The 142,894-nt window shown below is 43.3% G+C and overlaps 5 protein-coding genes and 2 long non-coding RNA genes across 15 annotated transcripts; 4 read left to right on the top strand and 3 right to left on the bottom strand.

Moving 5' to 3' along the window:
- Positions 1–26: 26 nt before the first annotated feature.
- On the bottom strand, positions 27–2,289 carry LOC139184477 (uncharacterized). The gene is made up of 3 exons (XM_070794326.1): positions 1,909–2,289; positions 1,313–1,474; positions 27–1,003 (listed from the first exon to the last, which is right to left on the bottom strand). The coding sequence occupies exons 1-3, from the start codon at positions 2,111–2,113 to the stop codon at positions 594–596; spliced, it is 777 nt and encodes a 258-aa protein (XP_070650427.1). The 5' UTR covers positions 2,114–2,289; the 3' UTR covers positions 27–593.
- Positions 2,290–7,343: 5,054 nt separating this feature from the next.
- LOC139184649 (uncharacterized) lies at positions 7,344–15,008 on the bottom strand. Of its 2 annotated transcripts, XR_011568202.1 has the most exons (4): positions 14,886–15,006; positions 14,546–14,602; positions 13,755–14,076; positions 7,345–12,713 (listed from the first exon to the last, which is right to left on the bottom strand). It is a non-coding gene; the product is annotated as an uncharacterized lncRNA (long non-coding RNA). The 2 variants fall into 2 exon arrangements; XR_011568201.1 differs by having other exon boundaries at positions 7,344–12,713; positions 13,755–14,602; positions 14,886–15,008.
- LOC139184650 (uncharacterized) lies at positions 13,956–21,501 on the top strand. Its single transcript, XR_011568203.1, has 3 exons — positions 13,956–14,058; positions 15,001–15,140; positions 16,065–21,501. It is a non-coding gene; the product is annotated as an uncharacterized lncRNA (long non-coding RNA).
- Positions 21,502–38,390: 16,889 nt separating this feature from the next.
- ZFP37 (ZFP37 zinc finger protein) lies at positions 38,391–135,901 on the top strand. 6 transcript variants are annotated; one of them, XM_070795299.1, is made up of 7 exons: positions 38,396–38,638; positions 43,916–44,042; positions 44,353–44,487; positions 127,269–127,429; positions 127,770–127,920; positions 128,069–128,265; positions 128,355–135,869. In XM_070795299.1, exons 1-4 carry the CDS (start codon positions 38,507–38,509, stop codon positions 127,319–127,321), a joined length of 447 nt encoding a protein of 148 aa, XP_070651400.1. In that variant the 5' UTR covers positions 38,396–38,506; the 3' UTR covers positions 127,322–127,429; positions 127,770–127,920; positions 128,069–128,265; positions 128,355–135,869. The 6 variants fall into 6 exon arrangements, with proteins under 6 accessions (XP_070651398.1, XP_070651397.1, XP_070651399.1 ...); XM_070795297.1 differs by lacking the exons at positions 127,770–127,920; positions 128,069–128,265; positions 128,355–135,869 and adding exons at positions 115,825–116,405; positions 120,260–122,991 and having other exon boundaries at positions 38,391–38,638; positions 127,269–127,423; XM_070795296.1 differs by lacking the exons at positions 127,269–127,429; positions 127,770–127,920; positions 128,069–128,265 and adding an exon at positions 115,825–116,405 and having other exon boundaries at positions 38,391–38,638; positions 135,733–135,901.
- On the top strand, positions 61,467–87,927 carry ZNF883 (zinc finger protein 883). The gene is given in 2 exon segments (XM_070794331.1): positions 61,467–61,479; positions 65,482–87,927. Coding segments are annotated over 2 exon segments (813 nt in total). The 3' UTR covers positions 66,282–87,927.
- On the bottom strand, positions 105,446–111,540 carry LOC139176034 (major allergen Equ c 1-like). Of its 3 annotated transcripts, XM_070795301.1 has the most exons (7): positions 111,324–111,498; positions 109,454–109,587; positions 108,571–108,644; positions 107,342–107,446; positions 106,890–106,991; positions 106,645–106,694; positions 105,446–105,711 (listed from the first exon to the last, which is right to left on the bottom strand). In XM_070795301.1, the coding sequence occupies exons 1-6, from the start codon at positions 111,414–111,416 to the stop codon at positions 106,657–106,659; spliced, it is 546 nt and encodes a 181-aa protein (XP_070651402.1). In that variant the 5' UTR covers positions 111,417–111,498; the 3' UTR covers positions 105,446–105,711; positions 106,645–106,656. The 3 variants fall into 3 exon arrangements, with proteins under 3 accessions (XP_070651402.1, XP_070651404.1, XP_070651403.1); XM_070795303.1 differs by lacking the exon at positions 105,446–105,711 and having other exon boundaries at positions 106,659–106,694; positions 107,415–107,485; positions 111,324–111,538; XM_070795302.1 differs by lacking the exons at positions 105,446–105,711; positions 106,645–106,694 and having other exon boundaries at positions 106,929–107,066; positions 107,342–107,485; positions 111,324–111,540.
- Positions 135,902–136,980: 1,079 nt separating the features above from the next.
- LOC109563355 (major allergen Equ c 1-like) lies at positions 136,981–142,160 on the top strand. Its single transcript, XM_019966738.2, has 7 exons — positions 136,981–137,206; positions 137,562–137,698; positions 139,065–139,138; positions 140,139–140,243; positions 140,602–140,703; positions 140,899–140,948; positions 141,895–142,160. Exons 1-6 carry the CDS (start codon positions 137,114–137,116, stop codon positions 140,934–140,936), a joined length of 549 nt encoding a protein of 182 aa, XP_019822297.2. The 5' UTR covers positions 136,981–137,113; the 3' UTR covers positions 140,937–140,948; positions 141,895–142,160.
- Positions 142,161–142,894: the final 734 nt, after the last annotated feature.

The following is a 142,894-nucleotide window of genomic DNA, read 5'->3' as shown; positions in this document are numbered from 1 at the left end:
AGAACACATGCTCTATAATAAGTAGAAATGTAGTTTTAATTTCAACACCAAAAATCTACAAAGTTCTTCATACAATCCAATTTCTCATTGGATATAAAGATTTGTTCAAGGTAGGTTTCTAACCATAACCTCAAAAAACCCAATCTCTAGAAAAACCCAAAAAAGACAATTGTTCCGTAGAGTGGAACCCACTCCAGGAATCTATCTCTGTCTCTACATCTCACCTGTCTATTGTTCTTTCTCATCGCCACCCCCCCATCCACCTGTCTCTCATTTCATTTTTCAAGTAAAACAGGAAATATGGAGGGATCAAAAGGCACAAATCACATCACTAAGGTTTGCAATCTGAGCCATAGGATTAAACAAGCATTGTCCTCTGAATGCACATCCTAGCAGGCTGACTTCTGGACACAGGAACACATCTCCCTGAGCTGGAGTGCGCAGGCGATGAGGTCTGGTCCCTGAGGAATATCGTCCCCTAGACAGGTGGGTTGTTGTCTTTTGTGGAGGAAGTTCTTCGCCTCAGGGTACTGAGATGCTGCCTCAGAGCCTTGCAAGACCAGAGAAGTGGTGGAGAAAGGCGAGGTGTGCCCCTAAGGCCCAGGCGCCCAGGGCGGGTAGACCTGCGGGCCCGGAGGTCGGTGGTGCGCGGCGCGTGTCAGCGCCCAGTGCAGGGTGGCGCCCGCGTGCGTCAGCTGCCAGGTGAGCCAGGAGCGCTGCGAGGCCGTGGGCTCCGTGCGATCGGTGGGCACCGGTAGGAAGGCGCCCCCCGGGGCCCGCAACTCATCCAGGACCACTTCAAGGGCTCCCATCTGGTTGGAGAGCTTGGACGTGAGCTCCTCCAGGGGCGCGGCGGCTTCAGGTGACTGGCTTCTGCGAGGGCGCTTGGGCGAGGCGGGCCTGGACTCTGGGTTGCACTGGCAGCGTCTCTGGCCCCGGGCCCACATTGGCGATCGGAACCGGGCCCCCCTGTCGTGGAGACGCCCGGAAGTATGGGCAGAACCTAGGAGGGAGACAGAACAGGAGAGGTTCCTGTGATGTGCGCTGCCCCTGAAATTTCTCGTCATATGCACTACGGCCCCTTGACTGTCTCAACACCTCCATCCCAGGCCTAACACCGCAGCATATCTGACTCTGTTGGCCTCTTCCAACATCTGCTGGCAACCCGAGCCAAGTCCTGGGCACCTTCCTCTCAGCCTGTTCCCACTTCATGGGCAGAGTTAGAGGCTTTCTCTGCCCTCTGGGGTTCAGTCTGCCCCTCAGGGCCTTTGCCCACATCCCCACCTCTACCAAGCCCAGCCCAGAAACCTACCTGCTCTGTGGTAAAGTCCTGCTCTGCAGGAGTTTGGATGCTCCTTAGATCTCCACTGGGCTGGGGGTAGTTGTCCCCTCACCTTCTCTTCTCCATGGCCGTTTCTCTTGTGACTCTCAGGGAAGTCATCCCGGCTTCTGCATTGCTTGTGCCTGGTGACCTCTGTGGGTGGAGAGGAGGACAGGAGTGAGTGTTCCCTGACCTACCTCTGGAATCTGGGGAGAGTGGATTAGAGAAGGTTCCAAGTCCCACTGCTCCTCCACCTCCTTGCCATCCCCTCCCCCAACTCTGGTTTCCTCCAGTCCCCCTCTCCCTCCATTAACTTCTCACCTGGACAGAGTAGTTTCTGAGCTTCCTGGCAGGCATGCCCAGGAAACTCTCTCTCAAGTTTAGATCTCAAGGATGGCATAGCTGGTAGAGCTCCTGATCACAGGGGATTTGGGACTTCACCCTGGGTTTCTCTCCCCACTTTCAAAGGTGTCAAGGTCACATCTGGGACCTGTTCCTCTGTCCCACAGCCCAATCTCTAGTGTTTCACAAATTCTCTCCAGGATCACTCAAAACAGATGTCTGCAAAAAAGAATCTGGCATCTTACCTGCTTTGCTCTGAGAGCCCTCTTGTGTCTCCATGCTTCGTTTTTCTCTCTGTCTTTCTGAGGGATGTCGATCTCCTCCCTTCTCTTTTACAGACAGGTTTTCCTTGGAGGAAATCCTCCCATTTTCCCTGTGGGAGACACCTTGTTTCTGCTGGCCAGGCCTTCTGCCCCTTGCAGCCCCTTTCATTGTGTCCTTGTCTCCCATCAGCAGCACACGTCTGCCTCAGAAGTGGACCAGGGAATGACCAGGTGAGCAGAGGGTGTGGCCTTGTCTAGCTTTTGGACAGCCCCCTGGGGAGTCACAGATTGGTCCCCAGGAGGATCACACCCCCGAGGGCATTTGCATGATGAGGTTAGCACCCTTTGCTACATCCCACTGACTTTCTAGGTCCTCAGGACATTGTAACTGTTAATTTCAGAGGATTTTGATTCTCAGCTAAATGTTAATATCAGAGGAGGACAATAAAGAAAAATTTTAAGTTTTTTTGATGAGGAAAAGTTTTAAAGGTTTTTGTATTTGTTAAAATATTACTACTGGTTTTTTATGATTTGTTTTTTAGCCACAAGTGGTATGTTAGGTCCCCACTCCCTGCACTGGAAGGAAAAGTCTTCACCTCTGGACTGCCAGGGAGGTCCCATAAAAGGGCAGGTTTTTTTCCTTGTTTGTTTCATGCTGCTTTTTCTCTAGTTGTTTTCATAGTTGTGTGTCTGTACGACTGTCAGCATGGGTCACTCTTTGCCAGAGGTCACCAAGGTGTTGGTGTAGAGGACTAGAAAACCTTTGCAGTTTGTTTTTCTTGCTTTCTCTTTGGCTCCTACTCAGGTAAACTGTCCTGACACGATGCCACTAGAGACTATGGCTGAAAGATCGTATTTAAGCTCCAAATTACCATGGTTTTTTTTTTTTTTTTTTTTTTTAGGGCATGACCTCTGCTGTCCACATCATACTGACTTTATTTAATTTTTCTTCTTCTCACTCGTGTTTCTTCTTTTGTCTGGATATGGACTTGTTTTTCAACTAGGATCAGAAGGTACAAAAAGACGTAATACGTGAGTGACAAAAATAACCTGGGACACAGCTTTGAGAGCACTGCTCCATGAATAATTTGAAGCAAGTGATGGATATATTCATACTGCTCACGGGCTTCTCAAGGCAAGAATACTGAAGTGGTTTGCCATTCCCTTCTGCAGTGGACCACATTCTGTCAGAACTCTCCAGCATTATGCAACCATCTTGGGTGGCCCTACACAACAAACTGTGGAAAATTCTTCAAAAGATGGGAATACAGCTTACCTGCCTCCTGAGAAATCTGTATGCAGGTCAAAAAGCAGCAGTTAGAACTGAACATGGATCAACGAGCTGGTTCCAAATGGGAAAGAAATACATCAAGGGTGTGTATTGTCACCCTTCTTATTTAACGTCTATGCAGAGCACATCATGCAAAATTCCAGGCTGGATGTAGCACAAGCTAGAATCTAGATTGCCGGGAGAAATATCAATAACCTCAGATACTCATGTGACACCCCCCTTATGGCAGAAAGTGAAGAGGAACTGAAGAGCCTCTTGATGAAAGTGAAAGAGGAGAGTGCAAAAGCTGGCTTAAAACTCAACATTCAAAAAATTAAGATCATGGCATCTGGTCCCATCACTTTATGGCAAATAGATGGGAAAAGAAGGGAAACAGTGACAGATTTTATTTTTTTGGACTCCAAAACCACTGCAGATGATGACTTGCAGCCTTGAAATGAAAAGATACTTGCTCTTTGGAAGAAAAGCAATGACAAACCTAGACAGCATATTAAAAAGCAGAGGCATTACTTTGCTAACAGAGGTCTGTATACTCAAAGCTATGGTTTTTGCAGTAGTCATGTATCCATGTGAGAGTTGGACTATAAAGAAAGCTGAATGCCAACGAATCCATGCTTTTGAACTGTGGTGTTGGAGAAGACTGTTGAAAGTCCCTTGGACAGCAAGGAGATCCAACCAGTCTCATCTAAAGGTAATCAATCAGTCCTGAATATTTATTGGAAGGACTGATGCTGAAGCTGAAACTCCAATACTTTGGCCTCCCAGTGGGAAGATCTGACTCATTTGAAAAGATCTTGATGCTGGGAAAGATTGAAGGCAGGAGGAGAAGGGGTTGACAGAGGATGAGATGGCTGGATGGCCTCACCGACTCGATGGACATGAGTCTGAGTAAACTCCAGGATTGCTAATGGACAGGGAGGCCTGGCGTGCTGTAGTCCACGGGGTCGCAAAGAGTCGGACACGACTGAGGGACTGAACTAAACTTATTGAATAAGGCATTTGCTGTTTCCCTCCACTACCTTCTGTCATTTTTCAGGTAACTTCGTAATTTCATTTTCCAAAAACCTTTTATCTTTCTGAGCAAAGAACTATTCCAAGTGCTCTTTATAGTATTCCAGGGAATTGAAGTTTTTTCCAAGAAGAGAATTTTGTAATGACTGAAATAAATGTAAACCCAAATGTGCAATGTCTGATGAATACGGCTGATGAATCAGAACTTCCAAGCCAAGCTGTAACAGTTTTTGCCTAGTCATCAAAAAACATGCAGTCTTGAGTTATCCTGATGGAAGATTATGTGTTTTGTTGACTACTTCTAGTCAGTTTTCATTGAGTGATGTTTTCAGTTGGAGTAATTGGAACCAGTAGTTGCTGGAATTAATGGTTTGGTTTTCTGAAAGAAACTTATAATAAAGGGCGTCCTTTGAATCCCACCGTATACCTAACATCTCCTTCTCTGGATGGAGACCGACATTTGGTGTGGTTGGTGATGTTTCGTTTCACTGGCCCCACAATCTCTTCTGTTCCACATTATTGTACAATATTGACTTTTCTTTGTCCGACACAATTTTATTTAAAATCAGAGCATTTTTTTACATCTCAGTAGAGAATCCCTTTCAGAAACGGTCCAGATTTTATCGAACTTATGTGAAACCCAAACATCAAACTGATTAAAATAACCAAGGTGACAAATTATTTTCAACACTTGATTTGGGTATTTTGAGTGTGTCTGCTGTTCCTGAAGGCATAAGTTGATTGTCTTCAATTAATGTCTCCATTTGATTGCTGTCAACTTCAACAGGTCTACCAGACCATGGATCATCGTCAGTGAGAAATCCCAGCACAAAATTTGAAAACTACTTTTGATACGTGAGATCAGTCATTGCACCTTCTCCATATACTGCACAAATCTTTTTTTTTTTTTTGCATTTCAGTTGCTTTTTTAACCTTTCTTGAAATAATAAAGCATACTATGCTGAAAAATGCTGTTTTTTCTTGCATCTTTGATACTAAAATGGCTACACAAAAATTCACCAATTTTGATATATAAATATTTTTAATGCATGGTGATATTAGCACTGTCACAATACAATCTAAAAAAATTGTTTTGAATAAAGTTAGAGAACTAGGCCCTGCAAGAGCCATCTTACAGAAAAAAAAAAAAAGAAGAAGAAGAAGAAGGCTTTTGGCCTACTTAGTAGGTGAGTGGTTCACAAATTGTGGTCCCAGGACAGAGAGCATCACTCATTTCAGAGCTTGTTTAAAATACAAGTATTAGGCTTCCATCCAGGCTTCCGGGGTCAGGACACTGGAGGTGAGGCAGTGTAGTCTGTGCTCCACATGCCCCACCGTCAACCCACCATGTGATTCTGATGCAGGTTTCCACATGAGAAGCACTGAAAGAGAATATGCAGATAGAGGGGCGAGAAAGATGTCATTCATTTAAAACCAGTAATCGCATCACTTTTCTTTGTCCAACACATCCTAAGAGAGTGGTCTGGATCAGGTTATTTACTGTTTTTCCTTTTAATCTCAACATAAAATAATTTTGTATATTTGTGCCCATAATGGTTTTAGGTGGAAAAAATATTTTCTTGTCTGTACACATTTTATCATAACTATCTCATTTCAGGTGTGATTTCAGAAATTAAACATGAGAGGGAACTGAAGATCACTTCATCATCAGTGTCACCGAAGTATTATGCCAGTCAATATTTTCTAATCCTTCCAAGTTTTTAAGTAATAGTAATTCGATATTTTTAAAATTAAGACTTTGCTTAGTGCAGTTTAAGGTTCAGAGCTAAAATGAGGAAAAGCACAGAGATTTCCCAGATGCCTCCTCCCCACATGGGCACAGCCTCCCCTGTGTTCCCCCACAAAGAGGTACTGGTGTTACAAGTGAAGGACCTGCACTCACACATCATGATCGTGAGTTCACACTTGTGCTCTACATCCAGTGTGTTTGGATCTAATTTTTTTTAAATAAAGTACTTTTTTCAATTGATTTGAAGTGTAGTTGATTTACCATGTTGTATTAATTACTGCTGTACAGTAGCTTACCTGGCCTGGACTCAAATCTGACTATGCCACCTGGCTGCAGTGGGCTTAGGCAACTCCCTTCCCTGCTCAGAGCCTCATATCTGACAAGGTTCCAGAGAACCAGAGAGGAGAGAGTTCAAAAGTGCGTGTTTCAGGTTATGCATACATATACATTCCTTATCATGGTCTCCATTTTGGTTTATCACAGGATGTTAAATATAGTTCCCTGTACCATACAGCAGGACCTTGTGGTTTATTCATTCTCTGTGAAGTATTTAGCATTTGCTGATCCCAAGCTCCCAATCCATCCCTTCCCCACACTCTCTCTTCCTAGGCAACTGCTAGCCTTGTCCATGTCCATGATTCTGCTTCTGATTCATATAGAGATTCATTTGTGTCATATTTTAGATTCTACATATAAGTCATATCGTATGGTATTTGTCTTTCTGACTTACTTCACTTAGTAAAATAGTCTCTACTTGAATACATGTTGCTGCAAATGGCATTATTTTGTTCTTTTTATATTGTATATGTGTACCACTTCTTCATCTATTCATGTTGATGGAATTTAGATTGCCTTCATGTCTTGGCTACTGTGAATAGTGTTGCTATGAACATAGAGGTGCATGTATCTTTTTCAATTATAATTTTTTCTAGACATATACCCAGAAGTGGGAATGCTGGGTCAGATGGTAATTCTATTTTTAGTTTTCTGAGGAAACTCTGCACCATTTTCCACAGTGGCTGTACCAACTTACATTCCCACCAACAGTACAGGAAACTCCTCTTTTCTCCATACCTGCTCCAGCATTTCTTATTTGTAGACTTTTTACTGATGGCCATTCTGAAAACATGAGGTGGTACATCAGTTTACTTTGGATTTGCATTTCTCTAATAATCAGCAATGTTGAGCACCTGTTCATGTGCCTATTGGCCATCCGTATTTCTTCTTTGGAGAAAGGCCTCTTTACATCCTTGGCCCATTTTTCCACTGGGTTGTTTATTTTTTGTGGTTGTTGAGTTGTATGTGGACATTAATTTTTAATCAAAATATTTTGAGGGTAAATGACATATGTTTATAAAAATTTAAAGACAAAACAAAATTTTACATGTTTTATTGCAAATCACCTTAACATTCTTATTAGCATATAACTAATATGTATAGTATTTTACAACTGAAGTACATATGTATACAGTAATTTAAATAATAATAAACATATCAGAGGTAACCTTTCCATTTCTTCCAAAAGGCATACACCAAAGGTGAAGGATTACAGGGTTCAGAGAGCATCTAATATGCAGTAAGACACAGCCTCCTCTATGACCTCATTCAAATTCATCCCAACCATGTACAGATGCAAGACTTCCTGAAGGAGATGATGAGACTCATGTAACCCAGCCTGGCCACATTTCCTGCTCTCCTTCATCAAATGGAAAAGAAAACAATGGTCGCTGACTGGCCTGGCCTCAAACCTGACTGTGCCACCTGGCTGCAGTGGGCTTAGGCAACTCCCCTCCCTACTCAGAGCCTCATACCTGACAAGGTTCCAGAGAACCAAAAGTGTGCGTACACCACCCCCAGTACTGCTGAGGGCACTGCCGGGTTTCAGCACCTCTCCTGCACTGAACAGGCCTGGTGTCCAGGCTGCCAGGCTGTGTCCCCAGCAGTCAGTAGGTGAAGAAGGTAACACTGCTTCGGGGCCCCTACTGGACCCGCCTTGTCCCAAGTCATCGCCCTGCGTTCTCTCCTTTCCTCCTCTGTGGTGGGGAACCACCATCACATTAGAGGGTTAACATGAGGGGAAAAGGACAACACAAGGAAGGCATAAAACTGTGCCTCTGGGGAAACAGTGCTGCTGGAGGTCAAGAGAGGTCACGTGGGGGGGCTCAGGCACTGGGCCTAGTGACAAGTGGCTGCAGGGAACACCGAGAAGCCAACCAGGGTGGGAGAAAACCAGTTTGTGACACGGCTGGCAGCTTCCAAGTGTGTTCAGTGTGTGAACGTCTGTCGCCCTGTGCTCTGGAGATAGTGGTGCTGGGTCCCTGGATTGCATTTCCAAAGGTGTTTTTTGTTTCTATTGTCATGGGAATAGGAAAAATTCTGAAAGTTATTCAACCTTCACAGGAAAGGGGAACCACCTAATTTTGGACTTCTAGTGGCTCAGGAGAATCTGCACGAGGTGTGTGTGTGGGGTGCACAAGCTTACCCTGAAAGGTGGCGGGTAGGAAAGAGGGAACCACAGAGAAGGTAGACGAGCCAAGGGGCCAGGAGGGGTGGGGGCTGGCAGGCGAGATGGCGGCAGAGTGGCCTTCCCATCAGGGTCCCCTCTGCCCCTCCGCTCAGTCAGTAACCGCCTGTGCCCGTCCCACAGCTCTGTGAGGAGGTCCTGGAACCCGCACAGGGACACACGTTCTCTAAGCTCCACGGCTGAGCAGAAGCGAGCGTCAGACAAGGGGGACTACGTGCAGTCCTCTGCCTTCAACCACACTGGGGCACATGGTTCTTCATTTTTCTGTGGGGCGGGGATCTTCCTGTCTCATTACTCAACTCAAGAACAGCTACGTTTTCCGACACATGGGAAATAACCACAGCACGAGTGAGTGATGGGATCCTGGGCAGGACCCCAAATTCAGTGGCCCTTGTTTTCCTTCTCCTGTTGCTCTATTTCAAACCAACACTGGAGTCAGTGGAATTCTCAGACAGCATTAGATCCTGACTCCAGGGGAACAGGTTGGGTCCCTGGGCACAACAGTGGGGATGGGGGCTACCTTCCAAATGCCCCGGGTCCCGAAGCCTCCTGACAGAGCCCCTGTTCCTGCCTTCAGCACTGGACCTAGGCCAGAGCTTCCCTACCTGGAAAGATTCCAAGAGATCCTAGGGCAGCACAGGATCCACCTTCTCCAAGCAAAGCTGTCCTTCTCTGTGACTCAAGTGTCCCCCGTCCCGTCTAGACCACAGTGTCCTGGGGCAGGCCGGCCTTAACACCAATAGGAGAAACACTGGGAAGGGGCCAGGAAGCCAGGCTTGGGGGAGGGATGAAGGGGGTCGTAGAGGCAGAGATGGGGGACCTGGGTCCCTGCTAGGTGAGCTGTCCCCGTCACTGGGGAGGATGCACCTGGCAGCTCCTGTCTCCTGCAGGCAGCTGCGCCAGCCTTCTCGCGAAGGTCGCTGTCTGGTGCACTTACAGCTCTGAGAGTGTCAGAGCAACTGTGAAAGCAGACATTCCACTCTGGGGAGGCAGGGGGAGTGGGCCCATGTGTCTCCTTGCACCCACAGCATCCTCACTCGCTCTAGCGTCCAGCTCCCTGTCCACCCACCCCCTCAGAGTCACCACCTCCACCACGAGAGCAGCTCTGCCCACATCCAGCCTTACCACTGAGGCCACGCTGATCAAGGACCACCTGTCACCCCACACCTGCCTGTTCCCTTCCACCCCAGACCGCAGCCGGATTCTGAAACGGAGACAGCGTTAGCATCCACTTGATCTCTGGGGCCTCTCTCACCTGACCCCACACACTCTGTGGGTGCGTGTTCTCACAAACATGTCCCCATCTCAGTTATTCCAACACTTAAATGGGTCACATGTCCAGGACAGGGACCCCTCATGTTGCTCCAGGCTCTCAGAGGTCCCTCTAAATGGAGAGGACAGCAAACAGGACAAGAATCTATCACTAATTCAAGAGAGAGAGACATGCCAGGAGACCCTCAGCAGGACTGGATCGAAGAAGAGAAGCAGGACTCGGGACTCCCACCTCAGGAAGAAGACACCCTGGTGCAGGACAGGGGATGAGAAGAGAATCCTGGGAACAACATCCCCCTGCCTGACTCCAGATTGACTGAAGGGCACCTTCCAAATACCCGAGCTCTTGTCCAGGGGCTTCTCAGCTGGAATTTGGGGGGTGGGGTGGGGTCCAGAAGATGCACGGAGCCAAGAATGTGTCTGACTCTGTGCGGAGCCAGGCCCACCAGAATCAGAGGTGTTTCCAAGACAAGGTGGGTGTTAAAACCCTGAGGAACAAGTCACTCATGGACCGGATGCTAAAGTACAAAACTGGGGTAGCTTGTGGAGCTAATGCAATGAGAAAAGTCTTCCCAAGGATGTACTCACAGCCAGGGGAGAACCAATAAGCAGAGATCTTGTGATTACAAGGCTCCCTCCTTCCCTAAACAGGGCAGGACCTCAAATCCACATCTGCAGACTAGAGCAGCCTCAAGGTCACGATCCCCAAATCCGCACAAGGAAGGTTAAGTCAAGGCCATGAATGGTGAGAACCGTGAGGCTCCGGGGTCAACACCTGTGTTGGAGGGAACCGCCTTCTGCTCCCCACGGGCCTCCTGCCTCCCAGAGAAGAGGCTCTGGGACCAGACTCAGAGTCAGCAGAGACCCCTGGGACCAGCCCTGGTTCTACTACAGGTTCTGTCCAAGGGCAAAATAAATACAAACTCAAATTCTTTTTTAGGGTTTTCATCCACTGAGAAGAGGGAAAGATCAAAAAGAGCCATGGTCCAAACCGAGCCAGGTCAGGCTGTGTGCAAAAATCACACTCTTAGGAATCAGAGCTGCCTCCATGAGCAAAGGGCCATGGCCACTAAGCCCCTGGCCACTCCAGCTGTGCCTCCTGGATCTGGGGGAGGTTGCAATCACCAGCTTGGAATCTTCCTCCCCCCACCCCTCATTCCTCCAGAGGCCGATTCTCCAGAATACCGTCTGTTCCATTTAGAGGGCTGGCCCGGGTATCCTTTGAAGAGGAGTGTCCCCATGACCACGAGCAGGGAGGTGTGGAAGTATTTGTTTCTCCGAATATCCCTGTGCTGTGCCCTGCCTGGGCTCAGGTTGGGGCTAGAGGTTTAGGGTATCCGGGACTGGGGGCTCAGAGCGTGGAAGGGACCTCTTCAGTCTTCCTGAGAATCTACTTTGGGTCCTCACACTGGATCGTGGGGGTGGTGACAGGGGACCTTCACACCACCTGTTTCTAGGCCTCCTCACTGCACCTGCTCGGAGGTCAATGACTGTAAATTTCATTGTTTCTTATTGAATGTATGGGAGGATTCATGAAAATGTTACATAACATTGGAAGCTTCTACTGGTGAGAAGTTTCAGACTCCACCCAAAGACATAGATAAACCAGACTTTGTCCTGTTCCATCAGCACCTGGAACTCACACAGCTGTGGGTCAAGGTCCTGTGAGGAAGTCACAGCGGGCCCTCTTCCACCCTCGGGCCACCAGCACAGCAGGGACAAGACCCCCAGCTCCCATCTGGGCAGTGCGAGCACACAGGGAGGCAGCTGAGGCTGCTCCTGCCCGTCTGCCCCGGGGACAGGCAGCCCGTTTAAGGTTCCCAAACCTCCCTTCCTCTCAGAGTTCCAGAGGGGCCTCTGGGAAGCCTGGGGTGCCTGGCACAGGGGGTGACTACTGTGGAGTGAGCATGGGCCTCCCGCGTGAGCTCCACACCCTAGGGTGCAGCTGGAGGGGGCCATCAGAAACCCCTGCTCCTCTTCCTCTCCCTACAAGGGGGCAGGAGACTCTTTTTAGCAAGACGGAGAGGGGAGAAACGCGGTACACTGGCAGCTTCACAAAGATCTCAACCTGCCCCCACAAAGATCGGGTGATCTTCCAGCCACTAGTGGGGACTTCCCTCAGAGCTGGGGACACAGCATTAGACCTGTGCCCAGGGCTCGTCTCCCAGCCATCCCCGCCCCACAAGGCTGTCCGCAACAGGAACAAGATCCAGTGCAGCTCAGATGCATCGCTGGGTCCTGGGCTAACGGCTCAGGTCCTAGAATCACGCCAGGGTCCAAGGAAGTACCTGTATCATCTGGGGCTTATCTTGATCTTGAGGATGAGGTCTCCCCACTGACAGTGTACCTTCAGGGAGGGACTCCTGCCCCACACAATCTTCACACTGGCTGGATGGCCTGATCACAGGGCAAAAGGACCCCGAGCTGTCAGTGGTGAAGACGTTCCCCTTGCAGTCCCACCGCACTTGGGAAAATGAGGTGGAGAGACAGAGCAAGGTTCTGGGCGGCCAATTTCCTTGCTGGTGGGAGATAAGGACACGGAGGACAGGGCTCCATCCTGGACAGGTGCCCTCGGTTCCTTCCTCGGAGCATAAAGTCAGTGCCTGCAGGGAGGTCTTCAGGCCAGAGGACCCCGTGCCCTCCCTAACACTGCTCTTCGTGACATCCTGCGGGAGCCCATCCTTGCTGCCAGCGACTGGCCTTCAGGGTGGGGGCGCCCCTGGGATTTTCCATCTGGATGCAGCCTGGAGAGACCTTAGGAGACAGTCACAGCTCGCATTCCAGGTGGGCCCGCCCTCTGTAACAAGGGCAGTTCCTCTGCCTCGGTCTGGACCACTGCTCAGCCCAGATGAGCGACTCACCACCATCCCAGTGAGGCTTCTGACACCAGCACATCCTTGTTGTCTGCTAAGCGCCATGGGAGGGTGGTGTAAGCATTGCTGAAAGACAAGAGTCACGAGACTGAGTCACTAAGAGGAGGCACAGGCGTCCCGGGAGTCCCCAAGAAACCAGCAGAGAAATGGACCCCGGGGCAGCCAGAGAGCCCTTTGTGCCACAAGCTGGGTGCAGTGCATGTTGACCTAAGTTAGTTACTGGGATAATACAGCATTATCCTAGTAATTACATATGATAACTGCAAGCAGTAATTACATCCTTTTGCACATTTTGAAGAAATTTTGAGGGATTGAAGAAGTTTGCAAATTACTAGTGAAATCTGAATTTACTAATTAACCCAAGTGGTCCTCATCTCTACAACCCAGGTGCAAGGACAGAGAAGCTGTGTGTGTGTGGAGTGGGGGGAGCAGGACCTCAGGGTCAGGCACATGGACATCTCCCAAAAGACAGCTCTTGGAGACGGGATCATCTGGAGGACTGAAGGAGGAGCAGCAGGGCCCTGGTTCATGTGGGAAAGTCAGTGCCTGGCCCAGAATGAGGAATTCACAGCACCTGGGGATGTTTCAAGGACCTTGTTCCCACTGTAGGTGGTGTTCCCTTTCTCTGGGTTTTTGTTGGCATATCTCTCAAGAAGCAATACTGAACATGGAAATACCGCACAGTGTGTGATGATTTCCAGCCTCCAAAGGTCTCAATAAATGGATTTCACTTTATAAAAATAAATCTCCCTAAATGTTGTATGAGGAAATTGAGAATAAGTTGGAATGGGAGGTTCTGTGCTCAGTATTCCAGGACACTGAGGAGATCTTAGCCACTGTTTCCCAGGTGATGCTAGAGGTAAAGAACCTGCCTGCCAATGCAGGAGATGCAAGAGACTCGGGTTCGATCCCTGGGTGGGGAAGACCCGGTGGAGTAGGAAGTGGTAACCCACTCCAGTATTCTTGCTTAGGAAACCCCATGGACAGAGGAGCCTGGCGGCTACAGCCCCATGGGGCTGCAAAGAGTCTGAAACAAGTTAGCTAATGAACATACACAGTTAAGTTCCCCTGATGGTCAGGACCAAGGAAAGGCCACTTTTTACTCACGATTTCTGCAGCCCACAGAGTGTCGCACAACTGGTGCAGCGACATACTAAGGATGGTTTTCTCACCCCGGAAGCGGTGCCTGAGCGCAGGGACCCTGGCTGTGGGTGTTTTCTGCGTCAGTTGAGACGCCCTCTGCTGGCCGTTACTGAGTGGGAACGAAGCTGTGCGCGCACCCTCTCGGGGCGGTCTAGCGGAATCAAGCAGGTTCTTGAGACCTGCTTCTTCGCTGTTGGCAAAGGGAAGCTCGCCTCCTACTGTTCCGGCTCGTTTCTGCGACCAGCCTTTGATCACAGCTATAGTAAATGTACGTGGTAAGCAAATCCTGAAATAGAATTTATAGTAGTGGTTGTTTGTTGCTAAACAGAGGGAAGAATGAGAAGTGATGGTTTAATGGGTGCCAACCGTTTTTTGGGAGGGGAGTGATGAGTGTGGCTTGAAATCAGATAGTTGTGAAGACTGTACAACTTGTGAATATGCCAATCATTGAGTTGTACACTTTAAAACTATTACTCGTATGCTTTGTGAAGTGTATTTCAACAAATCTATTAATATTTTTAAAGCTAATAAATGATGGTACTGCCTCTTGTTCTTATGAATTCATTCAAGGTGCGGCATTTGGGCTGTGTTTCCATATGAACTGCCAAAATTATATGTAATAATCCAGATACCGAAAGCTAAAGAAGCTGGATCATGAATGTTGCTGGGTCTACTCTGCCTACTAATCCATTCACTCTTACTAATACATTAAGTATGGCTGTATTCTCTCTCTTCACTGCCAGGGATATCATTACCTTTGATGACCTGATCTGATGAATCCTTAGAACAGCTCCCCGCGACTCCGTAGACATCTGTGGGGAGAGAGAATACCTCAGCTGTGGGTGTTTTCTTGGCATCCAGTACATAAATACCATTTGGGTGACTGTCAATATACTCAAATAACCATGTCAAAAATAATAAAAGTATAATACCAACATATATAGCAGAGGTAGGTGATTTGAAAAGAAGATAGTTTATGTAAAGATACATTATAGTTTTCCATGTCTCTATAAGAAAACTATAAATGAAGCTCATGAGTCTTAAAACCAAAAACAAAACAGCCATTAGGTGACAAGCATATTTTTTTCAAGATACCCTCTCCATTTTTCTTTAGTCTTCTCAGTGATGCTGGAGAATAAGCCTGGCTGGGTCAAAGCATCCCCCCGGCCATCAGCAGAGAACCAAGCCTTGCAAATATCCTTCATTTCAGGAATGCACAGAGGAGCGCGCGGCCAATCCCTCGCCGCGAGACACGGCTTCGTTTGCCGTTTCACCAACGGCCAGCAGACGGCGCCCGACTCTCCTTGGGATCAACTGGCGTCTCAACAGTTGAGGGAAACTCGTGCTCAGGTTCTCTGATATTCTGAGATTCCCAGTGTGAGAAGCCAGCTTAGTTTGTCGCTGTTCCAACTGTATGACACCCCGGGGGCTGTGGAAATAGTTAAAAAGTGATCTTTCCCTGGGTCCCGGACCACCCAGGGGGAACTCCGCCACGGCGGAGATCTCTTCAGTCTTCAAATAATGAGCATAGAACCTCCCATTCTCACTCTAAACTTCCTCATATAACAATATAGCACAATATAGTGAAAAGTATTTTATAAAAGTATGAATTTATTGAGACCTTTGGAGGCTGGAAATCATCACACACTGTGCGGTATTTCCATGTTCAGTATTGCTTCTTGAGAGATATGCCAACAAAAACCCAGAGAAAGGGAACACCACCTACAGTGGGAACAAGGTCCTTGAAACATCCCCAGGTGCTGTGAATTCCTCATTCTGGGCCAGGCACTGACTTTCCCACATGAACCAGGGCCCTGCTGCTCCTCCTTCAGTCCTCCAGATGATCCCGTCTCCAAGAGCTGTCTTTTGGGAGATGTCCAGGTCAGGGTCATGCCTGACCCTGAGGGCCTGCTCCCCCCACTCCACACACACACAGCTTCTCTGTCCTTGCACCTGGGTTGTAGAGATGAGGACCACTTGGGTTAATTAGTAAATTCAGATTTCACTAGTAATTTGCAAACTTCTTCAATCCCTCAAAATTTCTTCAAAATGTGCAAAAGGATGTAATTACTGCTTGCAGTTATCATATGTAATTACTAGGATAATGCTGTATTATCCCAGTAACTAACTTAGGTCAACATGCACTGCACCCAGCTTGTGGCACAAAGGGCTCTCTGGCTGCCCCGGGGTCCATTTCTCTGCTGGTTTCTTGGGGACTCCCGGGACGCCTGTGCCTCCTCTTAGTGACTCAGTCTCGTGACTCTTGTCTTTCAGCAATGCTTACACCACCCTCCCATGGCGCTTAGCAGACAACAAGGATGTGCTGGTGTCAGAAGCCTCACTGGGATGGTGGTGAGTCGCTCATCTGGGCTGAGCAGTGGTCCAGACCGAGGCAGAGGAACTGCCCTTGTTACAGAGGGCGGGCCCACCTGGAATGCGAGCTGTGACTGTCTCCTAAGGTCTCTCCAGGCTGCATCCAGATGGAAAATCCCAGGGGCGCCCCCACCCTGAAGGCCAGTCGCTGGCAGCAAGGATGGGCTCCCGCAGGATGTCACGAAGAGCAGTGTTAGGGAGGGCACGGGGTCCTCTGGCCTGAAGACCTCCCTGCAGGCACTGACTTTATGCTCCGAGGAAGGAACCGAGGGCACCTGTCCAGGATGGAGCCCTGTCCTCCGTGTCCTTATCTCCCACCAGCAAGGAAATTGGCCGCCCAGAACCTTGCTCTGTCTCTCCACCTCATTTTCCCAAGTGCGGTGGGACTGCAAGGGGAACGTCTTCACCACTGACAGCTCGGGGTCCTTTTGCCCTGTGATCAGGCCATCCAGCCAGTGTGAAGATTGTGTGGGGCAGGAGTCCCTCCCTGAAGGTACACTGTCAGTGGGGAGACCTCATCCTCAAGATCAAGATAAGCCCCAGATGATACAGGTACTTCCTTGGACCCTGGCGTGATTCTAGGACCTGAGCCGTTAGCCCAGGACCCAGCGATGCATCTGAGCTGCACTGGATCTTGTTCCTGTTGCGGACAGCCTTGTGGGGCGGGGATGGCTGGGAGACGAGCCCTGGGCACAGGTCTAATGCTGTGTCCCCAGCTCTGAGGGAAGTCCCCACTAGTGGCTGGAAGATCACCCGATCTTTGTGGGGGCAGGTTGAGATCTTTGTGAAGCTGCCAGTGTACCGCGTTTCTCCCCTCTCCGTCTTGCTAAAAAGAGTCTCCTGCCCCCTTGTAGGGAGAGGAAGAGGAGCAGGGGTTTCTGATGGCCCCCTCCAGCTGCACCCTAGGGTGTGGAGCTCACACGGGAGGCCCATGCTCACTCCACAGTAGTCACCCCCTGTGCCAGGCACCCCAGGCTTCCCAGAGGCCCCTCTGGAACTCTGAGAGGAAGGGAGGTTTGGGAACCTTAAACGGGCTGCCTGTCCCCGGGGCAGACGGGCAGGAGCAGCCTCAGCTGCCTCCCTGTGTGCTCGCACTGCCCAGACGGGAGCTGGGGGTCTTGTCCCTGCTGTGCTGGTGGCCCGAGGGTGGAAGAGGGCCCGCTGTGACTTCCTCACAGGACCTTGACCCACAGCTGTGTGAATTCCAGGTGCTGATGGAACAGGACAAAGTCTGGTTTATCTATGTCTTTGGGTGGAGTCTGAAACTTCTCACCAGTAGAAGCTTCCAATGTTATGTAACATTTTCATGAATCCTCCCATACATTCAATAAGAAACAATGAAATTTACAGTCATTGACCTCCGAGCAGGTGCAGTGAGGAGGCCTAGAAACAGGTGGTGTGAAGGTCCCCTGTCACCACCCCCACGATCCAGTGTGAGGACCCAAAGTAGATTCTCAGGAAGACTGAAGAGGTCCCTTCCACGCTCTGAGCCCCCAGTCCCGGATACCCTAAACCTCTAGCCCCAACCTGAGCCCAGGCAGGGCACAGCACAGGGATATTCGGAGAAACAAATACTTCCACACCTCCCTGCTCGTGGTCATGGGGACACTCCTCTTCAAAGGATACCCGGGCCAGCCCTCTAAATGGAACAGACGGTATTCTGGAGAATCGGCCTCTGGAGGAATGAGGGGTGGGGGGAGGAAGATTCCAAGCTGGTGATTGCAACCTCCCCCAGATCCAGGAGGCACAGCTGGAGTGGCCAGGGGCTTAGTGGCCATGGCCCTTTGCTCATGGAGGCAGCTCTGATTCCTAAGAGTGTGATTTTTGCACACAGCCTGACCTGGCTCGGTTTGGACCATGGCTCTTTTTGATCTTTCCCTCTTCTCAGTGGATGAAAACCCTAAAAAAGAATTTGAGTTTGTATTTATTTTGCCCTTGGACAGAACCTGTAGTAGAACCAGGGCTGGTCCCAGGGGTCTCTGCTGACTCTGAGTCTGGTCCCAGAGCCTCTTCTCTGGGAGGCAGGAGGCCCGTGGGGAGCAGAAGGCGGTTCCCTCCAACACAGGTGTTGACCCCGGAGCCTCACGGTTCTCACCATTCATGGCCTTGACTTAACCTTCCTTGTGCGGATTTGGGGATCGTGACCTTGAGGCTGCTCTAGTCTGCAGATGTGGATTTGAGGTCCTGCCCTGTTTAGGGAAGGAGGGAGCCTTGTAATCACAAGATCTCTGCTTATTGGTTCTCCCCTGGCTGTGAGTACATCCTTGGGAAGACTTTTCTCATTGCATTAGCTCCACAAGCTACCCCAGTTTTGTACTTTAGCATCCGGTCCATGAGTGACTTGTTCCTCAGGGTTTTAACACCCACCTTGTCTTGGAAACACCTCTGATTCTGGTGGGCCTGGCTCCGCACAGAGTCAGACACATTCTTGGCTCCGTGCATCTTCTGGACCCCACCCCACCCCCCAAATTCCAGCTGAGAAGCCCCTGGACAAGAGCTCAGGTATTTGGAAGATGCCCTTCAGTCAATCTGGAGTCAGGCAGGGGGATGTTGTTCCCAGGATTCTCTTCTCATCCCCTGTCCTGCACCAGGGTGTCTTCTTCCTGAGGTGGGAGTCCTGAGTCCTGCTTCTCTTCTTCGATCCAGTCCTGCTGAGGGTCTCCTGGCATGTCTCTCTCTCTTGAATTGGTGATAGATTCTTGTCCTGTTTGCTGTCCTCTCCATTTAGAGGGACCTCTGAGAGCCTGGAGCAACATGAGGGGTCCCTGTCCTGGACATGTGACCCATTTAAGTGTTGGAATAACTGAGATGGGGACATGTTTGTGAGAACACGCACCCACAGAGAGTGTGGGGTCAGGTGAGAGAGGCCCCAGAGATCAAGTGGATGCTAACGCTGTCTCCGTTTCAGAATCCGGCTGCGGTCTGGGGTGGAAGGGAACAGGCAGGTGTGGGGTGACAGGTGGTCCTTGATCAGCGTGGCCTCAGTGGTAAGGCTGGATGTGGGCAGAGCTGCTCCCGCGGTGGAGGTGGTGACTCAGTGAGGGGGTGGATGGACAGGGAGCTGGACGCTAGAGCGAGTGAGGATGCTGTGGGTGCAAGGAGACACACATGGGCCCACTCCCCCTGCCTCCCCAGAGTGGAATGTCTGCTTCCACAGTTGCTCTGACACTCTCAGAGCTGTAAGTGCACCAGACAGCGACCTTCGCGAGAAGGCTGGCGCAGCTGCCTGCAGGAGACAGGAGCTGCCAGGTGCATCCTCCCCAGTGATGGGGACAGCTCACCTAGCAGGGACCCAGGTCCCCCATCTCTGCCTCTATGACCCCCTTTATCCCTCCCCCAAGCCTGGCTTCCCGGCCCCTTCCCAGTGTTTCTCCTATTGGTGTTAAGGCCGGCCTGCCCCAGGACACTGTGGTCTAGACGGGACAGGGGACACTTGAGTCACAGAGAAAGACAGCTTTGCTTGGAGAAGGTGGATCCTGTGCTGCCCTAGGATCTCTTGGAATCTTTCCAGGTAGGGAAGCTCTGGCCTAGGTCCAGTGCTGAAGGCAGGAACAGGGGCTCTGTCAGGAGGCTTCGGGACCCGGGGCATTTGGAAGGTAGCCCCCATCCCCACTGTTGTGCCCAGGGACCCAACCTGTTCCCCTGGAGTCAGGATCTAATGCTGTCTGAGAATTCCACTGACTCCAGTGTTGGTTTGAAATAGAGCAACAGGAGAAGGAAAACAATTAGGGCCACTGAATTTGGGGTCCTGCCCAGGATCCCATCACTCACTCGTGCTGTGGTTATTTCCCATGTGTCGGAAAACGTAGCTGTTCTTGAGTTGAGTAATGAGACATGAGAAGATCCCCGCCCCACAGAAAAATGAAGAACCGTGTGCCCCAGTGTGGTTGAAGGCAGAGGACTGCACGTAGTCCCCCTTGTCTGACGCTCGCTTCTGCTCAGCCGTGGAGCTTAGAGAACGTGTGTCCCTGTGCGGGTTCCAGGACCTCCTCACAGAGCTGTGGGACGGGCACAGGCGGTTACTGACTGAGCGGAGGGGGCAGAGGGGACCCTGATGGGAAGGCCACTCTGCCGCCATCTCGCCTGCCAGCCCCCACCCCTCCTGGCCCCTTGGCTCGTCTACCTTCTCTGTGGTTCCCTCTTTCCTACCCGCCACCTTTCAGGGTAAGCGTGTGCACCCCACACACACACCTCGTGCAGATTCTCCTGAGCCACTAGAAGTCCAAAGTTAGGTGGTTCCCCTTTCCTGTGGAGGTTGAATAACTTTCAGAATTTTTCCTATTCCCATGACAATAGAAACAAAAAACACCTTTGGAAATGCAATCCAGGGACCCAGCGCCACTATCTCCAGAGCACAGGGCGACAGACGTTCACACACTGAACACACTTGGAAGCTGCCAGCCGTGTCACAAACTGGTTTTCCCCCACCCTGGTTGGCTCCTCGGTGTTCCCTGCAGCCACTTGTCACTAGGCCCAGCGCCTGAGCCCCCCCACGTGACCTCTCTTGACCTCCAGCAGCACTGGTTTCCCCAGAGGCACAGTTTTATGCCTTCCTTGTGTTGTCCTTTTCCCCTCATGTTAACCCTCTAATGTGATGGTGGTTCCCCACCACAGAGGAGGAAAGGAGAGAACGCAGGGCGATGACCTGGGACAAGGCGGGTCCAGTAGGGGCCCCGCAGCAGTGTTACCTTCCTCACCTACTGACTGCTGGGGACACAGCCTGGCAGCCTGGACACCAGGCCTGTTCAGTGCAGGAGAGGTGCTGAAACCCGGCAGTGCCCTCAGCAGTACTGGGGGTGGTTCACGCACACTTTTGAGCTCTCTCCTCTCTGGATGGTTTGGATCCTTGGCAGGTATGAGGCTCTGAGCAGGGAAGGGACTGTCCTAAGGCCACTGCCACTGAGTGGCAGTGTCAGATTTGAGCTTGGGCCAGTTAGGGACCATTATTTTTTTCTCCATTTGATGAAAGAGAGCAGGAAATGTGGCCAGCTGGGGTTACATGTTCTCTTTCCAGAAGCCTTACACCTGCATATGGTTGGGGTTGAACTTGAATGAAGTCCTAGAGGGTTGTGTCTGTATCACAGATTAGATGCTACGTGAACCCTGGAATCCTCCTTTGCTGTGCCCCTTTGGAAAAATTGGAAAAGCTACCTCTGATATTCAGTTACCACACGCACATGTACTATGGTTGTTAAATACTATGCACAGTAAAAGTTATATGCTAATTAAAATGTTTAAAAGGTAATTTGGAATAAAACATTTTAAAAACTATATTTGTCCTAAATTATTATAAAGGATATGTCATTTACAGTCACAAAATATTATATAATAAGGTCTAGACACAACCACAAACAATGGAAAAATGGGCAGATGACCTGAAGAGACATTTCTCCAAAGAAAAAATGCAGATGGCTAATAGGTACATGAAAAGATGCTCAACATCTCTATGAAAGAGATGCAAATCCAAAGTACAATGACATTCCAACTCATGCTGCTCAGTGTGGCCATCAGTAAAAAGTCCACAAGCAAGAAACGCTGGTGCAGGTGTGGAGAAAAGAGCACGCATCTACACGGTTAGCGGGTGTTTACATAGGCACAGCCACTGTAGCAAATTGTATGGGTTTTCTCAGAAAACTAAAAATGGAATTACCATATGATCCAGCATTCCTGTTTCTGGGGATGTATCCAGACAAAACTATAATTCAAAAACATACATGCACCGTTATGTTCACAGCAGCAGTGTTCACAGTGGACAAGACATGGAAACAAACGTCCATCAACAGATGAATGGGTAAGGAAGACGTGGCAAATGCACAGAATGGAATATTATTACTCAGCCCTAAAATAGACAAAATAATGCCATTGGCAGCAATACGGATGTAACTACAGATCATCACAGTAAGTGGAGTAAGTAAGAAGACAAATGCCATACAACATCATGTGTACATGCAATGTAAAATATGACACAAATGAGCGTATGAAACAAAAACAGACGCGTGGACATCGGGAAGACTGGCAGTTGCCAAAGGGGACTGTGGGTGGGGGAGCGGTGGGCTGTGAGTTTGGGATCTGCAGATACAGACGATTATGTAGAGAATGGATAAACAAGGTCCTATCATAAGCAAGGGGACTATATTCAATATCCTTTGATAAACCATAATGGAAAAGAAAGTGAAAAAATATAAATACATGTATAACAATCACTTTGCTGTACAGCAGTAATTAACAGATTTTAAATCGACACTTCAACTGAAAAAAAGATATTTGACTAATATTTATGTTTTCAAAAAATTAAAATTTCCAAACCCACAAAATGTCCAACACCAAGAATGAACTCATGATCGTGATGTGTCGGTGCAGTCTGCTCAGCTGTAACACAGGCACAGCTTTGGTGTGGACTATAGAGACTAGAGAGGGAGCTGTGCCCATGTGAGGGGGAGAGGAGGCATCTGGGAGGTCTCTGTGCTTTCCCTGATTTTTTCTCTGAACCTTAAGCTGCACTAAGGAAAGTCTTAATTTAAAAAATATCAAATTACTATTACTTAAAAATCTGAAAGAATTAGAAAATACTGACTGTCAAAATATTTCAAGGACATTGATGATGGAGCATTCTGCAGTTCCCTCCTTTGTGTTTAATTTCTGAATTCACACCTTAAATAAGATAACAGGATAAAATGTATACAAACAAGAAAATGATTTTTCCCCTAAAACCATTATTTGCATAAACATCCCCAAATTCTTTTATGCTGAAATTAACAGAGAAGCCTGGCATGCTGCAGTCCATGGGGTCGCAAAGAGTCAGACACGGCTGAGTGACTGAATTGAACTGAAAGGGAGATACAGTAAAAGTACCTGATCCAGACTGCTCCCTTACGATGCTGATTACCAGTTTTAAATGAATGAAATCTTTCTCCCCTCTTGATCTGAATATTCTCTTTCAGTGATTCTCACATTGGAACCTGAATCAGAATCACATGGTGGGGTGGGGTTGGGGCACGTGGAGCACAGATTGCACTGCCCTACCTTCAGTGTTCTGACCCTGCAAGTTTGGACTGAAGCCTAATACTTGCATTTTTAACAAGTTCTGAAGTGAGTGATAGCCCTTGTCCTGGGACCACAATTTGTGAACCGCTCACATATTGAGTTCGCCAAAAGCTTCTTTCATTTTTTTTTTTCCCTGTAAAATGGCTCTTGCAGGGCCTAGCTGTTTTTAACTTTATTCAAAACAATTTTGTTGTATGTTACAGCTCTCATATCACTGTGCATTAAACAAAATATCAAAATTGGTGAATATTTGTGTAGGCATTATAATATCAAAGATGCAAGAAAAGAGAATTTTTGGTATAGTATGCTTTATTATTTCAAGAAAGATAAAAAAGCAACTGAAATGCATAAAAAAGGTTTGTGCAGTATATGGAGAAGGTGCTGTGACTGATCAAATGTGTCAATAGTAGTTTTAAAACTTTTCTGCTGGCGTTTTCTCACGGGACGATGGTCCATGATCTGGTAGACCTGTTGAAGTTGATAGCAATCAAATGAAGACATTAACTGAGGACAATCAAGTTAAGCCATTCGGGAGAGAGCAGACTCACTCAGTTCAGTTCAGTTCAGCCGCTCAGTTGTGTCCGACTCTTTCGACCCCATGAGCTACAGCACGCCAGGCCTCCCTGTCCAATACCAACTCCTGTAGCCCACCCAAACTCATGTCCATTGAGTCGGTGATGCCATCCAACCATCTCATCCTCTGTTGTCCCCTTCTCCTCCTGCCCTCAGTTTTTCCCAGCATGAGAGGCTTTTCCAATGAGTCAGCTCTTCGCATCAGGTAGCCAAAGTATTGGAGTTTCAGCTTCAACATCAGTCCTTCCAATGAACACCTAGGACTGATCTCCTTTAGGATGGACTAGTTGGATCTCCTTGCAGTCCAAGGGACTCTCAAGAGTCTTCTCCAACACCACAGTTCAAAAGCATCAATTCTTCGGCACTCAGCTTTCTTTATAGTCCAACTCTTACATACATATGTGACCACTGGAAAAAGCATAGCCTTGACTAGACGGACCTTTGTTGGCAAAGTAATGTCTCTGCTTTTGAATATGCTATCTAGGTTGGTCATAACTTTCCTTCCAAGGAGTAAGCATCTTTTCATTTCATGGCTGCAGTCACCATCTGCAGTGATTTTGGAGCCCCACAAAATAAAGTCTGTCCCTCTTTCCACTGCTTCTCCATCTATTTGCCATGAAGTGATGGGACCGGATGCCATGATTTTAGTTTTCTGAATGTTGAGCTTTAAGCCAACTTTTTCACTCTCCTCTTTCACTTTCATCAAGATGCTCTTTGGTTCTTCACTTTCTGCCATAAGGGTGGTGTCAACTGCATGTCTGAGGTTACTGATATTTCTCCTGGCAATCTTGAATCCAGCTTGTGCTTCCTCCAGCCCAGCATTTCATGATGTACTGTACATATAAGTTAAATAAGCAGGGTGACGATATACAGCCTTGAGGTACTCCTTTTCCTATTTGGAACCAGTCTGTTGTTCCATGTCCAGTTCTAACTGTTGCTTCCTGACCTGCATACAGATTTCTCAAGAGGCAGGTCAGGTGGTCTGGTATTCCCATCTCTTGAAGAATTTTCCACAGTTTGCTGTGATCCACACAGTCAAAGGCCTTGGCATAATCAGTAAAGCAGAAATAGATGTTTTTCTGGAACTCTCTTGCTTTTTCGATGATCCAATGGATGTTGGCACTTTGATCTCTGGTTCCTCTGCCTTTTCTAAAAGCAGCTTGAACATCTAGAAGTTCACGGTTCACGTATTGCTGAAGCCTGGCTTGGAGAATTTTGAGCATTACTTTACTAGCGTGTGAGATGAGTGCAATTGTGCGGTAGTTTGAGCATTCTTTGGCATTGTCTTTCTTTGGGACTGGAATGAAAACTGACCTTTTCCAGTCCTGTGGCCACTGACATATTGAGTGCAGCACTTTCACAGCATCATCTTTTAGGATTTGAAATAGCTCAACTGGAATTCCATCACCTCCACTAGCTTTGTTCGTAGTGATGCTTTCTAAGGGTCCACTTGATTTCACATTCCAGGATGTCTGGCTCTAGGTGAGTGATCACACCATCGTGATTAACTGGGTCATGAAGATCTTTTTTGTACAGTTCTTCTGTGTATTCTTTCCACCTCTTCTTAATATCTTCTCAAAATATCCAAATCAAGTGTTGAAAATAATTTGTACCAGCTGGGTTATATTAATTGCTTTGATTTTTGGGTTCCACATAAGTTAGGTGAAAAAAGCCTTCTTAATCATTCCCACATGTGATTCTCTACTGAGATGTAATGAAAATGTTCTGATTTTAAATAAAATTGTGATGGACAAAGAAAAGTGGTTATTGTACAATAATGTGGAATGGAAGAGACTGTGGGGCCAGTGAAATGAGACACTGACAACAACACAAAAGTTGGTCTCGTCCAAAGGAGGAGATATTATGTATATGGTGGCATTGGAAGAAGTCCTCTATTATATGTTCCTTTCAGAAAACCAAACCATTAATTTCAACAAACACTGCTTCCAATTAGTCCATCTGAAAACAGCACCTCAATGAAAACTGGCTGGAATTAGTCAACAGAAAATGCATAATCTTCCATTGTTGTTGTTTTAGTCGCTCAATCATGCCCAACTCTTTGAGACCCCAGGGACTGAAGCTGCCAGGCTCCTCTGTCCATGGGATTTCCCAAGTAAGAATACTGTAGTGGGTTGTCATTTCCTTCTCCAATGGGATCTTCCCAATCCAGTGATCTAACGCCCATCTCCTGTATTGGCAGGTGGATTGTTTACTACTGAGCCACCCAGGAAGGCCAATCATCCATTAGGATAATGCAAGATTGCATGTTGCTTTGATGACCAGGCAAAAACTGTTATAGCTTGGCTTGGAAGTTCTGATTCACTGGCCATATTCACCGACATTGCACATGTATTTTGGTCATTACAAAATTCTCCTATTGGAAAAAACTTCAATTCCCTGGAAAACTGTAAAGGGCACCCAGAATAGTTCTTTGTTCAGAAAGATAAAACGTTTTGGGAAAATGAAATTACGAAGTTACCTGAAAAATGACAGAAGGTAGTGGAACAAAACAGCAAATACCATATTCAATAAAGTTCTGGATAAAAATGAAAAAAGTGTCTTTTTTTTTTTTTTCCAAAGCCGAAGGAACTTTTTGGTCAACCCAATACTTGGTAGAATTTGAAAGAGAAATGTGGGAATTCCCTGGCATTCCAGTAGTTAGGACTCTAGGCTTACACTGCATGGGGCCAGGGTTCCATCCCTGATCTAGGAAATGAGATCTCATATGCCAAGCAGCATGGCCCCCCCCAAAAAACTTAAGAAAGGCAAAGTTGTACTCTCCTTGAGGTCACTCATCTCACATGGTCCAAGATACCTAGTCAGGGAGCCTCCCAACAGGAAATGTAGTGGCCAGGATAAAACTTTGCTATCTTCACATTAGCACAGACTAGATGGTCTTTTTTCTACCTAGAAATGCTCTGAGTAGGGACAATTAAAAAAAAAATGCCTGATGTTCCAACATGACTGCCTTAGAGAAAGTGATCAGGACTATTTTCTTCGGAAAGAGTTTCTGGTGTTCATGACAGGTGGTTGAGCTGAAGCAAAGGAGCTACCAGTAACGGCAAAGAGGCCCAATGTTGTGGATACCAAGTAAATCAAACGTTGGAGGACAGGAGATTCCAGAATGAGTGATGGGAAAATAATCCAATTATCTTCCTTTAAGAAGTATAAATTCATGGTAAATAAAGAGAAGTCATCCATACTAGCTATACTTGCTATTGTTCTGGATTCCCTGAAGCTACACTACCTGACCTCTTTCGAGTTCTGAACCCAGAGGGGTCCTATGAACGCAAGCGCCCCATTAGCAGTTGGCAGAGACAGTAGCCAGGTAAGGGTGGTAAGATTGTAGTACAAGTTCCAATGTGACAGCGTGTCATCCCCATACCACCAACCTATTTCTGACACCAGTTTGGTGTCTCACAATCCTGACACTTTGTCCTCAGAGAAAACTTCAGATTGCACAGGTTCAGGGCTCCGTGTTACAAGACAGCCCCTCCCCCACGTCAGATGCAATCACAGCTCCAGGTTCTCAGCTGTGCTCCTGGTGCACCCTCTAGAGTGCAGAGGTTCCGAGGACCCTTCTTAGGTTCAATGAATTTGCTTACAGAACTCAGAGAAATGTTTTATTGATTAGATTATCATTTTATAATAAAAGGCAGTAACTCAGGGACAGCCAGATGGAAGATGTGCCTCAAGCAAGGTGAGGGGAAAGGACATGAGCTTCCCTGTCCTCCCCGAATCCCCACCTGTTCACCAACCTGGACGCTTTCCAAACCAGTCCTTTTGGGTTTTTACAGAGGCTTCATTACAGAGTCCTGATTAACTCATTAGACACTGGTGATGGGTTCAACCTCCAGCTCCTCTCTCCTCCCTCTAACCTGGGGTTCTGAAAAGATCAGGCAGCCCCTATTCTTTGGTCACTGGGATGCTTATAAAGGTCACCTCATTAACATAACAAAGCCCATTTATTCCTTTCACACTTAAGAAATTCCAGTGGCTTTAGTAGCTGTGCCAGCAACCAGGAGAAATACCAAATACATCTTTCTTACTATAAATCACAACATTCAGGTCACAGGATAGCACCTTTCCTGAGTGCAGATCAGCCCTTAATCATTATACTGGTTTTATCTAAGGTCTCTAGAGATCGAAATTCCCTGCCCACTGAAGGCAAGGCTTTGGTGTACAGGAAATTTGTATATTTTGAGCAAAATTATAAGGAATACAGACTCCCCCGTGTGAACCTATTTGGGGAGCTACACTGGATTTGAAAACTTCAGGAAGTCTACATGTACCAGGCCAATCAGCATGATTACAGTTGAAGGATTTTCAAAGATGAGATCTAAACAACCTCACAGTGACCCCAGAATGATTGGAGATCAGGGCCTTCCATGCGCTTGAGCACTTGGAATTAATTCTCACCCTCACAACATGTACACTTTCCAGGAATATGTGGCAATCTATATCAATATGTGCCCAAAAAACTAGTGTGAAAATAGTGAGCTACATCTCAAGCCTGAGAAGAGGTAAGCACTCTGTCAGCCCCAACAGCCACAAAACATTCTTTTCTTTTTAAAAACTTTTTGGCTTACATTGGAGTATAGTTGATGAATAATGTTGTTAGTTTCAGCTGTATAGCAGAGTGAACATTCTCATTAATGTGACTCAGCTCTTTACTCTGAGGCCTGGGTACCTTGAGTCTATTAAAAATAGATTCTGATTGGCTTCTAGTTTTATCAGCCATCAGCAGCAACAATCTGACCTAGAGGTCCCATAGACCTGGTGGAGGCTGTTTTTATAGAAGAGTAGCTATGTGCAAAAGACAATGCGGTCTCCTCCATATGCTGCCTCCTGCTCATTCACAGAAATTATTCCACCTACAAGTACACTGTTTGCAATTAGAGACAGTGAATATATCCATCACTTGCTTCAAATTATTCATGAACCAGTGCTCTCAAAGCTGTGTCCTAGGTTATTTTTGTCACTCACCTATTATGTCTTTTTGTACCTTCTGATCCCAGTTGAAAAATATGTCCATATCCAGACGAAGAAACAAGAGTGAGAAAAATAAGAAAAATTAAATTCAAAACTTGATATGATGCTGAGAGCAGAGGTCTGACCTATGTTGTTGTTGTTGTTTTTAACAATTTGGAGCTTAAATATGCCTTTTCAGCTGTAGTCTCTGGTGGCGTGCATGTCAGGACAGCATACCTGAGTAGGGGCCAAAGAGAATGCAAGTAAAACAAACCATAAAGGTTTTCTAGTCCTTTATGTCGGAGAAGACAATGGCACCCCACTCCAGTACTCTTGCCTGGCAAACCGCATGGACGGAGGAGCCTGGTAGGCTGCAGTCCATGGGGTCGCTAAGAGTCGGACACGACTGAGTGACTTCACTTTCACTTTTCACTTTCATGCATTGGAGAACGAAATGGCAACCCACTCCAGTGTTCTTGCCTAGAGAATCCCAGGGACAAGGGAGCCTGGTGGGCTGCAGTCCATGGGGTCGTACAGAGTCGGAAACGACTGAAGCGACTTAGCAGCAGCTGTCCTTTATATCAACACCTTGCTGACCCCTGGCATAGAGTGACCCATGCTGACAGACATACAGATATACAAAATTGTTGAAAACAAATAGATAAAAAACAGCATGAAACAAATAAGACAAAATTGCCCTTTCACGGGTCTCCCTACAGTCCAGTAGTTAAGACTTCACCTTCCAATGAAGGAAGTGCACATTGGATCCCTGATGGGGAGCTAAGTTCCCATTTGCCTTGCAGCCAAAAAGAAAAAGGAAAAAAAAAACAAAAACAAAAAAAACAACGAAGCAATATTTTAACAAATTCAATACAGACTAAAACTTGTCCTCATCAAAAAAACTTAAATTTTTTAAAAATTGTCCTTCTCAGACGTTAATATATAGCAGAGACTTGAAATGCTCTGAAATTAACAGTTACAATGTCCTCAGACCGAGAAAGTCAGTGGGATATACCAAAGAGTGCTAACCTCATCATGCAAATGCCCTTGGGGGTGAGATCCTCCTGAGGACCAATCTGTGACTCCCCAGGGGGCTGTCCAAAAGCTAGACAAGGCCACACCCTCTGCTCACCTGGTCATTCGCTGGTCCACTTCTGAGGCATCCAGACGTGTGCTGCTGATGGGAGACAAGGACACAATGAAAGGGGCTGCAAGGGGCAGAAGGCCTGGCCAGCAGAAACAAGGTGTCTCCCACAGGGAAAATGGGAGGATTTCCTCCAAGGAAAACCTGTCTGTAAAAGAGAAGGGAGGAGATCGACAGCCCTCAGAAAGACAGAGAGAAAAACGAAGCATGGAGACACAAGAGGGCTCTCAGGGCAAAGCAGGTAAGATGCCAGATTCTTTTTTGCAGACATCTGTTTTGAGTGATCCTGGAGAGAATTTGGGAGACAGTAGGGACTGGGCTGTGGGACAGAGGAACAGGTCCCAGATGTGACCTTGACACCTCTGAAAGGGCGGGGGGCGGGGGTGGAAACCCAGGATGAAGTCCTGATCCCCTGTGATCATGGGCTCTACCAGCTATGCCATCCTTGAGGTCTGAACTTGAGAGAGGGTTTCCTGGGGCATGCCTGCCAGGCAGCTCAGAAACTACTCTGTCCACGTGAGATGCTCATGGAGGGAGAGGGGGGCTGAAGGAAACCAGAGTTTGGGGGAGGGGATGGCACAGAAGTGGAGGAGCAGTGGGACTTGGAACCTTCTCTAATCCACTCTCCCCAGATTCCAGAGGTAGGTCAAGGAACACTCACTCCTGTCCTCCTCTCCACCCACAGAGGTCACCAGGCACAAGCGATGCAGAAGCCGGGATGGCTCCCCTGAGAGTCACAAGAGAAACAGCCATGGAGAAGAGAAGGTGAGGGGAAGACCACCCCCAGCCCAGTGGAGAACTAAGGAGCATCCAAACTCCTGCAGAGCAGGACTTTACTACAGAGCAGGTGGGTTTCTGGGCTGGGCTTGGTAGAGGTGGGGATGTGGGCAAAGTCCCCGAGGGCAAACTGAACCCCAGAGGGCAGAGAAAGCCTCTAACCTTGGTGAGATGCCCATGAAGTGGGAACAGGCTGAGAGGAAGGTGCCCAGGACTTGGCCTGGGTTGCCAGCAGATGTTGGAAGAGGCCAACAGAGTCAGGTATGGTGTGGTGTGAGGCCTGGGGTGGAGGTGTTGGGACAGGCAAGGGGCGGTTGTGCATTTGATGAGAAATTTCAGGGGCAGCGCACATCACAGGAACCCCTCCTGTTCTGTCTCCCTCCTAGGTTCTGCCCATACTTCCGGGCGTCTCCACGACAGGGGACCCCGGTTCCGATCGCCAGTGTGGGCCCGGGGCCAGAGACACTGCCAGTACAACCCGGAGTCCAGGCCCCCCTCGCCCAAGCGCCCTCGCAGAAGCCAGTCACCTGAAGCCGCCGCGCCCCTGGAGGCGCTCACGTCCAAGCTCTCCAACCAGATGGGAGCCCTTGAAGTGGTCCTGGATGAGTTGCGGGCCCCGGGGGGCGCCTTCCTACCGGTGCCCACCGACCGCACGGAGCCCACGGCCTCGCAGCGCGCCTGGCTCACCTGGCAGCTGACGCACGCGGGCGCCGCCCTGCACTGGGCGCTGACGGCGCTGGATTCCCTGCTCGCCGCGCACCACCGACCTCCGGGCCCGCAGGTCTACCCGCCCTGGGCGCCTGGGTCTTAGGGGCGCTCCCCGCCATTCCTCAAGCAGTGCAAGGCTCCTGGGAGGCATTTTGTACCCCGAGGCGACGAGTTTTCCCTGCAGAAGACAGAAATCCTCCTGTCTCGGGAAAGGTGCTCAGCGAACGGATTTCAGCTCCTGCTGCATCCCCAGCTCAGGGAGATGTGTCACCGTGTCCAGAAGTCAGTCTGCAGGATGTGCATTTAGAAGACAACACTCTTTAATCCCGCTGTTCAGACTGCATCCCCTAGTGATGTGATTTGTGCCTTTTCATCCCTCCATATTATCCTGTTTTATTGAAACAATGAAATGAGAGAGAGAGAGGAACACAGAGAGGGAAAGGAGGACGTAGAGGAGGAAGAAGACTTACAGGCAGCTAGATGTCGAGATTGAGGTAGAGATTGATGTAGAGATAGATGTGAAGATTGGTGTAGAGATAGATGTAGAGATTGATGTAGAGGTAGATGTCGAGATTGATGTAGAGATAGAGGTAGAAATAGGTAGATTCCTAGGGGTGGGTTCCACTGCAAAGAACAATTGTTTTTTTGGGGGGTTTTTACCAGAGATTGGGTTTCTTCAAGGTTATGCTTAGAAATCTACCTTGAACAACTCTGTATCAAATGAACTATCTGGGTTATACGATGATCTTTGTAGATTTTTGGTGTTGATATTAAAATTCCATTTTTACTTATGGACTACAATGTTCTACACGTACTGCAATAAATAATTTACTATTACAATCCTTTGTCTGTGTATTTATGAGTGTCCTTGCAGGTGTTCTTGTAGGGTGTGGAACCTTTCATTAGCCTTCCTTTTCATATTCCCTTTATTCACTGTATCAACTTTAAAGAGATTTTACTTAGAATGCTAGATTCCACAGCAAGGTAAGTGCACACATCAAGAAAGTGTTCACAAATGTATATGAACCTTTGTTATCAACACTTCAGTTAAGACATGCAGTATTTCTGTCATGCCTTTGCAATCTTTATACCAACCAATATGAAAACTTGAAGTCATGTTTTTTTAAAAAGCAGTTCCTTTTGACACTGTATTGAACTTTGTGTCTCACTGATTGGATGCACCCTGTGTGTATGTGTGTGTGTGTGTGTGTGTGTGTGTGTGTGTGTGTGTGTGCGCGCGCGCGCACACGCGCGCGCTAAGTTACTTCAGTTGTGTCCAAGTCTTCGCCACGCTATGAACTGTAGCCCACCAGATTCCTCTGTCCATGGGATTCTCCAAGCAAGAATGCTGGAGTGGGTTGCTATGTCCTCCTTCAGCGTATCTTCCTGACCCAGGGATCGAACCCGCGGCTCCTAAACTGCAGGCGGTTTCTTTGCCGCTGAGCCCCTGGGAAGCCCCGGATGTATTGTGCCTATCCATAAAGTTTTCCCTTTGCACTGCACCACACTTCCTGAGTCTCACTTCATCACGTACTCTTCATAATACAGAATGATAAACATGGATGATGAGGGATGGGCTGCATGGCAAGGCCCTGGCAATGAGAACCATGAGAGTCAGTGTCCTTAAACTTAAAATACGAAGGCATCTTCTCCAAGGAAACCTGTCCCTTCAAGAGAATGAAGAAGGATAAAGACCCAATCAAGGATGGAGCCAAAGAGGTTTTTGAGACCTGGGAGGACTCTTGAGGAGATGAGGAAGGTTCCACAGATTCTTCTTTGTGAAGATCACGGTTGGGAGGCGGCAGTAAGCTTTGCATATGCTATTCATCAATCTGAAAAGCTAAGTAAACTGTTGTTTATTCTTCAAATATCAACTGACATATCCTTTCTTCTGGGTAATTTATAATAATTCTAAGACTAGATTCCATGCTTTCATGGTACCATGTATCATTTTTGAAGCACTTATCATAGTCCTAATTTTAATTCTGTGTGTTCATTTGAATAATACTCATCTCCTCCCGTGAATCCTAAGCTCTCTAAATGGGACCCATGGTTAAGGACTTTTCCCGTTTTGTATTCACACTACCTGGCATTGTTCCTGGCACATAACAGATGTGCAATAGATATTTCTAAGTAGGAAATGAATTACCGAATGCACGAACGAGAGAACACTGATATGTGGGATCACACCGTTCTCTTTATTTTTGTGAATAAGTCTTGGAGAAGGCCCATTGTGGGACATTTCCTAGAGACAATTGTAAGAAAGTCTATACAGTCAAGAGCCAAACTACAGGCTAATGGAGGGAACAGAGTTTCTAACTCAAGTACCTAAGATTGTATAGATGATAGAGTCTGATGATACGAGAGGAGGTAATAGAGATTATCTGAAGCAGAGACAATTTTCTGGGGTTTCTTTGATTTGAAAATTTGGCAACCCACTCCAGTGTTCTTGCCTGGAGAATCCAGGGGGGACGGGGAAGCCTGGTGGGCTTCCATCTATGGGGTCGCACAGAGTCGGACACGACTGAAGTGACTTAGCAGCAGCAGCAGCATACTTAGTTGAAAGTGTCTAAACATTTACCAAAACTCACATGTAAGTATTTAATTCACACACTAATAATATTTACATAGTTGATTCACATTTAACATTGACTCTTTTGGACTCTCCTGGTGGTCCCATGGATAAGACTCTGTGCCAAGGTCCAGCCCCGGCTGATCCAGGGTATTCGAAGGAGAGACGGTCTAGGCGACTATTTATATGCTAATTAGAGATATAAAGAGTAATAGAATGAGGATAGCTCAGTAGGAAAATTCAGTGGAGAAAAGAGGCTGAGTAGCTTGGTTTACGCAGGAGACCAATAAAACTTCAAGACAAGAAGTTTGCACCACTTACGTAGGCCGCAGGCGCCCTCTCAAATAGCGGAAGGTGCCCCACCCTAGACACCTTCTTGAGTGGGTCTTAGAAGCCCAGGCATAATTAGTAAGCGTGGTGGGTTCCGCGCTCCAGATGGAGACTCAGCTGGAAGTTAAAGGGAAGAATGACATGGGGAGACCAAGCGTTGGTGAGCAAGGCCCGTAGCTTTATTTTCAACAGGGGTTTTTATACCCTAAGTTACACATAGAGGATAATAGGGGATGCAAAGTCAGCAGTTTTTGATCCTTATCAAAAACCAGGGTTTCTTTCCTGCAAATTTATCGTATACAAATGGTTTAGGTGATTTATATCATCTTCTGGCCAGAAGGCCTATTAACATTTTATGACTCTTGACAAGGACTTATCAACAAAGACTTATTTTCTCTAAGAGTAATTATTTTAAGGTTTGGCGCCATCTTCCGAAGATAAAATTGCATTCCTATAGGGCGGATGTGTAATGGGTTTACAACAAAGGAAAGAATTTATTACCTTAAGGGTCTAAAGTTACTAACACCAAGGCCACTACTTATTTTTTCTACATACCAACTATTAATTAATACATATTCAAGGATACAATTCAGGGGATGTGAAAACTTGGCAACAAGCATTGGCTCATCAATGAAATCCTTTACTAGTTTATTCTGACAGTTTCTAACTCTCTGAGAGGCTCTAAGCTATTTGAATATCTTAAGCTTCCCGTGCCTCTTGAGGCTGGGAGACTGTAAACAATCGTATGCATAGCTGCAGGAGTCCGGGTAAACTTGTCAGGCGAGTTAGAGAGCCATCTGAGGGGTTTGGATTTAAACACTCCTGATTGCCCAGGAACTTTATTAATTGGAGCTGTAAGTTAACTCTTTGACAGAGAGAGCGAGATGGTGGTGGGGGACAGCCCCCAGTAAAGTCAGAGGTGAGAGCACAAAGCAATAAAGTAGGCAGACTCTGGTTTTTGGGGGGGTAGATGCTCGAGAATATCCGGGGGGACTCCTGAGGCTCGATCCCGCCTTTGCGTATGCCGAGCCTCCTTCCTCATGACCTTTGTCACGAGTGGAATGCCTCACCGGCTCCCGGCAACTCTGTGCTTCTACTGTGGGGCGCATGCACTCAATCCCTGGTTGGGGAACTAAAATCCAGCATGCCACTAACATAGCCCCCGCCCCTCCCCAAACATCCACTCTTTTACTGTTTATCCTGAACTAGGAAACTGACTGACTCTTCCATGTAGAGAAAGGATGGAACTTCTTGGGTAAATTGAAATGTTCCTGGTCCCCACTCCACGATCTATTCTTACCAAACTCCTTCATTCTTCATTTCTCTCCTCTCTTCTTTGCTTCCCTTCCTCCTCTTCAGTGCAGAGAATATCCATACCCTGCCTTGCCTATACTTTTCCACCCAGTTCTGTCTCTGAATATTGCCTCCCTGCAAGGGCTCTATGAGGATAATTAGACAATTACTCAGAATCAAGGGCTTTCAGAGTTGTTACAGTTGAGAACAGCCTTTTGTTTAGAGATATGTTGGAATTTGTTTGTATTTGTGAGGAAACACTAATGTTCAAGCAAAGCCTGGAGAAACTGACCTGCCTGTCTCCTTTTATAACTAGCTGGGAGGAGACAGAAAGCAGAGAGCTTTTTTTAAAAAACATAATTAGTGGACCCCTTAGGATTGTGCTCTAGGGACAAAGTCAGGACTTTATCTGAGGAGTGAAAGTTGCTCAGTCATGTCTGACTCTTTGCAACCCCACGGACTATACAGTATATGGAATTCTCCAGGCCAGAATACCAGAGTGGGTAGCCTTTTCCTTCTCCAGGGGATCTTTCCAACCGAGGGATCGAACCCAGGTCTCCTGCATTGCAGGCGGATTCTTTACCAGCTGAGGGGCAGGAATTGCCATACTCAGATGGTGAGGCTCAAAGATGCTCTATCTGGGACACAAAGGGAGGGGCTGTGTTTCCAGTAGATGAAGAGGAATCTCAGTTACTATTTACCCTTCAATTTTTGCTGAATCTTTAGTTTTCTACTGCTGCAGACCAAATGATCACTAACTTTATTGGATTAAAACAACACAAATTTATTATCTGAGTTTCAGCAAGTCAGAAGTCTGAGCATGGTATGGCTGGGTTCCCATCAAGGGCACACAAAGTTGAGATTCAGGTATTGGGTGATTGTGTCCTAATCTCAGGCTCCACTAGAGAAATACATGCTTCCAGGCTCCCTCAGGTTTTTGGCAGAAATCATTTACTCTGCAGTCGTAGGAGTCGTAGCAAGGAATAACTCCTTGCTAGTTATTGTTGTGCTCAGTCATGTCTGACTCTTTGTGAGCTTATGGACTGTAGCCCACCAGGCTCCTCTGTCCATGGAGTTTTCCAGGTAAGAATACTGGAGTGGGTTGCCTTTTCCTACTGTCGTGCTAGTAGTAGCCACATCAGTTCTCAGATGTGGCTTTTAGGTCTTTATTATGTAGCTCCATCCACAGACCTTATCATATTTGGAATTTCTGACTATTAGAAGGGTCCATCCCACTTTTAAGGGTTCAGTCGATTAAATTAGGCCTACCACGATTATCTCCATTTTTTATCAACTGTTCATGGGGTTCTCTTCCAATATTCATTGGAAGGACTGATGCTGAAGGTGAAACTCCAATACTTTGGCTACCTGATGTGAAGAACTGACTCGCTGGAAAAGACCCTGATGCTGGGAAAGATTGAAGCAGGAGTAGAAGACAGAGGCTAAAATGTTGGATGGCATCACTAACTCAATGAACATGAGTTTGAGCAAGCTCTGGAAGGTGATAATGGACAGGGAAGCCTGGTGTGCTGCAGTCCATGGAGTCACAAAGAGTTGGACACAACTGAACAACTGAATTGAAAAGTCAACTGATTTGGGATCTAATCATGGGAGTATTATTCCCTCCAATTATCTCCATTTTTATCAACTTAAAGTCAACTGATTTGGGATCTAATCATGGGAGTAATATTCTATGCAACCATAGGTTCCTCCTGCACTGAAAGTTAGGGGTTCTCACAAAGGGATAACACTAGGGAGCAGAGATATGGGACCCATGCTAGAATTCTAGGCATCATAATATTTACAACATAATTTGCTCTTAAGTTGATGTCAGAAGACTAGGAAGGCATTGCTGGGACTGGGGACATCCCCTTCTTTCCTCAAAGGAAAGAGACCTCGTTTGAAATAATCCTAACTCCCCTGTCCCAGCACTTTTATACCTTTAAAAATACTCCATTCTGCACAGCTCCTCAGATGGCGTTTCTGTCTGCTAAATGAAATGCTGTCCCATTCATGAATCTCTTAATAAAGTCAGTTAGATATTCTAATTTACTCGGTTGGATTTTCTTTTTTTTAAAGCACATGCAAGTGGAAGGTGCAAAACAGGCTATGTTTGACTCTGGAAAAAAGAATAAAGTATTTGGGATAATTTTACCAACCCCCTGCCCCATAGTAAATTCCATAAGAGGGTGAATAAAGGCTGTGTCTGAATCTCCATTGTTTACTCATTACCTAGCAAACCCAAGCAATCCAATCTGCATACATTATAAAAGCTCAAGGCATAATTGTTAGTGACGTTTGTACATGAAACGGCACAATGAGAAATTATTTCTACTCCAATTGCTTGATTACAATATTGGACTGAAACATCACCATCGAACTCTGGCTCTCACTGAGGAGCGATGTGTTCACTTAATTTGGTGCGTCAGTTTTTCTCATTGCTCTCATACCATAAATGAAATATATTTCCAAGATTAGCGTTCTGTCTCTATAAAACATCTATGGCATCTGCCTGATTGGGCATTTCCTTTTTCTCCCTCCAGTTTCTCTCATTATTCCGGCTCTCTGGAATCTGCGATAGTCTGCAATTCCTTGTTTTCCCGCAGCTGGCTGCATTGACTGGGAAAAGCAACTCCAAATTCTGTCCTCAAGAATTGAAACCTCTGAGTACCGGGAGTGGGGTGTCACGCACACTGAAGCACTCTGCAAGTAGCACTCTGCGAGCCAGGTTTCTGCCGGCTCGCATCTCACCACCGCCAGATGAGCTAAACAAGCCCGGGAGCGGACCTCCGACCTCCGACCCCTCCCCGACCGCGTCTTCTCCGCTGTACGGCAGAGCCTCAGTCAACATGGCCGCGCCCATAGCCCATACTCAAGGGCACCGCCATTGCAGCTGCCGGACCCGCCGAGGCCGCGCTCCGGGTGGTCGCCATGTCGGCCACCACCTGCGCCCAGTTCCCGACAAAGCCAGCGACCGTGGACCGGAGGAGGAGTGCAGGGACAGCCGAAGAGGCCGAGTGCTTTCCGGAGATGGCTGTGTCGGGGCCCGGGGGCAGCGCTGCGGTGAGCGCGATGATGGGGCGGGGTGGTCTGGTGGTCAGCTGTCGTTTAATCGGGCATCAGTGGCTGGAGGGTTACTGTAGTCTGTGAAATAGGTGATTTGGGAATTGGAGTCGATGCTGAAGGGCCTTTTGCACGGGCGGGAGGATGATCTTAGCATCCTCAGGAGCTAAGGGATAGTGCTAGAGGGCTGTCCGTGCAGTTTAAGGAAATCATTGTTTGAGGGATCTGCGGTGACAGGGGCCTGCGCAGTCAGAGTTTGGAAGGCCGCGGGGATAAGAAATAAGGGCTTTGGGGTGTATCAGAGATTGGGGAGGACTATAGGGGTCGCAAATGGGAATGTCTACGGGAGTCAGCAATTAAAGTCTCTGTGGTTGTTAGAGATGGAATTGTTCCCCTCTGTGTGCAGAGGTGCAGGCAGGTGAGTTAGTAGTTATTGCAGTAGTTAAAGGTAAGAGATGATGATTGGGGTTTACAGGTGAAATAAAAAATCAGAATTAGAACATGCCTGGAGATGAGCCAATAGGACTTACTGATGATATGGAGCAAGAGGGAAAAGAAAACTCAAAATTTACACCTAGGCTTTTTGGAACTGGTAGATTCCATTTCCTGAGAAAGGGTTGTGTTGGAGAAGACCTGATTTGATGGCTTAAAGAAGAGCCAGGGTGGATAAGCCATAGTTCTGTTTGAGCAGTGGCAAGAAGCCCATTACATACATGTTCAAGTAGAGATGTTGAGAAATTGTTAGATATAAATCTAGAGACTTATAGAGACTTATAGTCTCTAGGAGAGACTTAGACTGAAGAATCCGTATTTGAAAGGGATCAGCATAAAGATGGCATTTAAAGTCATAAGATTGAATGAAATCATCTAGGAAGAAATGACAGGGGAGAAAAAAGGGCAAAAACTCAAAGAGTTTTGGGTCAGTCTGATGTTTTGAGTTCTGGTGGAGGAGAAGAAGGAGGAGGAGAGGGAGAGGGGAGGAGGAGAAGAAGAATGAGGTAGGCAGTAGGAGGTAACCACTGAGGTAGGAGGAAAACTGTAAATGTGTTGTCAAAAAAGCATCAAGGTTTTCAAAGCAATGGCAGTACTCAGTCCCCAGAGTATGACTACAGAGAATTTGACTTTGGCAAGTTGTAGTTCCATGGTTATTTTGATTGATTAGAGCTCTTAGAGTGGAATGACGGGTAAAATCTGGTGGGAGAGTTAAAGAATGGGAGGTAATGAAATAGAGACAGCAAGTATAGACAACTTTAAGAGTTTTGCTGATAAGGGGAGCAAAGAAATGGATATTGGATGGGACATGAGATTAAGAGAGGATTTTCCTCAGATGAATAATATTGAGACAACTTTGTGTGTCAGTGAGAATGACACAGTAGAAAGGCATACTAAGTCACTTCAGTCCTGTCCAACTCTTTGTGACACTATGGACTTTAGCCTGCCAGGCTCCTCTGTCCATGGGGATTCTCCAGGCAAGAATACTGGAGTGGCTTGCCATTTCCTCCTCCAGGGGGTCTTCCTGACCCAGGGATCGAACCCAGGTCTCCGTTGCAGGCAAATTGTTTACTGTCTGAGTCACCAGGGAAGCCCTCTCCTGGGAGAGGATTCTTAGAAAATTATTCCTGTATTCCTCTGTGCTTTACATCATGCCCCTTTTCCTTAGCTTATTTTGCTTTGAATTCTTTGCTGTTCTAAATCATAGCTATGAGTACAGCTATATACTGAGCCCTGTGAGTCCTTCTAGTGAATCATTGAACCAGAATGTTAATGGGTTAAAGCCTGGTGATACTCTAAACAAGATACGGTTTTGAAGGATGAATGAAAAACAGTTGAAAGTGTAATTTACTTCATCTTAAGGCTCTAAGATTGGGGGGAGGTGGGGAAACAACTTCTATTGGGGAACACTGTAAGGGAGCAGAATCCTCAGGCGACAAGTAGGTTTTGGTTGAAGCAAGCAGGCGATGGGACTTCCCTGGTGGTCCAGTGGCTGTAACTCCATGCTTCCAATGCAGAGGCCCCGGGTTCAATCCTGGTCAGGGAACTAGATCCCACATGCTGCAACCAAGACCTGATGCAGACACATAAATAAACATTAAATTTAAAAAAGCAAGCAGGTGAAGGAAATAGCTGAAAGGGTGTGTGTAGTGGAGTTTATTGGCAGTGGTTAGGGTTTCTGTAAAGGCTGTGTGAGGGTTCTGTTGGTGTCAGTGATTGGGGATTGATAGTATTTGGGGGTCATATCTTAGGTGGAGATCGATACGTCCCACTGGCATCAATAGTTGAGGAACCTGTGGCAATATGTGATCAGAGTGTTTATGAGGGCAAGTAACTGTGGAGATCTGTTGCTGTTAGTAACTGGAAGGTTTGCTGGGATCAGTCCTTTTGGAATTAGGAAGGACCATGCTGGCTCAGTGATTGGGAAGCCAGTAACAATTAGTGACAGGAGTTATAGGAATCAGTGACTGCAAGTTTGTGAGCTCAGAGATTGGTGACACACACAGATAATTGATTGGTGGTTTATGGCAGTGGGGATGATCTTTAAATGTTAAACAGACATGTTTGAATACATATTTATTAGCTTCAAAATTCTACAGTAGCTACCTAATAAGAGGAGAACTTTAACATGCTTTATTTAATTCCTTCTCCCCACCCACAACCAATCGTATGCATGCTTATTTTTCTTACATCATACCTCTTGATTTTAGGGATTAAATTTTTTAAAAGTTAATTTATTTATTTTGGCTGCACTGGGTCTTCATGGCTGCTTGAAGGCTTTCTCTAGTTGCAGTGATTAGGGGCTACTCTCTCGTTTCGGTGCATGGGCTTCTCACTGAGGTGGCTTTTCTTTTTGAGCAACATGGGCTCTAGGGCATGTGAGTTTCAGTAGTTGTGGCTCTCTGACTCCAGAGCGTGGGCTTGGTAGTTGGAGCACATGGGCTTAGTTGTCCTGTGGCATGAATCTTCCTGGATCAGGGATCAATCCTGTGTCCCCAGCATTGGCAGGCAGATTCTTTACCACAGGACCACCAGGGAAGTCCAAGGATATTTTTATAACAATTGCACAAGAAAGTTTGCGGGGGTCCAGCCCCGGCTGATCCAGGGTATTCGAAGGGGAGACGGCGTCGGCGACTATTTATTTATTTATCAAAGATATAAAGAGTAATAGAATGAGGATAGCTCAGTAGGAAAATTCAGTGGAGAAAAGAAGCTGAGTAGCTTGGTTTACGTGGGACCAATAAAACTTCAAGACAAGAAGTTTGCACCACTTACGTAGGCCGCAGGCGTCCTTCCGTTCTCCCGAAGGAGAGGAGACGCTGAGGCCTCCCCGGTCGGATCTTAGAAGCCCAGACATAATTAGTAAGCATGGTGGCTTCCGCGCTCCAGATGGAGACTCAGCTGGAAGTTAAAGGGAAGAATGACATGGGGAGACCAAGCGTTGGTGAGCAAGGCCCGTAGCTTTATTTTTAACAGGGGCTTTTATACCCTAAGTTACACATAGAGGATAATAGGGGATGCAAAGTCAGCAGTTTTTGATCCTTATCAAAAACCAGGGTTTCTTTCCTGCAAATTTATTGTATACAAATGGTTTAGGTGATTTACATCATCTTCTGGCCAGAAGGCCTACTAACATTTTATGACTCTTGACAAGGACTTATCAACAAAGACTTATTTTCTCTAAGAGTAATTATTTTAAGGTTTGGCGCCATCTTCCGAAGATAAAATTGCATTCCTATAGGGCGGATGTGTAATGGGTTTACAACAAAGGAAAAAATTTATTACCTTAAGGGTCTAAAGTTACTAACACCAAGGCCACTACTTATTTTTTCTACATACCAACTATATTAATTAATACACATTCAAGGATACAATTCAGGGGATGTGGAAACTTGGCAACAAGCATTGGCTCATCAATGAAATCCTTTACTAGTTTATTCTGACAGTTTCTAACTCTCTGAGAGGTTCTAAGCTATTTGAATATCTTAAGCTTCCCGTGCCTCTCGAGGCTGGGAGACTGTAAACAATCGTATGCATAGCTGTAGGAGTCCGGGTAAACTTGTCAGGTGAGTTAGAGAGCCATCTGAGGGGTTTGGATTTAAACACTCCTAATTGCCCAGGAACTTTATTAATTGGAGCTGTAAGTTAACTCTTTGACAGAGAGAGCGAGATGGTGGTGGGGGACAGCCCCCAGTAAAGTCAGAGGTGAGAGCACAAAGCAATAAAGTAGGCAGACTCTGGTTTTTGGCGGGTAGATGCTCGAGAATATCCGGGGGGACTCCTGAGGCTCGATCCCGCCTTTGCGTATGCCGAGCCTCCTTCCTCATGACCTTTGTCACGAGTGGAATGCCTCACCGGCTCCCAGCAAAAGTTTATCAAATGACTTGGATGTAACTAAACACTTTACTGGTTTTATTATTCATAGTTCTCTCTTGTATATTATTAAGTCTTTCCCAATCTCAAAATTATTCTGATCCAATTTTCCTTCTTTAAAAAATTATTCCTCTTCTCTCTCTCCTTTTCCTACCACATTCCCTATACCTCCCTCCCTTCTTCTCTTTATTTTTAAAGTACATAGGTAATATACTTTCCAAATCCTTACATACCTAAATATCTTACTTTTGCTTCCAAACATAATTGATTTTTTGACTGCTCATAAAAACCAAGGGTCTCCATTCTTCTACCTCAGAACTCTATATCCATAGTGTTTAGTTATAAAGATGAAGACTGATTCTAACATGTTTGTTTGTTGTAATTGTCTTTCTGTCTCATAATCATATGGTGTTTTTTCAAAGTACCTTCGACTGAATGGCGTATAACAGCAGAAGTTGATTTCTGACAGTGCTGGAGGCTACATGTCTGAGAGCACTTTGGGATCTGGTGAGGGCCGTCTTCCGGTTTCAGACTCTCATTAGATCCTTACTTGGCAGAAAGAGCAGAGAGAGGAAGCGCATTCTCTCATAACTCTTATAAGGGCACTATTCCCACTCATGAAAACCCTCTCTCATAACCTCATCTAATTCTAATTTTCTCCCAAAGGCCCTCTCTCCTAATATCATCACATTGGAGGGCAAGGTTTCAATCATGAATTGGAGGGACACATTCATTCCATTATAGGGACATTTCTTAATGTGGTTTTAGCCTCTCAAAAACAAAAGTGAGTGAAAAAATAACTTTATGACAAACAGTGAATGGACACGGTAGGAACAAGTAATTATTATCTTGTCCAGATCTCTCACTGATGTGGATAACATTAGACTGAACTAGGAATGTGCTGTTTTACAGGGATCGGTAACATTCAATGATGTGACTATGGCCTTTACCAGGAAGGAATGGGAGCAACTAGATCCTGCTCAGAAAAGCCTGTACAAGGATGTGATGCTGGAGAATTACAGCAACCTAGCCTCAATGGGTAAGGACAGTTCCTTTGTAATTCAAACTATACTTACTGTGATGCCTTCTCTCTGATGCCCTTGATAAGTTTATCCTCGATTTTTATGAATCAAAGAGTTGTAATCCCTTTGGGTACTAAGCAGAATACGTGTGATCCTGCCTTGAAAATGGAGGATCTACTCAGATGGGGTTTGTGGGCATTGCACTGTGAAATTTCTGAAGCCACGTATTCTTTTATCCTTTACAAGCTCTGAAACTCAGATGTTAGGGATTGATTTCTGGGATGTTTGTTGTTCTAACACTCAATTTCTGTCTTTTCTCATGAGTAGGGTATCAGGCTCTCAAACCAGACATGATATCCAAGTTGGAAAAAGGAGAAGAGCCATGGCTAGGGAAGGGGAAAGGAAGCAGACAAGGTGGCTCGAGTGAAATAGCAAGAACCAAAGAAATAGGAGCCAATGGAAGTAAGTTCCTAGTTTCTTGATGATAACTTTGGATTTCTTTCTTTCTCCCACACTTTTGTTATTTACTTTTAAAAATATATATATCTTTTCTTTCTACTGAAGTATAGTTGATTTACCATGTTAGTTTCAGGTATACAGCAAAGCAATTCAGTTATCATCTATCTATCTATCTATCTATCTTTTTTTTAAAGATTCTTTTCCCTTATAGGTTATTACAAATTACTGAGTAAAGTTCCCTGTGCTACACAGTAGGTCCTGGTTGGTTTTCTGTATTATATATAGCAGTATATTTATGTTAATCCCAAATTCCTAAATTATGCACCCCCCCCCCCTTTCTCTCTTTGGTCTGTTAGGTCTGTTTGTGTTTTGTATAGTTCATTTGTATCTTTTTTTTTTTTGGATTCCACATATAAGCAGTATCAGGTGATGCTTGTCTTTCTCTGTCTGGTTCACTTCACTTAGTGGGATCGTCTCTAGGTCCATCCGTGTCGCCACAAATGGCATTATTTCATTCTTTTTATTGGATGAAAATTCTGTTGTATAAATATACCACGTCTTCTTTGTCTGTTCATCTGCTGATGGAAATTTAGGTGCTTCCCTGTCTTGGCTGTTGTAAATAGTGTTGCAGTGAACATTGAGGTGCATGTATCTTTGCTCATTACGTCTTTCTCTAGATGTATGCCCAGGAGTGGGACTGCGGGATCACATGGTAGCTCTATTTTTAGTTTCTTAAGAAACTTTCATATAGTTTTCCATAATGGCTGTACCAATTTACATTCCCACTAACAGTGTTGGAGGGTTCCTTTTTCTCAGCATCCTCTGTAGTATTTGTTATTTGTAGATTTTTTTTTGATGATGGCCATTCTCACTGGTGTGAGGTGGTACCTCATTGTGGTTTTGATTTGAATTTCTCTAATAATTAGTGATGTTAAGGATCTTTTCATATGCCACCTGTATGTATTCTTTGGAGAAATGTCTATTTAGATCTTCTGTCCATTTTCTTGATTGAGTTGTTTGGTTTTTTTGATATCAAGCTATATGAGCTGTCTGAATATTTTGTAGATTAAGCCCTTGTCAGTCGCATCATTTGCAAAAATTGTATCCTATTCCATAGGTTGTTTTTTTTGTTTTATTTATGGTTTCCTTTGCTGTGCAAAAACTTTTAATTTGGTCCCAGTTGTTTATATTTTTGGTTTTATTTCAATCTTTACTCTAGGAGAAAGTCCATAAAGAGATCACTGCAGTATGTCAAAGAGTGTTCTGCCTGTGTTTTCCTCTAGGAGTTTTATAGTATGTGGTCTTCTTCCCATTTTGAGTTTATTTTTGTATGTGGTGTTAAAGATGTTCTAAATTCATTCTTTTACATGTATCTGTCCAGTTTCCCCAGTACCACTTATTGAAAAGACTCTCTTTTCTCCATTGTACATTCTTGCCTCCTTTGTCGTATATTAATTAACCATAGGTGCCTGGGTTTGGAATTCTTCAAAGAAAATTTGTTCTGAAATTCTTCTTAAAGGTTTTAAGGGTCTTAAAGACCCTTCTTTATTAACCGGGAAGTAGCAGTAGGAAAATATCAAAATCTCCCACGGGAATAGGAGTTCAAAGATTCTCTAACCTTGGAGATTCTAATATGTCTTCCTTCTGTGACCCTGCCCACATGGGAAGTCCTCATATGAGATTCACTATAGTTGTGAGCCAGTGTGGTTTACGGGAATTTGCTTATACCACTTGTATCAGTCAACTTAGGCTAAGTTATGCCCCATTAAAGAAAGAGCACCCCCCCCCACCTCCCCAAATCTTAGTGGCCTACAAAAAGAAAGTTTTGTTTCTTGCTCAAGCTGCAGTCCTTTCCCACATTATCTTGTGACCTACACTGAAAGCGCAGTCCCTATTTGGCAAATTCTGATCTCATTACAGAGGGAAAGAAGAAGGAATGGAACCATATGATGAGTTAAAAAATCACTGCATGTGGTAGATATCTCTTTCTTCTTAACATTTTATTGGTTCTTTAGTCAGAGCAGGTCACCTTTCCACTCCCAAATTCAACTGGATAGGAATGGGAGGATTAAATGGTCATGCAGTGGGGCTGGGAGGAGTAATCTACAAGGAACAATAATGCAGTCTGCTACACTACTTGGGTTATGTTAGGAAAAATGGTGAAAAACAGAGCTCTAAACCTTGGGCACCAGACAATCAGATGCCTAACTGACCCATCCATATATAGCCATCTTTCCTAATCTAGACTTTCCATTGCTCAGTTTTGAGAAAGAGCAGTGAACCCTTTTAACTGTTTTTTTAGCTAATCCCATTCCTGCTTACTCTTGCAATCCCATGGACTGCAGCCCGCAAGCCTCCTCTGTCCATGGGATTCTCCAGACAAGAATACTGGAGTAGGTTGCCATTTCCTTCTCCAGGGGATCTTCCTGACCCAGAAATCAAAACCAGGTCTTCTGCATTGCAGGCAGATTCTTTACTGACTGAGCTGTGAGGGGAGACTTTACCTCTCTAAAGCAATGCTTTTAAAAATTATCCCCCTTTTCCTAATATCCTCAGCTTTTCCACCTTTGTTCACCCACACTCTGAGACCCCATAGTATCAATTTTCTCTCCTTAGGTATTTAGACATTCTTAGATCTGTCTTCTTTCCAAATCTCTTGGCGTGATGCTCCTGCCCCTCATTACTTTCCATTTCCCCACTTTCTCTGTGAAATGCTCTAGACCCATGGTCTATACCACCATCATTATTTCCATTTCCTCCCTAACCCTTGCAGTTCAGTTAAGTTCAATTCAGTTGCTCAGTCATTTCCAACTCTTTGAGACCCCATGGACTGCAGTATACCAGGCTTCCCTGTCCATCACCAACTCCCGGATCTTACTCAAACTCATGTCCGTCGAGTCAGTGATGCCATCCAACCATCTCATCCTCTGTCATCCCCTTCTCCTTCTGTCTTCAGTCTTTCCAAGCTCATCAGGGTCTTTTCAAATGAGTCAGTTCTTCCCATTAGATGGCCAAAGTTTTGGAGTTTAAGCTTCAACATCAGTCCTTCCAATGAATATTCAGGACTGATTTCCTTTAGGATGGACTGGTTGGATCTCCTTGCAGTCTAAGGGACTCTCAAGAGTCTTGTCCAACACCACAGTTCAAAAGCATCAATTCTTCAGCACACAGCTTTCTTTATAGTTCAACTCTCACATCCATACATGACTACTGGAAAAACCATAGCTTTGACTAGACAGACCTTTGTCTGCAAAGTAATATCTCTGCTTTTTAATAAGCTGCCTAGGTTGGTCTAACTTTTCATCCAAGGAGCAAGTGTCTCTTAATTTCATTGCTGCAGTCACCATCTGCAGTGATTTTGGAACCCAAAGAAATAAAGTCTCTCACTGTTTCCACTGTTTCCCCATCTATTTGCCATGGAGTGATGGGACCAGATGCCATGATCTTAGCTTTCTGAATCTTGTCCAGACAAAGCTCTAATTCCTTGTCTTATATTTTACCTCCTTACAGGATAGCTCTTTCTCAGATGATCAGAAATTGAAAGCTTTATCTTTCTTTCTAAATTAGAGCTTCCTCTCACCTTCCCTGTTTTTATCAGTGTCAAATTTTAGGCTTGTCTACCATGGAATTCCCATGAAACTTTGCTCTCTGTGCTCTCTTTTACTATTCTTTCCTTAGTTCCTGTTTTTTTTTTTTTTTCTCTCAATTCTGACTGACATCACTCAAATCAGATTCATATTATCCCATTCCTAAATTGCTCCAATTCTTAGGTAGACTTCCTAACTTCCCCCCTTTAGAAAAATAATTCATCTTAGATGTTGCCACCAAACGTTAAAACATACAGTTATTATATACCACTACAGTCTCCCAAAAAAGGAAGGGCAAGAAAGGCCTTCTCCATTCCCAAAGAAAGGCAATTCTAAAGAATGTTCAAACTACTGCACAATTGCACTCATCTCACACTCTAGCAAAGTAATGCTGAAAATTATCCAAGAGAGGCTTCAACAGTACATGAAATGAGAACTTCCAGATGTTCAAGCTGGATTTAGAAAAGGCAGAGGAACAGAGATCAAATTGCCAACATTTGTTGGATCATGGAAAAAGCAAGAGAATTCCAGAAAAACATCTACTTTTGCTTTATTGACTACACCAAAGTCTTTGACTGCATGGATCACAACAAACTGGAAAATTCTGAAAGAGATGGGAATACCAGACCACCTGACCTGCCTCCTGAGAAATCTGTATGCAGATCAGGAAGCAACAGTTAGAACCAGACATGGAACAGTGGCCTGGTTCCAAATTGGGAAAGGAGTCCGTCAAGGCTGTATATTGTCACCCTGCTTATTTAACTTCTATGCAGAGTACTTCAGGCTTCCCTGATAGCTCAGTTAGTAAATATCATGACATCTGGTCCCATCACTTCATGGCAAATAGATGGGGAAACAATGGAAACAGTGACAGGTTTTATTTTCTTGGGCTCCAAAATCACTGCAGATGGTGACTGCCACCATGAAATTAAACAACGCTTGCTCCTTGGAAGAAAAGCTATGACAAACCTAGGCAGTATATTAAAAAGCAGAGACATCACTTTACCGACAAAGGTCTGTATAGTTAAAGGTATGCTTTTTCCAGTAGTCATGTATGAATGTGAGAGTTGGACCATAAAGAAAGCTGAGCATCGAAGAATTGATGCTTTTGAATGTAGTGTTAGAGAAGATTCTTGAGAGTCCCTTGGACTGCAGGGAGATCCAACCATTCCATCCTAAAGGAAATCAATCCTGAATATTCATTGGAAGGACTGATGCTGAAGCTGAAACTCCAGTACTTTGGCCACCTGATGGGAAGAACTGACTCATTAGAAAAGACCTGATGCTGGGAAAGATTGAAGGCAGGAGGAGAAGGGGAAGACAGAGGATGAGATGGTTGGATGGCATCACTGATTCAATAGACATGAGTTTGAGCAAGTTCTGGGAGTTGGTGATGGACAGGGAAGCCTGGCGTGCCGCATTTCATGGGGTCACAAAGAGTCAGACACGACTGAGCAACTGAACTGGACAGAATAGCCCCCAAATTAGCAGAATATCCATAATATCTTTTTAAGTTTCTTCTAACTCTGAATTTTCAAGACTCCGTGAATTTCTCAAGGCTGGAGGGACCAGTCTGTCAAATGACGAATGAAGAGAATTCATAGTTTTTGATTCCTCCATTCATGGCTCCAGTTTTGACTATCTTTACTTTTCTCGCTGATGCTTGGTGTTACAACTAAAAAATATTCCTAAGTCATTTAATATGTGCTCTTTTGTCATTGCTGTAGTGACTCTATTCTTGGTTCAAGTTCTTACTATTATCCTTGGAGGTTCTTCAAGGAAGGACTGTTTTCTGTTCCCTCCAATGATTGTTGGTTCTAGTGAGTTCCATGCTTCGGTTTCTGAAGTTACGGTAATTTTAGCTTAAAATTTATGTCTTAATTACCGTCTCAAATTCAGGACAGGCTTATAGCCTTAATTATGTGCTCTGCCAGACCAGACTCCCCTAGTATTATCCTACCATTATGCCAGTTAACTAGTTAAGAGTCTCCTCTCCTCCCCCATGGTAAATTTCTCTTGTGGTGATGTGTATCTTTTTCAACTGTCAGTTGGGACCAGCCAAATCATCATTGTAAGAGGTTCTTATAATGTTATACCTCAAGAGGAAAGGTCTGAGTTTTGATCCCTTTCTTCCCAGAAGGCGATTTGCCTCCATCTCTCCCAGCATCTTTGGGCATTGGAAGATACAGCCTTTGTCATGCTACAGAAAAGTTCTTGTTATACTCTTTCTCTCAGGATGCTTGCATCACTTAAAATTTCCTAAATGAAAAAGCAGCTGGCAACTCCAGTTCTTCCTACTATATCTATACCACTACTTTATGTATACTTATAAAAATTGATCTACTCTATGGGAATGAATCTCTTAAAAATTCTCCATAAAAGCAATGATATTTCCCAGCCATATATTCAAACACCGTAACTCCTTTCTATTTGAACCCAGTTTTTACTTTATCCATGTAATGTTCTTTCACTACTAAAATGACTATTTACTTTTTATCTTTTTTCTCCCTGAAATCATGGGGACTCTTATATGTGTTTCTCCCTTTGAGTCTCTTTAATTCCTATCCTGAAGCTTTTTCTGTTTTTTCCATGTCCATAGTTGATAAAGGCCACCCCCAAAATGGTGGTCCTAGATCCTAAGTTGTTTGGTTTTTACATATGTAGTGTCCATATCTAGCTAACAGAAGTCTTCAAGCTTCAACTCTAAGTTCTTAGGAAAATTGTTGGATAGCTAGGGTTGATGTTTACTGTTGTCCAATCAGTTGCTTTCAACCAGAAGTTGGATCATATACTAAAAACATATTACTGCTGCTTACATCTGTCAGTTTGAGTTTGGTCTCAGAGAACAGAAGCCTGGGTTGAGAAGATAGCTCAAAATGTATAATTGTATAGTGTATGGAGGAAAGAACGTGAGCAATTGCTTAGAGTTGGGAATTAGCTTAAAATTTATAATTGGCAATTAGAGTGACCTGACAGGAAGGTGTGCTCCATAGCAAACTATTGGAAAACAAGTGTTTGTGTACACTACAAATCCAATGTCATAAAGTTTATTTGCCAGTCTCATCACTGTGAATTTTATAATATGGTAAAGGCATCAAGTAACTCAGAGAAGGAGCTTCCCCAGTGGCTTAGTGGTAAAGAATCTGCCTGCAATGCAGGAAATGCAGATGACACAGGTTCAGTCCCTGGGTCGGGAAGAACCCCTGGAGGAGGGAATGGCAACCCAGTCCAGTACTCTTGTCTGGAGAATCCCATGGACAGAGGAGCCTGGTGGGCTACAGTCCATAGCGTTGCAAAGAGTCAGACACACTTTAACATAAGAGTCAGATGTGTTTTAGTACAGGAATGCCATTATTATATTAATCATAGGTGGGAGCAGTAGAACATCCTTTTCTACTTAATCCCTCAGACACCTATATTCAGTACTGTTTGATGAGCTTACTTATTTTCTCTTATTTTGGCTCTTTGGGGAGCAATAACAAAATTTTACTTGTGCTATCCTAAGTAAATGGAGGAATTTATTATAAGGCCTTTGTAACCTAAGGGATGGTACTTGAGCCAGGGACTAGAGCCAGTACTGGAAAGCCATTAGGAATTGGGATTGTGTAAACAATCTCTTTGAGAACACATGATCTTACATCTGTGCTTTTCTGTGGATATATGCTTTATTCTTTGTGCTGATGAACTTTCAGTTTACATGGGAAGGATATGGCTTTATAATACTTGTCTAGTATCATTTTAAAATTTATCACCCAGTGGAAACTGACTAGAGTCCAAATTTTTACAAGGTATACTCTAATTGGACATCTTGGCTTGAGCCAGATGTCCCTGACTGTGACTAAGGAGATTTGGATGAATATAGTATAGGCTGTTGGAGACAAGCACTATGCATGAATTTGAAGTTATTAATGCTGGGAAGTTTGGGCAGAGGAGAGACTTCAAAAAGTGTCAGCTAAAATTACAAGCTCTTTTAGCTTCATCTCGTTTTTATTTGCTGCTTTTTGTGTTTATTTCATCTTTTATCCCAGGTTGCAAGGTCATATTTATAAACAGTCAAAGTTTTTTCTAATCACCATTGTCAGTTTTCTTTTTCTGTCTTTACTACAGCACTTTCCCTCTCAAGTCCAAAATGACAGGAATATTTGCACTCGATATTTCATTCACTTTGGGAAACTTTGTTGTTGTTGTTCAGTTGCTAAGTCATGTCTGACTCTTTGTGACCCCGTGGATTGCAGCATGCCAGACTTCTCTGTCCTTCACGATCTCTTGGAGTTTGCTCAAACTCATGTCCGTTGATTCGGTGATGCTATCCAGCCATCTCATTCTCTGTCATCCCCTTCTCCTCCTGCCGTCAATCTTTCTCAGGATCAGGGTATAGGCTCAAGTAAAGATTCAACCCCACAACAGGGCATTTCTCTATAAGTTATATTCAAAAATATGAGAGTGCAAAGATTCACAAGAGTGTCTCATTGAATTTCACTTTAGAAGAAGTCCATCAAGATGATGACCAGCTAAAGAACCACCAGAAATCTCAAAACAAAATCCTTAGGGGAGTTGCATTCAAGAAAACAACTCTGACTAAGAAAAAGAGCCACGAACGTAGTTCATTGCAGAAAAAAAATGTGAGTACAAAATATATTCCTTCAAAAAAAAAGCTTCTTAAATTTGATTCACATGGAAAGAATTTAGACTTACCTGCTGACCTCAGAAACTGTGCAGAAAAGAAATCTGATGTAGCTAAAGAGCATAGGAAATCATTCAATCATAGCTTATCTGATACAAAGAAAGACAAAAATCAAATTGGAAAAAAATGTGAGAAATCATCTACCTATAGCTCATCTAATGGGCCTGACAAAACTCAAACTGACAAGAAATATACTGAACAGGACAAAATTCAAACTGGAGAAGAACATGAGAAATCATCCAGCCATTGCTCATCTCTTACTAAGCATGAAAAAACCCAGAATAAAGTGAAACCCTATGAATGTAATGAATGTGGGAAGGTTCTCAGCCATAAACAAGGACTTGTTGACCATCAGAGAATCCATACAGGGGAAAAACCATATGAATGTAATGAATGTGGGATAGCCTTTAGCCAAAAATCACACCTTGTTGTACACCAGAGAACTCATACTGGAGAAAAACCATATGAGTGTGTTCAGTGTGGCAAAGCCCATGGTCATAAACATGCTCTCACTGACCATCTGAGAGTTCATACTGGGGAAAAGCCCTATGAATGTACTGACTGTGGGAAAACCTTCAGACATAGCTCAAACCTTATGCAACATGTGAGATCTCATACAGGTGAGAAGCCCTATGAATGTAAGGAATGTGGAAAGTCTTTTAGGTATAACTCATCTCTTACTGAACATGTGAGAACACATACAGGTGAAATACCATATGAATGTAACGAATGTGGAAAAGCCTTTAAGTATAGTTCATCCCTTACTAAACATATGAGAATTCATACAGGTGAGAAACCCTTTGAATGTAATGAATGTGGGAAAGCTTTCAGCAAGAAGTCACACCTCATTATACATCAAAGAACTCATACTAAAGAGAAACCCTATAAATGTAATGAATGTGGAAAAGCCTTTGGACATAGCTCATCTCTTACTTACCATATGAGAACTCATACAGGTGAAAGTCCATTTGAATGCAATCAGTGTGGGAAGGCCTTCAAACAAATTGAAGGTCTTACTCAACATCAGAGAGTTCATACTGGGGAGAAACCCTATGAATGTAATGAATGTGGGAAAGCTTTTAGCCAAAAGTCACACCTCATTGTACATCAGAGAACTCATACAGGAGAGAAACCCTATGAATGTAATGAATGTGGAAAAGCCTTCAATGCAAAGTCACAACTTGTAATACATCAGAGATCCCACACTGGAGAGAAACCTTATGAATGTAATGAATGTGGAAAAGCCTTCAAACAAAATGCATCCCTTACCAAACATATGAAAACTCATTCAGAAGGGAAATCTCATGAGTGAAATTAGAGTGGGAAATCTGAACAAAAGGTTTTATTTAAACTTATAAGTATTCTGAACTTAAAGGATATTAGAAAGCCTTTAATAAGAAGTCACACCTTGTTATGGATGAGAGAATTTGAAAATGAATCTTCACATAGAAGAAATGGATGGAGAGTTTAAATTTGATACTAAACCTTTTGTATAAAATATTGTTATAAATGATCTATATATTCAGACTGAAATATAAAGCTTTTAAAATTGTTAATAAATAACCAGTACACTAGAGAACCAGATTACATATTCTGACAATTCCTGAGTGGCTTGAGTGTTGTGTCTTTAAGCACCATGTATGAGAATTAAGTTTGCATATCTGTTTAGTGCCATGTATAAACGTCTGTGACTGTTGGTATAAGCTTCATCTTTGATGCTATCACACAGGTCTTTGTATTATCAGAAAACTTTATAAGAGGATTATTATTTATATAAAAATGTTAATGCAAAATTAAGAGAAAATGAAAGAAATCAGTTGAGGACATGCAGGTGCCAAAAGGGAATACTATCAAAGATAACATTGTTGGGTGAAATAAGCAGGTTGCTCAACTATGTATATAGTTTGTTCCCATCTATGTACAAAAGGGTGTGTGTGTGTTTGCATGTCTGTCTCTGTGTATGTATATATTAATATGTTTGTATACATGTATTTGTGTGTATGTATGTATGTGTGTATGTGTATATACATGTTTTTTTATGTAAATAGATTGGTTTGAAAAAATACAGAAGAAACTTAGGGGTTGCCTTTGGGCACAGGCCTACAGGAATGAGGTCTGGGATAGGAGAGAGACCTCCTCTTTATTGTATACTGCTTAAATTTTAAAATCATGTACATATATTATTTTCACAATTAAAATCCTTTTAATATGTATAAATCAACACTAATGAAAATTTTCACTGAACCCACTCTGTGATGTGATTTGACTAAGTAAAACTTTCTAGGCTTATTCATAAATGAGCATATGGTATTAAATTTGATATTGAATTCACAAAGGCTTTTCTTATCAAACATATTCTTTCATTAAAATAATAAATTACAACTATTACTTGGAGCTGTTTCTTTTATTTACTATAATTTTAAAGACTGAAGATGAACTGTGATTGTAGCTGAATAAAAGGGGTTTTCTGAACAATCACTCCACTTTATCTCATATTCAAAGTGCTTTTATACAAATACCTCAATCTGGGATTTCAAATGTACTGCAACAAATGGCTCTACTTCCTGTTCTTGCCCAATAGCAGACCTTGTGAATAGATCAGTGCACTCTTTCTGAGTGAATCTAGACTTGGCCTCAGAGTATTCTCAAGCATGCATTCTAGAAGGTACTGTTAATGCATTTGGGTTTGCACAGGAAACCTGTTTTGCTATTTTCCTCATGAGTTATAGATTTAATAATACAGCTGAACTGTTCTAAAATGTAAGTTGTTACACTAAAAACAGTAACATAAGGACAAAAAATGGTTTTGTAATATAAGATAAGAATAATGTTTGATATATATGTCATCTTTTACATTTTTCATAGCACATTCACTACATTACCTGATTTGTTCCTCAGAATAAACATGAGTTGGTAAGAAAGACTCTAGTCATGGTCAATACTTCTCAATAAATATTTCAAATAAATAAGTACTGTTCTAGCATAATTATAGATCCTTAATAATATGTGGTTAAATGCTATCTTTGCAAATATTTCCGGTCCCAGCAGCTGCCTACTGACCTCATTTTTTTGAGAATTGAAAGGTATAAATATTTAAAATAGAACTTGTGTTTGTGTGTGTACATGTACACATGCATGTATTGAAAGATCAACTCATGAATATTATGCACTCATTACCAAGTAACTTACGTACTCTCAGGTGAAGACAATGAAATCTGAAAGTCATTTCCATCAGTAATTTATTACCAAATGAAAATCTGGCACTATACACAGAATGAATTCATCACTGTCTAGAGCTGTAATAAATCTCACTTTTTAGAAGAATAAAGCAGTTGCATGTATGACCAGATTAACTTTCTTACATCTCTTGGAGAACCCACAATAGTGCCACACCTGGGATGGTCAAGAGTATAGTGTGCCTGAACATTAAAAATGAATGCTGAAATTCGTCCTGTGCAGTAAAAAATGAATTAAAATTTAGCATCAATGAATGAGGAAATAATATTTGAAAACAACTAGAGGCAAACAGTGAAAGAAAATAGACATACAGATGTGAGTCCAAATCAATGATACGGTTGGTTGGGCGTGCATCACAATGGCCTGGAAGGCTTGTTACTAGAAAGACTTTAGAAACAGGCCCCACCCACAAAATTTCTGACTCAGTAAGTTTGTGATCTGGCCTGAGAATTTGCATTTTAAATAAGTTTACAGAAGATGATGTTGGTCGGGGACCACACTTTGAGAATCACTAATCTGAATAATTGTTTAAGTAAAATTTTAAAATATTTTTAAATGTTCCTGAAATATTTCTTCAATATAAAGAAGAGGAAGGGCATATATCTGTGGAGTTAGTTATTATATTAACAGTTTTAAAACATTTATTTCTTCATGAACTTTTGATCACGTGTATATTATTTGCTGGGCACTATTATAAATCTTAGGGACATAGCAGTCAACAAAAAAAGAAGGAAAGAAATCTTGTCCTCAGCTTAATTCTAGAGTGGGAGACAGGCAGTAAATCTAAATATAGTTGCCCCACAGGGGATTGGTTCCAGGACCAGCCAGTTACCAAAATCTGAGAATGCTTAAGTCCTATAGTTGGCCCTATATCCAAGGGCCATATCCAAGAACTCAACCAACCATGGATTGTGTAGTACTGTATATATTTATTGAAAAATATGCATGTATAATTGGACCCATACAGTTCAAACTGTAAGCAAAATATAGAATATGACAGAGGGTGACGAGTGGTATGGTAAAGGACAAAACAGAGAAGGGGAATGCAATTGTAAGAGAATGCCGTTTTAAATTTGATGGTAGTGGTGATGGAGTAAGCTCAATCTCACTTAGTGGTGACACAGTCTTGAAGAGTGCAGAAGCAAGTCATATATATATGATGAAAGAGCTTTCCAGACATACATGTTTTAGAATCTGAAGGTGTGGAAAGAGAAAGATGCTGAACATACAGAAGAGGAAAAAGTAAGAAAATTTTCCATTAAATCAAAAATTTTAAATAATCAGGTTTGCAAGAGAGGTAGAAAGCAAGATCTCTCTCTCTCTCTCTCTCTCTCTCTGTCTTTCTAATGGGAGAGCACACAAACAAGCAGTTTATTTATTTAAGTCAGAAGCAAGACAGAAATACATACTCCGAGAAAAAGGGTATGGGCATCCTCTCTGATGAGGAGGAGCATAGTAAAGAGGTAATTTTCATTTTTATTTTTAAAGGATTTCATTTTCCCAGTTAGACATTTGAAAAAAAAATCTTTTTTTTTTTGGCTGAGACAAATGGTTTGCAAAAAAAAAAAAAGATCTCTCATACACTGCTTTTCGTAGTCAAGTTAGTACAACGTATTTAAATGTAAATCTGACAGTGTACACTGCACTTCTACTTCCAGGAATCTCTTCTATGATACACAGTTAAGGTGTAATATAGTGATCACAGAATACAGAGAAGTTGGATAAAGCAGTCAATTGCCAATTAATTGATTAAATAAAGTATGACACCCTCATTAGATAGAATTTGATGTGGCAGAGGAAGATAACTTGAGAGAAAACACACAGTTGGCTTTTTTTTTTTTTTTAACATGAAAAACCACAAGACTGAGTTTATAGCAACCTCAGCTACTGGAAAATGAGGAGAGAATCCCAGAAAAGAGGCACGAAGAGGGAGGACCTCAGATTATGTGAATAAACTGCCCTAGTCTCTGGCTGACCGTGAACCATGCATGGTGGCACAACTATCTTTTTGTCTTTTGAACTGAGCTTTCTTTTGCGCTGCTACTGCAGAGAAAGAGTTTAAAGTTTGAGTTCAACAATGTTAATTACTTGCTAAAAGCTTTAACACTCCTCCAAGAAATATACAAAATCCTGAATTGTCATGATTTATCACTCACAATATCTAGGATACAAGAAAATTCAGATTAGGAAAATGTGACCCCATTTCAAGAAAACAACCAACCCAGAAATTGGAATAGCAAATGAGGATATTATTATAGATATTATAACTATGCTTAATGAAATAAAATATGCTCCAAATGAATAAAGATTTTTTAACTCAAGGAAGAAATGGAAATGAAAGAAAAACCAAAATAAAATTCTAGAACTGAAAACACAATGTCTGAAATTTAAAATTCACAAGATAAATGTACCAAATGTAAATTACAGGGAAAAGAGTCACTGCCTTGAAATAGATCCGTAGAAATGATCAAACAAGTGAGAGAAAAATGATGACAAGACATTAACCTGCAACCTGTGGGACCAAAAAAAAAAAAGTCTTACATCTATGTAGATGAACTCCCAAAAGGAGAGTGAGGAGAGAATGGGACATACTAAATATTTGAAGATATAATGGTTATTTCCCCAAGCTTGGTAAATGATATACTGATTTGAGAATCTTGGCAAACTCCTAATAGGATAAAAATGAAGAAAACCATGATTAGAAACATCCTAAACACACTTGAAGATAGAAATAAAATCTTGAAAGCCAGAGAAGAAAATGACACATTTTATGTGATAAAAACAGTTTTAATGATTGGTGACTTATCATCAAAAACTGTGGAGGCCAGAAGACAACAGTGGATCAGTATCCTTAAAATGCTGCAGAAAAACAAACAAAAACCTTCAACCTCAACCTCGAATTCAATAGCCAGCAAATATATCCTTTAGAAAATGGAGGTGAAATAATGACATTTTAGATAAATGAATTAAGAGAATTTATCCCCAAATACCATAAATTTCTTTAGACTGAAGGGAAATAATACCAGATGGAAACTTGGTTCTTCAAGGAAGCATTAAAGAACATCAGAAATGGCAAATATAGAAGACTATTCTAACCTGTTGCTGCTGCTGCTGGTGCTGCTGCTAAGTCGCTTCAGTCGTGTCCGACTCTGTGCGACCCTATAGACGGCAGTCCACCAGGCTCCGCTGTCCCTGGGATTCTCCAGGCAAGAACACTGGAGTAGGTTGCCATTTCTTTCTCCAATGCATGAAAGTGAAAAGTGAAAGTGAAGTCACTCAGTCCTGTCCGACTTGTAGTGACCCCATGGACTGCAGCCCACCAAGCTCCTCCATCCATGGGATTTTCTTTAAAATAACGTAGGGTTATTTAAAACAAAGTTTATAATAAATAAAATTATTATTATTATTTTTAAGGGCTTCCCTGGTGGCTCCCTGGTAAAGAGTCTGCCTGCTAATGCAGGAGACACAAGTTTGACCCCTGATCTGGGAAGATCCCACATGCTGCACAGCATCTAAGCCCATGCGCCACAACTACTGAATCCACCTGCCACTGTTAATAAGATATCCCTTATTAATTTGAAAAAATCCTTTTTATCCCTAGTCTAAGAGGTTTCTTTTTGCTTTCTTATCGTGAAAGCATATTGAATTTTATCAAATGCTTTTTTCTACATCTATGGCATATGGTTTTTCCTTTTATGCTTTTAGTAGTTTTATTTCCTGACTTTTAAACATTAATCCAACTTACATTCCTGACATAAACTCTGCTTTTTCATATGTTATTTTTATATGTTGTTGTGTAGCTCATTCCTGTTGAGTAATCTGGTTTGAATATTGTAAACTCTTTGGCCTTCCTATTATCTGATCTCTTTCTCCTCAAGTCAGTGAACCCCTGGGCTCTCTTTGAAATATTCTTCCCTGAGAATTTATCCTGAAGTCTTCCTCCAGGATGCAGACTGGGGCAATCGTAGAGCTCACTGGATCTATTTTTCAAGTATCATGGTTCTGTACTGTTATTCAGTGTCTTAAAACCACTGTTTTATATGTTTTTGTCCAGTTTCTAAGTTCTTTAAGCTAAGAGGGTGAATCCAGTTTCTTTTATTCCATCATGGATAGTTGTGTAATTCTTAACCTCCAACCCCACTCCCCTAACAGGATTTTTAAGAATGGAGTGATCACATTTATTTTCAACTTCATCTGAAACTTAAAATACAAAAAATTGCCCAAAATTTTCTGTAAAGAACACTCACAGAGAATTTATCTACATGATAAACTTATGTAAAAAACAACAGTAATTAGTGTAGTATCGTATTGGGATAGGAGTAGCTTAGTAGTAAAAAAAAAAAAAGGCTGAGATATATATACATATATATATATATATATATCTCAGCTTGGACAATGCAGATTTGGACTGCACAGGTCCACTTATATGCAGATCTTTTTTCTATAGTAAATGCTACTTGATATATGGTTGTTAAATCTGTGGATGCAAAAACTAATACAACTTGGCAAGTGTGAAATTATCCTAAAGGGAGTTAATTGTGTGATGCAAATTTGTGAAGGTCTTAGATATTGTTATCTTATTAGTTCTAGCCCCACAATAAACTCCACCTGCTTACTGAGATAAACAGATCTAGCTAATATTTGATGCTGATCTCTTCTCCTCCAGGTTATGTATGAATAGGAACAGACTACCATTTTTTGCATCTCTCTAACATCTGTTTTTTTCTGTGTTCTGTTACCATCACTTTGTTTTTGATTGATCCATATTTCTCTACATGTACTGCTGCCATCAATAGGGTTGTAATCATGTCCATTTATGCATGATTACTTATGATACCTATACACTTTCTGTTATCTCTTGTGTATAGTTTATGTTTCTATATTTATAGTAGATAGATTTATTACTTTCAGTGTTTTTAATAGGAAAACTTCTGCATTGCTTCTGTATACTCTCACCAGATACATAGTAGGTACCAAATAAGTATTTTTGGTCACTCTTGAATTTAGAACTTTAGAACCCTGAACTCTTTTTGAACAACTTCCTAGCCCTAGCCCTTTACTTTGTCATTTTGAGTCGTTCACTTTACTCTTTCTTTCATAAGTAGTTGCATGCATGAGCCCTTTGTAAGCAGGTATTTGTTTGGTGTTCTAGGAACCAGTGGCATTGAAAGGTGTGCCAGTGGAACTTTATCTTGTGGTAATGAAAAGAATCAGGCCATTGTCAGATACTATATAAGGAAGTGATAACAGTTTTAGGAGTTTTGTCTCATTGGTTAAGTATAGCTTTGTAGTTACTATAGATTACCATGACTTTTGGAGAAGGAAATAGCAAACCATTCTAATATTCTTGCCTGGAAAATCCCATGGAGAGGAGCCTGGCAAGCTACAGTCCATGGGATTGCAAAGTGATGACAGAAGCAACTTAACACACACACACACCACGGCTTTTCCCTCAAATGTCAGTGTATGGGATTATGGTATTTACAGGTACTTATCTGAGCTGGTCTTTGAGTTTAGGGACCAGAGATCTTAAATTTTATTTGTGCATGGAGACAAGGTATTTCCTTTATTAATAAACAGTCAACTTCTTCTTTCTTCAAAATACTGTACACAGATAACTTAATTATGTTGCCTTAACGGCAACAACATTCCTATATTTCAGAGTTCCTGAAGACAACTTAAGACACAATTTTGAGATCCATCATAAACACCCAAGCCCATATCCTTCACCAAGATTATTAGCATCAGCTTTTTAAATCAAATATTATCTTCTAAGTAGGAAAGTGAAAGTAAAAGTTGCTTAGTCACATCTGACTCTTTGCGACCCCATGGACTTAGTCCATGGAATTCTCCAGGCCAGAATACTGGAGTGTGTAGCCTTTCCCTTCTCCGATGGATCTTCCTGACCCAGGAGTTGAACTGGGGTCTCCTGCATCACAGGCGGATTCTTTACCAACTGAGCTATGAGGGAAGCTAAGTAGAAAGAACCGTATTAATAGATAACAGAGGGAAAAAATGGAGAAATGTAACAAAATACTTAGCCAAGAAAGAATCAGGTAACTAAGTTACAATCAAGTAGCTAGAAATCTTTGTAAATAATAGTTCATCTGTCCATTGCAATGGTGGTACGAGGTTCTAATTTTAGTGTTGGTAGGAGGTGGTAGACTTGGAAATGCTGGTTCGTGTCCACTGTGCAGAGCCTCCTCTTGCGTGCGTGCTAAGTATCCTCAGTCACATCTGACTCTGCAACCCCACGGACTGGAGAAGGAAATGACAGCCCACCCCAGTAGTCTTGCCTGGAGAATCCCATGGACGGAGCCTTCTCTTATCTGTGTATAAAACAGTTTGCCTAGTAGGAGCAGCATTCAACTTCATTTCTCACATATCTTAGTGATCTCAGAGGAAGGGATAGTCCTCTTTCATTAATGAGTCTCTCTGTTTGTTCCCTAGACTCAGTTTTTTTCTATTTGTTTTAGGACCTTGATTTAATGATTATTTCATAATTTAGTCTCTCCTTGTTCTAATTTTAGACATTCAAAATTTTTTTCTTTTATAAGAACATCGTATGTAACAATACTTTTTTATTTACCTTTTAATCTTATTCTCTCCTTTCATTATCAAACTTTTCATACTCCTGCCTAACAGCCTCAATTCTATTCTGCTTTAATCTTCAAATTTAGACTCTGATTATCTGTTTTTAGCTCAGTTGGTAAAGAATCTGCCTGCAATGCAGGAGACTCCAGTTCGATTCCTGAGTTGGGAAGATTCCCTGGAGAAGGGATAGGCTGCCCACTTCAGTATTCTGGCCTGGAGAATTTCATGGACTGTATAGTCCATGGGGTTGCAAAGAGTCGGACATGACTGAGCGACTTGCACTTTGTCTGTTTTTCTACTGAAATTATTTTTAAGGGACCCCTGAACCCTGAATTCTTTCTTGATGGAAACCTGTTCTTCGTCCTTTCCATGCTCAGGCTTTCTGCTGCATTTGATATTTTGTCTTTGCTTGTGTGACATCACTAGATTACTTTCTGTTTTAATCTCTTTCCAGGTGCTTTTTTTGTTAGTTTCACTTCCTCCCTAGCAGAAATGCATGTCCTTTTAAGGTTTATATTTTAGTTGTTTATTTCTTATCCCAAAGAATTCATGCATTCTGATATCCTCAAAAATAGTCCTCCCATGTCATTAATTCCCTGATACATCTTTTTCCACTCACGTATCTCATTTGAATTCCCCATAGCTTCCCTGCTTAGAGTATATCTCTGTTTGAATGTCCCACTTCACTTTAATTCTTTATGGTCAAGTTTTACCACTTTATGGTAAAACGTGAAATCACCAACTTCCTCTCAGTAGCCTTTTTCCTTCTTCAGTATTTCTATCATTTGTACCACTATTACCTGGCACTATTAGCTCCTTTATTAGTACCACCACCATTAATTCCAGCTTTCTTGGATAGAAATCAAATATACTTATGAACCTCATTTTCAAGAAATTCTTCTTAATCAATGTCAGTACATTTTTGTTTCTTTTTCTTTTTGTGTTTTATAACACATACTAAATTCTTATGTATTACCCTGATCCAGGCCCATGTCATTTATATAATACTTTCTTTGCTGAATTTGATAGCCTTATTCTGTTATCCATTTTAGATGAAATTAACAAGCACTTCATCCAAAACATAACACATTTTATCATATTGCTACTATGACAGGGTACTTCATTTTTCTATGTTCTACTACATTGTATTTCTGTTTGTCAGAAGTTGTTATATGATCCTGTTTTATTTTTCCTTTCTTATTTTTACCTCTGCTTTCTGAAGACATATACTTGAATTAGTATCATTGACTCTTTGTCATGTCATGTACTTTTTACATCTTTATCTTTAAAAAAATATTATTTTTGGCTGCATCAGGTCTTACTTGTGGCATGCAAGATCTTCATTTGTGGCATTTAGGATCAAAGGTGCATGGGCTCTTTGTTGTGTGTGGGCTTCTCTCTAGTGGTGCATGGGCTCCAGAGCATGGAAGCTCTGTAGTTTGCAGCAGGCAGGCTCTCTAGTTGAGGCTCACTGGCTCAGTAGTTGTGGCACATGGGCTTAGTTGCCTTGCAGAATGTGGGATCTTAGTTCCCTGACCAGGGATTGAACCTGTGTCCCTGGCACTGGAAGGTGAGTTTTTAACTACTGGACCACCAGGGAAGTCCTTATATCTTTATCTTTGATTATACTATGACTTTTGTCTCAGTGCTGTCATTTCTTTTACCACACTTATCTATATTAATCTCTCCTTTAAACTACCATATTAATCTGAACATATACTGTATTAAATCACTGCAGATGGTGACTGCAGCCATGAAATTAAAAGACGCTTACTCCTTGGAAGGAAAGTTATGACCAACCTAGATAGCATATTGAAAAGCAGAGACATTACTTTGCCAACAAAGGTCCATCTAGTCAAGGCTATGGTTTTTCCTGTGGTCATGTATGGATGTGAGAGTTGGACTGTGAAGAAGGCTGAGTGCCGAAGAATTGATGCTTTTGAACTGTGATGTTGGAGAAGACTCTTGAGAGTGCCTTGGACTGCAAGGAGATCCAACCAGTCCATTCTGAAGGAGATCAGCCCTGGGATTTCTTTGGAAGGAATGATGCTAAAGCTGAAACCCCAGTACTTTGGCCACCTCATGCGAAGAGTTGACTCATTGGAAAAGACTCTGATGCTGGGAAGGATTGGGGCCAGGAGGAGAAGGGGACGACAGAGGATGAGATGGCTGGATGGCATCACTGACTCGATGGACGTGAGTCTGAGTGAACTCCGGGAGTTGGTGATGGACAGGGAGGCCTGGTGTTCTGCGATTCATGGGGTCGCAAAGAGTCAGACACGACTGAGCGACTGAACTAACTAACTAATACTGTATTATTTTTGTTTTAACAGCACTGGTTTACTTTTAATATATATTTTTCTGCAACTGATGAGTGAGCTTTGTTTTCCGCTTTACATTCCAGAGGGAAGAAATAATGTCTTCTACTTAATCCTGCATATTATCTCTAAAGTCAGAGCCTTAATTCCAAAGCACAAAGCTTCAGGAAAACAAATAGTATCACAGCATGATGTTAGAAAATTCTTCAAATGATGGTTCTACACATTAGAAGAATTGGAATTCAATAACCAGTTGGATAAACACAAGTAAAATTAAATTATAAGGAAAAGCTATTCAAGAGGAAGATCATGAGTATAATGGTTTGAGGGAAATATTAAATCTCAGCTCAAATCTTTTTAAACAACTCAGCATTTCTAGAAGATAAAGATGTCACAATTATGACACAAATGCTTAGAGCTTAAAACACAATTCTGCTTCTATTGGTATTTTTTAAAGGTAACTTATAAATGAAAAATAATTTTAGCTATAAGAAAAGATGCATTTGTACCTCAAACCTTACTTATTCTGGAAACAACTTAAATGTAAAGCCATAGCTTAGTACTAATGGAATCTGAGAAAATTTGTATGAGAGAAACATACATGTAATTTATGTGGTAAATCTTAAAAATTATGAGAGACATACTGGAGAAAAACCCTATCCTTGTACCAAGTGTGGGAAAGCTTTCAGCCATATTTCTACCCTTACTCAACATCAAAGAATTCACACTGTAAAGAAACCATATGCATGTGTCAAATGTGGAAAAGCCTTCAGCCAGGGCACACATCTTATTGAACATCAAGGAACTCATTCTGGGGAGAAATTCTACCAGTTTAAGGAGTGTAGGAAAGTTTTTTGCCACAGCTCATCACTAATCTGACATCAGAGAATTCACCCAGGAGAAAAACTGTACAAATGTAATGAATGTGGAAAAACCTTCAGCCACAACCCAGCCTTCATTCAACATCAGAAAATTCATGCTGGAGAGAAACCTTACGAATGTAATGAACGTGGAAAAGCTTTTAGTCCGAGTACTAATCTTATTCAACATCAAAAAGTCCATACTAGGGAGAAACCTTATGAGTGTAATGAATGTGAAAAAGCCTTTAGTCATAGATCATCCCTTAAAAATCACAAGAGAATACATATTGGAAGAAAACCCTATCCTTGTAATAAGGTGGGAAAACTTTCAGCCATATTTCTGCCCTTACTCAACATCGAAGAATTCACACTGAAAAGAAACCATATGCATGTGTCAAATGTGGAGAAACCTTCAGCTGGAGTACACATCTTATTGAACATCAAGAAATTCACTCTGTGGATAAATCCTACCAGTGTAAGGAATGTAGGAAGGTTTTTTTTTTTTTTTTTTTTTTAACCACAGCTCATCTCTAATCTGGCATCAGAGAATTCACACAGGAGAAAAACCCTATGAGTGTAATGAATGTGGAAAGGCCTTTAATCGGAGTGCACATCTTACTGAACACCAGAGAACTCACACTGGAAAGAAACCTTATGTTTGTAAGGAATGTGGAAGAACTTTCAGCCGAAGTACGTACCTTACTGAACATCTAAAACTACATTCTGGTGAGAAATCCTATCAGTGTAATGGATGTCAAAAACTATTTTGCTATAGAACATCACTAATTCGACATCAGAGAACTCATATAGAAGAGAAGCCCTACCAGTGTAATGAATGGAGGAAATCCTTCAGCTTAAGCTCAGCCCTTACTAAACATAAGCAACCATATACAACGGAGAAACTTTATAAAAGTAATGAATATGGAAAAGCCTACAGCCATAGGTCATTCCTTACCCTTGAGCCCTCACAGTAGTAAAACTCTCTAAGAATTGTTATGCAGGAAAAACCTTAGGCAAAATGCTCATATACTCAGTATTATAATGTTTTTCCTGAGAAGAAACACTGGAGAAACACATCAAATTTATTTTTGACTGCGCTGGGTCTTTATTGCTGCACACTGGCTTTCCCTAGTTGTGGCAAGTGACGGCTGCTCTTTAGCTGCAGTGTATGGACTTCTCAATGCAGTGGCTTCTCCTGTTGCAGAGCGTGGGCTTTAGGGTGGACGGGCTTCAGTAATTGCAGCAAATGGGCTCAGTCATTGGGGTACATGGGCTCTAGAGTGCATACACAGTCTTAGTTGCCCCAAGGCACATGGGATCTTCCTGGACCAGGGATTGAACCTGTGTCCCCTGCGTTGGTGGATGAATTCTTAACCACTAGACCACCAGGGAAGTCTGAAACACTGTTTTTGTAATTTATCTGAAAAACATGTTATTGTTGATATAAAAACTTATAATGGAAGTAGTCATCTCTAAATTTGAAGCTAAGTTTTAGAAGACATTTAGGAAATTCATTTTAGAGATAATTTATTACAAATGTATATATTTATTTACAGTAAAAGTATTTTCAGATACACAGGAGTCTTAGAGGGATGATAAAAATTGTTTATATATGATCTTTTTAGTGGTTCTCATTTTATTTTTAAATGTAGAAGTAACACCTTTATAGAGGGTTTGAATTCTAAATTTTGACAAGGTTAATTAATAGCCATAGACAAGAATGCTTTCCCTCAGAGATAATATGCATTATTTTCCAGTATTCATGGAATATTTTTAATGGACTATATATATGGCTACAAAGAAAATTTAAATAAATTCTCCCTAAGAGAAATATACAAACCTTCCCTTTTTGTTTATATGTTTTTTTTACCACAATAAGATAAAAGAAAAGAACAACAACTTAAAATAGTACCACAAAATTAAAAATTAGAAATAATTTTCTAAGTAATTTTTGTGCTAAAAAATAATTCCAGACACAGTTTTGAGGGCATTAGCCTCCTGTGGCCCCCTTTGCCTAGCAACTTTGTAAAAAAGAATAAATCCAAACAGAAAAATTCTGTTATTAGAAAATGATAAAACTGGAACATAAGTATTCAACTTAAAAAGATAGGAAACCAAAAAAAAAAAAAAGATAGGAAACCAAATAACAATATAAGCCCAAAGAAAAGGAGTGCATTAATAGAGATGAAATAATACATTAATAAGATAAGTACAAAAAGTGCATTTGATAAACCAAAATATAAGCTCTAGCAAGTAGGATAATGGGAGGGAGGAGAAAACACAATATCTAGGAGTAAGAAAAGGAATATAAATACAAATAAAAGGGAATTTAAAATTTCTAATTTAGTCATTAACAAGTGAAATCTAGTAGTATAGTAAAAATCAATACTTACATTTATCATAGGACTTCCAAACTAGTTCAAAGGTAAAAAATATGCATTAATAAAGAAAGATAATATCATACCAGATGCTATAAAATCATTTGGCAATGTTCTGTAGGCACTGATTTTTCTTTTTTTACTGATGTTGTTTTAAAGTTAAGAACAGAAGGAAATTTCCTAAAATTGAAAAAGGATATTTATCAGAAACCTACCAAATGCTACAAATATCTAGAAGATTCTTTTCAGTAGCAGGAATGAGACAAATGATGTTTGATGTCACCATTCTTAGCATTGTTCTACAGGTCAGTGGGGCTTTTCTGTTAGCTCAGTTGGTAAAGAATCTGCCTGCAATTCAGGAGACCTGGGTTCGATCCCTGGGTTGGGAAGATCCCCTGGAGAAGTGAAAGGCTACCCACTCCAGTATTCTGGCCTAGAGAATTCCATGGACAGTCCACGGGGGTCACAAAGAGTTGGACACGACTGAGTGACTTTCACTTTCACAGGTAAATAAGAGAAAATAATTCAATAAGAGAAAAAAGGTATGAGCCAGTAATAATTGAAAGAAAGGGGGAAAAAGCTGACATAATTTGAGATAATATATTTGATAACTAGAAAATCCAACTAGTAGAACTACAAGGTGGAGATATATACAAAAAATGTATATATACACATCTTTGTTGAAAATACCATTCTTTCCCACACTTGTCAGCATCCTTGTCACTCAATGGGATTTAAAAATGAAATTTAGCACACTAAATTATATTGGAATAACTAAGTGCCTGTTAAAAATTAGCAACAACAAAATAGGACTTGCTGTTCAAGTAATTCAAATGGTAGTCTGTAGGAAACAAAATAATTGTTATATCACAGATGAAACAACTGTATCTGTAGAATAGAAAACAAAGAGAGATACGTATATATAATACTTCCATATGTGATTAAAAAATAGTACCTCAAAACAAATAATGGACTATTCAGTAAGTAATGATGGGATAACTGGCTGTTTATTTAAAAAAATAATTACTTCATAACATGCACAAAATTAAATTCCAGAAGGGAATAATTGAATGCCTTTTTGTGGTAGTTTTCCAGAAGACAGGAGCTAGGCACACAAATCTGGGGTTTCTTCAGATCCTTCCATAACCACTATTGGATAGACACAAATTTAAAAGTTCTGAAGAAACTTTATTATAACTGCTGATAGAATTATAATGGCATGGTTCTCTTCAAATATTAAAAAAAAAAAACAGAAAAAACGATATTGCTTTCAGTTCACTTCAGTTGCTCAGTCGTGTCCGACTCTTTGTGACCCCGTGAATCGCAGCACGCCAGGCCTCCCTGTCCATCACCAACTCCCAGAGTTCACTCAAACTCATGTCCATTGAGTCGGTGATGCCATCCAGCCATCTCATTCTCTGTCGTCCCCTTCTCCTCCTGCCCCCAATGCCTCCCAGCATCAGAGTCTTTACCAATGAGTCAACTCTCCTTACGGGGAGAAAAAAAGGAATTCATCTGGAACAAAAAAGTGGATATAACCATTTTATCAGTAAAGAGCCCTTTTAAAAGTTACACCTTTTAGATTAGGTTTACAGGAAGGAAAACTAACATTTGTTGGTCACTAACTTAAATAGTATAGAAATTTAAGGTGCTAAGGTTATCTAAGTCATTCATTGTTATCCAGCTCTTCGGGGCAGAACCAGGATTACAAAACAAATACATCTAAAATTAGTTTAAAAAGTTTCACAATAAAAAAGGAGACAAAAATAAGTTTGTAGGGTTCTGATGACAAGTGCTGGGACCGGATGCCATGATCTTTGTTTTCTGAATGTTGAGCTTTAAGCCAACTTTTTCACTATGGCGTCCAGTCCCATCACTTCATGGCAAATAGATAAACAGGGGAAACAGTGGCAGATTTAATTTTTCAGGGCTCCAAAATCACTGCAGATGGTGACTGCAGCCATGAAATTAAAAGACACTTACTCCTTGAAAGAAAAGTTATGACCAACCTAGATAGCATATTGAAAAGCAGAGACATTACTTTGCCAACAAAGGTCCGTCTAGACAAGGCTATGGCTTTTCCAGTGGTCATGTATGGATGTGAGAGTTGAACTGTAAAGAAAGCTGAGCACCAAAGAATTGATGCTTTTGAACTGTGGTGTTGGAGAAGACTCTTGAGAGTCCCTTGGACTGCAAGGAGATCTAACAAGTCCATCCTAAAGGAGATCAGCCCTGGGTGTTCATTGGAAGGACTGATGCTGAAGCTGAAACTCCAATACTTTGGCCACCTGATGTGAAGAGCTGACTCATTTGAAAAGACCCTGATGCTGGGAAACATTGAAGGCGGGAGGAGAAGAGGACGACAGAGGATGAGATGGTTGGATGGCATGACTGACTCAATGGACATGAGTTTGAGTAAGATCCGGGAGTTGGTGACAGACATGGAGGCCTGGCGTGCTGCAGTCCATGGGGTCACAAAGAGTTGGACACGACTGAATGACTGGACTGAACTGAACTGATGACAAAGCTTGTATGAATTCTGCAGTGATATCATACACAAGGGCCTATTCCATAGGGTAGAGCTCATTACTGGGCAGAATACAAAGGTATGCATTTTCACTTCGTGGGGCTGATGAAACAGATGACCACAAACTAGGTGGCTTAAAACAACAGAAACGTATTGTCTCAGTGATGTGGAGCATCTTTTTATGTGTTTGTTAGCCATCTGTGTGTCTTCTTTGGAAAAATGTCTGTTTAGTTCTTTGGCCCATTTTTTGGATTGGGTTGTTTATTTTTCTGGCATTGAGCTGCATGAGCTGCTTGTACATATTTGAGATTAATTCTTTGTCCGTTGCTTTGTTTGCTATTGTTTTCTCCCATTCTGAAGGATGTCTTTTCACCCTATTTATAGTTTCCTTAGTTGTGCAAGAGCTTTTAAGTTTAATTAGGTCCCATTTATTTATTTTTGCTTTTATGCAAATTTTGCCTTGGAGTAGAGAATGAAGCAGGGCAAAGGCTAATAGAGTTCTGCCAAGAGAACGCACTGGTCATAGCAACACCCTCTTCCAGCAACACAAGAGAAGACTACACATGGACATCACCAGATGGTCAACACTGAAATCAGATTGATTATATTCTTTGCAGACAAAGATGGAAAAGCTCGATACAGTCAGCAAAAACAAGACTGGGAGCTGACTGTGGCTCAGATCATCAACTCCTTATTGCCAGATTCAGACTGAAATTGAAGAAAATGGAGAAAACCACTAGACCATTCAGGTATGACCTAAATCAAATCCCTTATGACTATACAGTGGAAGTGAGAAATAGATTTAATCTTAAGAAGTTTTAGATTTCTTAAGTAAGAAATAGATCTGATAGACAGAGTGCCTGATGAACTATGGATAGAGGTTCATGACATTGTACAGAAGACAGAACTCAAGACCATCCCCAAGAAAAAGAAATGCAAAAAAGCAAAATGATTGTCTGAGCAGGCCTTACAAATAGCTGTGAAAAGAAGAGAAGCAAAAAGCAAAGGAGAAAAGGAAAGATATACCCATTTGAATGCAGAGTTCCAAAGAACAGCAAGGAGAGATAAGCAAGCCTTCTTCAGTGATCAGTGCAAAGAAATAGAGAAAAACAATAGAATGGGAAAGACTAGAGATCTCTTCAAGAAAATTAGAGATACCAAGGGAACATTTCATGCAAAGATGGGCTCAATAAAGGACAGAAATGGTATGGACCTAACAGAAGCAGAAGATATTAAGAAGAGATGGCAAGAATACACAGAAGAACTGTACAAAAAAGATCTTCATGATCCAGATAATCACGATGGTGTGATCACTCACCTAGAGCCAGACATCCTGGAATGTGAAGTCAAGTGGGCCTTAGGAAGCATCACTATGAACAAAGCTAGTGGAGGTGATGGAATTCCAGTTGAGCTATTTCAAATCCTAAAAGATGATGCTGTGAAAGTGCTGCACTCAGTATGCCAGCAAATTTGGAAAACTCAGCAGTGGCCCAGGACTGGAGGTCAGTTTTCATTCCAATCCCAAAGAAAGGCAATGCCAAAGAATGCTCAAACTACCACACAATTGCACTCATCTCACACGCTAGTAAAGTAATGCTTAAAATTCTTCAAGCCAGGCTTCAGCAATATGTGAACTGTTAACTTCCAGATGTTCAAGCTGGTTTTAGAAAAGGCAGAGGAACCAGAGATCAAATTGCCAACATCTGATGGATCATTGAAAAAGCAAGAGAGTTCCAGAAAAACATCTACTTCTGCTTTATTGACTATGCCAAAGCCTTTGACTGTGTGGATCACAGCAAACTGTGGAAAATTCTTCAAGAGATGGGAATACCAGACCACCTGACCTGCCTCTTGAGAAACCTGTATGCAGGTCAGGAAGCAACAGTTAGAACTGGACATGGAACAACAGACTGGTTCCAAATAGGAAAAGGAGTACCTCAAGGCTGTATATTATCACCCTGCTTATTTAACTTATATACAGAGTACATCATGAGAAATGCTGGGCTGGAGGAAGCACAAGCTGGATTCAAGATTGCCAAGAGAAATATCAATAACCTCAGATATGCAGATGACACCACCCTTATGGCAGAAAGTGAAGAAGAACTAAAGAGCCTCTTGATGAAAGTGAAAGTGGAGAGTGAAAAAGTTGGCTTAAAGCTCAACATTCAGAAAACTAAGATCATGGCATCTGGTCCCATCACTTCATGGCACATAGATTGGGAAACAGTAGCTGAATTTATTTTTTGGGCTCCAAAATCCCTGCAGATGGTGACTGCAGCCGTGAAATTAAAAGACGCTTACTCGTTGTAAGAAAAGTTATGACCTACCTAGACAGCATATTGAAAAGCAGAGACATTACTTTGCCAACAAAGGTCCATCTAGTCAAGGCTATGGTTTTTCCAGTGGTCATGTATGGATTTGAGAGTTGGACTGTGAAGAAGGCTGAGCGCCGAAGAATTGATGCTTTTGAACTGTGGTGTTGGAGAAGACACTTGAGAGTGCCTTGGACTGCAAGGAGATCCAACCCGTCCATCCTAAAGGAAATCAGTCCTGAATATTCATTGGAAGGACTGATGCTGATGCTGAAACTCCAGTACTTTGGCCACCTGATAGGAAGAGCTGACTCATTTGAAAAGACCCCGTTGCTGGGAAAGATTGACGGCAGGAGGAGAAGGGGACAACAGAGGATGAGATGGTTGGATGGCATCACTGACTCAATGGACATGGGTTTGGGTGGACTCTGGTAGTTGGTGATGGACAGGGAGGCCTGGCATGCTGCAGTCCATGGGGTTGCAAAGAGTTCGACACGACTGAGTGACTGAACTGAACTGAACTGACTCTGGGAGGTGGGTCATATAGGATTTTGCTGTGATTTATGTCAAAGAGTGTTTTGTCTATGTTTATCCTAGGAGTTTTATAGTTTCTGATCTTACATTTAGATTTTTAATCTATTTTGAGTTTATTTTTGTGTATGGTGTTAGAAAGTGTTCTAGTTTCATTCTTTTACAGGTGGTTGACAGTTTTGTCAGCACCACTTGTTGAAGAGATTGTCTTTTCTCCATTGTATATTCTTGCCTCCTTTGTCAAAGATAAGGTGTCCATAGGTGCGTGGATTTATCTCTGGGCTTTCTATTTTGTTCCATTGATCTATGTTTCTGTCTTTGTGCCAGTACCATACTGTCTTGATGACTGTAGCTTTGTAGTATAATCTGAAGTCAGGCAGGTTGATTCCTCCAGTTCCATTCTTCTTTCTCAAGATTGCTTTGGCTATTCGAGATTTTTTTGTATTTCCATACAAATTATGAAATTATTTGTTCATTTCTGTGAAAAATACCATTGGTAGCTTGATAGGGATTGCATTGAATCTGTAGATTTCTTTGGGTAATATACTCATTTTCACTATATTGATTCTTCCAATCCATGAACATGGTATGTTTCCTTATCTATTTGTATAATCTTTGATTTCTTTCATCAGTGTTTTATAATTTTCTATATATAGGTCTCTTGTTTCTTTAGGCAGATTTATTCCTAAGTATTTTATTCTTTTCATTGCAATGGTGAATGGAATTGTTTCTTTAATTTCCCTTTCTGTTTTCTCATTGTTAGTGTATAGGAATGCAAGGGATTTTGCTAGGGTCCAGTGCTGGGGACCAGCCCCAGCTGATCCAGGGTATTCGAAGGAGAGACGGCCTAGGCGACTATTTATATGCTAATTAGAGATATAGAGAACAATAGAATGAGGATAGCTCAGTAGGAAAATTCAGTGGAGAAAAGAAGCTGAGTAGCTTGGTTTACGCGGGAGACCAATAAAACTTCAAGACAAGAAGTTTGCACCACTTACGTAGGCCGCAGGCGCCCTCTCGAATAGCGGAAGGTGCCTCACCCTAGACACCTTCTCGAGTGGGTCTTAGAAGCCCAGGCATAATTAGTAAGCGTGGTGGGTTCCGCGCTCCAGATGGAGACTCAGCTGGAAGTTAAAGGGAAGAATGACATGGGAAGACCAAGCGTTGGTGAACAAGGCCCGTAGCTTTATTTTTAACAGGGGCTTTTATACCCTAAGTTACACATAGAGGATAATAGGGGATGCAAAGTCAGCAGTCTTTGATTCTTATCAAAAACCAAGGTTTCCTTCCTGCAAATTTATCGTATACAAATGGTTTAGGTGATTTACATCATCTTCAGGCCAGAAGGCCTACTAACATTTTATGACTCTTGACAAGGACTTATCAACAAAGACTTATTTTCTCTAAGAGTAATTATTTTAAGGTTTGGCACCATCTTCCGAAGATAAAATTGCATTCCTATAGGGCGGATGTGTAATGGGTTTACAACAAAGAAAATAATTTATTACCTTAAGGGTCTAAAGTTACTAACACCAAGGCCACTACTTATTTTATACTATATACCAACTATTAATTAATACACATTCAAGGATACAATTTAGGGGATGTGAAAACTTGGCAACAAACATTGACTCATCAATGAAATCCTTTACTAGTTTATTCTGGCAGTTTTTAACTCTCTGAGAGGCTCTAAGCTATTTGAATATCTTAAGCTTCCCGTGCCTCTGGAGGCTAGGAGACTGTAAACAATCGTATGCATAGCTGCAGGAGTCCGGGTAAACTTGTCAGGCGAGTTAGAGAGCCATCTGAGGGGTTTGGATTTAAACACTCCTAATTGCCCAGGAACTTTATTAATTGGAGCTGTAAGTTAACTCTTTGACAGAGAGAGAGCGAGATGGTGGTGGGGGACAGCCCCCAGTAAAGTCAGAGGTGAGAGCACAAAGCAATAAAGTAGGCAGACTCTGGTTTTTTGGGGAAAAATGCTCGAGAATATCTGGGGGGACTCCTGAGGCTCGATCCCGCCTTTGCGTATGCCGAGCCTCCTTCCTCATGACCTTTGTCATGAGCAGAATGCCTCACCGGCTCCCGGCAGTCCAGCCCCGGTTGGATCCAGGAATTCCCTCAGGATGACGGCGTCGGCAATTAAGGGATAACAAAGGCTGAGAGATTTATTAGATGCTCAATAATAACTGGTTTACGTGGGAAATCAATAAAGTTCGTGACACCAAACTTGCTCTGACCACGGAGGCTGCAGGCGCCCTCTCAAATAGCGGAAGGTGCCCCACCTTAGGCACCTTCTCGAGTGGGTCTTAGAAGCCCAGGCAAATAAGTGGTCGCAAAGGACCTCCACGCTCCAGATGGAAACTTCAGCCAGAAATTGAGAAAAGGAATGACATGGGGAGACCAAGCTTCGGTGAGCAAGGCCCGTAGCTTTATTTTCAACAGGGGCTTTTATACCCTAAGTTGCACATAGAGGATAATAGGGGATGTGAAATCATGCAAAGTCAGCAGTCTTTGATCCTTATTGAAACCAGGGTTTCTTTCCTGCAAATTTATCATATACAGATGGTTTAGGTGATTTACATCATCTTCTGGCCAGAAGGCCTATTAACATTTTATGACTCTTGACAAAGGTTTGTCAACTGTAAGACTTATTTTCTCTAAGAGTAATTATTTTAAGGTTTGGCGCCATCCTCCGAAGGTGTTAGATAAAGTTGCATTCCTATGGCAGAGGTGCAGTGAGTTTACAACAAAGGAAAGAATTTATTACCTTAAGGGTCTAAAGTTGCTAGCACCAAGGCCACTACTTATTTTTTCTACATACCAACTATATTAATTAATACACATTCAAGGATACAATACAGGGGATGTGGAAACTTGGCAGCAAGCATTGGCTCATCAATGAAATCTTTTACTAGTTTTATTCTGACAGTTTCTAACTCTCTGAGAGGCTCTAAGCTACTTAAATATCTTAAGCTTCCTTGTAAACAATCATATGCATAGCTGTAGGAATCCGGGTAAACTTGTCAGGTGAGTTAGAGAGCTATCTAAGGGGTTTGGATTTAAACACTCCTAATGCCCAGGAACTTATTAACTGGAGCTGTAAGTTAACTCTTTATCAGAGAGAGCAAGATGGTGGTGGGGGACAGCCCCCAGTAAAGTCAGAGGTAAGAGCACAAAGCAGTAAAACAGGCAGACTCTGGTTTTTGGGGGTAGATGCTCGAGAATATCCAGGGGGACTCCTGAGGCTCCATCCCGCCTTTGCGTATGCCGAGCCTCCTTCCTCATGACCTTTGCCACGGGTGGAGCTCCTCATGCCGGCTCCCGGCAGGATTTCTCTGTGTTAATTTTGTATCCTGCAACTTTACTATATTCATTGATTAGCTCTAGTAATTTTCTCATCATGTCTTTAGGGTTTTCTATGTAAAGGATCATGTCATCTGCAAACAGTGAGAGTTTTACTTCTTCTTTTCCAATCTGGATTCCTTTTATTTCCTTTTCTTCTCTGATTGCTGTGGCTAAAACTTCCAAAACTATATTAAATAGTAGTGGTGAGAGTGGGCACCCTTGTCTTGTTCCTGACTTTAGGGGAAATGCTTTCAATTTTTCACCATTGAGGATAATATTTGCTGTGGGTTTATCATATATGGCTTTTATTATGTTGAGGTATTTCCTTCTATGCCTGCTTTCTGGAGAGCGTAAATGTCATAAATATGTTTTGAATTTTGTTAAAGGCTTTCTCTGCATCTACTGAGATAATCGTATGGTTTTTATCTTTCAGTTTGTTAATGTGGTGTTTCACATTGATTGATTTGTGAATATTGAAGAATCCTTGCATCCCTGGGATAAAGCCCACTTGATCATGATGTATGATCTTTTTAATATGTTGTTGCATTCTGTTTGCTAGAATTTTGTTGAAGATTTTTGCATCTATGTTCATTAGTGATATTGGCCTGTAGTTTTCTTTTTTTGTGGCATCTTTGTCTGGTTTTGGTATTAGGGTGATGGTGGCCTCATGGAATGAGTTTGGGAGTTTACCTTCCTCTGCAATTTTCTGGAAGAGTTTGAGTAGGATAGGTGTTATCTTATCCTACTAAATTTTTGGTAGAATTCACCTGTGAAGCCATCTGGTCCTGGGCTTTTGTTTGTTGGAAGATTTTTTATGACAGTTTCAACTTCTGTGCTTGTGATGGGTCTGTTAAGATTTTCTATTTCTTCCTGGTTCAGTTTTGGAAAGTTATACTTTTCTAAGAATTTGTCCATTTCTTCCAAGGTTTCCGTTTTATTGGCATATAGTTGCTGATAATAGTCTCTTACGATCCTTTTTGTTTCTGTGTTGTCTGTTGTGATTTCTCCATTTTCATTTCTAATTTTGTTGATATGATTCTTCTTTTTTTTCTTGATGAGTCTGGCTAATGGTTTGTCTATTTTATTTATTTTCTCAAAGAACTAGCTTTTAGTTTTGTAGATTTTTGCTATAGTCTCCTTTGTTTCTTTTTCACTTATTTCTGCTCTAATTTTTATGATTTCCTTCCTTCTACTAACCTTGGAGTTCTTCATTTCTTCTCTTTCTAGTTGCTTTAGGTGTAAACTTAGGTTGTTTATTTGATTTTTCTCTTGTTTCTTGAGGTAAGCTTGTATTGCTATGAACCTTCCCCTTAGCACTACTTTTACTGAATCCCATAGGTTTTGGGTTGTTGTGTTTTCATTTTCATTAGTTCCTGTGCATATTTTGATTTCCTCCATTATTTGTTGGTTATTCAGAAGTGTGTTGTTTAGCCTCCATATGTTTGTATTTTTAACAATTTTTTTTCCTGTAGTTGTCATCAAATTTTACAGCATTGTGATCAGAAAAGATGCTTGAAATGACTTGTTTTTTTGAATTTACCAAGGCTAGATTTATGGCCCAGGATGTGATCTATCCTGGAGAATGTTCCATGTGCACTTGCAAAAAAGGTGAAATTCATCGTTTTGGGGTGAAATGTCCTATAGATATCAGTTAGGTCTAACTGGTCCATTGTATCATTTAAAGTTTCTGTTTCTTTGTTAATTTTCTGTTTAGTTGATCTATCCATAGGTGTGAGTGGGGTATTAATGTCTCTCACTATTATTGTGTTACCATTAATTTCCTCCTTCATACTTGTTAGCATTTGCCTTATGTATTGAGGTGCTCTTATGTTTGGTGCATATATATTTATAATTGTTATAGCTTCTTCTTGGATTGATCCTTTGATCATTATGTAGTGTCCTTCTTTGTCTCTTTTTACAGTCTTTATTTCAAAGTCTATTTTATCTGATATAAGTATTGCTACTCTTGCTCTCTTTTGGTCTCCATTTTCATGAAATATCTTTTCCAGCCCTTCACTTTCAGTCTGTATGTGTCCCTTGGTTTGAGGTAGGTCTCTTGTAGACAGCATATATAGGAGTCTTGTTTTTGTATCCATTCAGCCAGTCTTTGTCTTTTGGTTGGGGCATCCAAACCATTTACATTTAAGGTAATTATTGATAAGGATGATCCCATTGCCATTTACTTTGTTGTTTTGGGTTTGAGTTTATAAACCTTTTCTGTGTTTCCTGTCTGGAGAAAATCCTTCAGCATTTATTGAAGAGCTGGTTTGTGGTGCTGAATTCTCTGAATTTTTGCTTGTCTGTAAAGCTTTTGATTTTGCCTTCATATTTAAATGAGATCCTTGCTGGATATAGTAATCTGGGTTGTAGGTTTTTCTCTTTCATCACTTTAAGTATGTTCTGCCATTCCCTTCTGGCCTGAAGAGTTTCTATTGAAAGATCAGTTTTTATCCTTATGGGGATCCCCTCGTGTGTTATTTGTTGCTTTTCCCTTGCTGCTTTTAGTATTTGCTCTTTGTGTTTGATCTTTGTTAGTTTGATTAGTATGTGTCTGGGGGTGTTTCACCTTGGGTTTATCCTGTTTGGGACTCTGAGTTTCTTGAACTTGGGTGGCTATTTCCTTCCACATTTTCGGGGTGTTTTCAATTATTATCTCCTCAAGTATTTTCTCATGCCCTCTCTTTTTGTCTTCTTCTTCTGGGACTCCTATGATTTGATTGTTGGGGCATTTAACATTGTCCCAGAGGTCTCTGAGGTTGTCCTCATTTCTTTTAATTTCTTTTTCTTTTCCCCTCTCTGCTTCATTTGTTTCCACCATTCTATCTTCCACCTCACTCATCCTATCTTCTTCCTCGATTATTCTACTGTTGATTCCCTCCAGAGTGCTTTTGATCTCATTTATTGCATTACTCATTATTGATTGACTCTTCTTTATTTCTTCTAGGTCCTTGTTAAACATTTCTTGCATCTTCTCAATCCTTGTCTTGAGTCTATTATCTGTAACTCCATTTTGTTTTCAAGATTTTAGATCATCTGAACTATCATTATATTGAATCCTTTTTCAGGTAGACTCCCTATTGCCTCCTCTTTTGTTTGGTTTGGTGGGCATTTATCATGTTTCTTTACCTGCTGAATATTTTTCTGCCACTTCATTTTGTTTAGATTGCTGTTTGGGGTGCCCTTTCTGTAGGCTGGAAGTTCATGGTTCCTCTTTATTGTGGAGCCTGCTCCCTGTGGGTGGGATTGGACTAGTGGATTGTCAAGGTTTCCTGGTTAGGGGAGCTTGCATCTGCGTTCTGGTGGGTGGAGCTGGATCTCTCCTCTCTGGAGTGCAATGAAGTGTCCAGTAGTGAGTTTTGGGGGTGTCTGTGGGTTTGGCATGGCTTTGGGCAGCCTGTCTTTTAATGCTCAGGGCTGTGTTCCTGCTTTGCTGGAGAATTAGCATCGTATGTCTTGCTCTGGAACTTGTTAGCTCTTTGATGGAGCTTGGTTTCAGTGTAGGTATGGAGGCTTTTAGGTCTGCTCTTGTCTACTAATGCTTTCTGGAATCAGGAGTTCTTTGATGTTCTCAAGTTTTGGAGTTAAGTCTCCTGCCACTAGCTTTCAGTCTTATTCTTACAGTAGCCTCAAGACTTCTCCATCCATACAGCACAGATGATAAAACATCTATGTTAATGGTGAAACAATTCTCCACAGCGAGGGACACCCAGAGAGGTTCACAGAGTTACATGGAGAAGAGAAGAGGGAGCAGGGAGATAGAGGGGACCAGGAGGAGAAGAAAGGGAGTCAAAAGGGGAGACCAGTCTAGCCAGTAATCAATTCCCTAAGTGCTCTCCACAGTCTGAAACACCCAGATAGATTCACAGAGTTACAAAGAGAAGAGAAGAGGGAGAAAGGAGATAGAGGGGACCAGGAGGAGAAGAGGGAGAGTCAAAAGGGGAGACCAGTCTAGCCAGTAATCAGTGCCCTAAGTGTTCTCCACAGCCCAGAACACCCAGAGAGATTCACAGAGTTAAATAGAGAAGAGATGTGGGAGGGAGAAGATAGAGGTGACCTGGCAGGGGAAAAGGGAGAATCAAAAGGCAAAAAAGCAATCAAGCCAGTAATTACACCCCTAAGTGAAAATGGAACTGAAGATTGGATTCTTAAAGGTACAAAATTGATAACAAATACCAGAAAGCAAAGATTAAAAATCTAGAATAGAAGTTAGACTCTCAAAAAAATATATTAAAAACACAAAACAATCACAATAATTATAAAAATATATATATATATGAAATTTGCTTTAAAAATAGGGTATTTATTTTTTGCAAAGTAATAGTAGCTTATAAAAATGAAAATCAAAGGAGTAATAAAGAACTCAAGTTTTAAAAAATTATAAAGTGATAATAGTAAAAATATATCTAGGAATTTCTCTGGACATGTTGTGGACAGTGTGGGGTCAGTTCAGTTTCAGATAGTTCCTTGTTTCAGCTGTACTCATTCTCAAGGTCTATAGGCCCCCTCCAGTGCTTAGTCAATATTAACTACAGAGTTTTAATCTGTGTGCCTGTCACTTCAAGTGGTTCCCTCTTCTTTGTTTATTTTGGCTTTCTCTGTTTGCAAGTCTCTTCAGTGTCTAATTTCCACTCTGACACAAGGGGGTGAAGGTGGTCATTTATTTATTTATTGTGTTATTGTGTTGTGGGGAGGGAGGGACACTGCAAACAAATCCTGCTGGCATGTGTGGGAAGTGCTTGCAGTGTATGGACCACACTGGGTTTGCCTCAGCTTAAGGTGGCGTGTGCTTCCTGGGTCTACACTGCTCAGGCTCCAGGGTGCTCAGCAGGGCACTGTCCAAAGCAGTTTCATGCACTTCCCAGGTCTAAGCTGCTCAGGTTCTTGGGTACTCCGCAAAGACAGACTCAGCTGGGCATGCGTTTTGTGCCCTTCCCGGGTCTGAGCAGCTCAGGCGACCAGGTGTTCGGCGAGCACACTATCCCAAGTGGGCACTTTCCCAGGTGGACCGTGCGTCTTAATCACCTCCCCATCCGGCCACTCAGTTTCCCCAGCGCGCCGCCAGAGCACCGAGTCAGGTATGCTGTGTGTCTCCTCTGGGGAGCTGATCTCGGGCTGCGACCCTCCTGGCAGATGTCAACCGTCTAGGATTCCAGGAAGACATGGTTAGCAACTGGGAGCCTGCTCACAGTTTGGTGGAGGATGCTGTCTCTGGGGCTGAGATTGGAGCAGCCCCTTGCTTTCTGGCTCTGGCTGTCACACGCCTGCCTCTCTGCCTCTGGTGGGGAGGGAGGGGCCTGTACACTGCGGGCTAGCTCTCCTTTATTCGCTCAACCCTTTGTTCTGTGAGTGGGCCAGGCTGAGCGTTAGAGCCTTTTGCAGGAAAGTTCTCTGCTGGTGGCAGATGCAAGCATCTGGGCTATTTCTCCGCTGGGAGTTGCGGTTAGGCACTATTCTGTGGGTTGTGCTTTTTTTTTAACTCCCGATTATGTTGCCCTCTGAGATTCCAAAACTCCCCACAGACCAGCCTGTGAGAGGGTTTCCTACTGTTTGGAAACTTCTCCTCCTTCACGACTCCCTCCCCAGGACGGGTCTCCATCCCTAACTCTTTTGTCTCTCTTTTTGTCTTTTATATTTTATCCTACTTCCTTTCAAAAGAATGGGCTGCCTTTCTGGGTGCCTGGTATCCTCCACCAGCATTATAGAAGTTGTTTTGTGGAAGTTGCTCAGCATTCAAATGATCTGATGAATTTGTGGGGGAGAATGTGGTCTCCCTGTTTTATTCCTCTGCCGTCTTGGGACCGCCCCCTGTCCCCTCCCTCTTGAACCTCTTCCACCCTTTCCCACCCTCCTAAGTTGCTACAGAGCCTGGTTTGAGTTCCCTGGATCATGCAGCAAAATTCCCACTGGCTATCTGTTTTACATACGGTAGTGCATATGCGTCCATGCTTCTCTCTCATCTCACCCTCTCCTTCCTCTCCCCCCACTCTTGCCCATAAGTGTGTTCTCTGTGTCTGCATCTCCATTGCTGGCCTGAAAACAGTTTCATCAATACCATCTTTCTAGATTCCACATATATGCATTAATAAATGATATTTGTTTTTCTCTTTCTGACTTACGTCACTCTGTATAACAGGCTGTAGGTTCATCCACCTCATTAGAACTGACTCAAATGCATTCCATTTTATGACTAAGTAGTATTCCATTGTATATATGTACCACAGCTTCTTTATCCATTCATTTGTCAATGGACATCTAGATTTCTTCCATGTCTTAGCTATTGTAGACAGTGCTGCAATGACTATTGGAGTACATGTGTCTTTTTCAGTTTTGGTTTCCTCAGGGTATATGCCTAGAAGTGGTATTGCTGGGTTATAGGGTGGTTTTATTCCTAGTTTTTCAAGGAATCTCCATATGGTCTTCCATAGTGGCAGTATCAATTTACATTCCCTCCAGCAGTGCAAGAGCGTTTTTTAAAATGTTTTTTTCATTCATCAGCATATAAATCAGCAGTCATATCATCTTATATTCCACCAGCAATGTACAAGAATTCTGGTTGTTTCAGATTCTTCCAGAATGTGATAGTGTCAGGTTTTTTTTCTGCTTTTTTTTTTTTCTATTCTGGTTAGTGTATAGAGATACCACATTGTTGTTTTAATTAGGTAATATAAATAATATATCCAAATATCACTTAAATTTGTCCCTCTCCAAACGAGTAGTAATATCATTTGGGGTTAAATAATTTGGGGACCAGACTTTGATATCTTGTTGCTGAAAGTGTAAATTTGTTCAGGCTCTTTGAAGGGCAATTATCTATTCAATAGATCATCACTTGCTGTCTGTCTACTATGCCAGGCACTGCCCTAGGCAATGAGTATAATAGTGAATAAGACAAGTCCTGCCTTCATGAGAAAGACAAATTATAAAAAAAGGAAATAAATACAAGATCTTATATACCATTATCAGGGCTAAGAAGAAAATAAATAGGGGGCCACAGAGTGAAGAACAGGAGTCAGCGTACCTAGATGGCAGGGTCATAGAAGGCTCTTCAGAGAGGTGATATCTAAGCAATCTGGATACGTATCTAAAGGTCAGACGTGCTTACCTCTTGGCCAAGAACTCCCCCTTTGAGGAATCCAGAGTACAGAAGTGCACACACGCAAATACACACGTGAGAACGTGGACCAGTGCCATCTCTCTTGCCCCATCCCCTGCACTGTAGCTCACAGCAGCCTGTGTGATCTTTGGGAAACTCAAATCTGATCATGTTCTCTGCCCAGCTTAAAACCCTTCGATTACTTGCACTTTGGTCAAAGTCCATACTCCTTACCTTATAAATCCCACAATAATCTGACCGTTCCCTGTTTACAGCATAACTCTATTTCATACCATCCTCGCCCTGCTCCTAATGATCCAGCTCCCTGGTCTATTTTCTGTTCTTCACGTGAGCTAAGCCTTTGCTCAGATCATTCCCTCTGTCTGAAAGCTCTTGCCTGGAGCCTTCCTGTGGTTGGCACATTCTCATCCTTGGGTCTCAGCTCAGGGCTTACTTCCTAAGAGTAGCTTCCTGACCACATAGATGGCTTGTGTTCTGTCAAGTTGGTTAAAGTGGGAACTGTTTCCCGGCATTGCTTTCCCTGTATGATTCCATTTAGAGTTAGCCATAAGAGGAACATGCGTGAAATTTGGAAGGGGGAAGTAAAGTAATGGCCCTTGCTCTCTGAAGTCGTTGTATCAGATGTGGTGATGGACAGATGGATATAGAGGTACCCAGCAGATTCCAGCTGGTAGTCAATCTCCCTACCCTTACCCCACCGTGTCTGGCTCTTCTTTCTGACTCCTGGCCCTGCTAACAGCCTCAGGCTCACCCACAGCAAAGGCAGGGGCTCAAGGCAAGGATTCCACACCACATGGGCCCCAGGAAGCTGAGGATCATGAAAGCTGGTCAGCGCAGCTGGTAAAACAGGGAAATGAGATGAATTCAGAGGCTTCCTGCTGGTTGTGCTTCTTGGCCTCCAACATCCTGGGCAAGGTGGCTGTGATGACTTCCATCTGGAGGAGGAAGAAGACTGGGCACCCGCAAATTATCCAATTTGAACCACCTGAAGAACAATATATTAACAATTTTTACCTATTATTTTCAGTATGTATTTTTCTGAGATCTTTGGCTGTTTTTTCTCTTTTCAGAAAAGTTGGTAAAGTGTTCAATTGAGAGGATGCTTGCTAAAAGATTTTTAAAAATATAACTAATGATCAGTGCCCTGAAGTGATTTGTCACTAATGTGATTTAGGCCACTATGCATCTCCAAACGGAGAAGGCAATGGCACCCCACTCCAGTACTCTTGCCTGGAAAATCCCATGGATGGAGGAGCCTGGTAGGCTGCAGTCCATGGGGTTGCACAGAGTCGGACACGACTGAAGCGACTTAGCAGCAGCAGCAGCATCTCCAAAATCACTCTAGGAGTGGATCGTGTTTTATTCTCACATGCTTTTGGCTTGTTCTCATAAATTAAAAAAAAAAGAAGCAACTTTTGCATGAAACATCCAAAGAAGGATTTTTGACACATCACATAGCCAGAATCTTACTATTCCTCTATTCTTTATTTGCCATGTGTTGATTTAGCTCCTGTTCTGTGCCAGGCGCCCTTACCCCTGCTCTGTGCCCCAACAGTGGGCATTAAGGACACAGCACGGAACGAGCAGACAGAATCCCCGTACTGTGGGAGTTTATAATCTATTCAGAGAGACAGACAGTAAGCAAACAAGTGAAACAAATGTATGATAAAATTGCAGGGACTATGTGCTGTGGAGGAACTAAGCAGGCTAGACAGTGACTTTGGGAAGAACAAGCCTTGCCATGATGTAGGACAAATGTGTTCTAGAAGGGATAGCAGTTGCAAAGGTCATGGGATGGAAACAAGCTTGACATGTTCAGGGAACAGCAGAAAGCCCAGTGAAGGAAGGAGCCTGCTAGGACATGAGGTTGGGCTTGGAGAGGTCAACACTGGAAGCAGTTTGGCTGGTTTTCTAAGGGTGATGGAAAGATGGAGATTTTCAGCAGTAAAGTGATCTCATGTCCATTTTTGTAAGTTTGCTCTGGAAGTTGTGTAGAAAAATAGGTTACATTTGTGAATGGAAACCAACAAGATGAAGATTAGAGCCAATAGCCATTGCTACAGTTCTAAAATTTGTTAAAATAGCAGACTTTCCAATTTTTAAATGGCATCATAATGGGTACCACTTCTGTACTCTGCAGATTCTTTGGGTAGTAGTTGCATATTATATTTACATGTGTACACATGACAAAAATAAGCATTCAATACTCCTGGCCTGAGAAACCTCACAATGCACAGAAGAGAGGGAGCAGGAAGAGGCTGCTCCTGTGGGCAGGGAGCAGCCAGCCAGGCTGTACAATACAGGTCAGGCATCTGACCAGCCACTAGAGGGCAACCTTGCCGCACTTTTGGGCTCTAGTCCGCTGTCTTCCTCTGCCAACTTTGGCTTCAATTCTGTCCCAAGTTGATGGGAAATGTAGTGTGAATTCTTCCCCTTTCATCTCTGGATGAGCTGGAACAGATCCACACATGGGCAGTTACAGGGATCTGGGAGAGGCTGCTCCCTTGCAGGTGCATAGGAACAGGTCTTCCAAGGCCACCTGTTACCTTCAAGATAGTAAATCACGCAGACTTTTCTTTGGTCCTCGTTTTGCTTGACTTTTCATCAGCATTTGATCTGCCCCCCCCCCTTTGTTTTTGCATATACTAAATTAAAATTTTATTGAATGAAAGACTCTCTCCAAAACTCATGATTCAATAGACTACACCACATGCAGTTAAACTGAACAGAACAGCCATTTAACATGGACTGTCCCACAAACTGGCACATCTCACTGTACAGAACTATTTCTATACCTGTTTTATAATAAAGTGTATGGTATTAGATTTGTAAATAACATATTTGAAGAAACTGGTAGATTAAAGCATACACTAAAAAATCTATTCCCTATATGCCATGCAAATCTATTTCAATTTATTTTTGCATTATAAATAAATCTAAATGCCAACATCAAAACTAATGGTCATCCCACAGAATCGGCTCTCAAACTCAGAATGCAAGTTTTGAATTTATATATATATTAAGTGAATAAAGTAGGGCAAAAAACAAGAAATAATCAGTCATTGCCAGATCCATATAGGCATACTTAATAGTCTAGGTTTAAGCATTTTTTAGGCACGTGTATCTATTCTATATAATAGGTTGCACCTGCTAATCCCAGACTAATAATCCCCTGCACCCCTGGCCCTTGGCAGCCACAAGTCTGTTCCCTGTGTCTGTGGGTCTGTTTCTAGTTCACGGATAAGTTCACCTGTGTCCTACTTTAGATTCCACACCTAAGTGATGTTGTACAGTGTTTGTCTTTCTGATTCCTTCCCGTATGTGACCATCTCTAAGTCCACTGTGTTGCCGCAGATGGCACCGTTTCATTCTTTTTTATGGCTGTGTAGTATCCCATGGTATATATGTGCCACGTCTTCTTTATCCCTGCATCTGTTGATGGACATATAGGTTGTTTCTGTGTCTTGGCTATTGTGAATAACGCTGCAATGAACATAGGAGTGCATGTATCTTTTTGATAAAATTCTATAATTTATGATCAATAATTACATGTCAGAAAATGAAAATCATTGATGTCAGCAGTCATAACACTACTATTCAGTGGAACCATAAGAGACTGCAATTATTCACTATCTTTTAACCTATAAAGTGAAAATTTTACATGGTTTAACTCCATCCATGTCGTGTTCTCCTAATCCAGTGCATTTGGTATAGGTTTCTGAGTAAGCTGGAGAAAGCTGTAGATACTAACAACAAACAAAATTGTCCAACTTCACACTGAATTAATTAAAGTTGAAAAATTATTTCCTTAAGAAAAGACATTTGAAAAAAAAGAAAAAGCATTGAACTGATTAGCAGATTTTAACTGTTCAAGTGTGCTATCATGGCTCTTATCAATACATTACAACAAGCAATTTTCTAAGTGAATGCAGCTAAATACTTCCATTTTTCTCGTTTAGTGCTTCTGGAGGAAAATAGCCAACAGGGCCAGTGGCGCAATGGATAGCACGCCTACTGCAGATCAGAAGGTTCCAGGTTACTCTCCTGGCTGACTTGAGGTTACCCCTCCCTGCTCTAGTGGGGAGGTAGGGTGGTGTGTTATTTACAACCCCCCTGAGACTCTCTTACTGGTAAAGCGTCTGCCTGCAATGTGGGAGACCTGGGTCTGATCCCTGGGTCAGGAAGATCCCCTGGTGAAGAAAGTGGCACCCCGCTCCAGTACTCTTGCCTGGAAAATCCCGTAGTCAGAGGAGCCTGGTAGTCCATGGGGTCTCAAAGAGTCGGACACAACTGAGCAACTTCACGTGATTCACATGGAAGAAAATGAAATCCCTCCTCTTCTGCCCCCTGTTGGCCACTTCATTTTCCTGCTTTGCCAGTTTTTAATAGAATCTCAGTGGTCTTATGAAGACATTGCTTTTCCAAAAGGAAAAATATTTGGTTCCTTGACTTAAAGGACTTGCTCCTTTTCAGGATGCCAGACCAACGGTGAATTGGTGGGAAAACTAGAGTTGGCGTAAAAGTGTATAAATTTCATACCTGTTGTGCAGTAAGCCCAGGAGGAAACAGACCATCAGGAATCAGCTGTTCCTCTTTGGAGTTCAAATCAGTGTCTGGTGGGAGAGAGTGAGACAATTACTTAATGCGAGGCCACAAGCAAAAGAATAAAAAGAAGAGATGTGTGTTTGCAATGGATTCATTCAGAATGTAACCAGCAGTCCCTGAGCTTTCTCTGGAACACTGGTGTTGCCTTATGTCATAAGCTTGGGTTTTTTTCCCTCTTGATGGTAAGACCTTGTCTTCAACTTCCCTGCTATTCTTTGCACTGGATTGGGACACCAGCAAAGACTAGTTGGTTCCCAATAAGGGTGCCTTGGAATAATCTCTGTCCCCAGAAAACAGACGTGCCAGTGAGGCTGGCAAGAGCAAAAACAAAGCTGTTCTTCAGACAAGAGCAGGTCAACAAAATGAGGCTGTGTTTCTGACATGGAATAGTCTGGGGAATTGCTAAAATGTTTGGAAATAAAATACACTTTTTGTTTGGTGGCTCAGATGGTAAAGAATCTGCCTGCAGTGCAGGAGACCTGGGTTCAATCACTGGGGTAGGAAGATCCCCTGGAGAAGGAAATGGCACTCCAGTATTCTTGCCTGGAGAATTCCATGGACAGAGGAGCCTGGCGGGCTACAGTCCATAGGGTAGCAAAGAGTGGACACACCTGAGTGACAGCACTTTTACTTTCTCTAGAGATGGTTCAGTATTTCCCAGTGGGGGTGCTGTTGGTGTGCTGGGTGAAACAGTTCCATATTGTAGGGAACATGCTTGCGTGTGTGCTGTGTCCTAAGTGGCTTCAGTCATGTCCAACTCTTTGCAACCCTATTGTATATGGTCTTCCAGGCTCCTCTATCCATCGGATTCTCCAGGCAAGAATAATACAGTGGGTTGCCGTACCCTCCTCCAGGGGATCTTTCCAATCCAGGGACCAATCCTGGGTCTCTTATGTCTCCTGCGTTGGTAGGCAGGTTCTTTACAACTGGCACCACCTGGGGAGTCCTGGATCCTAAGCACCAAACGTCAGTAATACTTTCCAGTTACTGTAAAAATAGAAAATGCTGTATCCCTTTCCCCATTTCCAAAATCACTCCTGGGACTAGTGCTGGCCTTAGTTAAGAACCATTAAATCCTCTCATTTTTATCAGCTGAGGCCTAGAGAAGGGAAGGAACTTGCCTAAATTACAGACAAGACAAATAGAAAACAATCAGAGGAGATTTATTGAAAATCAGTTACCCAAAGCTCAGGCATTCTACCAGAACCTGTCTGGGGCTGGGGACAACAGAGAGAACACTATAAAAGCAAAATGTGATCTGTCTTCACAAAAGAGGAGAAAAAGAGAGTGAGAGAGCTAATATTTATTGGGAACCTATTGCATTCTAGCACTCTCTAAGCCTTTTTACATTATCTCTGCAAGAACTCTGAGGAAACAGAGGTTAAGCGTGGAGGCATAATTTGAACTTGGGTTTTCCTGACTCCAAGATCATTATCTTTTCACAATTACCTTTCCAATGTATGTGTAACCATAAAAACTAGTGTTTTAAAAAATTAGCCAGAAATTGAAAAAAGGTAAAAGATAACCATGTGCTCTTTCAAAGTCATACAAGAGGACTACCTAATAAGCCCTCCTGGGGTCCTCTGGTTCTCTTGGCAGATGTGACTGTGCTTAATTTACTATTTACTGTTGTTTACAGGCCAGCAGCAGCAGCAACAACAGGCCAGACTCTATGAATTTACAGATTAATTAGTGTAAAATTGTTGCTGCTGCTGCTAAGTCGCTTCAGTCGTACCCGACTCTGTGCGACCCCATAGACAGCAGCCCGCCAGGCTTCCCCGTCCCTGGGATTCTCCAGGCAAGAACACTGGAGTGGGTTGCCATTTCCTTCTCCAAAGCATGAGAGTGAAAAGTGAAAGTGAAGTCGCTTCAGTCGTGTCCAACTCTTCGTGACACTATGGACTGTAGCCCTCCAGACTCCTCTGTCCATGGGATTCCCCAGGCAAGAATACTGGAGTGGGTTGCAATTTCCTTCTCCAGGGGATCTTCCCAACCCAGGGACCGAAGCTAGGTCTCTTCTGTCTCCTGCATTGACAGACAGGTTCTTGACTGCCGGGAGCCGGTGAGGCATTCCACTCGTGACAAAGGTCATGAGGAAGGAGGCTCGGCATACGCGGGATCAAGCCTCAGGAGTCCCCCTGGATATTTTCGAGCATCTACCCCCCCAAAAACCAGAGTCTGCCTACTTTATTGCTTTGTGCTCTCACCTCTGACTTTACTGGGGGCTGTCCCCCATCACCATCTCGCTCTCTCTGTCAAAGAGTTAACTTACAGCTCCAATTAATAAAGTTCCTGGGCAATTAGGAGTGTTTAAATCCAAACCCCTCAGATGGCTCTCTAACTCGCCTGACAAGTTTACCCGGACTCCTACAGCTATGCATACGATTGTTTACAGTCTCCCAGCCTCAAGAGGCACAGGAAGCTTAAGATATTCAAATAGCTTAGAGCCTCTCAGAGAGTTAGAAACTGTCAGAATAAAACTAGTAAAAGATTTCATTGATGAACCAATGCTTGTTGCCAAGTTTTCACATCCCCTGAATTGTATCCTTGAATGTGTATTAATTAATATAGTTGGTATGTAGAAAAAATAAGTAGTGGCCTTGGTGTTAGTAACTTTAGACCCTTAAGGTAATAAATTCTTTCCTTTGTTGTAAACCCATTACACATCCGCCCTATAGGAATGCAATTTTATCTTCGGAAGATGGTGCCAAACCTTAAAATAATTACTCTTAGAGAAAATAAGTCTTTGTTGATAAGTCTTTGTCAAGAGTCATAAAATGTTAATAGGCCTTCTGGCCAGAAGATGATGTAAATCACCTAAACCATTTGTATACGATAAATTTGCAGGAAAGAAACCCTGGTTTTTGATAAGGATCAAAAACTGCTGACTTTGCATCCCCTATTATCCTCTATGTGTAACTTAGGGTATAAAAGCCCCCGTTGAAAATAAAGCTACGGGCCTTGCTCACCAATGCTTGGTCTCCCCATGTCATTCTTCCCCTCAATTTCCAGCTGAGTCTGCATCTGGAGCGCGGATATCCTCTGCGACCATTTATTTGCCTGGGCTTCTAAGACCCACTCGAGAAGGTGTCTAAGGTGGGGCACCTTCCGCTATTGGAGAGGGCGCCTGCGGCCTCCGTGGTCAGAGCTAACCTGGTGTCACAGGTTATATTGATTTTCCGCGTAAACCAAGCTACTCAGCCTCTTTTCTCCGCTGAATTTTCCTACCGAGCTATCCTCATTCTATTACTCTTTATATCTTTGGTGAATAAGCAAATCGTCGCCGACGCCGTCTCCCCTCGAATACCCTGGATCAGCCGGGGCGGGACCCCGGCACTTGGCCACTAGCGCCACCTGTGCTCTGGGAACACAGAGGATGAGAAGAGGGAGCCCTGGGGAGTCAAAGGAGTCTTGGGTTCTTGGCTTTGGAGGAAGGAGAATATTTGAAAAGGCAGAGAAGGGAGGGCTTTCTAGAGGGGAGTGCAGCATGAAGAAAAGAAGGAAAAAGTCAAGGGTTTTTGTAGAGGCTTCAGTTAAAGGACAGGCGCCTAGTTTGAAGAGAAACCAGAGGAGAAGGCAATGGCACCCCACTCCAGTGTTCTTGCCTGGAAAATCCCATGGGCGGAGGAGCCTGGTGGGCTGCAGTCCATGGGGTCACTGAGAGTCGGACACGACTGAGAGACTTCACTTTCACTTTTCACTTTCACGCATTGGAGAAGGAAATGGCACCCCACTCCAGTACTCTTGCCTGGAAAATCCCATGGGCGGAGGAGCCTGGTGGGCTGCAGTCCATGGGGTCACTGAGAGTCGGACACGACTGAGAGACTTCACTTTCACTTTTCACTTTCACGCATTGGAGAAGGAAATGGCAACCCACTCCAGTGTTCTTGCCTGGAGAGTCCCAGGGACGGGGGAGCCTGGTGGGCTGCCGTCTCTGGGGTCGCACAGAGTCAGACACCACTGAAGCGACTCAGCAGCAGCAGCAACAGCAGCAGCAGCAGCAGCACTTAGCTTGGTCTTCTTCCTCAGGTCACGCTCCTGACCTTATAGGATCCAGAATGTGAAGATTAAAAAGGAATAGACCATCGTAGAAGCTCAGTAAGGGCAGGGATTTCAGCTATTTTTGTCAGCAGTGTACTCTCAGAGCTTGGACATATTAACAGTGACTGTTTGTTGAATGACTAAGTTGATCAAAAGAAAAGAATATGATTAGCTTCAATTAACTGACTACTTACTATGTGCCAGGCATTATGCCAGGCTCTTTTAAAATTTTTAAAAATGTTCTATTGGAGTACTGTTGATGTCATTACAGTTCATTTCAGGTGTACAACCAAGTGATTCAGTTATACATACACATATATCTATTCTTTTTCAGATTCTTTTCCCATATAGTTCATTACAGAATATTGAGTAGCATTCCCTGTGCTCTAGAATAGGTCCTTGTTGATTATCTGTTTTATATGTAGTGGTGTGTATATGTTAACCCCACTTCCTAATTTATCCCTCTTCCCCATTCTTCCCCTTTGGTAACCATAAATTTGTTTTCTAAGTCTGTGAGTCTGCTTCTGTTTTATAAATAAGTTCAGTTGTATCATTGTTTTAGATCCCACATGGAAATGATATCATATGATGTTTATCTTTCTCTTTCTGACTTGCTTCACTTGGTATGATAATCTCTAGGTCCATCTATGTCCCTACAAATGGCATCATTTTATTCTTTCTTATGGCTGAGTAATATCCCACTGTATACATGGACCACAGCTTTTTCCATCCATTCATCTGTAGATGGAAGTTTAGGTTGTTTCCATGTCCTGGCAACTGTAAATAGTGATGCAGTGAACATTAGGATGCAGGTAGCTTTTCAGATTATGGTTTTGGTTTTCTCTGGATATATGCCCAGGAGTGGGATTAACGGATCATATGGTAGCTCTATTTTTTTTTTTTTTTAAAGAACCTCCATACTGTTCTCTATAGTGCCTGTACCAATTTACATTACCACAAGAGTGTAGGCAGGCTCCATTTTCTCCACACCCTCTCCAGCATTTGTTATTTGTAGATTTTTGATGATGGCCATTCTGACTGGTGTGAGGTGATACTTCATTGTAGTTTCGATTTGCCTTTCTCTAGTAATTAGCAATGTTAATCTTTTCATGTGCCTGTTGGCTATCTGTATATCTTCTTTGGAAAATGTCTATTTAGACCTTCTGCCTATGTTCTTTATTAGGCAGAAGTTTTTTTAATATTGAGCTGCATGAGCTATTTGTATATTTGAGAGAGTAATCCCTTGTTGATCCCATGGTTTGCAAATATCTTCTCCCATTCTGTGGATTGTCTTTTCATTTTGCTTATAGATTCCTTTGCTGTGCAAAAGATTTAATGCTTAATTATGTCCCATTTGTTTATTTTTGTTTTTATTTTCATTACTCTAGAAAGTGGATCAAAAAAGGTATGATGCAATCTATGTCAAAGGGTGCTCTGCTTTTCCTCTAAGAGTTTTATAGTATCCAGTCTTACATCTAGGTCTTTAATCCATTTTGAGTTTATTTTTGTGTATAGTGTTAAACAGTGTTCTTATTTCATTCTTTTACATGTAGCTGTCTACATGCCAAGCTCTTTACATAAAAAATTTCTTCAGATCCTTACATTGATGATATGAAACAGATTTTCATGTTTTCAAATTAGGTCTGGCCTATGGCAAAATTGTTACATGGATGATTTTTATCTTCAGAACTCCTTGACCCTTTCCCGAAGGATTCATAATCCAAGATTTATGATTATTCTTCCCACTGCCCAAACTGTCTTCCTCCCATCTGAAGCCTGGTGGTGTCAGTATCAATGGAATAAACTGGTCCTGTGATATGTCTACAATGCGGGAGACCTGGGTTCCATCCCTGGGTCGGGAAGATCCACTGGAGAAGGAAATGGCAATCCACTCCAGTACTATTGCCTGGAGAATCCCATGGACAGAGGAGCCTGGTAGGCTTCAGTCCATGGGGTCGCAAACAGTCGGACCCGACTGAGCGACTTCACTTTCCTATGGTGCTTAAGAGAGTCCCAGATGGGTGCTGGGTAACCTGGGCCCACGCACAGTAGGTACCTGCTGAATTTTGATAATCTGATAATGAAATCTTGATAATCTTGAATCTGGAGGCTGCAATCACGGGTATCCTTGGTTTTCTTACCCCCAGGGAGCCCTCATGTTGTGCTAGAAATTTCAAACTGGAGGGAAGGAAAGGGTTTCTGCCTCCACCCCTGCCCCATGTGGGAAGAGAACTCTGGATCCCTTTTGCAGGGACTACCTCTTTCTGGATATTAGGATGGTGTGTCAGACATAGAGATACATCGCTCAGATTCCCTCTTCAAGAAAGGGCTGATTGTGCAGCTGTGAGGAGGGGGGTTAACCCACAGCCTCCACTGTTACCTGGTTCCGATTGGCCTCAACTTGAGCTGAGATGGTGGTCTTCTCGGATGGCCCCATCCAGCGGCTGTGCAAGACTGTGACACAAGGTCCCGTCCTGTTCTGCCTGACACAGGCCTCTTCTCACATGCTCAGAGCTTCCTGCTGGCTGACAGAGACTTTGTCAGATCGTGTCATGGTCTGACAGCTCCCCTGCCCTAATCCAATTTCCTCCTTTGTCCTTTCACAAGTGTTAATCCCAGTAAGCCTTTCACACTCCTAAATCTGTCTCAGCATCTGTTTTCTGGAGGGCCCAGATGACACAGATGGGATGCTGTTAGCCCCAAGAAACCTTTCACTGGATAACCAGGGAAGTCCTCTTAGGCACTATCTGCATGATACTACCTCCTACCATCACCCCTTTGCTGACCAACAATGGTCTGGACTTGGTCCCATTCAGTTGAGTTATTTTCATGCTTGTAGGATTAAGTTCTTATTGAGTACAGGAAGCATTTCCCCACCTTCATTGAAACTTGTTTAAAGGAAGGATGGCATCTTGTACTTCTCTATTTATCTTCTGGAACCTAAGAATGGTGAGGTGTACACAGTGATTACACACTGCCTTAGTCATTGTGTGGAAAGGCAAGACTACAGGGGTTGAGTTCAGACAAAAAGGAAAAGGAATTTAAATGTACTGAATACCAGACACCATACTTTAAAGACTTTGTTAATATTTCATCCAACCCCATTTTAACCAACTCTGTGTTAATGCTTTGTGATAGCTACCATCATCTTTGGCAGAGACAGTTTCTTTGTTTCTGAGGCTATCAAAATGAAGTGACTCACCAAATTCCATTGAGACACAGAGTCCCTACCACCCCATTCCTTGGTTAGACTCCATTTCTGCCACATATACCTGGATTTTGGATTCTAAGCCAGATCCTTTTCATACTGTTCATGGAGTTCTCAAGGCAAGAATACTGAAGTAGTTTGCCATTCTCTTCTCCAGTGCACCACATTCTGTCAGCCCTCTCCACCAAGACCCACCCGTCTTGGGTGGCCGTACTGGCATGGCTTAGTTTCATTGAGTTAGACAAGGCTGTGGTCCGTGTGATCAGATTGGCTAGTTTTCTGTGATTATGGTTTCAGTGTGTCTGCCCTCTGATGCCCTCTTGCAACACCTACCATCTTACTTGGGTTTCTCTTACCTTGGACGTGGGGTATCTTCAGTATTCTTGCCTTGAGAACCCCATGAACAGTATGAAAAGGCAAAATGATAGGACACTGAAAGAAGAACTCCCCAGGTCAGTAGGTGCCCAATATGCTACTGGAGATCAGTGGAGAAATAACTCCAGAAAGAATGAAGGGATGGAGCCAAAGCAAAAACAATACCCAGTTGTGGATGTGACTGGTGATAGAAGCAAGGTCCGATGCTGTAAAGAGCAGTATTGCATAGGAACCTGGAATGTCAGGTCCATGAATCAAGGCAAATTGGAAGTGGTCAAACAGGAGATGGCAAGAGTGAACGTCGACATTCTAGGAATCAGCGAACTCAAATGGACTGGAATGGGTGAATTTAACTCAGATGGCCATTATACCTACTACTGCAGGCAGAAATCCCTTAGAAGAAATGCAGTAGCCATCACGGTCAACAAAACAGTCCAAAATGCAGTACTTGGATGCAATCTCAAAAACAACAGAATGATCTCTATTCGTTTCCAAGGCAAACCATTCAATATCACAGTAATCTAAGCCTATGCCCCAACCAGTAACGCTGAAGAAGCTGAAGTTGAACGGTTCTATGAAGACCTACAAGACCTTTTAGAATTAACACCCCCAAAAGATGTCCTTTTCATTATAGGGGACTGGAATGCAAAAGTAGGAAGTCAAGAAACACCTGGGGTAACATGCGAATTTGGCCTTGGAATACAGAATGAAGCAGGGCAAAGACTAATAGAGTTTTGCCAAGAAAATGCACTGGTCATAGCAAACACCCTCTTCCAACAACACAAGAGAAGACTGTACACATGGACATCACCAGATGGTCAACACTGAAATCGGATTGATTATATTCTTTGCAGCCAAAGATGAAGAAGCTCTATACAGTCAGCAAAAACAAGACCAGGAGCTGACTGTGGCTCAGATCATGAACTCCTTGTTGCCAAATTCAGACTGAAATTGAAGAAAGTAGGGAAAACCACTAGACCATTCAGGTATGACCTAAATCAAATCCCTTATGATTATACAGTGGAAGTGAGAAGTAGATTTAAGGGACTAGATCTGATAGATAGAGTGCCTGATGAACTATGGACAGAGGTTCGTGACATTGTACAGGAGACAGGGATCAAGACCATCCTCATGGAAAAGAAATACAAAAAAGCAAAAATGGCTGTCTGAGAAGGCCTTACAAATAGCTGTGGGAAGAAGAGAAGTGAAAAGCAAAAGAGAAAAGGAAAGATACAAGCATCTGAATGCAGAGTTCCAAAGAATAGCAAGAAGAGATAAGAAAGCCTTCCTCAGTGCAAAGAAATAGAGGAAAACAGCAGAATGGGAAAGACTAGAGATCTCTTCAAGAAAATTAGAGATACCAAGGGAACATTTCATGCAAAGATGGGCTCAATAAAGGACAGAAATGGTGTGGACCTAACAGAAGCAGAAGATATGAAGAAGAGGTGGCAGGAATACACAGAAGAACTGTACAAAAAAGATCTTCACTACCCAGATAATCACGATGGTGTGATCACTCACTGAGAGCCAGACATCCTGGAATATGAAGTCAAGTGGGCCTTAGGAAGCATCACTATGAACAAAGCTAGTGGAGGTGATGGAATTCCAGTTGAGCTATTTCAAATCCTGAAAGATGATGCTGTGAAAGTGCTGCACTCAATATGCCAGCAAATTTGGAAAACTCAGCAGTGGCCACAGGACTGGAAAAGGTCAGTTTTATTCGAATCCCAAAGAAAGGCAATGCCAAAGAACGCTGAAACTACCGCACAATTGCACTCATCTCACACGCTAGTAAAGTAATGCTCAAAATTCTCCAAGCCAGGCTTCAGCAATATGTGAACCATGAACTTCCAGATGTTCAAGCTGGTTTTAGAAAAGGCAGAGGAACCAGAGATCAAATTGCCAACATCTGCTGCATCATCAAAAGAGCAAGAGAGTTCCAGAAAAACATCTACTTTTGCTTTACTGACTATGCCAAAGCCTTTGACTGTGTGGATCACAGCAAACTGTGGAAAATTCTGAATGAGATGGGAATACCAGACCACCTGACCTGCCTCTTGAGAAACCTATCTGCAGTTCAGGAAGCAACAGTTAGAACTGGAAATGGTTAGAATGGACAACAGACTGGTTCCACATAGGAAAAGGAGTACGTCAAGGCTGTATATTGTCACCCTGCTTATTTAACTTCTATGCAGAGTACATCATGAGAAACGCTGGGCTGGAAGATGCACAAGCTGGAATCAAGATTGCCAGGAGAAATATCAGTAACCTCAGATATGCAGTTGACACCACCCTTATGGCAGAAAGTGAAGAGGAACTAAAAAGCCTCTTGATGAAAGTGAAAGAGAAGAGTGAAAAAGTTGGCTTAAAGCTCAACATTCAGAAAACTAAGATCATGGCATCTGGTCCCATCACTTCATGGGAAATAGATGGGGAAACAGTGGAAACAGTGTCAGACTTTATTTTTGGGGGCTCCCAAATCACTGCAGATGGTGACTGCAGCCATGAAATTAAAAGATGCTTATTCCTTGGAAGAAAAGTTATGACCAACCTAGATAGCACATTGAAAAGCAGAGATATTACTTTTCCAACAAAGGTCCATCTAGTCAAGGCTATGGTTTTTCCAGTGGTCATATATGGATGTGAGAGTTGGATTGTGAAGAAAGCTGAGCACCGAAGAATTGATGCTTTTGAACTGTGGTGTTGGAGAAGACTCTTGAGAGTCCCTTGCACTGTAAGGAGATCCAACCAGTCCATCCTTTAAGCGAATCAGTCCTGAATATTCATTGGAAGGACTGATGTTGAAGATGAAACTCCAATACATTGGACACCTGTAGCAAAGAACTGACTCATTAGAAAAGAGCCTGAAGATGAGAAAGATTGAAAGCAGGAGGAGAAGGGGATGACAGAGGATGAGATGGTTGGATGGCATCACCAACTCAATGGACATGAGTTTGAGTAAACTCTGGGAGTTGATGATGGACAGAGAGGCCTGGCATGCTGCAGTCCACGGGGTTGCAAAGAGTCGGACACGACTGAGCAACTGAACTGAATTGACACATTTTGAAACAAACAAAACAATGCTTCTGAAATGCTAATTTTTAAGAACAGCAGGTAGTATCCTGATTGGCCTGCCTCCAGGAGCAAACAGTTTCAACTCAAGTTCCGTCCTGGGACAAGAGAATCAAGTGACAAAGTCTTCTAAGCCAAGAATAGAGATTTAGTCGTCATCATTGTCCCTGAAACTCCAAAATAACCTCAGCATGTCCTGGTTTGATGTTTACTCTGGAAGTTAATTTGACATTTATCTAAATTTCCTCTATTCAGGTTGAAGTTGTTCATAATATTTGAAGGGGTGTGGTAACAGGACAACTTAAAATATCTCCTTAATCCACAATCCGATAATTTCAAGCCTATTTTATTGAAAGCCTTCTGAGGGGTTCCATTTGACAAACTTGTTTATTTAGAAGAAAATGTAGTACAAATAACTATAGTAAATAATAGTCAGGGGAAAGGCCATGATGTAGAAAAGGGAGTCAGCAGACATTTCCTAAAAGAGCCAGATAGTAAATATTTTAGACTTTATAGGCCAAGAGTCAAAATTGAAGATATTATGTATTATAGATATTAATATAATAATAGAGAAAATTAATTTCCACATTTTCTGAAACAATTAAAAATATAATATTGAGTACAGTTTTGAAAAACCACATATCTATTAATAAGAAGAATGAAATTCTGTTTTGGAATAATATTTTGCTTAAGTGGGCTTAAAAATGATTGTTTCTAATATTATACCAATTGCAAATGTTCTTGCCTCATGGGTTATATAGAAACAGGCACTGAACTGAATTTGGCCAATGGGCCATAGTTTGCCAAACTTAGGTATAGAAAATATGATATCAATGGTTTAAGTATTTCTGGAGATTCTGGATAAAGAATGAGGAGTAAGAAAAGAGAGAGAGGTGTAAGGATTGAAAGAGATACATTGACATGCAGATAATATAATCATATATAAGTACCTGCTAAACCAACAGAATCCACAGTGTTAGGACTAATTTTATTATACCTAATGAAAAATTTCATCAAGGTTGCTAGAGAGATCAACTTATAAAAATCAGTAACATCTCTCTATACCAGCAAAAACTCATGATAATAACTAATGGTTGAAAAAACAAAACAGATAAACAAAAAAACTGTGAAATATTAATAGATAGGAATTAACAACCAAGAATACACCAGATGATCACTGAGGAGGGAACTTTAAAACTCTAAGACAAGACTTGAAAGCTGATCTGAATAAATTTATAGATACCAGGCTTACCTGGTTTTGGCCCAGGGATCCCCATGTCAGACTTCTGACCTCCAAAGTTGTAAGAAAATGAACTTTTGCTGTTTGAAGCCACTAAATTTGTGGTTATTTGTTGCAGCAGAAACAGGAAACTAATATAGGACCCATTTCTCCTGTCCAGCTGCATGCCAAGAACGCATGCCTGCATGCTAAGTCTCTTCAGTCGTGTCCAACTCTGTGCGACCCCATGGACAGCAGCCCACCAGGCTCCTCTGTCCATGGGATTCTTTAGGCAGGAATACTGGAGTGGGTTGCTGTCTCCTTCTCTACAGAATAGAGCTTTCTAATTGTATCTTTGATACAGCAGCAGAGTCTCCTAACTGTGGTAGTTTTCCTAACATAAATGTTTAACTCTTGGAAGGAAGTGGCACATATGATCTACTGTGCAATCCTACCTCGTGCTACCTGCATTTGGAATATTATTCTGCGTTGCTCTTTGCAGTAGACTTGCTGCCCTTCCTTGAAGTGAAGTGAAGTGAAGTGAAGTTGCTCAGTCTTATCTGACTCTTTGTGACCCCATGGATGGTAGCCTACCAGGTTCCTCCATCCATGGGATTTTCCAGACAAGAATACTGGAGTGGGTTGCCATTTCCTTCTCCAGGAGATCTTCCTGACCCAGGGATTGAACCTGGGTCATCTGCATTGTAGGCAGACGCTTTATCGTTTGAGCCACCAGGGAAGTGGCCCCTTCTTAAATCAACTCAATTTGTTACAGGACCTAGGAACAAGTTCATGCACACTGAGGTGGTAGAAGGGTGAAACAGAACAAATAAAAACACAGTTTGGGATTTAAACATCATGATGGAAAATCCTCAGTGGAACTTGGCTGTGTGGTTGACCCCCATCCCTGAGCAAAATGGACAAGGAAGCAGTGTAGCTCCCACTGACAGCTGACTCTGATTTGGGCTGGGACCTGGGGCCCTTTGCTGCAGTGCTTGCAGCTGGACAAATGCCTCCTCTAGTAACAGAATACAAAGAAACTGTATGAAACTGAAAACATATCTGCACACATGCACAGTCAGGGTAATTATAAACAGTAAGATACAAAAGGCTGCAAAAGCCTGCTGTTTCTGAAGTGCTAAGAGCAAAAGCAGGGCACACAGAGCCACCAAAGGGGTAAGCAAACCATCTCAGCCACCCTCTTACTCAAGCCCTGGACCCACCCCTGTTGTTATCCTGTGTAAGGAACCAGTTCACCCTCCCTCCAGGAGTGAACTAGGACACCTGTTTCTTGTTCTCACTCCCTCCTGCAGCACGAGTCCCCATAAAGCCTGGCCAGAATTCCTTGTGGGGCTTCTCATAAACTTCTATTGAATAAGAGTCCAAGGATCTAAACCAGTAACAGTTCCACCATAATTTTCATTTGATCCCTGATTTCAGTAGATGTTCTAGAAAAATAAAAACTAGTTCAGTGTTTTGAGACATCCCTGGTGGGACTCCATGCTCCGAATGCGGGGGGCCCAGGTTGGATCCCCAGTCAGGGAACTAGATCCACATGCTGCAACTGAGAGTTCATATGCCGCAACTAAGAACCGGCACAGCTAAATGAAGAAATATTTCTTTAAAAACACACAACAACAAAACACACCTCGGTGTCTTTCTCACTGTGTGTCTTGTGGGTGAAATGATACACAACTGGTTTGGGTTCATTAGCAAGATGGTAGAACAGGAAGTGCCAGCCCACATAACCCCACAGATACTCCTATTTTAACAACCACTCATGGGCAAGAATACCTTTATGAGAGTTCAGAAGTGCAACAGAGAGGTTCCAGCATCCAAACTGAGCAAAATAACTGAAGAAAGTAAGAACGGTTTCACTTTACCTGTGTCTCCTGTCTCCCATGATGGCGTAGCACTGGCATCTCTGGGAGCTTAACAGTAGCAGGCTCTGATTTATCGGTCTCAAGCCCCACCCCCAGACCCACTAAATCAGAGCCTGCTAATGTTTAACACGATCTGCAAGTGATTCGTATACACATAAGAAGCACTGTGTGATCATATTTATAGGAATCCGTAAATAATGTATTGCCTTGTTCTGTGTGTTATTTAAAAGTTATATAAATAGTGTCATACTGCACATATCATTCAGCAACTGGCTTTTTTCACCTTACAATTTGCTTTTGAGCTCTGCTGCTGCTGCTGCTGCTAAGTCACTTCAGTCGTGTCCGACTCTGTGCGACCCCATAGATGGCAGCCCACCAGGCTCCCCCGTCCCTGGGATTCTCCAGGCAAGAACACTAGAGTGGGTTGCCATTTCCTTCTCCAATGCATGAAAGTGAAAAGTGAAAGTGAAGTCGCTCAGTCGTGTCCGACTCTTCGCAACCCCATGGACTGCAGCCCACCAGGCTCCTCTGTCCATGGGATTTTCCAGGCAAGAGTACCAGAGTGGGTTGCCATCGCCTTCTCCCTTTTGAGCTCTAACAATGCTAATATAGATCTAGTACATTCCCTTTTACATGTTGAAGAACATTCACATTTATGTTGCTGATAAGGAAACCTTTTATGAAGTTATAAAATTAATTTTAGTTTACTAACCCATAGTGACATGAAGCAGGACCCTATGGTCCTTGCCCCTACCCCATGTCCTCTGCCTACCTTTCATCTGTCGAAAGCTTTAGTCAAAGAATACGTTTGATCAGAGAAATGAGAACATGCAGAAACAAAGAACAGTCAAATGAGACCAAATAATAATAATGCAGTCATTAAGCATATTCAGTGACCTTTAGTTCCTTCTCAAGGACTACAGATAATATTCGAAGCCATATCCTGTGAGCTGTCTTTTAGATACTAAAACTCCCACTAGATTGGAGAAGTTAATTACATGATGACCAGACTGTAGCTGTGACATAAGCTGCCACAATTTCAAGAACTGACCTCAAAAGAAATAGAAACAAACCCATCCTGGAACTGAAGATTAACTGTACTTAAAATGATAATCAAGATGACACTGGTCAGACCATCGATGACCAATTTGAAGATGACTGTCAGAGCTGACTGTGTTGTTTCTGCATATAGACCTCTTCTTCAACCTAGAAAAGCTCTCTCCCCACTGGTTGTCAGTAGGGGATGGGTGGGAGAGTCGGCCTTTGGACGGATGTCCACCCTCCCCTTCCCGCACAATTGCCAGCATATGAATAAAGCCTGTTCTGGCCTCTTTACCCACATCTTCCCTGTGATTCTTCTATCTTTTCATTTCTTCGGAAAAGGACTGCTCTGTTTCTGATCCACAGACATCTTCAACCTTGCTTTTGAGTGTCTTTAACATTTCATGCCTTATTTGCATATTATTTAGGGCTGAAGGTCAGGTGAGCTCATCTGTCATCTTGATCTGGGAACCCCTGAGAGTCATTTTGTGCTTCCCCATCAGCTGTAGTTTCTGGACATGTGGCACAATACAGCCATCCCGCATCACTCACATGGCCCTCCCGTGCATTGATTACTATTGTTGTCAGGATATGCCAGGTCACACCCTTCTGAGTATCAGCTGCTCTGTCTCTTCAAGGCCATCTTTTAAAAATGAGTGATCCCAGAATGACTGGTTGGATTTCTACATATAATTTTGTCATATTTCAGCAAACCAGACTAAGCACTTAAGTAAAGACCAATAAGCCTGAACCTAAGATATTCTTCTGACCTGGAGGCAGAGTAATATAGGGAGAGTCGGATACCTAGAAAGCCTTCTTTGTTCATATAAATCTTAAGTCCATAAGGAGTGAGTCATTTTTTTCACACAACAACTGCTACCCATACCCTGCTCTGCCACAACACTTATGTGTGACTCTTACACTGTTTTTATTATTGGCTGATGTTGGCAAAGGGTTACAACTGAAGGAGGATATTTAATTTCCCTTCCTCCAAAGCCTGTAAGCTCCCCAAAGAAGAGACCAATAACATTTAGCCTCATTGATGCCTCCTGACCGTACTAAGTATAGAATGCTGAAGATAAGTATTGATCACATTTCATGGAATCTCACTTAACATGTTCACAGTAAATAAAAGCAGTGATTGAAGGTTTTCTAAGAGTATGAAAAGACACCAACCAAGAGAAAAATAAACGGCATATGATACAACGTATGTGCGTAGTCTAAAATATGGCAGAAATGAACCTGTCTGTGAAGCAGAAATGGAATCATAAACATAGAAAACAGACCTGTGGTTGCCAAGGGCGATAGGTGATGGGGGAGGGATAGAATGGGAGTTTGGGATTAGCAGGTGTAAGCTATTATATACAGAATGGATAAATGTCTTACTTATAGCACAGGAAACTATACTGAATATCCTGTGATAAACCATAAGGGAAAGGAATATGAAAGAGAGTGTGTGTGTGTGTGTATATATATATATATATATATATATATGACTGAATCACTTTGCTGTACAGCAGAAATTAACATTGTAAATCAACTATACTTCAACAAGGTTTTTTAAAATGAAGAATTTGAAATTAATAGCAACTTACAATGGTAGTTTTCAACTTAGATATCATAGATGTGTTTCTAAAAAATAAAAGCATTTGCCGTACCAGAAAAAGAAAGAAAGGACACTGACAATCTCAGAGGATGGATGAGTTAGAGAAGCTGGGTTGTAAAGGCGTATCCTAAAACATGTTGAGCTGGTGTCAGCCCCAGCAGCAACTCTCTCTCAGACTGAAAAAGAGAATTCTAGGATGGAGCAATTTCTAGGGCAAGTCTTACAGTTTATCAGGTCACTAAGAAATGGGTAACTCAAAAGACAAGTAGCACTCATCGAGACAGAGACTTACTGCAGACAAGGGAAAATCCTGAAACTCGGGGAAGGTTCTGAGAGCCTAGGGGAAGGTTCTGGTCACAAGGCCTCATTTTCTTCCTGTCACCCCCACGTCCCTTACATAAACGAAGAAAAACCACATGACTGCAAGGCAAATCATTTATTGAACAGGTTGAGGAAGGTCTTATTCATGGACCTGCTGTCCTGAATGGGACAAAGGGAATCGGAAATCTGGAGGAAACTTTGATTCTCGGTGAGCTGCTAAGGCTTCCTAGATAATTAGGGAATATCCTGAAGATGCAGAGACGGTGCCTTCCCGTGCGATAGTGGTGGAAGTCAGGCCCCAGCACTTGGCATAAGATGATGTGGGAACCATGGAAGAGAAGATTCTGGAGCCCAAATGAGGTGGCACTAAATAAGCAAATGAGAATGAGAACACAAAAGCTTATTAAGTGCTTCTCAGACTGAACTGAGGACGAAGAGAATTTCTGTTACCAAAAATACGTTGAAGAAATAGTCATCAACCTGCATTCTAACCCATGCTATTTGCCAGAATAGGGGAAGGGGGAGTGTTAATGATTCTTTTCCTGTTTTTTTTCTATTGTTGATCCCATCTTAACCTGCCCCAGAGCCTATGAAAAGAAGAGTGGAAGCAATGAAGGATGCTAGGCTTATTTCTGCCATCCTCAGCACTGGAAGTTTTCAAGTGTTTTTGACAAATTGGCAAAAGCCATAGCAATCTTTTATTAAATGCTGACTTTATGTAAGCCATAGTTGCTAAGACTTTCACCTACATTATCTGAATGAACCCACACAATAAATCTGAGGTAGGAAACAGATGAGGAAACTCAAGAGACTATTTTCCAGGTTAGAAGACAACTGGAAATTCAGACAGCTCTATTTCCAGATTACAAGTTAAAAATATGGAGAGATTGAAGGAAGAAATTCTTTCCATATATTGGAGGGTGAGATGGGCTTTCAGGATTAGAGACGGACCACAAACACAGAATGTATTTGAGTATCATACTCACATTCTTTTCCCATTTAAAACTGTAATTCTTAGTGATTGTTTCCCACATTATCAATTACTGAGCCCTTTTCTCCAGCATTATATTCACACAGTAATTCTGTAAGGTAGACATCATTTTTTCCCTTTAACTGCTATATGATTTGCTTAAAAAGCTCATGGCAGGAGGAGATCCTGAACCCAGATCCTCCAACTCCAAATTTCAAGCTCTTCCTACCAAATTATTTTTATTGTGATTTTTAAATCTTCTATTGTAATCCCCTAATGCTTCTGGAAGGTACTGAATCCTGGGCCACCCCATCTCCAGCAGAGCTCACCAAACTGCAGTCCTAGGCCACTCCATTCCCTCGCGCCTGCAAGCAGCGATCTGTAGAGGCAGAGAAGAGCACATTCAAACACCAACCCCAGTTTACTTCCCAGAACAAAACCAGATGATTTTCCAGGTTAAGACAAAGGGGACTGAATGGGGGTATTAACTTCTCTTGCATTTCTCCCTTCAGTAACATTCCTACTCAGCAACATGGGACTTCAGGCAGAGAAAGCCAGAGATAGCTCAACTTACCCACTTTGGTCAGGTCAATAACGTTTTCCTTAACAACTCCATACTTTTGGCAAATTTCCACAAACTCGTTCTTGAGTTCTGGACTCGTATCTGGTTCTCGGGCTGTGGGAAGAGTAACAGGAGCTGCTTTGTCCTGTTTCCTGGTGATTGAGGCTCATGAGAGGGGTGGGTCTCCAGCTGAGTGGGAAAGTGAATGGCACTGATTACATGCTTAGGCACAAGTGTCAGGGATGGAAAAAAGTCTTTCTTGAATGTGACACCTTAGGATATCTTTCTGGCACAGTGAGAGAGTCATCATCTTCCCATCACTGAGCCCGAGAGATTTTACCAAAGGGGAGCATCTGTCTTTAATGGGGAGAGAGGTCCCAGGGTACGACAGGGAAGTCCACTCTGTCTCCTTCCTTCCCTGGTCTCGCCACCCCAAGATGAGTGCCAGCATGAAAGTACTCTACCGTAGAGCTCTAGCAGTTTGAACGAGTCGCTGAAATTCTCGAGATAAAAAATAATATGTTGACTATAGTTCACCTGAAGTATGCGAAATTTATTCTCTCCATCATCTGTGGAGAAAACAGAACATGGCTCAGAACTTCTTTGGTCTGTGGGAAAGAAATGAAACCCTTTTACCTGTTCTCTCCCACAAAACAAATCCTGAAAGAAATAGTGATATCTACTGCCTTCCATCTGCATCTCTCTGGGCTTCGAGATGCAATTTCTAAGCAACACCGATGGAGTGACTATTAGGAGTAGAAAAATTCAGGCACAGCAGTAACTTCCCCTCTATTATGACACCTTGGCCCCACCTACCTCCCTCGGCCATCTCTGCCAAATGTCTCCTCTATGAGCCCCATTGGCCTTATATACCCAGTGCTATAACCTGAATGATATGCTCTGGCAATGGCTATCAGATATCATCAGAAAGTGGGCCATGGAACTACCCTGGCGGTCAAGTGGATAAGATTCCACCTGCCAATTCATGGGATCGGGTTCAATCCCTGGGTCCAAGAAGATCCCACATGCTTTGGGGAAACTAAAATGGTATCCTCTAGAGCCACATGCCCCAGCTACTGAGCCCACATGGTGCAATTACCGAGCCCCTGAGCCCTGGAGACCATGATCCTCAACAAGAGAGAAGGCACCACAATGAGAAGCCATGGGATTCTCCAGACAAGAATACTGGAGCGGGTTGCCATGCTCCCCTCCAGGGGATCTTCCAAACCCAGAGATCAAACCCAGGTCTCCTGCATTGCAGGTGGAATCTTTGCCCAATGAGAAGCCTGCTCATCACAATTAGAGAATAGCTCCTGGTTGCTAAATCTAGAGAAAATCTAAAGGCAACAATGAAGACTCAGTGCAGCCAAAATAAATAAATATTTTTTTTTAAAGTGGGCAAGGAATGTGAAACTGTCCTGCCAATTTACTTTTTTATTTGCCAACTTCCTTTTGTTGTAGGAAATACATATGACCAAGCTTATTTCTCTGTCTGATGGTACTGTGTGCCAGGCACTGGCTTTGACACACACATTTCTCCCAAATTCAGGATATTGACTATTAGATGGTCACATTAGATTACCTAAACCAACATATAAGGAATTTATCAAATCCTGAAGAGATTGGAGTAAATTCCTTGCAGCTGGAAGTAGAATTTAGAAAGACTTTTTTTTTTTTTTTTTAACATACTTACAGCTAACAGTATATACACCATCCTCTCCTGTGCTGTCACAAGTCAAAGGAAGCTCAGTACACACTCCGTTTACCCTGTAAAACAAAATGAGCTGATGCCCAAGAGATCCTGAAGGGACTGACCCCCTCACATTCTACCTGTAACTTGACTTTCCCATTTCATTGATTAGCTGTTGAACATTTTGGATATAGTTTCCAAAGCACTTTTATTTACATGATAGCACTTCATTTGGTACTTAGAGAATGAGTCCACTTCTTCTGTCACTATGACTCTGTCACCTCTTCCCACTATTAGTGTTATGACAGCTACTTGTCTAGAGAATTAGCTGGGTTCTGACCATGTGCCAGTCTCTCAGATAGAGCCTTACAAACATCACCTTGCTTGGTCCTCACAAAAAGACACGAGAGAGAATTATATCATCATCTTTTACTCCAGAGAAGACTGAGGAAGAAAGAGATGAATTTTCCTGGTGACACAAAGAGAATCAGAACTGGATCGGGTGTTGGTTCTGAATCCTGTGCTCTTAGCCTGTGCTGTCTTTCCATGGACAGGGAGGCCTGGCGTGCTGTGATTCATGGGGTCGCAAAGACTCGGACACGACTGAGCGACTGAACTGATCTGATCTGAACGATCTGACGCCTCTCTATCCCTTACCTCCTCTATTCCCACTGAAAAGTATTCCTGTCCCAATTCTTATCCCTGAAATCTAGCAAAGTCACAGGCTCAGGTTCCTCAATCCCTGGGTCAGTGCCAACGATTTTATCAAGGATGGACCCTGATTTTAGTAAAGGCCCAGAATATATGCACATTCGTGCGCGTAAAGATCCAACACCAAATTCAGACTTCTGTTTTTCCTTTCCCAAGCAAAAAAATACACACTTACTTTGTATGCATTTTAATAAACAAAGAAGAATTTTCCAAGAGACTGATGTACTCCACAAAAAACCTCATGCTACCATTTTCTATCTTTTCCCTGTCGTCTGAGGCCAAGAGAATTGAAAACCATTCCCCTGTAATCTGCAATAAATCAATAAAATGACTGGGTGAGAGAAGAGGAAAGGAGTACAACATGAACCCTTGTCTCCTTGAACACTGACCTCTCGGCCAGGACCCTCATCATGATGATGTGAAGATGAAATTAGATTCGGGTCGATCGGCACTATATCTAGGACTTTTTCCACTGTTCACTGTTCCTCCAGTAAGTTGGAGGTTCCCTAAGTGTTGTCACCTTTAACATGGCACCACTGCCCTTTCTTAGACCAAGATCTGAAGCCTTCCATTGCCGGGGACCAGCCCCGGCTGATCCAGGGTACTCGAAGGAGAGACGGCGTCGGCGAGGGTCAGGATACGATAGCTTCAATTAGATATTAATTAGAGATATAAAGAGTAATAGAATAAGGATAGCTCAGTAGGAAAATTCAGTGGAGAAAAGAGGCTGAGTAGCTTGGTTTACACGGGAGACCAATAAAACTTCAAGACAAGAAGTTTGCACCACTTACGTAGGCCGCAGGCGTCCTTCCGTTCTCCCGAAGGAGAGGAGACACTGAGGCCTCCCCGGTCGGATCTTAGAAGCCCAGGCATAATTAGTAAGCATGGTGGGTTCCGCGCTCCAGATGGAGACTCAGCCAGAGTGAGAGAGAGAGCGACATGGGGAGACCAGTATTTCGAGAAACTGATCCCAATTCTTTATTTTCCAGAGTCTGTTTTTATACACTGAGATGTTATACAAAAGTCACGTGGGGACAGCAGTCCTGACTTTTATTAAAGTCAGGTGCTTCACACAAATGTATACAGAGGTCTTAGGGGTGTTACATCATCTTCTGGCCAGGGGGGCCTGCTGACAATTTACGACCCTCTCCTTGTGACAGCGGTCAGTCAATCAGGACACTTATTTCTCCAGGGCTGATTATTCTCAAAACAGACGCCACCCAAATAAAGTTACATTCCTACAGGGTGAGGGTGTAGTGGGTTTTAGTTAAGGAAAGAATTTACTTAGCCTAAGGTCTAACGTGATTAATATCAAAGGTTAATTCTATATATTCATTAATGTGTGTAAGGGCAGGGGATGTGGAGACTTAGCAACAAACATTGGCTCAACAAATGAAAAACCCTTCACCAATACAATTTCTAATCAGCCCATTATACTTATACTAATAGTTTTCTAACTTTTCTAAGGAACCTGTTTTTAGAAGGTTTAAAGCATCTCGTGCCTCTCACGGTTGGGAGGCTGTGAGCAATCACATGTGGCCGGACGAGCCTGTCAGGCAGGCTAGAGAACCTTCAGAGGAGTTTGTAGGTTAAAACACTCTTATCACACCCAGGAATTATTATTAACTGGAGCTCTAGGTTAACTCCTTCTCCAAAAGAGGTGGTGGGGGACAGCCCCCTGTAAAGTCAGAGATGTAGGTAAGAGCACAAAGTAGTAAAGTAGGCAGGCTCTGGTTATGGGGGTAGACGCTCGAGGATTTCCAGGGGGACTCCTGAGGCTCGATCCCGCCTTTGCGTATGTCGAGCCTCCTTCCTCATGACCTTTGCCATGGGCGGAGTACCTCACTCTGGCCCCCCAACATTCCATTTCCTCTATTATGTCAAGGACCGCCTCTCCTCCCAGAGGGCCACTCTGCTTCAGAATCTTCCAAAAAGCCCTCCAAAATCCAAAGCCACTGTGCCCCACTGCCCTTGAGTGAGCGTGGGGCTTCCCTCATAGCTCAGTTGGTCAAGAATCTGCCTGCAGTTTGCTTCCCTGCCCTTACCTCTGGAATATCAAAGTTGCTTCTCACAACATCAGAGTTTCCCTCCTGGGCACAGACTAGGGTCAGCCCCAGACACAGCAGCAGCAGCTTCATCTTGGCAGGAGACAGCGCTGTCTTCTCTACTGTCACTGGGAGTGAGTCTCTTCCTGATGGTGGCTTGGCTCCCCAGGCCTCTCCTTTTATATCTGCTCCAGGTCCAGTTTACTGTCCACAAGGCACCACCCCACTTCCTCCCACATTGTGACATGGGCTGTTATTCCCTGGGGTGAGGCCAAGGACTGTTCATGACCTTCTGAAATTTGGCAACTTCATCTCTTTTCGATATGCTTAGTGACCTTAAATTTCTCAAAACACATACTCTAGAAAAATAGTGGAGACTTGAAAGGGCTGCCTTGTGGAACCAGATTTAACTGTGGATCTGGCTTCAGTTCAGTTCAGTTGCTCAGTTGTGTCCAACTCTTTGCAACCCCATAAATTGCAGCATGCCAGGCTTCCCTGTCCATCACCAACTCCTGGAGTTCACTCAGACTCATGGCCATCGAGACAGTGATGCCATCCAGCCATCTCATCTTCTGTCGTCCCCTTCTCCTCCTGCCCCCAATCCCTCCCATAATCAGAGTCTTTTCCAATGAGTCAACTCTTCGCATGAGGTGGCCAAAGTACTGGAGTTTCAGCTTTAGCATCATTCCTTCCAAAGAAATCCCAGGGCTGATCTCCTGCAGAATGGACTGGTTGGGTCTCCTTGCAGTCCAAGGGACTCTCAAGAGTCTTCTCCAACACCACAGTTCAAAAGCATCAATTCTTCGGTGCTCAGCTTTCTTCACAATCCAAATCTCACATCCATACATGACCACTGGAAAAACCATAGCCTTGACTAGATGGACCTTTGTTGGAAAAGTAATATCTCTGCTTTTCAATATGCTATCTAGGTTGGTCATAACTTTTTTTCCAAGGAATAAGCGTCTTTTCATTTCATGGCTGCAATCACCATCTGCAGTGATTTGGGAGCCCCCAAAAATAAAGTCTGACACTGTTTCCACTGTTTCCCCATCTATTTCCCATGAAGTGATGGGACCAGATGCCATGATCTTAGTTTTCTGAATGTTGAGCTTTAAGCCAACTTTTTCACTCTTCTTTTTCACTTTCATCAAGAGGCTTTTTAGTTCCTCTTCACTTTCTGCCATAAGCGTGGTGTCATCTGCATATCTGAGGTTATTGATATTTCTCCCGGCAATCTTGATTCCAGCTTGTGCGTCTTCCAGCCCAGCGTTTCTCATTATGTACTCTGCATATAGTTAAATAAACAGGGTGACAATATACAGCCTTGACGTACTCCTTTTCCTATTTGGAACCAGTCTGTTGTTCCATGTCCAGTTCTAACTGTTGCTTCCTGACCTGCATATAGGTTTCTCAAGAGGCAGGTCAGGTGGTCTGGTATTCCCTTCTCATTCAGAATTTTCCACAGTTTATTGTGATCCACACAGTCAAAGGCTTTGGCATAGTCAATAAAGCAGAAATAGATATTTTTCTGAAACTCTCTTGCTTTTTCCATGATCCAGTGGATGCTGGCAATTTGATCTCTGGTTCCTCTGTCTTTTCTAAAACCAGCTTGAACATCTGGGAGTTCATGGTTCACGTATTGCTGAAGCCTGGCTTGGAGAATTTTGAGCATTACTTTACTAGTGTGTGAGATGAGTGCAATTGTGTGGTAGTTTCAGCATTCTTTGGCATTGCCTTTCTTTGGGATTGGAATGAAAAGTGACCTTTTCCAGTCTTGTGGCCACTGCTGAGTTTTCCAAATTTGCTGGCATATTGAGTGCAGCACTTTCACAGCATTATATTTCAGGATTTGAAATAGCTCAACTGGAATTCCATCACTGTAGTGATGCTTTCTAAGGCCCACTTGACTTCACATTCCAGGATGTCTGGCTCTAGGTGAGTGATCACACCATCGTGATTATCTGGGTTGTGAAGATCTCTTTTGTACAGTTCTTCTGTGTATTCTTCGTATCTTCTGCTTCTGTTAGGTCCATACCATTTCTGTCCCTTATAGAGCCCATCTTTGCATGAAATGTTCCCTTGATATCTCTAATTTTCTTGAAGAGATCTCTAGTCTTTCCCATTCTGCTGTTTGCCTCTATTTCTTTGCATTGATTGCTGAGGAAGGCTTTCTTATCTCTTCTTGCTATTCTTTGGAACTCTGCATTCAGATGCTTGTATCTTTCATTTTCTCTTTTGCTTTTCACTTCTCTTCTTTTCACAGCTATTTGTAAGGCCTCCTCAGACAGCCATTTTTGCTTTTTTGCATTTCTTTTCCATGGAGATGGTCTTGAGTTCTGTCTCCTGTATAATGTCATGAACCTCTGTCCATAGTTCATCAGGCACTCTATCTATCAGATCTAGTCCCTTAAATCTACTTCTCACATCCACTGTATAATCATAAGGGATTTGATTTAGGTCATACATGAATGGTCTGGTGTTTTTCCCTACTTACTTCAATTTAAGTCTGAATTTGGCAATAAGGAGCTCATTATCTGAGCCACAGTCAGCTCCTGGTCTTGTTTTTGCTGACTGTATAGAGCTTCTCCATCTTTGGCTGCAAAGAATATAATCAGTCTGATTTCAGTGTTGACCATCTAGTGATGTCCATGTGTAGAGTCTTCTCTTGTGTTGTTGGAAGAGGGTGTTTGCTATGACCAGTGCATTTTCTTGGCAAAACTCTATTAGTCTTTGCCCTGCTTCATTCTGTATTCCAGGGCCAAATTTGCCTGTTACCCCAGCTGTTTCTTGACTTCCTACTTTTGCATTCCAGTCCCCTATAATGAAAAGGACATCTTTTCGGGGTGTTAGTTCTAAAAGGTCTTGTAGGTCTTCATAGAACCGTTCAACTTCAGCTTCTTCAGCATTACTGGTTGGGGCATAGGCTTGGATTACTGTGATATTGAATGGTTTGCCTTGGAAACGAATAGAGATCATTCTGTTGTTTTTGAGATTGCATCCAAGTAATTAATTTCAGACCGTTTTGTTGACCGTGATGGCTACTGCATTTCTTCTAAGGGATTTCTGCCCACAGTAGTAGGTATAATGGTCATCTGAGTTAAATTCACCCATTCCAGTCCATTTTAGTTCACTGATTCCTAGAATGTCGACGTTCACTCTTGCCATCTCCTGTTTGACCACTTCCAATCTGCCTTGATTCATGGACCTGACATTCCAGGTTCCTATGCAATATTGCTCTTTACAGCATTGGACCTTGCTTCTATCACCAGTCACATCCACAACTGGGTATTGTTTTTGCTTTGGCCCCATCCTTTCATTCTTTCTGGAGTTATTTCTCCATTGATCTCCAGTAGCACATTGGGCACCTACTGACCTGGGGAGTTCCTCTTTCGGTATCCTATCATTTTGCCTTTTCATACTGTTCATGGGGTTCTCAAGGCAAGAATACTGAAGATACCCCATGTCCAAGGTAAGAGAAACCCAAGTAAGATGGTAGGTGTTGCAAGAGGGCATCAGAGGGCAGACACACTGAAACCATAATCACAGAAAACTAGCCAATCTGATCACATGGACCACAGCCTTGCCTAACTCAATGAAACTAAGCCATGCCCGTGGGGCCACCCAAGATGGGTGGGTCATGGTGGAGAGATCTGACAGAATGTGGTCCACTGGAGAAGGGAATGGCAAACCACTTCAGTATTCTTGCCTTGAGAACTCCATGAACAGTATGAAAAGGATCTGGCTTAGAATCCAAAATCCAGTTACATGTGGCAGAAATGGAGTCTAACCAAGGAATGGGGTGGTAGGGACTCTGTGTCTCAATGGAATTTGGTGAATCACTTCATTTTGATAGCCTCAGAAACAAAGAAACTGTCTCTGCCAAAGATGATGGTAGCTATCACAAAGCATTAACACAGAGTTGGTTAAAATGGGGTTGGATGAAATATTAACAAAGTCTTTAAAGTATGGTGTCTGGTATTCAGTACATTTAAATTCCTTTTCCTTTTTCTCTGAACTCAACCCCTGTAGTCTTGCCTTTCCACACAATGACTAAGGCAGTGTTTAATCACTGTGTACACCTCACCATTCTTAGGTTCCAGAAGATAAATAGAGAAGTACAAGATGCCATCCTTCCTTTAAACAAGTTTCAATGAAGGTAGGGAAATGCTTCCTGTACTCAATAAGAACTTAATCCTACAAGCATGAAAATAACTCAACTGAATGGGACCAAGTCCAGACCATTGTTGGTCAGCAAAGGGGTGATGGTAGGAGGTAGTATTATGCAGATAGTGCCTAAGGCGACTTCCCTGGTGGTCCAGTGCTTAAGAATGTGCCTTCCAATGCAGGGGATGCGGTTCGACCTCTGGTTGGGAAACTAAGATCCCATAAGCCACAGAGCAACTAAGCCCATGAGCAACAGCTACTGAGTCCATGTTCCTTAACCACAGGGTGGCAACTAAGACTAAATGCAGCCAAAGATGAATCTTTTTTTTTTTTTAAGGAAAGGGCCTCTTCGACTGGCAGAGCGATGCCTGCAACATCAGCTGCTGTGTGGGTCTGTGCCTGGTGCCTGGCAAGCTGCACAAGCAGCGCAGCACCAACGTCAAGAACTGACGCCTCCCCGTGTTCAGAGAGGACTTCTTTGATGGCCTGGGGCCAGTCAGTGTGAGGAAGCTGGCATTCAGGATCAACGTGGTGAACAAGGGCAGCAGTCTCAAGCGGGACATGCTGCTGGGGAAGAAGGAGCTGCCCCTGACCTCCACCGCTGCCCTTCTTGTAGAGGCCCCGCTCCCCTCCGGATCCTGCAGGGAAGCCCTGATGCTGAGGCTCTTGTTGGGGATGTCCTGGGTCATACTCTTTTCCAAGGGTTACTTTTAATGGAAGAGAAGAAAGGGGGCTGCTGGGGGAAAAGGAAGGGCCAGCTTGCCAGGCTGAGTCCCTCTGGACCCCAAGTTCCTTGCCACCACTGCCGCTGCTCACCCCTTCCGGAGTTCTCGAACCTGAGCCAGGAGGTAGCAGAGTCCAATCATACACCCAGAGGCTGCCTGTCCTGGGGCCCAGCCAGATCTTCTCTGCGGTACTGTGAGTATCTTCCGCCAGGCGCCCCCCAGAGAGTGGTGCTAGGTCCCCGTTCTGCCTGCTGCACCCCATGGGGCTGCGGGAGGACCCCCACTCCAGGGTTAAGCGGTCTCTGTGCAGCGCTCAGCCCTCCCAGGCTCCGGAGGTGAGAGCCAGTCAGAGGGAGGAGGGTGCCATGTCTGAGCTGAGTGGCAAAGACCCTCAGCTGTGGAGGAAATCCCAGAGGGTGAGAACAGGGGTTGATGGCTCTGCCCCTCGAGTAGGACAGCCCTTCTGTCAGCTGCTTTCCTCCAAGGCCCTCTTTTCTGGGGACCCTGTGGCCTCACTGGGCATCCAGGCCCGCCTCCTCTGGAAGGCTGGCTCAGATGGTGCCCACAGAGCGGCACTAGCTCGTGGGCCCTGCTCCTGCCTGTCCCCACCCAATCCTGAGCATCCAGCACCCCTCCTTGACAGCTGAACCCAGCAACTGCTGCTCAGAGACTGACGGCCTCGGCTTTTACTCCACCTGTGTCCATAGGTTTGGGCTAGGCTGGATGGGACAAGGGGTGCTTGTCCACCTGCTTGTGGCTTTTCAGGCTGCTAAGACAGCTGTCTTAACTGTCACGAAAGTGTGCGGGTCCTTGACTGATTTTTGTGGTGGTTTCCGGTCAGCCGTAAGGACAGGGAAGCCTGGCTACTGCTGTCCATGGGGTCGCAAAGAGTCAGACACGACTGGGTGACTGAACAACAACCGGCCCAGCCGGACACCAAGAACACCGTCTAAAGCAGGGCCAGGCCAGGCCAGCTCTTCCCTCGGCTCTCTTGGGCTGCCTGTGGGGTGAGGATGGACCATGCTGGTCTGTGGGGATCCTGGGGTGCCCCCTCCTAGTCCAGAGGGTGTCCCTCCCAGTTCTGGGTTTCCAGATCACACCAGGGGGAGGGGTGAAGGAACTGCGGAGGGGAGCACGAGTTCCCTTTGGCACACCTGGTGAGACATACCCACGCCCTTGAACCTGAGAACAAAGGCCCTCGGCGCTGGGGTCCCTGGCTGTGCGCCCTCCGGCCTCAGTCCTGGCCTGCTCCATCAGGCCTCCTGCTCCTGGGACTACCTGGGCGAGGCCTGAGGGCGGAGAAGGTGGACAGAGAGCCCCGCATGGACTTAGATGCTCACTGGGACTTCCCACCCCCTTTTCTGACCCAGATACCTCTCCTGAAAGCTCCGATTTCCCTCCGGGGACCCCCATTTTCTAGGCCCCCACACTGTTTGATATCTCTGGTGAAGTTGATTGTGGGTACATCTTGAAGACATCCTCCCCCAAGTGTTTGTTTATAAATTCTGTTTTTAGTGCAATAAAGGTGTTTTTGGGGGTGTGGGGGTGGACCTCTGCTAGCTTTGCTGTTAAATAACAAGAGAGAGGGGAAAAAAAGTGACTAAGAACACAGGCTTTGGCATCATGGAGACGTGAGCTTCCTTCCCATCCTGCCGTTTTGAAGCTATGAGGACAGATTTAAGCGACTCAGCAGCAGCTGCAGCAGCATGGTCACTGTAGGCTTCCAGGTGGCGCTGGTGGTAAAGAACCAATGACACACCCATGCCAGTGCAGGAGACATAAGAGACCAGGGCTCGATCCCTGGGTCAGGAAGATCCCCTAGAGGACCGCATGGCAGCCCACTCTGGGATTCTTGCCTGAGAATCCCATGGACTGGAATCCCATGGAATCCCAGAGGAACCTGGCAGGCTACAGTCCATAGAGTCACACTGAAGCGACTTAGCAAGCTCGCACGCATGGGTCGCTGAAGGGACTCAATGGGACGCTTTGTGTGGAACCCTGAGAAGAACGTCCAGCACACATTGGGCTGGTGAGATCAGAGACTTATTCCAGGAGACAGGACTTGGGGTTGGTCTTGTAAGTTAGGGAGGAGATGGAGATGTGCAGAGCATGTGGGAAGAGCCCCCAGGTGAGAGGACAATACTGTGCTAGGATCCTGACCCCATAGCTGGGGCTTGTTAAAAGCTGTGGCTTATTCTGCCTCGAATTAATGTCCCCTTGTGAGTACTAGTGCGAATGAGTGCTCAGTTGTGTCCAACTCTGTGTGAGCCCATGGCCTGCACCCCATCTGAAGGAAAGTTACACAGCTCAAAATAGCCTGGAGTTAAAACTCCCCTCCAGGTCCTACCCACCATTCTATGCAAAACAAAGAACTCTCTCACCCGAAGAAAAAAAATGGACATAAAGGTTGATTATGCCCAGCTCCCAGGCGGTCCAGCCTCTGGCCGATCTCCAGAATTCTTTGCCCCAGACGTTTAAGAGATAACTAACCCAAACAACCTTGGAGAAGAACAGGCCCCCTTAAGACACTATATTTCTACATATAAGCCTTCGTGGGTTGGCGTACCAGCTCACTAATCTGACTGCTGCCCCTTCTCGCCTCATTAAAGGTGATCTGTTCCTGTAGGGTGCCAGTCTCGCTCTTTTTCCTAACCTCACCTTCTGTAACTCCCTTACCCTACACCGTTGGGCTCCTCTGTCCAAGGGATTTCCCAGGCAAAAATACTGGAGTGGGTTCCATTTCCTTCCCCAGGGATTGAATGCGTGTCTTCTACACTGGCAGGCAGATTCTTTACTGCTGAGCCAACAGGGAAACCCAGTAGTCCCTTCTGCACGCCTGAGAGAGTGACTGGCGTCATGGGAGGGGCTGGCACAAGGTGGTAGACCCAGGAATTGTGGCATTCAGTCTATGGCCTGCTTTAAGAAGTTTCCCAGGGACTTCCCTGGCGGTCCAGTGGTTAAGACGTTGCCTTCCAACACAGGGGACATCGTTCCCCTGGCCTGGGAGCTAGGACCCCACATGTCTTGTGGCCAAAAAGCCAAAGATAAAACAGAAGAAATATAGCTACAGATTTAATAAAGACTATAAAAATGGTCAATATTTTAAAAAAATCATCCCAGGTCCTTATGTGACCATTCCTAGCTCATGCTTAACTGATATCCAGCCACTGCTTTTTTGTCATCATGGGCTGATTGCAAGTTTTCCTGTCCCTGAGATGGAAGAATTGAATTTGACAAATAGTAACAAAGGCTGTGTACTTTACTCCCCGGTTTTGATTCCTCCCAAGAAGAGATGGCAGCCCATGAGCAACCAGGTTTGCACCATGAACCCCACTCTTCCTGGGCTGTGGTGCTGAGGGGAGCGTTAGCTACCACCACTTCACACAAGATCACCATTGTACCCACCACCGTTCCCAACCCTTAGAGCTCCACACCGTAACTTTCTGCTGCTGGTGGAGATGTCCTTACTGTTCTGCTTTGTACCTACCATAGCGCCTGATACGTATAGTATTACCTCTGGAATGACTGAACCTTAAATTCTGTCTGAAAAGCAGGATGCACTTTTAATGTGCTCTAATTAATGCACTAGAATGTGCTCAGTCGCTCAGTTGTGTCTGACTCTTTGCAACCTCATGGACTCTAGCCCACCAGGCTCCTCTGCCCATGGGATTTTCCAGAAAAGAACACTGTAGTGGGGTGCCTTTCCCTACTCTGGGGGATCTCCTGGCTCAAGGATCGAACCTGTGTCTCTTGTGTCTCCTGCTTTGGCAGGAGGATTCTTTACCACTGGCGCCACCTGGGAAGCCCAGAAAGCACCAAGGATTCTAGTTTTGAGAAATAACCTTGTAAATCCTTGTAAAATCCTTTTGTAAATAAGAATATTACTTTGGGGCAGTGACTTCATTGTTAGCTCGTGGCCCACAGAAGTGGAGAGAGGGCAGAGGATAGAAATCTATGATCTGAGGCCCGTGTTGTAGGTGAACTTATCTTTCGATACTAAGATCTGAGTTGACTGTTCCCGACTCTGGTTATTCACTTCCATTTCAGATCTACCACATTTTTGGTGGTCGGCTCAAGCACTGCCAGGACAGCCTGTATTCACTGAGATAGTAAGGTCAAGGCTTCAAAAATACCAAAGGTATGATGCAATTCACCTAGCGGCTTGGTGAAAGAAGACCCAGTCAAAACCAAAGCTGAACTAATACTAAATCAATCAGGAGTGATGCTTGGCTTTACAATAGGATTCCCTTAAATAATATTCCTGTATTGTGCTTAAATATTTGTGGTAGGAGTTGTAAATTAACAATATGAAACACTATTACAACTTATAGGTGAACAATAAATATCACAGCTGAGTGAATTATTGACTTTTTACTGTGGAAGACAGGAAGGGGTAGAGAGATGAGGAAAGATGACCAAAAAAACTAAAAGAGAAGAGTAACAACCACTGATGTTAGCATCTCTCAGAAGACGATGTGAGTACATGGCATACGGATTCATTTTACAAAAGTTCACCTGACCATCCATCAACGGTGAATACATCTAGTACATAACGCAAAATACACAGGCTAAGTATTTGATGTAGAGTAATCCTGTCTGTGGTGTAGCAAGCTGCTTTAGAAGACGTGCTACTAAAGGATTTTTGAAAAATAATGAATCGGAATCTGAAAAGAATAGATTTATGTATATACACATGTATAACTGAACCATTTAGCTAACACCTGAAACTAACACAGCATTGTAAATCAACTCCTGCCCATGGGATTCTTAACTTACTTCAATTAATAAATAAAGGGAAAAACAATTAAGAGCAAAAACTGACCAGATCAGACACACACAAAAATAATGATGCCACCTCATTCTCTCTCCTCAAACATCTACCAATCATTTAGGAACAGAGAGGTGATATTTAATCACATTCCCTCAGTTCAAACATGTCATTGACACCTGAATCCAAACTACTATATTACAGTCAAGTTGCATCTGTTATTTTTATATTTAAGGTGATTAGACTTAAACAAACTTAGGAACAACTTGGTAATCAAATAAAGAAGGGCATTCAAAAACATATTTGTTCAAATGTGGGATTGTGCCATAATCTACTTACCAAGTCAGGTAGTTACAATGGGAATACATTTCGCAGCAGTACAAAAACTATCTTTCCATGAGCCAGACATTAAAGAATGATATTTTGCTGCCATAAATAGAGAAAATATCAATGCATATTAGATAAGTGCCTTATAAATATTATTTCATAGAATCTTCATAATAGATCTGTATGATAGGTATTATTATCCTTTTTATAAAGGTATAAACTAAGACTCAGAGAGGTTAGGTAAACTTACCAAGAGCACACAGCGAGCAAGTGGGAGAACCCATACTGGAACCCAAGACTGTCTGAACCCAGAGCTCCTACGCTGACTGACTCCACAACACAGATCGAGGCTTGATGTTTCTGACACGGAGGACAGATGGAACAGGAATAAGTAGGCCCTCAGGGGTGTCTTCTTGGTAGTTACTATGGAAGAAGTTGCATGTAGATTTCCCCCAAATGTGACACTAAGGACATAGCTGAGGGTCAAATCAAGTGAAAGGCAAGTAGCAGTCCTCTCAGTCAACAAATATTTAATGGGTAAATGGATAATATGAGGGGTACTGCTCATCTAATGGGGCTTCCCAGGTGCTCGGGGTAAAGAATCCACTTGCCAAGGCAGGAGATGCAGGAGACACAGGTTCATCCCCTGGGTCAAGAAAATTCCCTGGAGGAGGGAATGGCAACCCACTCCAGTATTCTTGCCTGGAGAATTCCATGGACAGAGGAGCCTGGTGGGCTACAGTCCATTGGGTTGCAGAGAGTCAGACATGACTGAGTGACTGAGTGTGAACACAAGCATTTCTAACAAGGAATTAGGGGATGCTTCCATACCCCAAAAGGCAAAAACTATGCCCTTCCATTTGTGGCCACAAGTACTGGTCACCAAACCACATTAAGACTTCCTCACCCAACGCTAAAATACAGAGCTTTATATAAGTGACTCTCGGGAAGGGTGACGGTCTACTAGGAGGTTGAGAAATGACTAGCCTAAGTCATGATTCAGCGTGGGTAAGGGGTTTACGGAGTCCACATATGACCAGAAAACAGTCCATCCATAACAGGCAACTTGACTGAAACTAACCAGCAGACTGGAAATGGACATAGTGACCTTGTCCTCAGTCACACTCTTAATTAATGAACAAATCACTCATTGAGGCAGACAATAGAAACATTCAAGTCATGTTATATAATAGCAAGACACAGTGCCGAAAGGAACAGCAAGAAGTAGTGCTTATTTGATTCATGTGCCAGACTGGAAGTGCTCCTTGGACTTGGGCATCCAGGGTAATTATATATTCTGCTGGTAGTGGCTCAAATCCAGTTTTAAAATAGCCACTCCCTTCACTGATGAAAGGTTTCTTGGGGCTAACAGCATCCCATCTGTGTCATCTGGGCCCTCCAGAAAACAGATCCTGAGACAGATTTAGGAGTGTAAAAGGCTTACTGGGATTAACACTTGTGAAAGGAAAAAGAAGGAAACGGGATTAGGGCAGGGGAGCTGTCAGACCATGACACGATCTGACAAAGTCTCTGTCAGCCAGCAGGGAGCTCTGAGCATGTGAGAAGAGGCCTGTGTCAGGCAGAACAGGACGGGACCTTGTGTCACAGTCCTGCACAGCCACTGGATGGGGCCACCCGAGAAGACCACCATCTCAGCTCAAGAGTTGAGGCCAATCAGAACCAGGTAACAGTGGAGGCTGTGGGTTAACCCCCCTCCTCACGGGTGCACAATGAGCCCTTTCTTGAAGAGGGAATCTGAGTAATGTATCTGTATGTCTGACACACCATCCTAATATCCAGAAAGAGGTAGTCCCTGCAAAAGGGATCCAGAGTTCTCTTCCCACATGGGGCAGGGGTGGAGGCAGAAACCCTTTCCTTCCCTCCTAGTTTGAAATTTCTAGCACAACATGAGGGCTCCCTGGGGGTAAGAAAACCAAGGATACCTGTGATTGCAGCCTCCAGATTCAAGATTATCAAGATTTCATTATCAGATTATCAAAATTCAGCAGGTACTTACTGTGCGTGGGCCCAGGCTACCCAGCACCCATCTGGGACTCTCTTAAGCACCATAGGAAAGTGAAGTTGCTCAGTCAGGTCCGACTCTTTGCGACCCCATGGACTGTAGCCTACCAGGCTCCTCTGTCCATGGAAGTTTCCAGGCAATAGTATTGGAGTGGATTGCCGTTTCCTTCTCCAGTGGATCTTCCCGACCCAGGGATGGAACCCAGGTCTCCCGCATTGTAGACATATCACAGGACCAGTTTATTCCACTGATACTGACACCACTAGGCTTCGGATGGGAGGAAGACAGTTTGGGCAGTGGGAAGAATAATCATAAATCTTGGATTATGAATCCTTCAGGAAAGGGTCAAGGAGTTCTGAAGATAAAAATCATCCATGTAACAATTTTGCCATAGGCCAGACCTAATTTGAAAACATGAAAATCTGTTTTATATCATCAATGTAAGGATCTGAAGAAATTTTTTATGTAAAGAGCTTGGCATGTAGACAGCTACATGTAAAAGAATGAAATAAGAACACTCTTTAACACTATACACAAAAATAAACTCAAAATGGATTAAAGACCTAGATGTAAGACTGGATACTATAAAACTCTTAGAGGAAAAGCAGAGCACCCTTTGACATAGATTGCATCAATACCTTTTTTTGATCCACTTTCTAGAGTAATGAAAAGAAAAACAAAAATAAACAAATGGGACATAATTAAGCATTAAATCTTTTGCACAGCAAAGGAATCTATAAGCAAAATGAAAAGACAACCCACAGAAGGGGAAAAGATAATTTGCAAACCATGGGATCAACAAGGGATTACTCTCTCAAATATACAAATAGCTCATGCAGCTCAATATAAAAAAATCGAGCAACCTAATAAAGAACATAGGCAGAAGAACACATATCTTTTCCAAAGAAGATATACAGATAGCCAACAGGCACGTGAAAAGATTAACATTGCTAATTACTAGAGAAAGGCAAATCGAAACAACAATGAAGTATCACCTCATACCAGTCAGAATGGCCATCATCAAAAATCTACAAATAACAAATGCTGGAGAGGGTGTGGAGAAAATGGAGCCTGCCTACACTCTTGTGGTAATGTAAATTGGTACAGGCACTATAGAGAACAGTATGGAGGTTCTTTAAAAAAAAAAAAAAATAGAGCTACCATATGATCCGTTAATCCCACTCCTGGGCATATATCCAGAGAAAACAAAACCATAATCTGAAAAGCTACCTGCATCCTAATGTTCACTGCATCACTATTTACAGTTGCCAGGACATGGAAACAACCTAAACTTCCATCTACAGATGAATGGATGAAAAAAGCTGTGGTCCATGTATACAGTGGGATATTACTCAGCCATAAGAAAGAATAAAATGATGCCATTTGTAGGGACATAGATGGACCTAGAGATTATCATACCAAGTGAAGCAAGTCAGAAAGAGAAAGATAAACATCATATGATATCATTTCCATGTGGGATCTAAAAAAATGATACAACTGATCAGATCAGATCAGATCAGATCAGTCGCTCAGTCGTGTCTGACTCTTTGCAACCCCATGAATCGCAGCACGCCAGGCCTCCCTGTCCATCACCAACTCCCGGAGTTCACCCAGACTCACGTCCATCGAGTCGGTGATGCCATCCAGCCATCTCATCCTCTGTCGTCCCCTTCTCCTCTTGCCCCCAATCCCTCCCAGCATCAGAGTCTTTTCCAATGAGTCAACTCTTCGCATGAGGTGGCCAAAGTACTGGAGTTTCAGCTTTAGCATCATTCCTTCCAAAGAAATCCCAGGGCTGATCTCCTTCAGAATGGACTGGTTGGATCTCCTTGCAGTCCAAGGCACTCTCAAGAGCCTTCTGCAACACCACAGTTCAAAAGCATCAATTCTTCGGCACTCAGCCTTCTTCACAGTCCAACTCTCACATCCATATATGACCCAGGAAAAACCATAGCCTTGACTAAATGAAACTTTGTTGGCAAAGTAATGTCTGCTTTTGAATATGCTATCTAGGTTGGTCATAACTTTCCTTCCAAGGAGTAAGCGTCTTTTCATTTCATGGCTGCAGTCACCATCTGCAGTGGTTTGGGAGCCCCCAAAAATAAAGTCTGACACTGTTTCCAGAACCAGATGCCATGGTCTTCGTTTTCTGAATGTTGAGCTTTAAGCCAACTTTTTCACTCTCCTCTTTCACTTTCATCAAGAGGCTTTTTAGTTCTTCTTCACTTTCTGCCATAAGGGTGGTGTCAACTGCATATCTGAGGTTACTGATATTTCTCCCAGAAATCTTGATTCCAGCTTGTGCTGGAATTCCAGCTTTTATGATGATCCAACAGATGTTGGCAATTTGATCTCTGGTTCCTCTGCCTTTTCTAAATCCAGTTTGAACAACTTGAAGTTCATGGTTCACATATTGTTGAAGCCTGGCTTGGAGAATTCTGAGCATTACTTTACTAACGTGTGAGATGAGTGCAATTGTGTGGTAGTTTGAACATTTTGGCATTGCCTTTCTTTGGGACTGGAATGAAAACTGACCTTTTCCAGTCCTGTGGCCACTGCTGAGTTTTCCAAATTTGCTGGCATATTGAGTGCAGCACTTTCACAGCATCATCTTTTAGGATTTGAAATAGCTCAACTGAATTCCATCACCTCCACTAGCTTTGTTTGTAGTGATGCTTCCTAAGGCCCACTTGACTTCACATTTCAGGATGTCTGGCTCTAGGGTAGTGATCACACGATTGTGATTATCTGGGTCATGAAGATCTTTTTTGTATAGTTCTTCTGTGTATTCTTGCCACCTCTTCTTGATATCTTCTGTTTCTGTTAGGTCCATACCATTTCTGTCCTTTATTGAGCCCATATTTGCATGAAATGGTCCCTGGTTTCTCTAATTTTCTTGAAAAGATCTCTAGTCTTTCCCATTCTATTGTTTTCCTCTTTGTTTGCACTGATCATTCAGGATTTATTTCTCCTTGCTGTTCTTTTGAACTCTGCGTTCAAACCGGTATATCTTTCCTTTTCTACTTTGCTTTTCACTTCTCTTCTTTCACAGCTATTTGTAAGGCCTCCTCAGGCAGCCATTTTGCTTTTTTGCATTTCTTTTTCTTGGATATGGTCTTGATCCCTGTCTCCTGTACAAATTCACAAACCTCTGTCCATAGTTCTTCAGGCACTGTATCTGTCATATCTAATCGCTTGAATCTATTTGTCACTTCCACTGTATAATCATAAGGGATTTGACTTAGGTGATACCTACATGGTCTAGTGGTTTTCTCTACTTTCTCAATATAAGTCTGAATTTGGCAATAAGGAGTTCATGATCTGAGCCACAGTCAGATCCTGGCCTTGTTTTTGCTGAATGTATAGAGCTTCTCCATCTTTGGCTGCAAAGAACATAATCAATCTGATTTTGGTGTTGACCATCTGGTGATGTCCATGTGTAGAGTCCTCTCTTATGTGATATCAAAATGTGTGATAACTCTATTTTGGTAGTAATGGTCTCAGCGAGGCAACAGTGAGTGGAGGCATGAAGGGAGATCTTAATTCCTTGCCCAGGAACTGAATCTAGGTAGCCTGGATGGGAACCAGGGATCCTAGCCCCCAGACCAGCAAGGGCTAGAGGCTAGAAGCTATTTTTCCCTGGATCTTTGCCCTCAGTGAAAAATGCATTTATCACTGCAGCAGTGAGTGGAGGCATGAATCGAGATTTTAATTTCCTGCCCAGGAATTGTTCCCTGCCCAAAAAATTGAATTTGTTTAGATGAGACAGAAGCAAGGCAGAGATGCACACCCAGATAGAAGGGGTGTGGGCATCGCCCTAGTGAAGAGGAGGACAGTAAAGAGATGGTTAAGTCATTTATATAGATCCGTTCTTCTGTGTCTTTGTCTTCCTTAAGGCCAATTATCTGATTTTTTTCCCCATACTTGACCTACACTAGGACCCTCCCCTGGGTACACCTGCATCCCTCAACCAAAATGGATCTTGAAGTGAAGGCTTCTGGGAGGAGCAAGACTCGTTATGGCCCGGAGTTATTCCTTGAATTTTGACTCACAGGGAGCCTTTCTGTGCTTGTGTAGTGTCTTCCTTGTCCTGAAAGAGGTGAGAGCTGAGATCCCTTAATCCTTTACTCAAACAGGGTTTTACTTCTGTGTCCCTGCCATGATTCTTACCTTGATTATTGCCATGAGTGTTCCCTTAAGGTGTTTACAAGGGACAAACACTGGCTATTTACCCTGTGACTGTTGTTACTTCTATTCTGGAGGGCAAACAGGAGGCTGACGTCAATGTCTTAACTGGAGCCCTACCATCTCGTGTCTTAGGAAATGCTAATAGGGGTATCTAGCCTGAAGCCCACATCTTCGTGCCCCATGAAATGTAAACAGGAGGCCAGTTCTAAATGTCTGACCTGGAGCCCGTCTATCTCTTGCATAAATAATAGACAATTACTGGCATCACCGACTCAATGGGCATGAGTTTGAGCAAACTCCGTGAGATGGTGAAGGACAAGGAAGCCTGGGATGCTGCAGTCCATGGGGTCGCAAAGAGTTGGACATGACTGAGCAACTGAACAGCAACTGGCTAACCACTTGGTAAGAAAGAAAATGGAGTGACAGTTTTTTCAGGAGAGCCTGGCCTGGGAAACAAGGTCTGGTCAGCAGTGCTGACAGGGATTATCCAGCCGCCAGAAATCCCACAACCTAACACAACTACCTTCCTCTCCCCATGTTTCTATTAAAGCTGAACTAGTTCCTCACACCATCTTCCACAGACACCCCATGAGCAAGCCCATCTCTGGACCCCAGTCCTTGCTGCTTCCTTTGTGTGAAACCCTCATCTCCCAGATACCGGCATGGCCCACTGTCTCATGGCCTCCTGGCTCTGGGTGACTCCTCCACACCCCAAGTCTAAGTAGCGCTCTTTCCCCACCTTTCCTGGTAAGCCTTCCATATTTATTTGTTTATTGCCTGTACCCACTCCCTCTAGAATGTAAACATGCTGAAGGAGTTTCTTTTATTCTCTGCAGTATCCAACAGGTGAAACAGTGCTCAGCGTGACACAGCAGGCACGCCAGGCTTGTTTTCTCCATATGTGGCCTTCCTGACCTGCACCAGAAAGATCAGAGAGCCCATCTTCTTTCTCCCTTGTCTGGTGGTAATATTTTCATGAGTGTGTTTTAGCTCAGACCAAAGAATGTGGGGGCCTTGAGTGCCAGGAGCCAGCACGGGAGTTCCCACCCATGACAAAGGTCATGCGGAGAGGCCTGATATGCAAAGGTGAGTCAGGACTCAAGGGCCCCCCCTGGACCTGCCCGAGTATCTACCCCAAAACCAAAATTTGTCTGTTTTACTATTTCACGACTTTCACCAACTCTTCTGACATTAACGGGGGGCTATCCCCGACCACCTTTCTCTGTAAGAAAATCAACTTAAAACTCTAGTTAATAAGTCTCCTGGGCATAATAGGAGTGTTTCAATTCAAACCCCTCTGATGACTTTCTAGCTTGCCTGACAAGTTTGTTCAGACTCCTGCAGCTATGCATGTGATTGTTCACAGCCTCCCCACTACTAGAGGCACAGGGAGCTTAAGATATTCTAACAATGCAGAGCTTCTCAGAGAGTTAAAATTGTTAGAATAGAACTAGTAGAGGATTTCTTTGTTGAGCTAATGCTTGCTGCCAAGTTTCCATATCCCTTACCTACTGTGTCCCTGGGAGGGTATTGATTAATATAGTTGGTATATAGAAATGTAAGTAGTAGCTTTAATATTTGTAACCTTGGACCCTTGAGTTAATTCTTTTCTTGTTATAGCCCACCACACTTTTGCCCTATAGGAATGCAACTTTATCTAATGCTTTCGGAGGGTAGCGCCTGACTTTAGAATGATCACCTTTAGAGAAAAATAAGTTTTCTGAAGAAAGGGTCATAAAATGTTAACAGGCCTCCTGGCCAGAAGATGATGTAAATCACCTAAAGCTTTTGCATATGATAAGTTTGCAGAAAGAAAGCCTGGCTTCGATAAGGATCAAGGACTGCTGACCTTGAATGACTCTACCTGCTCCCCGCCCCCGCCCCCCCCCCCCCCCCCATTACCCTCTATGCACAACTTAAGGTACAAAAACTACTTTGGAAAATAAAGTGCGGGCCTTGCTCACCGAAGCTTGGTCTCCCCATGTCGTTCTTTCTCTTTCCTTTTCCTATTCAGGCTGATTCCATGGAGCGCAGGGGCTCTCTGTGTTCACTTTCCTGCCTGGGCTTCTAAGACCCACTTGAGAAGGTGCCTAAGGTGGGGCACCTTCCGCGATTGGAGAGGGTGCCTGCGGCCTACGTGAACAGAGCAAGTCCCGTGCTGGGGCTTGATAGCTTTCTGTGTAAACCAAGGAATATCAGCCTCTTTTCTCTCCTCTATTTTCTTAACTGCAAAATTCTTTCATTATCTCTTTATCTCTGTATGTCTTCTTTCGCAGATGCCGTCCTCCCGAGGGAATCCCTGGATCCTACCAGGGCTGGACCCCGGTACTTTAGCATCTTTCCCTTTGGTGGAATTGGAGAGATGGGAACTCTAAGGCGATTGGTTCAGAAAAATCTCTTCACAAAACACTATGCTCCGAATATATGGGGGTCTAGTTGTCACACACACACACACACACACACACACACACACAGGTTTAGCAGTCAGCCTTGAGAGAAGAGCAGAGAATCCATGACCCTTCCTTCCCGCCTCCTACAGCCTGGCCACAGTGCTATTCCCATTCCATTTTTGTCCAGCCTTCTGGGGGTCTTAAAAAAAAGTTAAGATTCAAGAAGCTACTGACATAGTAGGTACAAGACTTGGCCAGATGGAGGAAAATGGATGTTTTTTGGAATGTGATTCTGAGTTGACTCTGGGTTAGCTGAGGGCACTAGGGTTACTCGCTCAGTTGTGTCTGACTCTTTGCAACTCCATGGACTGTAGCCCATCAGGCTCCTCTTTCTATGGGATTCTCCAGGCAAGAACCCTGGAGTGGGTTGCCATTTCCTTCCCCAGGAAATCTTCCTGACCCTGGGATTGAACCCAGGTCTCCCGCATTGCAGGCCGATTCTTTACCATCTCAGCCACCAGGGAAGCCTTTGAAAGACTATTGGAAGGCACTAGAGGTCTCTGTGTATACAGGTTAAAACGGAAGAGCAGATTTACAGGATTCAGAAGTAAAGGAGGGACTGTGTGAGGGGAGCTCAGGAGACAGCCTGTGCTTGGGCTTTACTGTTTTCAGCTTCCTCAAGGTGGTTTGACTGATTCGATTCTCACCTTTTTTTTTTTTTTTTAAGAAATTTCCGATGTGGACCATTTTTACAGTCTTTATTGATTTTGTTACAATATTGCTTCTGTTTTTATGTTTGGTTTTTTGGCTGTGAGGCATGTTGGATCTTAGCTCCCTGACCACTGGACCGGCAGGTAAGGGCCTGACTCATAGATTCTTGTAGAAAAATATGAGCCTTGATTCAACAAAAACAAAGAAATTCCTACATTTGTCATCATCTTGTATGATACATATATTGCTATACCTCTTCCCCAAACTGACAGCTATGCCCACATCTCCCCATTGCTTTAAGGCCAGGAAAAGATTTGTAAAAAGCTTCTCCTCGCCACTCAGTTGTTGCTCTCAAATCTCTTTCACTGCACTTTTTCATCTCAGCTCTAAGGCAAGGAATATAATAAGAATCCATTTATGTCTTCTCTATCTTTAAAAGTGCAATAATAATAATGCACGTTCAGTCAGTGGGTGGGTCCCAGGTACTTAACTTGTACCACAAATGCAAGCACATAGTGTCTGCTTTTTTGGTATAGAAGCATCCCCTAATTCCTTTTAGAAGTGCCTGTGTTCATGCTCGGTCACTCAGTCGTGTCTGACTCTGCAACGCTGTGGACTGTAACCCACCAGACTCCTCTGGAAATTTTCTAGGCAAGAATACTGGAGTGGGTTGCTATTTCCTTCTCCAAGGATCTTCCGGACCCAGGGGTCGAACTCGCATCTCCTGCATTGGCAGGAGGATTCTTTACAACGGAACCACCTGGGAAGCCCCATGAGATGAGCAATACCCCTCAAATTATCCTTTCACCCATCAAATATTTGTTGACCAAAAGGGTTGCTTCTTGCCCTTCACTTGATCAGACTCTCAGCCATGTCCCTAATGTCACATTTTAGGGAAATCTATATGTAACTTCTTCAGTCGTAACTACTAGGCAGACAGCCCTGAGGGTCTAAAGCATTACTTATTCCTGTTCCATCTGTCCTCCATGTCAGAAACTTTAAGCCTCGATCTGTGTCGTGGAATCAGTCAGCATAGGAACTCTGGAATCAGACAGTCTTGGGTTCCAATATGGGTTCTCCCACTTGCTCGCTGTGTGATCTTGGTAAGTTTACTTAACCTGAGTCTTAGTTTATACCTTTATAAACAGGATAATAATACTTAGCATACTGATCTATTATGAAGATTCCATGAAATAATATTTATAAAGCACTTGTCTAATACTCATTGATATTTATGAGAGCAAAATATTATTTTTTAATATCTGTCCCCAGTACAGATGGTTTTTGTACTGCTGCCAAATGTATTTCCATTGTAACTACCTGCCTTGGTAAGTGGATTATGGCACAATTCCATGCTTGAAGAAATATGTCTTTAACAGCCCTTCTTTATTTGATTGCCAATTGTTTCTAAGCTTACTTAAGTCTAATCATCTTAAAAATTAAAATAACAGATGCAAGTTGACTGTAATAAAGTAATTTGGATTCAGGTGTCAATGCCATGTTTGAACTGAGGCATGAAATACTACCTCTCTGTTTCTAAAAGATTACCTCTAAATGTCTGAGGCATGGGCAGCTCACCTCTGTAATGACTGGTTCATGTGTGCTCATGGGCTCAGTTGTATTTGACTCTTTGAGACCCCGTGGGCTGTAGCTCACTGTCAGGAAGCATTTAACAGGAGGCTTCCTGTGTGCTGTTTTGGGTCTGCCATGAATCCTCTGTCCCTTATTAATTCCTGAATATTCAGGAATTAAGTGGAGTAGCAAGGTAGTCCCAGGGCTTAGGAATGCATGCATTTCCTTCGTTAGTTTTTCCATATTGTGATAAGTAACTATTTATGACCTTCTTCCTTTTTATGAGCCATACAGTGAAAGTGATTATTTACAACCCTCTCTCTTTCATATGGATGACCTCATGTTTCCTTGTTAACTTGTAAGTTTTGATTTTATCTCTGCTGAAAATAGCTGCCTTGTCAACATTCAGAAAACAAAGGTCATGGCATCCGGTCCCATCACTTCATGGGAAATAGATGGGGAAACAGTGGAAACAGTGTCAGACTTTATTTTGGTGGCTCCAAAATCACTGCAGATGGTGACTGCAGCCATGAAATTAAAAGACGCTTTCTCCTTGAAAGGAAAGTTATGACCAACCTAGATAGCATATTGAAAAACAGAGACATTACTTTTCCAACAAAGGTCCATCTAGTCAAGGCTATGCTTTTTCTAGTGGTCATGTATGGATATGAGAGTTGGACTGTGAAGAAGGCTGAGCACCGAAGAACTGATGCTTTTGAACTGTGGTGTTGGAGAAGACTCTTGAGAGTCCCTTGGACTGCAAGGAGATCCAACCAGTCCATTCTGAAGGAGATCAGCCCTGGGATTTCTTTGAAAGGAATGATGCTAAAGCTGAAACTCCAGTACTTTGGCCACCTCGTACAAAGAGTTGACTCATTGGAAAAGAGTCTGATGCTGGGAGGGATTGGGGGCAGGAGGAGAAGGGGACGACAGAGGATGAGATGGCTGGATGGCATCACTGACTCGATGGACGTGAGTCTGAGTGAAGTCCGGGAGTTGGTGATGGACAGGGAGGCCTGAGAGTGCTACAGTTCATGGAATCACAAAGAGTGGGACACGACTGAGTGACTGAACTGAACTGAACTGAACTGAGCATGCATGCACACTGTTGATTTACAGTGTTGTGTTGCTTCAAATGTATAGCAAAGTAGTTCAGCTATATATGTATATATACTTCTATTCTTTTCAGATTCTGAATCATTGTTTTTCAAAAATACTTTAGTAGCACTGTCTACTGGAGAAGGCAATGGCAACCCACTCCAGTACTCTTGCCTGGAAAATCCCATGGATGGAGGAGCCTGGAAGGCTGCAGTCCATGGGGTCGCTAAGAGTAGGACAGGGCTGTGCGACTTCACTTTCCCATTTCACTTTCATGCATTGGAGAAGGCAATGGCAACCCACTCCAGTGTTCTTGCCTGGAGAATCCCAGGGATGGGGGAGCCTGATGGGCTGCCGTCTATGGGGTCGCACAGAGTTGGACATGACTGAAGTGACTTAGCAGTAGAAGCAACACTGTCTACTAAAGCACCTTGCTACACCACAAACAAAATTGCTCTACATCAAATACCCTGTGTGTCTTGCATTCTATGATAGACGTGTTCACCGTTTATGGTGAACAAGTGAACTTTTGTGAAATGAATCCTTATACCATGTGCTTGCATCATCATCTGAGAGCTGCTAGCATCAGTGGTTGTTACTCTTCTGTTTTCTTTTCATGCTCATCTTTCCCCATCTCTCTACCCCTTTTCTTTCACAGTATAAAGGTTGATAATTCATTCAACTGTGATGTTTATTGGTAATCTACAAGTTGTGAGAGTGTTTCATATCATTAATTTACAACTCATACCACAAATATTTAAGCACAATACCGGAATATTATTTAAGGGAATCCTATTGTAAAGCCAAGCATCACTCCTGATTGATTTAGTATTAGTTCAGCTTTGGTTTTGACTGGGTCTTCTTTCACCAAGCCGCTAGGTGAATTGCATCATACCTTTGGTATTTTTGAAGCCTTGACCTTACTATCTCAGTGAATACAGGCTGTCCTGGCAGTGCTTGAGCCAACCACCAAAAATGTGGTAGATCTGAAATGGAAGTGAATAACCAGAGTCGGGAACAGTCAACTCAGATCTTAGTATCAAAAGATAAGATCACCTACAGCACGGGCCTCAGATCATAGATTTCTATCCTCTGCCCTCTCTCCACTCCTGTGGGCCACGAGCTAACAATGAAGTCACTGCCCCAAAGTAATATTCTTATTTACAAAAGGATTTTACAAGGATTTACAAGGTTATTTCTCAAAACTAGAATCCTTGGTGCTTTCTGGGCTTCCCAGGTGGCGCCAGTGGTAAAGAATCCTCCTGCCAAAGCAGGAGATACAAGAGACACAGGTTCGATCCTTGAGCCAGGAGATTCCCCAGAGTAGGGAAAGGCACCCCATTCCAGTATTCTTTCCTGGAAATCCCATGGGCATAGGAGCCTGGTGGGCTAGACTCCGTGAGGTTGCAAAGAGTCAGACACAACTGATCACATTCTAGTGCTTTTCAGACAGGATTTAAGCTTCAGTCATTCCAGAGGTGATTCTAGGTATCAGGTGCTATGGTAGGTTCAAAGCAGGAGAAAGACATCTCCACCAGCAGCAGAAAATTACAGTGTGGAGCTCTAAGGGTTGGGAGTGGTGGTGGAATGGGATTGTAAGCCTGTGTGAAGCAGTGGTAGCTCACTCTCCCTTCGCACCACAGTCCAGGGAAATTGAGGCCCGTTGTGCAAACCTGGTTGCTTATAGGCTGCCCTCCGTTCTTGGAAAGAATCAAATGAGGGAAATAAAGTCCAGAGCCTTTGCTACCATTTATCAAATTCAGTTCTTCCATCCCAGGGGCTTGAAAACCCACAACCCACCTATGATGACAAAACACCAGTGACTGGATATCAGTTCAGCATGAGCTAGTAACGGTCACACAGGACCTGGGATGACTTTTTCTAAAATATGGACCATTTTTATAAAAATCTGTAGCTGTATTTCTTCTGTTTTATGTTTTGACTTTTTGGCCACAAGGCATGTGGCATCTTAGCTCCCAGGTCAGGGGAAAGATGTCCCCTGCGTTGGAAGGCAATGTCTTAACCACTGGACCACCAGGGAAGTCCCTGGGGAAACTTTTAAAACAAGCATAGATAGAATGCCCCAATTCCTAGGTCCACTGCCTGTGCACGCTCCTCTCATGACACCAGTCACTCTCTCTTTTAGGGGTGCAGAAGGGGACCATTGGGATTTCCTGGTGGCTCAGCGGTAAAGAATCCGCCTGCCAATGCAGGAGACTTGGGCTCAATTCCTGGGTCAGGAAGATCACCTGGAGAAGGAAATGGCAAAGCACTCCAGTATTCTTGCCTAGGAAATTCCATGGAGAGAGGAGCCAGATGGGGTACAGTCCGTGGGCTCACACAGAGTCAGACCCGCTGAGCAAGGCAGAATGTGCTGTAGCTTTTAACAAGCTCCAGTTGAGGTTCAAGGATCCTAACACAACATTGTCCTCTCACCTTCCAGGCTCTTCCCACATGCTCTGCACTTCTGGAGTCCCTCCCTAGCTTTTAAGACCCACCCCAAGTCCTGCTGTCTCCAGGAATAAGTCTGTGACCACCAGCCCAAGATGCACTGGACATTCTGTTGAGGGTTCCACACACAGAGTTCCGTTGAATCCCTGCAGTGACCCACAGGTGGGTGTAATTATCCCCATGATGAGCAACCTGAGGCTCAGAGATCTTAAATCTGTCCTCATGGCATCAAAATGGCAGAGATAGGAAGGAAGCTCAGGTCTCCATGACTCCAAAACCTGAGTTCTTAGGCATTTTCTGTTTTATAAAATATGTGTTTATTTTTGGCTGTATTGGATCTTACAAGCAGGTGGACCACAACTCAATAGTTGTGACTCATGAGCTTAGTTGCTCTGTGGCATATGGGATCTTAATTCCCTGAACAGGGATTGAACCACATCTCCTCTACTGGAAGGCAGATTAACCAATGGACCACCAGGGAAGCCCACTTAGGCACTTTCTGCATGATACTACCTCCTACATCACCCCTTTGCTGACCAATGATGGTCTGGACTCGGTCCCACTCAGTGGAGTTATTTCCATGCTTGTAGGATTAAGTTCTTATGGAGTGTATAAAGCATTTCCCCACCTTCCTTGAAACTTGCTTAAAGGAAGGATGGCATCTTGTACTTCTCTATTCATCTTATGGGACCTAAGAATGGTGAGGTATACAGGGTGGTTAAACACTTGCTCAGTCATTGTGTGGAAAGGAAAGACTACAGGAGTTGAGTTCAGAGAATAAGGAAAAGGAATTTAAATGCACGGAATACCAGACACCGTACTTTAAAGACTTTGTTAATATTTTATTCAACCCCATTTTAACCAGCTCTGTGTTAATGCTTTGTGATAGCTACCCTCACCTTTGGCAGAGACAGTTTCTTTGTTTCTGAGGCTATCAAAACAGAGTGACTCTCCAAATTCCACTGAGACACAGAGTCTCCAAACAGCACACTTCCTGGTTAGACTCCATTTCTGCCACATGTAACTGGAGTTTGGATTCTAAGCCAGATCCACAGTTAAATCTCGTTCCACAAGGCAGCCCTTTCAAGCCTCCACTATTTTTCTTGAGTTTTTTTCTTGAGGAATTTAAGGTCACTAAGTAGATCTAAAAGAGTTGATGTTGCCAAGTTTCAGAAGGTCAGGAACAGTCCCTGGCCTCACCCCAGGGAATAACAGTCCATGTCACATTGTGGGAGGAGGAGAGATGGTGCCTTGTGGACAGTAAACTGGACCTGGAGCAGATATAAAAGGAGAGGCCCTGGGGAACCAAGCCACCATCAGGAAGAGACTCACTCCCAGTGACAGTAGAGAAGACAGCGCTGTCTCCTGCCAAGATGAAGCTGCTGCTGCTGTGTCTGGGGCTGACCCTAGTCTGTGCCCAGGAGGGAAACTCTGATGTTGTGAGAAGCAACTTTGATATTCCAGAGGTAAGGGCAGGGAAGCATAGTGACTTTGGATTTTGGAGGGCATTTTGGAAGATTCTGAAGCAGGGTGGCAATCTGTGAGGGCAGGAGTTCCTTGACATAGGAGAGGAAATGGGAAGTTTAAGGGCAGTGGTGCCATGTTAAAAGGTGGCAACACTTGGGGAAGCTCCAACTTACAGGAGGTACAATGAACAGTGGAAAGAGTCCTCGATCTGGTGCCAGTCGACCCGAGTCTAATTTCATCTTCACATCACCATGATGAGGGTCCTGGCCCAGAGGTCAGGGTTCAAGGAGACAAGGGTTCATGTTGTATTCCTTTCCTCTTTTCTCACCCAATCATTTTATTGATTTATTTTAGATTGCAGGGGAGTGGTATTCCATTCTCTTGGCCTCAGACAACAGGGAAAAGATAGAAGAAAATGGTAGCATGAGAGTTTTTGTGGAATACATCGATGTCTTGGAAAATTCTTCATTGTTATTTAAATTTCATACAAAGTAAGTATGGGTTATTTTGCTTGGGAAAGGAAACATAGAAGTCTGAATATGGTCCTGGACCTTTACACACATACACACAGACACACACCTATGCATACATTCTGCATCTGTACCTAAAATCGGGGTCCACATCTAACACTGACCCAAGGCTTGGTGAACCTAAACCTGTGACTTTTCTAGATTCGAAGATAAGAACTGGGACAGGAATACATGTACATGGGAGTTCAGGTCAGTTCGGTCGCCCAGTTGTGCCTGATTCTTTGCGACCCCATGGACTGCAGGATGCCAGGCTACCCTGTCCATTACCAACTCCCGGAGCTTACTCAAATTCATGTCCATTAAGTCAGTGATGCCATCCAACCATCTCATCCGATGTCATCCCCTTCTCCTCCTGCCTTCAATCTTTCTTGAAGATTGAGTTCTTGATCTGAACTCAAGGAGTTCATGATCTGAGCCACAGTCAGCTCCTGGTCTTGTTTTTGCTGGCTGTATAGAGCTTCTCCACCTTTGGCTGCAAAGAATATAATCAATCTGATTTCAGTATTGACCATCTGGTGATGTCCGTGTGTAGAGTCTTCTCTTGTGTTGTTGGAAGACGGTGTTTGCTATGACCAGTGTGTTCTCTTGACAAAACTCTGTTAGCCTTTGACCTGCTTCGTTTTGTACTCCAAGGCCAAACTTGCCTGTTACTCCAGGTATCTCTTGACTTCCTACTTTTGCACTCCAGTCCCCTATAATGAAAAGGACATCTTTTGGGGGTGTTAGTTCTTGAAGGTCTCATAGGTCTTCATAGAACCGTTCAACTTCAGCTTCTTCATCATTACTGGTCAGGACATAGACTCGATTACTGTGGGAGTGGAGGAGGTAAGGGGCAGAGGGCTGTCAGATCATTAGTAGTATGGAAAGACAGTATAGGTTAAGAGCACAGGATTCGAATCAATACCCTATCCAGTTCTCGAATCTCCAAGTTACCAAGAAAATTCATCTCTTTCTTCCTCGGTCTTCTCTGGAGCAAAAGACAATGATATAATTCTCTCTCTGTATTTTTGTGAGGATCAAGTGAGGTGATGTTTGTAAGTCACTATCTGAGAAGTTGGCCCTGGGTCAGAACCCAGCTAATTCTCTAGACAAGTAGCTGTCATAACACTAATAGTGGGAAGAGGTGATAGAGGCACAGGGATAGAAGAAGTGGACTCGTTCTCAAAGCACCAAGTGAAGTGAAATAATGTAAATAAAAGCGCTTTGGAAACTATACCCCAAATGTTCAACTGCTAATCAGTGGAATCGGAAACTCAAGTTACAGGTAGAATGTGAGGGAGCCAGTCCCTTCAGGATCTCTTGGGCATCAGCTCATTTTGTTTTACAGGGTAAATGGAGTGTGTACTGAGCTTTCTTTGGTTTCTGACAGCACAGGAGAGGATGGCGTATTTACCATTAGCTGTGAGTATGTTTAAAAAAAGTCTTTCTAAATTCTACTTCCAAGTGCAAGGAATTTGCTAAAGCCCAGGATCTTGATCAGTTCCTGATATGCATAATGATAATCTAATGTGGCCATCTAATAGCCAATATCCTGAATTTGGCAGAAATGTGTGTGTCAAAGCCAGTGCCTGGCATGCAATATCACCACACAAAGAAAGCGGCTTGGTCATATGCACTTCCTGCAACAAAAGGAAGTTGGCAAATAAAAAAGTAAATTGGAAGGACAGCTTCTCATTCCTCGCCTACTTAAAAAAATATATTTATTTATTTTTGCTACACTGAGTCTTCATTGCTGTTTTCAGGCTTTCTCCAGTTTCAGCAAGCAGGGGCTACTCTCTAGTCACAATGCCCAGGCTTCTCATTGCGGCAGCTTGTCTCTTGCTGTGGATCATGGGCTTCAGGGCTTTAGGGCTCTCGGGCTCAGCACTCGGACCGCATGGGCTTAGTAGGTGGGACTGTGGGCTCTAGAGTATCCAGTCTTAGTTGCTCCGAGGTATGTGGAGTCTTCTTGGATCATGGATCAAACCTGTGCTCACTGCATTGGCAGATGGATTCTTAACCGCTGGATCACCAGGGTAGTTCCCTGCCCCACTTTCTGACAATGTCAAAAGGCCATTGCCACAGTGTATCATTCAGGATGTAGCACTGGGTATAAGGGCCAATGGGGCTTGTAGAGAAGACAGAGGCACATAGTTGCCAGAGATGGTTGAGAGAGGCAGGTGAGTCTCAGGTGTCAGGATAGAGGGGAAGTTACTGCTGTGGCTGAACTTTTCTACCCCTAATGGTCACTCCATCGGTGTTGCTTAGAAATTGCATCTCGAAGCCCAGGGAGATGCAGATGGAAGACAGTAGATATCACTATTTCTTTCAGGATTGTTTTGTGGGAGAGAACAGGTAAAAGGGTTTCACTTCTTTCCCACAGACCAAAGAAGTTCTGAGCCATGTTCTGTTTTCTCCACAGATGATGGAGAGAATAAATTTCGCATACTTCAAGTGAACTATAGTCAACATATTATTTTTTATCTCGAGAATTTCAGCAACTCGTTCAAACTGCTAGAGCTCTACGGTAGGGTACTTTCATGCTGGCGCTCATCTTGGGGTGGCGAGACCAGGGAAGGAAGGAAGCCTGGAGACAGAGTGGACTTCCCTGTCATACCCTGGGACCTCTCTCCTCATTAAAGACAGATGCTCCCCTTTGGTAAAGTCTCTCGGGCTCAGTAATGGGAAGATGATGACTCTCTCACTGTGCCAGAAAGATATCCTAAGGTGTAACATTCAAGAAAGACTTTTTTCCATCCCTGAGACTTGTGCCTAAGCATGTAATCAGTGCCATTCACTTTCCCACTCAGCCGGAGACCCACCCCTCTCATGAGCCTCAATCACCAGGAAACAGGACAAAACAGCTCCTGTTACTCTTCCCACAGCCCGAGAACCAGATACAAGTCCAGAACTCAAGAGCGAGTTTGTGGAAATTTGCCAAAAGTATGGAGTTGTTAAGGAAAACGTTATTGACCTGACCAAAGTGGGTAAGTTGAGCTATCTCTGGCTTTCTCTGCCTGAAGTCCCATGTTGCTGAGTAGGAATGTTACCGAAGGGAGAAATGCAAGAGAAGTTAATACCCGCATTCAGTCCCCTTTGTCCTAACCTGGAAAATCACCTGGTTTTGTTCTGGGAAGTAAACTGGTGTTGGTGTTTGAATGTGCTCTTCTCTGCCTCTACAGATCGCTGCTTGCAGGAGCGAGGGAATGGAGTGGCCTAGGGCTGCAGTTTGGTGAGCTCTGCTGGAGATGGGGTGGCCCAGGATTCAGTACCTTCCAGAAGCATTAGGGGATTACAGTAGAAGATTTAAAAATCACAATAAAAATAATTTGGTAGGAAGAGCTTGAAATTTGGAGTTGGAGGACCTGGGTTCAGGATCTACTCCTGCCATGAATTTTTTAGCAAATGATACAGCAATAAAAAGGGGAACAATGATGTCTACCTTACAGAATTAGTGTGGATACAGTGCTGCAGAAAAGGGCTCAGTAATTGATAATTGGGAAACAATTGATAATTGTTTGAAATGTGGGAAAAATTAGTAAGACTTATAGTTTTAAATGGGAAAAGGGTGCGAATATGAAACTCAAATACATTCTGTGTTTGTGGTCCATCTTCTAATCCTGAAAGCCCATCTCACCCTCCAATATATGGAAAAGATTTCTTCCTTCAATCTCTGCACATCCTTAACTTGTAATCTGTCTGAGCTTCCAGTTGTCTTCCAACCTGGAAAATAGTCTCTTGAGTTTCCTCATCTGTTTCCTACCTCAGATTTATTGTGTGGGTTCATTCAGATAATGTAGGTGAAAGTCTTAGCAACTATGGCTTACATAAAGTCAGCATTTAATAAAAGATTGCTATGGCTTTTGCCAATTTGTCAAAAACACTTGAAAACTTCCAGTGCTGAGGATGGCAGAAATAAGCCTAGCATCCTTCATTGCTTCCACTCTTCTTTTCATAGGCTCTGGGGCAGGTTAAGATGGGATCAACAATAGAAAAAAACAGGAAAAGAATCATTAACACTCCCCCTTCCCTTATTCTGGCAAATAGCATGGGTTAGAATGCAGGTTGATGACTATTTCTTCAACGTATTTTGGGTAACAGAAATTCTCTTTGTCCTCAGTTCAGTCTGAGAAGCACTTAATAAGCTTTTGTGTTCTCATTCTCATTTGCTTATTTAGTGCCACCTCATTTGGGCTCCAGAATCTTCTCTTCCATGGTTCCCACATCATCTTAAGCCAAGTGCTGGGGCCTGACTTCCACCACTATCGCACGGGAAGGCACCGTCTCTGCATCTTCAGGATATTCCCTAATTATCTAGGAAGCCTTAGCAGCTCACCGAGAATCAAAGTTTCCTCCAGATTTCCGATTCCCTTTGCCCCATTCAGGACAGCAGGTCCATGAATAAGACCTTCCTCAACCTGTTCAATAAATGATTTGCCTTGCAGTTATGTGGTTTTTCTTCGTTTATGTAAGGGACGTGGGGGTGACAGGAAGAAAATGAGGCCTTGTGACCAGAACCTTCCCCTAGGCTCTCAGAACCTTCCCCGAGTTTCAGGATTTTCCCTTGTCTGCAGTAAGTCTCTGTCTCGATGAGTGCTATTTGTCTTTTGAGTTACCCATTTCTTAGTGACCTGATAAACTGTAAGACTTGCCCTAGAAATTGCTGCATCCTAGAATTCTCTTTTTCAGTCTGAGAGAGAGTTGCTGCTGGGGCTGACACCAGCTCAACATGTTTTAGGATACGCCTTTACAACCCAGCTTCTCTAACTCATCCATCCTCTGAGATTGTCAGTGTCCTTTCTTTCTTTTTCTGGTATGGCAAATGCTTTTATTTTGTAAAAACACATCTATGATGTCTAGGTTGAAAATACTATTTTAAGCTGTTATTAATTTCAAATTCTTAATTTAAAAATTTTTATTTTTAATTTTATTACTTTAAAAAAGTATAGTTGGTTTACAATATTTCTGCTGTACAGAAAAGTGATCCTGTTATATAGGTATATACACATTCTCTTTCATATTGCTTTCCATTATGGTTTATCACAGGATATTCCGTATACCTCCCTGTGCTATAAATAGAACCTTATTATTTATGCATTCTGTATATGGTAGCTTACATCGGCTAATCCCAAATTCCCATCCTATCCCTCCCCCACCACCTATTCCCCCTCGGCAACC

Source organism: Bos indicus, chromosome 8, assembly GCF_029378745.1.
Source record: "Bos indicus isolate NIAB-ARS_2022 breed Sahiwal x Tharparkar chromosome 8, NIAB-ARS_B.indTharparkar_mat_pri_1.0, whole genome shotgun sequence".
Taxonomy (NCBI): Eukaryota; Metazoa; Chordata; class Mammalia; order Artiodactyla; family Bovidae; genus Bos; species Bos indicus.
The sequence above is the reverse complement of the archived record's forward strand: the minus strand, read 5'-3'. Positions and strand labels throughout refer to the sequence as shown.

Coding starts and splice junctions, on each gene's coding strand:
- LOC109563355 (XM_019966738.2), top strand. CDS start 137,114: ATGAAGCTGCTGCTGCTGTGTCTGGGGCTGACCCTAGTCTGTGCCCAG. Junction 137,207..137,561: donor GCAACTTTGATATTCCAGAG/GTAAGGGCAGGG, acceptor GATTTATTTTAG/ATTGCAGGGGAGTGGTATTC. Junction 137,699..139,064: donor TTATTTAAATTTCATACAAA/GTAAGTATGGGT, acceptor TTTGTTTTACAG/GGTAAATGGAGTGTGTACTG.
- ZFP37 (XM_019966739.2), top strand. CDS start 38,507: ATGTCGGCCACCACCTGCGCCCAGTTCCCGACAAAGCCAGCGACCGTG. Junction 38,639..43,915: donor GGCCCGGGGGCAGCGCTGCG/GTGAGCGCGATG, acceptor GCTGTTTTACAG/GGATCGGTAACATTCAATGA. Junction 44,488..52,556: donor AGAAATAGGAGCCAATGGAA/GTAAGTTCCTAG, acceptor ATTTCACTTTAG/AAGAAGTCCATCAAGATGAT.
- LOC139184477 (XM_070794326.1), bottom strand. CDS start 2,113: ATGGGAGACAAGGACACAATGAAAGGGGCTGCAAGGGGCAGAAGGCCT. Junction 1,475..1,908: donor GGGCTCTCAGAGCAAAGCAG/GTAAGATGCCAG, acceptor CTCCACCCACAG/AGGTCACCAGGCACAAGCAA. Junction 1,004..1,312: donor AGGACTTTACCACAGAGCAG/GTAGGTTTCTGG, acceptor TCTCCCTCCTAG/GTTCTGCCCATACTTCCGGG.
- LOC139176034 (XM_070795301.1), bottom strand. CDS start 111,416: ATGAAGCTGCTGCTGCTGTGTCTGGGGCTGACCCTAGTCTGTGCCCAG. Junction 108,645..109,453: donor TTTATTAAAATGCATACAAA/GTAAGTGTGTAT, acceptor TTTGTTTTACAG/GGTAAACGGAGTGTGTACTG. Junction 107,447..108,570: donor TGGTGTATATACTGTTAGCT/GTAAGTATGTTA, acceptor TTTTCTCCACAG/ATGATGGAGAGAATAAATTT.